Genomic DNA, 144,179 nt, shown 5'->3' on the forward strand with positions numbered 1-144,179 from the left:
CGTTTCTGGTTTGTGTTATTAGCTTATCCAGTTTAGGTTTCCGGTTTCTTGTTTTTCCACCAGTGCTGTTTTGTGCCCACCATTGTAAATAAATATTCACCTGCACCAGAGCTGCCGCCTTTTGGGTCCTTTTCTACAACTCCACACGGCTTGCCCCGCAAACCGTGACAGTGGTAGTAAAAACCTAAGCACTGAAAATCAACAGTGAAACTGTTCCTTATAGTATCACTAAAATCAAATAAAGTTAAACCTTTTGATATTAGCAGTGACATAAAGTGATTGTGTAACGTGAGGAGAGCTGCTAGAATTTCACTGAATTGTTAAACACCTAATTACAATCTGGTGACTCAAATTCTGTGTCCTAAACCCATTTATTGTGTCAGTGAACCAAAGTCTTACATTAGTTTAGTAGGAAAAACTAATGTTGTGTCATGAAAAGTTTTCCTTATTCCTCGTTGTCAGCATATTAGACATGTTACCCTCCGATCATGAGTTGGCTAAATAGCAACAAAAGCCGTTTGCCAGCTAAGTCTCCAAAAATCCCACTGATAAACCGCTTGATTATATTCTCACATCATGTGAGAGTTTATCTACTACGTGATGTTTGATCCGCTTAAAGAAAGTTTCACTAACAGCAGCTAACAGAGACTAACAGCAGCTAAGAGCGACAAAAACAGCAACGCTTATCAACAGAAAAGTTCAGCACATACTCAACAGCTCTCCTGACTGTGCTGTCTACCAACAGAAGACGTGGCTGCCAGCTGAGGTAGGCAGTGGACTGACAGTCTACACTCACAACAGACGAACGGCAGCCAGTGTTTCAAGGATTACGCACTTGATTTGGGATGGGTAAGAAACAGTCAGTACAGTTGACTGTAATCTGCCATCCAATGAGTGATACGATTTTACACACTTTACCTTTAAGCAAGCATTGCCTCATTTTCAGAATGTTTTAAAATTATAATCAAATATGAGTGCAGAACAAAAACTTTTAAGCAACTGTGACCATTACAGCCTGGCCTATTTAGAAATCAAATATTGAAAAAATCTGAATTTAATAAATGTTTACATTTTATTTAGAAGGCTTAAAAAAACCTTTATATCTCATGAACTGTTTTTTGTTGGCTTTTACTTATATAACATGCGTGTTTAATTTCTAGTTAATTATTTATACCTCTTTTGCTTGAGAAAATGAAAATAGAGTCTCATGAGACTTGCACCTACCACATAACAACTTACAACAATTTCTTTTTCAACCATCACGGATCTCCAAACTTTAGTGTTAGAGCTTCATTTGGCTCTTTTGACCAACTCTTTGCCCATTAAGACTTAATTTTTTTTTTTTTTTTTATCAATGCTTTAAGTAATTCCTGGATTTCTTCACTTATAAAAGTGAAATTTTTCGAAGTGCACTGCCTGTACCTCCAAGTCCTCACCTTGTCGATGTAAAAAGTCAGATGTTTACAGCTGGCCACTTCCTTGTGCCTCCATCAATGCTCCAGTTCCACAGCCCAAAAACAGGACACCTAAATGTGAAGTTGCTGAGGAAATGTAGAATTTAACTGTATGCAGGCAGATTTGTTTGCCTCAAACACTAATACCTCATTCGTGTGCTCGACCTGCAGCTGGTCCTTAGCCAAAATTACAGCAAATGCTTTTTTCTTCTACTATTTTTAAAGCTGTTAGATGTTACCTGGAAAATAGATTCATTTATGCAAACTGACCTGTTGACAGCAGATTCATTTGCAAAAAAAAAAGCTATTCAGTTTTGAAGTAGTCCTACACATGCGAATATTTTTTGGTAAATGTTGCCTTTTTAGTGTATATAAACTAATTTAAAAATTAAAGTATAATCATACAATATAATCTTACCAAAAACATGTATCACTGTAATAAAAATTGCATAATCATATACAGGACACTGCAGGGATTTGCTTGTTAAAAGATTCAATATAGGGTCAAGTATGTTTTGTTGCTTCCATAGTGATACGAAATGCCTTTTTGACAGTAAAGGCTGCTGGGAATGAGGTACATGGGACACACAACAATGTGAGCATGCCTCAGACGAGCTGGGTTACAAATGTTGCAGTAAATCACTTTGGCCATATACAGACGCCAGGCTGTGAAAAATAACTTCTATCAGTCACTGTTTTTAATTTTGTAGATTTACAAGTTGACTGTTTTCTTTTTGATGCAGTGTGTGTAATGAATTCCCAGCAGTGTTGTCACTTGTACCACTGAAAATGTTGTTTGGTTTTGATAAAGCTGGTTTGATGTGATTGTTTGATTTTGCCAGGAGCGACTGAGGGTGTGTGAATGCAGTTTGGAAAGTGGTTTATGGTTTTGAGAAATTAAAACAAAAAAGCAAAAATAAACCCAGATGAACCACAGAGAATTATCACCAGACTCTGCTGCCCGAGCTTTATAATCATCATAATTTCATATTGTCTTTCATTTGTTTTGGTTTTACTGTTTTGGTTCACGCGGCTCTCTCATCAGCCCCGTTTTCATTCAGTGCAAAGATGCTGATAAACTCATTTTACACTTTTTACCCAGTGCTAAATGTCAGACAGAATTAGTGGCTGGCTGGTGAGGAAAGATTTGTGTTTTTTTGAGGCTGGCGTGTCAGGTATTTCTGCCAGATTTGGTGGAGATTGAAGCCTGAAGTAGATTGAAAACTGAACTAGAGTTTGTCAGCTGTCCAGAAACACTTGAAACTCCAAATTATTGCTCATGTTGCTGTGTGTGATCAGTAAATGCTGCTGGCTAACATAGTTCCTGTTTATAACACCACGCTATGCACTTTCTGAGGGGTTCACAGCTTGTGCCAATGCAACAAGATGGCCAGAAATGTAACTGATGCTGAGTTCTATATAAAGTTGTTTATCAACAGTGAACAATCTCTCTGCTGCTGGGTAATGGACTGTGCAGATAGAGAAAGGCAGCAGATTAAAGAGAGATATCTCCAGCACTGTCATATTTTTGTTTTTGATCACTAGGACTTTAACCCTCCCTTCCTCTTATACATCACTCATGGGCTCTGAGTCACATATACACAGTCATTTTGGGAGCTGATCAGTAATTGTGCTGAACAGTTATGATGAAATACTCAGTTATTTTAACTATGAGAAATGGCTCCTCAGATGCAAATAATAAAAAGCACGTGCTGCCCTACATATGTGAATACTTTATATAAAGAAGCATCCTCACATCATGCAGCGTGTTCAACCTTGAGTAACCTTGTTATTATTCCAGGAAAAGTACATCTGGGATTATTTTTAAAGAGCTGCTTTTTTTTAATTGGTAAAATGATTGCTTGCTCTGCCCAACTTTCATTATAAAGGCAGGTAGAAATGGATAAAAGCAACGTCAGAGCTTCTCCATGTTATACTGGCATAACCTGGACAGTTTGTCGGGCGAGCTTGCCTGTTCACCTTCACTGTGTGGTGAAATCCACCCACAAGTTGGATAGAAAGTGGCTTCGAGCCCAGTCAGTGAAAGGCACAGTGCGTCAAGGGGCTTGCAAGCTGATCGATACCGAGCTAATTGGAAAATAGCGGCAGGAAATGTGATAATGTGGCTGTTCACTCTGCTCTTACTCTAACTGCACTCGTCATCCTCTCTCGCCATCTTTTCCCGCTCTCCAGGGTCAGGTCTGGGTTCTTCAATCTAGTGGGCTTCTAATAAGGCTGGAGCCACTGGTCGGCCGAACCGTGATGTCTGTGGATGTAGGAGGGCCGCCGCATGCTTACGAGTATTTTCACGTCCATGCACGAGATGAGAACGCAGCAAGAGAACTGAGTAAATTCATGCTCAATGTGTCAGCGCCTGCTGTTTAACGTATCACTGACTATATTTATTTTCTTTTAACTTAACTGGAACTGCCTTGTTTATTTTATAGTTAACTTTCTTTTTTCGATGTGAAGATAATGATAAAATGGTGCAATGATAAGCACAGTTTAATGCAAGCTGTCAAAAATGCATAAAAGTTTATTAGTCCCACTGATCTGCACAATCTGCATGTTTTTCTCCCTTACAACACAGATGAGTCCTCCTCTTCCTTTGCGTGTCACAGTTCTTTGCATTTTTTGGTTCCTGCTAGTCCGTCACTTTATTGTCTCCCCAAGAAAGGTTGTTGTGTGATTTTGTTTTTCCTACTTTCATTGTGCTTTATTAACTTCTGTTTTTTCTGCTTTTGGAGCCTTTTTCAATGATATTGTTTTCTTAAGTTTGACCTCTCCCGGCCACCGTACAATAACCACTGAGTTGAGAGCTCATCTTGTTTCAGAAACCATTACGTAGTTACAATACAAAAAACAGTCAGGTTTTACTTTAGACTGTTAAATGTAATTGTAATTTCATCATATACTCCTTGTTATATAATAAGAACTTTTGTTGTATTGATTTTTTTTGATTCCTGGTAGATCAACTGACAACAGTTGAACCCAGTACCAGCCCATATTACCATCTGCATCCAGTTAGGAAATCTCATACAGCCATACTGTTTAAGGAGTTTGCACCTGCAAGCTACCTTGCAACCCACCTCTACCCCGGGTCCTCCCGGTTGAGTCATTGTCTGACTCAATCGATGCCATATCTATTGCCACTGATGCCTGTGCTATTCAGTAGTGGGGGTCTTGCTGTGGCTCTTCCTGCTTCAGGCTTTCCAGGACATCCTAGACATGCTGCCAAATGAAGCCTATACGTAAGCTCAATAAAAAAGATCTGTAATCACTCATCCGCCTGCTTCCTGGGTGTTCAGGTGCTAGTCTGTTCTTCACATCACTTACATTTTCTGATGCTGTCAAACTCAGTCCTGACATAATTTCTCTTGTCTAGTCATTTTCTTGCCAGACTTCATTTGATCTTTCACACTTTCAATCGTGCAACCCTCATCCTCCCCATCTCCTCCTCACCCTGGTCACTCAGAGCCTCATCCAAGCCTCTGTCTTCATCTTCATTAACACTAGCATCGAGACTTCAGGGCGTCCTGTCCTAATCCTGTTGAAATTCTGTTCTGCTATGTTGGGTCATTGAAATCTAATCACCGAGCAGCTTGAAATGAATTTTGTATATCCATAAATCATGTGCAGTTTTTCCAAATGATCTCTCCCTATTGAAATATAAGGTGCAGCTCCAGATGGAAATAATAATCTTCTTTTGACTAAAGTGGTCCTGACTAAAACTAAACTTTGAACAGAAATTCCCAATCTGTAGTAAGTGCACCTAAGAACTTTTAGTGCACCTAAGAACTAAAGCTGAGTCAAAGATGTTCTGCCTATCGGTGCTGATATTGTAAGTGTTGAAGTGAGCAGGTGCATAAGAAAAAGGGGTTAAATCAAGTTGAAAATACGTAGGAGAGGAATGCGAGATGGAGGACTTAGAAAAGGATGAGGGTGACTGGAAGTATTGTGAAGGAAGGGGAAGAAAAGAAAGGGTCTCTTGTCCATTTCAGACTCAGGGGAACTGTGTATGTCACCAGAATGCGTTGTACTGCCAGACATGAGTGACAGTGATGGGCACGGTGGGCCTGGTATCCCGCGTCTACCACTCCTCCCAATTCCCCCAGCCAGGCCTTTCTATCCCCGTGACAAGATGAGGAGACGTCGTGTCAGCTCATGTGCGACAGTCTTACTCTCACTCATTCACTCACTCGTTCTTTGCCTCTTAAGCCAACCTTTTTGCTCAAGTTTTATGTATCTTTCTTCCCATTTTTACACCTTATTTCCCTCTCCTCTCTCTCTTTCCCCCCATCGCTCTTGTCTTTTTTCTTACTGATTTGCTCTTTGTCGCCTCTCCTCTGTTTCATCCCCCCCCCCCTTCCTGTCCTTCCTTTCATACGGTGCTCTTTCTTCAGTCCTTGGAATGGCAGCTCTGAAGTGGCTGGCACAAAAATAGAGCAGGTGGTCAACACCTGCCTGGTTTCCCAGATTATGGACCATCTCTTTGATAAGCCACCATTTGTCTGCATCAAAGACACCGTTTTAGGACATGCTTCAGAAAGGCAGAGGACACCCCGCAGAGTACTGCTGTCACCTTTCCTTTTCACTGTCTACACCTTGGATTTCAGCATTAACTCTGGGTCATGACAGCTCTAGAGGTTCTCAGGTGGCACCTTTTTGTTGAATCTATGTGTAAAGGTAAAATGAAGGGGTTTTAGGCTTGGTGGTGAGTAGGTTGGGTGATATGATGAATAATACCAACAACTGGTCACTTAATAAGATATTTACAACAAGGAAAACACAGATAAAGAAACTAAGTAACATTTTTTTCTTGTTCCTGGGTAATATTTGCCTATTCCTGACAGCCAAGTCTTCAAAGGTAGAGATAATTCATATTATTATTTTCAAACTTTGCTTTTGTGACTGTTAAGTTAATTTTTTCCGATAATCTTATTTCCAAACATTCATCTTAAGTGATATATTAATTGGAAAAAAAAAAACTGTCTCTACCTTTGTTATTAAAAAAATAAAGTTAGAAGCATTCTGTAACAAATTAATAGGCATTTTATTAGGGGAAATATCTATTTGATCCCTTTGATTTGGTGTTATGTGGAGTAGCTGTTGTCAGATGTTCTCTACAGTTGATCGCCAGGTTTTGACATATCTAAGAAGGGAATTTCAACCTGCCATTTTTGCAAGTCATCTCCAAATTAAAGGTTCCACGAATGTTACTTGGATACACAACATTTCAGCTATTTTTACTAGTTTTCTGTTGGATTAGGGCTAGCTCAATCCCTGATCTCAATGCGCTTTCTTTGAGCCCCTCCTTTGCACTTGGTCATTGTTTTCATTGCCAGGAGACTCGCCCACAGTACACTTTCAATGCTATGGTTGTATGAAGGAGGCTCTCATCCAAGATTTTTCTATCTGTATCTTTCCTCATTGCAGTCAAACCAGAAAAAAACATCCATCCATCTGGTGGTAAAGGGTGACATGTCGACTCTAAGTCTGGAACAATTGCTGCCCTAAGTGGAGGAGTTTAAGTATCTCAGGGTCTTGTTCACAAATAAGGGGAGAGTGGAGTGTGAGATTGACAAACAGATTGGGGTCGTGTCCGTAGTGATGTGGACGCTGTACTGGCCTGACCTGTTCTGGCAAAGAGAGAGCATAAAACCGCTGATTTATCTACATTCCTACCGTAACCTATGGATATGATCTCTGCGTAGTGACCGGAAGAATGAGGCAGAGGATACAAGCAAAGGAAATTTGTTTTCCTCCAAAGTGTGACTGGGCTCTACCTCAGAGATGAGTGAGTACCTTTGTTATTCGAGAGGGACTCAGAGTAGAGCTGTTGTTGGTCTGCACTGAAAACAGCCACTTGAGGTGGTTTAGGCATCTGACTAGGATACTTACCGGACGGCTCCTGGGCAGAGTGTTTTGGGCATGTTGTACTAGGAGGAGGCTCCAGGGCAGACCCAGGACTTGCTGGAGAGTATTAATTGATTTGGGAATGACTCAGTGTTCCCCCTGATGAGCTTAAAGAGGTGGCCGTGTGAGTCTGGCATCTCTGCTTAGACTCACACCCCTCTGACCCAAAAGACCCACCCAGCAAACATAATTCTTCCACCAGCATTCTTTCACACTCCACATACGAAGAGCGGCCTGAGTTCAGTTTCAGGTTCAGGTTCATGTAATCACATTAAATACTCTCATCCGAATCGTGCAGATGTTCTCTGCCAAACTTCAGAAAGGCCTGAACAAGGACCTTCCTGAAGCATTGCAAGCACTAGAAGATTTCAAACCTTTATGATGTAACATATAGCCCATGGCTTTCTTGGTGACTGTATTCCCGGCTGCTTTGAGGTCATTAGAAAGCTCCTCCCATTTATTTTATTATGTAGCTTTTACTCTCACTAATGTTGCACAAAACAACAAAAACTATTTTGCACGTCATCCCAGACTGAGTATGACTGGCAGTGATTTTTGTCTTTCTTCCAGTAATCACACCAACACTGATTATTTTCTCAACATTTTCTGACCAAGCTGCTTACTGATGTTCTCTTTCCAGTCATGTGCAGGGCAGCTTTCTTGTCCCTGATGTCCTGAGACAAATATTTGGTCTTTCAAATGGTGGTGAGGTTGGAGATACAGACAGCTTAGGTGATCAGGCATACCATTCGTTAAAGTGGTATGCCTTTCTGAAGCATGTCCTAAAAAGATGTCTTTGTGGTTGCTAGCTTTTTTACATGTTAATCTTTAAGTTGCTGCCAATTAAACTATTGTTGCATAGTATAACTGATGCAAATTCTTGCTGGTCTGTAGGGACTTAATTAGTTATTACACTCATTAAAAAGACTGTTATTTTGTGACTTTTACAGAATGCTTTTTAAGCTCAAATTGCCATTGAATGGGTTTTTGTCATTTTTGTGGTTCAACAGAGGAAGCTAATAATATTTCAGTGGGGGCGGTACCACCCTATGCCCTACCGTCAGGATAAGCCCCTCGTCTAGTCAATACATTGCTCACATTCTTTTGCAAAGGCTCGCCAAAGTATATCTTTAATCACCTGGAACAATTGTAAAAAAAAAAAAAAAAAAAAGATGTTAGATGCTTGTCTAAAACAAAGCTCTGTGTCGGTCATCTTTACTGTTGCAGTATTAGAAAGCGGGGCAAAAAGCGTGCTGCTGTAAGCCCTGTCTTCACAGCACATAAGCAGAGCAGCAGCAGCAGCTCTGATACTCTGCGTGTGTCCACAGAGAAGGATTTCAGACAGAGCTGCAGGTCATCCATGACTTGGAAGTACAAATAAATTGCTTTATGTGTTGACAGGCCATAATCCTTTTCCTGCCTAAAACACCTTGCCTACCTGGTCTTTCTTCAGGAGTCCGCTGCGTTTTGCTTACCTCGTAGATCATACCATGCATTGCAGTCAAACCAGTGGGGTGGGGGGATCTTTTGTGAAAGATCTGCTCTTGGTCCAAAACTGATGGAAATAGTTGAGCAAGTTTCAAAATCTGTTTTACACTTTGGCTTTCTATTTGGGGGATTTAAAGAATTGGGAACCAGCCTCTTTTACCAGGACAGTAATGGCAAGGAGAGGTTTTTTGGACCTATAGTTCAAGTCACAAGCACTTTGTTTTAAGTACAGACATTAAAGCAGGAGAAGATTGCAGAATAGTCTAGTGGCAGGGCATCAGAAAAATAACTGGGTGATTAATAAAATGAAGAAACTCATATAAACTCATATCCTGTGTCTAGTAGTGAAGAAGGGGCATTTGCGGTTAACAGATGGCTTATTTTTCTTTTTCTGTACAACACACCTTCTGCATCTGGGTATCAACGTTTGTTGACATGTTTAATTACCAAGAATACACACTTAAGAAAGTTCTTGACAGTTTTCCATCAGGGAGAACTGCATTGAGCTTCACGTTTCCCTTTTTTAATCACGGCGGAGCTCTTATCAAGTGGGCCGCGCTTTAAAGCAGTCTCTCCTTTTCTCCTTTAACTATCTTAGCTTCAGCAACACCATTTATTTTGCCGTGAAGACAAGCCAATCTTGTTTTGTGTGTGTGTTCTCTTCCTCAAAAGCTGCCTGGCTTACCTGTATCTCCAGCTTCATCTACCTCCTGATGAAACCCATACTGGCCCTTCTGCTGATAAGGTAAGCCAGGCAACGAGATATATCCATCATTCACCTACTTAACACGCGCACACACAGGTGCACACATGCTTACCTATGAGGGTGTGTGTGTGTGTGTGTGTGTGTGTGTGTGTGGGGGGGGTTATAACAAGATTAGGATTAGAAATGTGAGTGAAATCACACCCTCTGCTGCCACACAAGTAATCAAATGGCCTCAAACAAAAGAGCAGTTCATTTACTGCCACTTATTCTTGCTTGGTGGCTTCACAGAATAGCAGTCTCATTATTCTATTAACCACCCAACCTCCCCCCACCACACCCACACACATACACAAACACACACAGAAATGCACAAAAGCTCATAAATTGTGTTGTGGGACTGCTGCCAAAGCGGAGCCCGGGTTCAGCTTGGTAGTTAATCATCTCCTATAGCATGTAATTCGTGTAAACAATGTTTGTTTGTGCACCAAGAGAGCCCCCCCTCCCCCCTAGGCTCTAGTTAGCTATGATGTGGCGCTGTACCTGGGAATAGTACTTTGTGTGCAAAAGGGTCAAAGGTCACAAGGTGTTGGTAATTGAGTCCCTGTGCCAAACAGAAATGAGCATGGAAACTAACTCGCTGGCCTGGAAGCGGTTGCGATCACGGCGCTCCTTGGGGGTGAAGTGATGCCGAGAGTGAATGTTAACAGGAATTAGAAGGGGAGGGCTGAGTACTGTGTTGGCAAGTGTTTATGTAGTCTGTTGCTCATTTGTATGTGGGCAGCATTGGTCCGTCTCGGCTAACAAAATGTGTAAAGAAGCAGACCTTTTGACCGATGGGCTTCTTGTCAACACTGCCACGATAAACCTTCCGAGACCTCTGAATGATGCGTTTCCCTTCTGCGTCCCCTGCTTGGTTACCACGGTCACTGTGTACACAAGGTCATTCAGTTTGTGATCAATAGTTTGTATTGAGCCTACGCTCACCACAACAACCCCCCCTCCCGTTTCTGAAATGGCCGTTAAATCGATGGGAACAAATGAAATTAAGCTCCTGGGCGGCCCGGAGGAGCAAATGATCTTCCTGTGATTAATAACACACTGTAAACACATCTGTGCCGGGCATATTACATCAGAGAGTGTTTCGTTGCCTCGGCCCGTTTCCTCAGGGTAAGACTAAGAGAATAAAGCTGTGGTAATGGTGTTTACCTGGAGGAAGCACCGTTGAATAGAACACTGAAACAAGAACAAATGGTTTTTGTTTGTACAGATGTACCCATGCTACTTCTAGAAATTGTGATTCTGAAGTTTAGTTTAGAAGTACCAGAAATCCTGTGATATCACAAAAAGTTGGGGTGTTGGCTACTTTGTTTATTTATTTTTGTTTGTTAATGCTTTTAAAAATAACTTTTTGTCATCTTAATTAACTGAAGACATTAAGTGAAGACACCACAAGAGTACTTTGAGGTTTGTCCAGTTGCGTTTTAGCTTCATACAAGGTAGGATTAGAAAATGAAGTTACAAATAAAGTTTAAAAAAGAGTTGCCCTATGTACTGATCCTGATCTATGAAACAAGTATACCTACTCTAGTTTGATATAACAGATATAAAGGTACAATACAGTGTAAATTGAAGTACAGCAGGAAATATCCCAACCAACATACAATCTCTCGCACTTTAATGGCTCGCATTTCTCTTACACTGTACATTCTACAATTTTAGCAAAAACACTTCCTTAGAATCAATGATGAACTGATTAGATTTTGGTGGTGAAAGGTCACTACTGCCTGACATTTGTCTCATTCTTGAGAACAATATATAAGAGAAAAGCCTTTGAGGAACTTTCATACATCTAACTTAAATGTCAAGCATGGCTATGCTATATCACACCAACCACAATGGTACCGGAATAATTTTTTTTAATAATATTGATTTTATGTCGTTTCACAATACCGTGATATATAGTGATGCCATGCATTTATGTTCCCTAGAGTGCATAACAATGAAACAAGCCCAAATATGTCTGAGAGTGAGAGCAGTGTGTCGGGCCAGACCTCCAACAAAGCATTATACTGTGTAAAATGTGGAAGAACACTGTTCCTGCTGATGGCTCAGTCAAATAGAATAAAAGTCGGTTACCAGCATTCTTGTGACTAGGAAAAAATGGTGGTTGTCTGGAAGTTGCATTTAATTTTTTTGGTGAAGGACATGCCAAATGTGAAAATCAGTAAAAACTTTATATTACCCAGATTTGTTATGGCCTAGTATATTGTCTTCACAACAGTATGCTAGGTCTTAGAGGGACACGAGTACCTGTGCTGGCTAAGCATTTCGCCTTGACCTTCATTGTTAGCGCCAAAAGTCAAAGTTGACCTTGAAATTTTTTTTAAGAAACTTTATTGAATAATATATCATATGAAAAGGCATGGAGAGAGCTGTACAACACATGTTTCATTTTTTCAACATGGCAATCTACAACTTTACTATGACGCCAAAACATTTTATAAAATCACACACTGCACGAATACATCTTAAAATCTCAAGTTTTTACAGCTTATCCATGCCAGAGACAGCCGATTTTGCTCCAGTCAAATGGGTGTAGAAAATAGCATACACCAGTTTACCATGTAATGCTTCAAGTTCATAGGTCAAAAGTCAGACATCAGCATGTTGTAATAAAAACATCATAAAAAATTAAAGTTTTTAGTATAGCCCCTACCCTTAAGTACTCTTGTTGGTAATTTATTACAGTTCATCATCGCATTATGGCAAAAAATGTATGTAATTGAGAAGCTGACCCCGTTTAATCACAAACTGATAGCAGACTGACTCCATCCTGACGCACCAAAGTCGCTTTGAAGACAGCCAGTGACTTATGAGTTGTCACTGACTTTGAAGCAACCACTGCAACAAACCTGTTTCACCAGTTAATCCCCCCCCACCGAACTGGGCATCGCTGGAGCACTTGCAAGCTTCGCTCCATATGACAAGGGAGACCAAACAGTGGACAGACGGAAACAGACGGATTTACGCTACCAATTAAAAAGCTCAAAGCAAGATACAGCATCCCAGATAGAAAATATTTTAAGTTCAGTTTTATTATATAACAATATTGTGCAGACTCCTAAATGTTAAGTGACTTTAGTTCTTGTTATTGAAATGAACACTGTAAGTTTGGCTGAGCATCATCAATGACAGTAGCACACTGGAAAAGAATGATAGGAAATGCCCTTTATTGTGTTTGCAGCTTACAGGCAGCAGTATTTATTAGAGCAATCAGCTCCAATAAAAGGTTCTTTTATTACTGCATATTTTTAAGTCACTGTCTTGATTTACCCACTTCTTAATGTCAACGTGGACTGAACAATTAAAAAATTCAGGAACATTTCATACTTATGCTTAACAGGATAAAACTGATCATGTGTTTACATTCCATATCCAAGTCCGGATTGTCATGGATCTAAATTGCAATGAGCAAAGTAGCATTTACATCTAATATTTTAGATATAACTAAAATACTCATTGAATCTGTTTGAACGCAGCAAAAAACAAATTAAGGATTACCAGCCTTATCATTAGGCTAACTCTAGTGTACAACTCTGCTGCTACTGATAATACTTTCATCAGTCTCGCTTGTTATTCTTCACACAACTTCCCCAGGTCCAGCACTTGCTGTGTCCTCAGCAGTTGGCGTGCAATGATAATATATCTTTGATGCTGAGGCATATTTGTGCCAACCGTGAGAATTTCCTGCCAAGGCTGAATCAGGCAAAGTCTAGTCGAGCTTAATTTTTAGAGCTTTTTGGGAAATATGCCTGGTGTGAGATTTGTGGCTTTAAGTTTTCCATCATAAATCTTGCTTTTCTATGCTTTTTAAAAAAAAAAAAAAAATAGTGCTTACAAAACAAGAACTGGACAGAGTATTAGCTGTCCTGTCTTTGGAGAAGGACTTGAGGTATTCGAACATGAAGCCAACTCATGTTCCTACAGCGAAGATTTCAAAGATACTGGTTTCAAGAAATATGTGAGGCGCAAGCAAAGTTTGATGTGGAGGACAGCAGCAAACCTAATACAGCATGTGAATATCGACTGATGAATGCATACTTTTCTGTGACTTGTCATTACAGGATATAACATGAAGATCATTGCACTACCATCTTGAAACCCATGTGCTACAGGTGTTACAGTAGATTGCGGTGCTTATAGAAGACACATATACAGTAAGGCCATTTAGGGTACCCGCGTGGGAAAAACCCCCTGAAAATCCTCCTAAAAATGTGCAACAAATACTATACATAAAACATAAAAGTCAGTTTCTTTTCTATATGGTTAAATGGAGATGCCTTGTCTCTGATTCTGCCTTCAGTGAACCATAAAACTTCACTAATCAATCTGCTCGGCTCATCCACTGAATGTCCAGTTTTTAAATAGCACCATTATTATCTTCATTAAATCAGGAAGATGTTTTTCATGTATTTTCACAATCAAATCGATTCTGGCACCGGCTGCAGAGAGATAGAGTGAGAGAGAGAAAAGGCAGGTTCTCAGGGTTTGGTCATCCCATATGGACGCGGGGCCACAGCAGTGCATTGGCTGTACCCGCTACCCCATGTGTAGTTTGTTTTGCTTTTCTTTCAGACACACTGTTGAACCTCTCTCTTTCTGCAGCTTGCACAGATGGGGTGTGCTCTTTTATTCATAAGGGCTACACTAACTTTGATCTGGCTTTGCATTTGCAGCATGTGTCAGAACGAGGTGGCGGGAGGGGAAAAGAGCGGGGCGGCTGAAGAGCAGAGGTAGCTTGTCCTACTGGCCACACATCCTAACTGCTCCCTGTGCCTCTTTTCTATGCTCCTCAGTTCCTCTGGGCCAGTGTGCGTTCTATTATGCATGCGTGTCAAAACCAGTACATCTATGTGCTGGCAACAGATACAGAGTGGACACAACCCTCACCAAAGCAGTGTGTGTCTGTGTGTGTTTGAGGGGGTTGTTCATGAATGAAAAGCAAACACATAGGATTGATTGGGCTTACTTTAACAGTAGGGACAAAAGCCAACTTGAAGCAACAGGATTTTGAATTCCTAAATGTTCATAATTACCACACTAAACCTTGCCCCCCTTTGTTACAGTTGTTGTGGTCATTTGGCATTGTGGTGCGCCTTTCAAGCTGACAGTGGCAGTTACATCAAAGAAATCCATGGTGACTTTTTGTATTTCTTTCATTTAAGACAACAGGCAGAGCGGTGCTTCTCATTTCCAGTCAGCTTCCTTTGCTTTTACAGATTCAAATAACAGCCTTGAGAGAGAACTGTGAGCTTATTGACATCTACATTTTCAGCTTACTTCTATTTTACTTTTTCTTTCATGTCGTCATCTGATTCATGAAAGACGAGATATCTTAAAGTGATTTGATAACTACTCAAAGCATAGCCAGGGTTGCGCATTTCTGAAATATAAAATGGTAAATGGCCTGCATTTGTATAGTGCTTTTCTAGTCCATAGGACCCCAAAGCGCTTTACACTACATTCAGTCATTCACACACAGGCGATAGCAAGCTACATTGTAGCCACAGCTGCCCTGGGGCGCACTGACAGAGGCGAGGCTGCCGGACACAGGCGCCACCGGGCCCTCTGACCACCACCAGTAGGAAAACACGGGGTTAGTATCTTGCCCAAGAATATTTGGCATGCAGCCAGGATGCAGCCTGGGATCGAACCACCGACCTTCTGATTAGTGGCTGACCTGCTCTGCCACCTGAGCTACAGCCACATAACTGCTGCTTGGTGTCATATAGCTTTAAGTGCTGAAGGAAAACTGGAATAACACAGACTGTATGTCACAGGTGGACATCAGGGCTGGACTGGGACAAAAAATCAGCCTGGGCATTTTCACTAGAGACCAGCCCACCAGGTATTATAGGAAAAACCATAAAGCCTTTGAATGAAAACAAACGCTGTTGTCACAGTGATGTACAGTCTAATAAACTTGTATGTATCAGTCTAATAAACTTAAACCTACACCATCCTCCCTATTCTGGTATTCTAAACAGTACCCGAAAGTAGACTGCTTGGTCGAGTTAACCTCCTGAACTATCTACAACACATGGTGAAAACCTGAAATTAAGACAGAGGAGACTAGAGGTGAGACATGATCATTACTGATTACTGATGACAGATTTAGATATATTTTCATAAACCATTCATTTGCCACATCAATAAACAGCATGGCAGGGCAAAATATTTTTTCTAACATGGCAACCTTTAAAAAGTGAAAGGAGATAGAAAGACAGGTGAGAAAGAATAAAAATTGACTTTTTGATGGCATTTTACACACAGTACTGGTGCAGTATCTAGAAAATGTGGGAAAATACTGGCATCATATACAGTACATAGCTACTTCTGAAGAAATTATGATGGGGCCCTAAAAAAATTAGTATGTAATGGATTTCTATACATTTTACATCAGATGAAAACGTTTGTTGTAAGATTCAGATAATTATTTGTTAAAAGCGAGACATTTTAAATGAGAATAAGAAAGAAAAGTATTTCTTTGTGCCCCCCTTTCCCTGTTAATGCTCTACCTGGCCCCCTGGCAAAACTTTGCTAGACCCGCCCCTGCACAGTTACCAGCTGTCAGCTACCTAAAAAAGGATCCTGGGGTTATTTGTCTCTCAGAAACAGTTCATAACTTCCCTTCAACTCATTCATGTCACCTAAAAGGTAAACCTGTTTCTCCATCACCTGTTCAGCTCTGATGATTCAGTAAGGACATCTCCTGGTTTCATCTTCATGTTTCCCTCTCACCAGATAACCAAACCGATATCATGACCAGCAGCTTTACAGCTGTGGCTCCAGCAAACATCAGCTGATACTAGAAATTAATATTAAATACATTCGAACAACAGCTGATCAAGCTTAAATGTGCTGCTGTTGTTTAGCGCGACATCCGCTGGTTTCCTCTTTCTGGCGCAAAGTGGGCGATAAACAAACAAGAGAGAAAAACCGATCAGCTGATCATTGATCAGTTTCATGATTGAAGTAGAAACAGGAGAGGAGAGAATGAGAGAAGAAGAGGCAGCTGTGCAGCGTAAACACAGAATAACTCCAGCTTTGTGTCTTTTTCATTGTAGCTGAAGTCCGGGACAAACTGTGTTCCTTTTCAGCTCAATACGAAACGCGAAATATTTTCTCTGAACACGAGACGATTCCGTTTTTTACGGGACGGTTGGAAACTCTACTAACTAACCTTATAAATAAAATAAGATAAAACAAGTTCAACATCGATAACATCATAGCACCCGCCCAGCAGTATATAAACTCCGTCATGCTAGCTAGTACGCAGTACGAGTTATTGTAACTGACTGTAAAAAGTGAGCATAACGAAAATAAACTCCACCTAAACTTGGTTTATATCTGACCCAGATAGCCTGCAGGTCATAACTTCTTACCTGAAGTTCAGTTCACCGCCTCGGGTCTCTGCTCCTCCTGCCTTTCCATCATCCACCTGCCAGCGTGTTGCATCTGCTGGCCTCCACCACTTGCTAATGTTACTGAATCTGTGGAAGCTCCGCAATAGCCACCACCAAACAATTGAGTTATTTTTACACACCTCCCAGCATCTGGCCAATCCACCACCTTTCAGTGTTTATACCATTACGGAAAAAAAACGGAAAAAAAACCCCATCGGCCCATAAAAACGAAAAATCACCATCGGGCATGATGGCCAGTCCAGCTATGGTGGACATAATGTTGAGCTCTGGAAGGTGAGATGAATCTCTTTTAATGGCCAGCAGGTGGCATCACTTCTGGTTACAATGACACTTCTGATTAAAAAAAAAGAAACCAACTGCTCCATACTTCAGAAAACATTCTCAGAGTAATTTTATGATCCCAATTGCTAATTCACATCTACTTCAATAGAGCATGATGCTCATTAAGGTAAATGATTGTCCCTTTTCTAATAAAATAACTAATAAATCAAAGTATGCTTCAGGGTCTGGATACATTGTGATGGGCAAGTCCTTAGTTTTTCAGTCAGATTCACCCCTCATCTGGTTATGAAATAAAATGGCGATGGGCAACTAATGCCAAACTGGAGGCGTTAAAACAAATCAGTGCATGACATCACAGGATAGTGGATAGATAGTGGGTAGTGAACACAGGCTACATGGATTATCTCTGTTTCAGGACAGAGACAGTTATTCCTAATATTAGAATATCATTCTAAGATATTCTACATTTATGCTCTGTTGTTTGTACATTGAATCCATATGTATCCACGTTACTTGAGAAATGATGTGAATCTCATGTTTCAGCAAAATCCCAAAGTTGCTCTATTGGCTTGAGCTCTGGGGACTGTGGAAGCCATTTAAGTAGAGTGAACTCATGCCATGTCCGAAGAACCAGATTGAGATTATCTGACATTTGTGATATTGTGTGTTATCCTGCCTGAAGCAGCCATCAGAAGATGGGTACTCTGTGGTCATAAAGGGATGGACATACAATAACATGGTCAGCAACGATAACTAGGTAGTCTGTGGTGTATAAACAATACTCCAGATTCTGACCCTACGTTCTGAAGGATGATTCAGAAAGATTTATCTGAGCAGGCAATGTTTTTCAAATCTTTTGTTGTCCAATTCTAGTGCGGTTTTGTGAATTGTAGCCTCGGGGTCCTGTTCCTAGATCACAGAAATAGGACATGGTTTGGTCTTTTGCTGCTGTATCCAGTCTGCTTCAGCGTTCAATGTGTTGTGCATTGAAAAATGCTCTTCTGCATATGTTGGTTAAAACAACTGGTTATTTGAGTCATTGTTGCCTTTCTGTCATCTTAAAGCAGTCTGGCTATTCTCCTCTTAAATTTGGCATTAACGAGGCATTTTCACCCAGTGAACTGCTGCTCAAGGGCTAGTTTCTATTTTTTTTTTTTACCATTCTTTGTGAACTCTAGAGATGGCTATATGGGAAAATCCCAGTAGATCAGCAGATTCTGAAATACTCAGACCAACTCATCTGCAACCAATAAACATGCCATATTTAGAATCACTTAGGATCGCCTTCCTAATTCTAATTCCCAGTTTGAACCTACATGCTTAAGTGCATTAAGTTGTTGCCATGGGCGATGGGCTGATAGATATTTGTGTCAATAACCAATTAAATAAGTGTACCTAATGAAGCTGTCATTGAGTGTAATATAGCATACAGGACCAAAGCTAAGGTAATCAAATTCTAATGCAGTGGATTTTTCAATACTAAATATTTTTTTCTTATAACTTGTAGGCAGCTCACATTTGTGGCTTATGGTAAAGCAGAGAAACCATTTCTTGCTCCTTTGCTCACAAAGTTTTTGGTTTTTGGAAAGGTGAACACTGTCGTGGTCTTCTGTCATTTGACCCAGGGTTTAGAGTTTTCTTGTGTTTTTCTCATTTTGTATTATGATTTATGTTTAAGTCCACTTTGTTAGTCTTGAGTTTATTCTATAGTGCCAATATTGTTCTGTTTAGCTTTTGTTTATTAGATTCCCTCTCGTGTGTTTGCCCTCTGTGTCTCTTTCTGTGTGTCTGTGTGTCTGTGTTTGTATTTGTGAGTTTTGTGTCTTGCTTCCCTCTTCATGTTTCATTCTGTTCCCCCCTGCCTGTCATGTTTATCCATGTTTCCCCAGTCATGTCTCGGCGTGTCTGTCTGCATTTCTGTGTTCCGGTTACTTCCTGTTTTACTTTGGTGGTCTCCTGTCTGTGTGCACCAGGTTTTGTTTTCCTTCTCTTACTTTGAAGGTACCTCGTCTCATGTGTTATGTTTAGCTTTCCGTCCTCTATCTCGTTGAGTGTAATTTGCCCCAGCTGTGTTCCCCATGTGTTTCCTGTTCCCTCGTCAATCCCTGTGTATTTAAGCCCTTTGTTTTCTTCTGTCCAGTGCTGCGATCTCCCTCATACCTGGCTGTGTGTTCTGGTCCTAGTTTAGTTTCTGTATTGACTTGTGCCAGCAATAAAGCGGAGTTTTTTTGAGTTCACATGTTGCCTCTGAAAGTCTGCATTTGGTCCTATCTGCCTGCTCCACACACAGTTACATGACAAACACTCCAGATTCTTTGGGCGATGAGTGGTAGAACACCTTCGGATGCTATTTTTTGAGTTGACTGAAAGGAAAGGCATGACCTGAAAGAGAGGAACTCCACCACCAGTTCTGGCTTTCTCAGCAAAATCACCCAGCAACCCAGGTACACCATGCACCTGCATATGTTGGCAACAGTGTTAGCTGCTCTTGTTGTAGACGCCACATAGATTTAACGCAGAGGGCTAAATTAAGCTTTGTTCACTTTATTTTCAGTTCTATTTCAGGTGAATAGGCATGGCAGTGTTATGTGAATATGCCCTCAAAGTGTGAAAATTGGATTATGTGTTTAAAAGTACCAATTATTTCTGCAATTATTTACAATACCCTCTGTGTGTCTGCCTACCTGTGGTAGGGCCTTGAGAGAAAAATGGTTTTCTTCTCTGCTCTGAGCACAAGCCCATTTATTAAGGTGTGTTTATCATTCATTGTGACCCGGGTTAAGTGTCCTGAGAATTATATTTAAGGCTGTGGGTCCCAGTTGGCAATTAAGTACAATTCATTACAGCAGACACACAGCCCTACAGGGGAAAAGGTAAGAGCCGTGGCAAAACACTACGGCATGCACAGGAGAGAGAAATAGACGAGAAAGGAGGGGGGGCGTCAGGTTGATTTTGGTTTTTTTTTTAAAGCAAAGAAAAACAGGAGGGGCATGTGTCGGAGGGAGTGAATGTGAGAAAAAAGTGAAGATTGTTTGTGTGGAAGAGGTGTGTATCCTGGAGAGGGAACAGAATTAAAATAACCAAGAACAAGATTCTTGGCAGAAAGACTGGGATCGCCAGGAGAAGCAGAGTTGTATTTACCAGACAGCTTGACTGCACCCTCACCTGATGGTGTGGTCTGTGAGGGTTGGGGCTCCTCACAGAGAGAATTTCATGCCTTTCATTTGTTGCATTTTGATGTGGAGGGTGTAAGATGTTCTGGTATTTTCTTGCCCTGCAGAGTGGCTCCCCAGTGCTGGCACTCTTTTGAAGATAAGGCTCCCAGCTGTGAAGGGTGGACTCTTCAAAAAGTTTTTTTTTGTTTATATATCAAGTGCACCGAAAGCTCTTGAACTAACTCAATTACTCATTTATGCTGTCACTTATGGCAAAACAAATACAGAGGAAGTTGGCTCTAATCTGGGCGCTTGCATTGTTTGCCATTTGGTACTATAGATTCATTCATTCAACAGTTTTTGATTTTGGCCTTTATCTTCAAGGTAACCCTCTGATCTGCCCCTGTCATTGATTTATAACGCTGCTGTTAAAAATCTACAATTGCTTGACGTAAGCTCACAGAGGCAGATTTACTGAGCATTTAGAATATAATGTGACAGGCTTTCTGACTCTGGCACTGTGCACGTTATTTGTTATGGCTGCCTGGAAGCACACTTCCTGTCATTTAAGATGCGCTTTGCACATTTAGTAGATTATCCAGTGTGCCGTGCTGATTGCAGGAAGTGCACTGATAGTTATTGTGTTAGAAGTGATCAGTTCATTTGAATTGAGCCAACATTGTACAAACTCTGCATAGGTAACAAATATTTACATCCATATATACTCTTATTCATATAGTATACAGTACTGTGCAAAAGTCTTGAGCCACCCATGTTTCTTTATATTTGGTTAGATAGGAAACGGGTGCAAAGATTTATTGAAATGTACAATCATACATAAAACCACAGTATAAAAGGCAAAGACAGAGTTTGTACAGTCTTAACAAGCTTGAAAGCAAAGACCTGGGGTGACCAACTTTATTCTTTAATAAGCCGTGAACTCTTTTAGCCAACCTTTATTGTCATTTCTTTAAGTAGTCTTCAGGAATAGTCCTCCAGGCTTCTTGAAACACATTCAAAGGTCTTCTTTAAATATTGGCTGCCTTTTGTTCCACTTGCTCTCTGCTTGAATAATGTTGAAATTTGGGCTCCTGGGAGAACGATCCATGACTGAAAGTGTTCCATTGTGTGTGTTTTTTCTATTCAGGTATGCCTTTACTGTTTGGGATCATTGTCATGAAAAATGAAGATGCTGCCAATCAGACGCTTCACATGTCGTATTGCTTGGTGGGTAAAAATCTGAAGGTACTTTTCTGTGTTCATAATTCTATCAACTTTGACAAGATCTCCACTGCCACTGGCTGAAAGTCTCCACCCTATTTTACAGATGGCTGTAGATGTAGACACTCGCTGTTGCGCCTCTCTCTCTACCTCATCTGTACATATTGATTTCAACCAAATTTCAAATTTAGATTCATGAGACATGTTGCCACTCATTTTATGAGTGTGTTTTGCATTCAGGTGGCATCCCTCAGCCTTTTCTCTCAGTTTACCTTCTTTAAAATACGCTTCTTAACAGCCACTGAGACCATTTATGCTGCAGATCATGCCTTTTTTTTTTTTAAACTAATAGCACTTTGAGAATCTTGCTGGAGTAACAATATTAATGTATTTATGCAAACTGTGTCTTACTTGGATTAAACTGAAGAACAAAATGATATGCTTTTGCTAACTTGTGTGTTACATGTAGACACAATACTGATTTATCCCTGGAGTTAAGTGTCTTTTATATGCCTGCGTGATTCATAGGTCAGTGTTAAGAGACTTAACAAAGACTGGACTGCAACTGAGTGAACAAACAGCCAAGAAACACTTTGAAAGCCTAGACAACACATCAAGTCTGGCCTAGTTGGAAGCATAATATTAAGAAATAAGGGGTGGCTTAGAGTTTTGCACATGACTGTATATTTTTCACAAGCTGGTAATTACAGAGCCAAGTCTGAACATTTCCTGTTGGAATGTGCACTCACTGTTTTTCACCTGTTGAAATAACTTTGATTGACAGCTCAGCTCTGAAGTTTTCATAAGGGAGATCATTTTATGGTCGGGGAAAAAAGCTAATTTTATAAAATCAGTGAAAACATCTGATCAAAATGAAAAAAGTAATAAAGTCTGCAAAACAAGGTGTAGAAGTTATATACCAAATTCTTGCTTCTCATGACTTGTATGCAATGGCAGCTGAATTGGATAGTCACAGCTGCTGCTGCTGAAGGGGAGTTATTATGCTCTTTCCCAGCTCATTATTTTTATTCTTAGACTCTAGTCGTGTGGCTCTTTGCAGTTCAAAACAATCTTGTACAGAGCCTTTGTGCAACCCTTCAGTTCATCCATTATCTGAGACAAGCCACTTTAATGTCCTTCCCCCTCCTGTTAAGCCAACTTTCTTCTAACTGGCTGGTCCCAGTAAACAGAAGGTTTAAAAAGCAGGTGGGCGGGGCTAGCCATGTTTAATGTCAGCACTGACCACTGTCACAGTACACATATGACAGAAAAAAAAAAGCTCTTATGTACTATTCCCACATTCGCTTTTGGAATACACATAACATGAATGCCACCATGTGTTTGGGGTACTCTTCATTTTGCTCACAGTAAAATCAATATAATTGAGCTCCCTGTGGAATCTGAATTGCACTGTAACTCGAGGATTTCACTGCAGCATTTCTGCCCAAAAGTAAACAAAGCATTAAAATGAAGAACAATCTTAATTCAATATGAGCCTTGTTCATCTGTTTATTTCACAAACTTTTAGTCAATTATTTGAACGCTCCATTGATCTCACTGTAAACTGACTTCAGCGTGTTCATTCTTTGTCATAAAGAGAGGGTTGTTTTTTTTTTTTTCACTCACAACTGCTGTTCTTGTAAAACTTATTTACTGAGCTTCCCTCTTCAGATTTTTCAAAGGCTCTTTTGAGTAAATATGAAAGGGAAATGTTTCGATAGCTGCATGCATCACCGAGACAAACTCATATCTTACCATACAGTTCACAAATGCTCTGTTGTTTGCACTTTAAATACCAATTTTGCAGTCCTACCACCCCTTCAACCTCACCCTTTCTCCCTCCATTATTCTCTTCACCTTCCTTCAGGCCCTCTTTGCCATAATTATTCATTCATTCAGCTTTCTCATTGCATGTACGTTGGCTAAGAGGTGCAGTAATCTTTTTTTTTTTTTTTTTCCTAGGATTTTTCTGTAATCCAAAAGAGCACATACCAGGTCTGACTGTGGGTCTTTTCATATTGAGGCTAAAGAGGCTGTGCTTCTGGAGGCTTAGTAGTCTTATTGTGAATGGCTTTTTGCATTTGCTCATTTTCTGCTGTTGCCATAAATGCTGCACACATGCTTAACAAAAAGCTGACAGTGTTCAAACAGCATTCCTGTTTTTTATTTTATTTTATTTTGTTACAGGTTAATGGTGAAAAGAGGTTTTCGGCTTAAAGTGCGCTCCTGATATTACAGCGTAATAATTGATTTTTACTTTTGTTGTTTAGCTGGTAAGTATTCAGTTAATAAGATTAGGAACAACAGCGCTAACAGCTCTGTGAGCACTTAAAAACAGAGGCGCTCTGAGCTAAAGGCTAGGTACTGTATACTGTTTATCACATCCCGCGCTGTATTTTAGTGGGATTGCATGCCAGCATTGATAATTAGCATTAAACACAAAGTACAAGTGAGGACAAGCTCCCACCCCGCGTACAAGATCTATGTCAGTGATGCTGGAGATCTCCTGCCTTCCCGACTTTTATGCTTGCAGGTTGTTTATCTGCTGCTGCTCTGACTCTGGGGCAAACACTTTTTTCTGCCTCCTTCTGCTTCTCTCTGACACAGCTAGCCTCTCCAGCACAGCCCCATAAAGGCTGGCTCTTTCCCTTTTTGTCTCCTCTTTTAGAAACAGCTAGTTCAATGCCTCTTCTTGCTTTCCTTACCTCCCCTCTCTCGAGGTGGGTAAGGTGAGTAAGTAGAGAGTAAAATTGTTTTCACTATATAAAGAGAAAGAGAACAGAAAGCTGTATATTTAAAAAGTGTTTACAGGACTATATTTTTAATAGCAATATGATTTATTTTTTAAAAATAATTCCAACAAAGATTTTAAGGAATGAGCAATCTTATCCACGGAACTGGATGATTATTTAAATTTTAATTTCAATAGCACAGAAATGTTCCATTTTTTTTATAAACATAGTAATAATTTCAAAGTGCGTGTCTGTCAGTCACATACTGTAAAACAGACAGAAAATAAGTAGGCTATATATGTGTGTGTGTATGTATGTGTATATATATATATATATATATACACACTTTATTTTTTTTAAAAACTAATAACATTAGGTTTGTTAGTGCTATTATATAATGTATGTAATGCAATGCATATTGCATTATTTCACTTAAAACTGTGCAGGCCAAATGGATTTACATGTCATGAACTTATAATGAAAAACTGGAACCTCCTACAAGAAATGCAAGTAGATTTTGAACTGTAAAATATTTCATGGATTCAATTCAACTTTTGCTTGCTTTTGTTTCCTGAAGATCCTCATGGAAACGCACTGCTAAAAGAAAAAAGCTGCTGCATACCATAGTCAGTCTATTGCTGAGTGTCACTGATGGCATTAATGTTTGGGCAGAAACTGTCAAATCACTGTTGTACTCACTGTCTTCCCAGTCATGTACTTGCCTGCAAAAGGCTCACGTGGCAGAGAAAACTTGGATAACCTGTGTGGTTTTTCTGCCTTTTAAATAGAAACAGAGTAGTTAGTGCACCTTTAACAGTGTTTCCAGTTGTCAGATATGTCTTAAGTTTGTTGTTTACCTCTGTGCAAAGTGAGGATGGCTATTATTAGTCAGTGTTGTTGATTCTGCAGTTCTGTATTCACCTCTCCAGGCTCCGCTTGCTGCTCCCGCAGCTGCCACACATCACTTCAGGAATCTGATGAACTGTACCAACCTCAGATTAACCTCCAGCCCTGTCTTTCTTTTTCTGCAATCCCAGACCGTCACTGGAGGTGAGTCATTCACTCACACGGTTGGCACATGGGAACTAATGCGCACACACCACCTATGCCTACACAACCTCACACACACATGCACATGCGCACACACAAGGAAAGTGAAGTTCCTTCATTGACAGGGTTATAGAGAGGTTTTAAATCCACCTGCCCTCCACTGTCAGACAGGCCCTGCTAAGTCTGGAGTTTAATAGACTCAGGCAGACAGCTCTTGGAATGGAAGAGAATATCTTTTAAGATATTCAAGTGCAAGTTTTGGTAATTCTCTCAAATATAAATAGAATTTGAAGACTCTTATTGTGGAAGAAATTTAACAGTAAAGAAAACACCAGACAAATAAAAAAAAAAATACAAGTGTAGATTTGGGTAAAACAAAAGATCTTTTGAATAGGTGATGGCAGATGGTCAAAAAAGTCAGTTTGAGGACAGCAACTGACAGCGAGTGGCTGCAGACCTGGTTTCTGTCTTCAAAGCAATTATGTCAAAAACAAAGCATAATTGTGGCAACATCTCATGTGCAATGCCACTCCCATTCAAACCACTAACCATCCAGCTTTTGTTAATGCTAGGCTGGTTTACATTTCTTTGTCTGCTCAGGTTGCGTGTTTTTGGTGTTTTTAAGATTTATTTATTTATTTAATTTTTTTTCTAATGTCCAAATGTGTCCTGATGCATTTTATTATAAGTGTTTTCAAATTAAAACTGAACTGTAGGCTTTACACTGAATGCATTTGTTTAGCAATGCAAGACATTGTGTATATATTGCTGCACAAACGTGAATGACAATATTGTTGTTAAAGTTTTCAGTCCCATCATTTGTTTCTAATCACGATCTCCTGCGAGCGTGACGATGAGAAGTTTCCTTTCTCATGCAATCTTATAGCCTTAGTTTAAGATATCTGTAGCTTATGTGTCTCTTCAACTGTGTTGAAATATAAGAGGCATGGCTTCTACAGAGGCTCAAGCAGCTTTAGTGTTAAACTTTAAGCTTTTGAACAATAAGTTATCTTCAGATATCCCATTATAAAGACACATATCCATTTTTGAGATATAGAAAAATAGTGAAAGTTGTTTCATGCCAAGTCTGATGCAATTTGCTGAATGAGATTTGATTATCAACTCAAGACTTTTACTTGTCTTCTTAATCCCAAAATGTGCACTCTACTCTTTGCAGCTGGCAGATACTTACTTCAAACAGGCAATTGTGGGTAACACTGGAGGAGTCTGATACTGCTTGTGAACTGCAGGCATTACTATTACTTTTCTGGTGCATTTATAGTATCACAGCACCCAGCATTTAACCTTTTATGGGGCGATCGTGGCTCAAGAGTTGGGAGTTCGCCTTGTAATCGGAAGGTTGCCGGTTCGAGCCCCGGCTTGGACAGTCTCGGTCGTTGTGTCCTTGGGCAAGACACTTCACCCGTTGCCTACTGGTGGTGGTCAGAGGGCCCGGTGGCGCCAGTGTCCGGCAGCCTCGCCTCTGTCAGTGCGCCCCAGGGTGGCTGTGGCTACAATGTAGCTTGCCATCACCAGTGTGTGAATGTGTGTGTGAATGGGTGGATGACTGGATATGTAAAGCGCTTTGGGGTCCTTAGGGACTAGTAAAGCGCTATATAAATACAGGCCATTTACCATTTTATGAATGTAAAGAAATAGCATGGTACTTTTGAAAATCTGCTTTTCCATAAAATCATAAAATATTAAACATGAAGCTGCAGGTGGTATGTGGTTAGAATTGCTTGGATAGCTCTAGAGATGGGAAAAGCAGAAAATACCCTGGCTATACCCAGTGGTAAAAACAAAATCCACTTGTTAAACAGCACAAACGACCACATTATAGCTGGTTTGTTTGAGCCATACATAATCGAAATGTAACAACAGCAATTAGTCTTAAAGCTGGGTGTCCTATGCCAGGCACTGTAATGTCTTTGTGTTAACCTGGCTGCTGGCTGAAGCTTCAGATTTAACCTAGAAGCAGGAGAATTTACTCTTCTAAACAACAGCCAGTATTAAAACTTTAAACTCCAAAAATAAAAGCGACTAAAACTAAATTATCAATATTAAAAAGCCACATTTATGCTGAAACACTATTTACAAAAAAAAAAGCAATGCACCTCAATGCCCCTTTTCAAAAGTTTCATTAACTCCCTGTAAACGGTGTACCAAACACGATAGTGAAACTACATGATTGGTATTGCAGCTGACAGTGCCTCATATCATGTTAAGTCTTTGTGTTAAATCTAATGGAAAAACTATTGAGCCACAACCAAATGTTTATAGAACTTCGTGGCTTCTCACTGTAACTCTTTTAAACGTCACAAATGAACTGTAAGAAGGCAACTCTTTGATAGCTTTGCATGAAATATTCTCTTTATGCACTTTAGTTTTCAAAGTTCACCTTTGCTGTTTTTTATCTGAACCTTAAATCTGCTTCTTTGTAGCAGTTCAGCAGTTACAAGCCAACACCTCTGCTAAATGCATAATAGGACAGGACGTTTTGTTTGTTTTTTTTCGTGCAGGAAAAAAAGCCCTACTCTACGCCTTGAGATTGAGTAGATAACCTTCACTCAATGAAGGTGATTTGGAATTGTCTAAGCTTCAAAGGTGTGTGCTGAATATTTGGTTTCAAACATGTATCAGGTGTTTTTTGGGTCAAGAGGAAAGCATGTGACTTTATTTTGTCAATACTGGGGTTTTAGTTTCTGGAGAATTCCTGAAGTAGATGCTCAAAACCTTCCTCAAGGACACCTAGCATTTGCTAAATCTAACAGTCATGCATCTAGGCAAGACACAAAATGGGATTAGATCAACATCATAATTGTCCCCCACAATGAAATCAGGAGAGACGCTACGGATCGACCCTGGTCTTTTCACCCAAATGTCACCCACAATAACTTGGATGCCAGTGATTAGATTTTAATAAAATTTGTGTAGCTTAGAGGGGCTGATGGCTGTCATTGCTTTGTTGTGGCATTTTACAAATTACGCTGGCTAACAGGAGAGGAGCAGAACAAAAATGACATGATGTTCATCTCATACTCAGAATCTTCAGTGGCAGTGAATTACATTGTCTTTTACTGACAATTACATTACCATTACATCATTTCTTTATAACCATTACCTTTATAACCATTATAATAGTTTATATATCAAATAATATAGCCGATTATTAATAAGAAACAGACTGTATCTGCAATATGTTAAATATTAACAGTGTATGCAAACAATGCATACATTGTGCAAATACTCTCAAGGGCCACTTTATTAGGTATACTTGTTTAACTGCTATGTTCACTCAATGTGTTAAGGCCATGTTGAGATGTCAAGATCATGTGCTGAAGTTCCACAAACTGGTGATCTAGTATGATTCTCCCACACAGATATTTCTAGGGTTTACAGAGAATGATCAAAAATGAGGAAATATCAAGTGAGAATGCTACAAGCTCATGGGAAAACAACAATAACTGAAATAATCACTTTGTTATAACTGAGGTATGCAGAAGGGCTTCTCAGAATGCACAACATGTCAAACCTTGAAGCAGATGGGCTACAGCTGCAGAAGACCACACTGAGTACCACTCATGTCAGTTAAGAACTGGAAACTGAGGCTACAATTCACATGGCCTCAACAAAATTGGACAAGAGAAGGCAGGAAAACTGTAGCCTGGTCTGATGAGTCTCACTATCAACTTTCGCATGATAGTGTGAGAGAGATTTCATTGGCACACTTTAATCTCCTCAGTACAAAACAAGCACAAGTTAAACTCCACAGCCTACCTGAGTATTGCTGCTAACCATATCACTTCATGGCCACAGTGTACCCATCCAACGATGGCAGCTCAAATCATCCTTAACTGGCTTCTTCAACATGACAAAAAGTTTGCAGTACTCAAATGGCCTCAACAGACACCAGATCTCACTCCATTAGAGCATATCTGGGACAGCTGAAAAACTAACTATGAGATATTATCATGTTAATATGGATCACAATCTCTGAGAAATTCTGCCAATCTCCCATTCTGCCACATGAACTGAAATCTGCTTCATTGTCATGAAACCCTTTGAGATGTGTGACACGGTGTGTTGTCAAACTGGAAGTAGCCATCTGGAGATAACAATTTGTGAAACCCAAATGGTGCCAAGAAACCATTCCCAACACCTTCACACCATCACCACCACCACCGTCTGAGTTCCTGTAGTCTTTCTGACCTCTTATCAGCAAGGTGGCTTCTGACTGTGGTGCTTGAAAATTCCAGCAGTTTCAGAAATACTCACATAGGCCCATCTGGCACCAACACAATACACGTTCTGGTGCTTGACGTGAACGTTAACTCAACTGAACCCAAGTTCGGCTCCCCATTGAGCTCAAAGATTCTGCCAGCAGAACTGAAGCTCCTTCGGGATGTGGTTCTGAGCGAGAGATGACCAAGCTAATTGTTTTCAACTGGCCTTTTGAGCAGCGATGACCAGCTCACAGGAAGGGGTTGTGACCTCTCGCCGGTGTCCAGGCATGTGTTAAAAGCCTTCCCACAGTGCAACATGCCCTGGACTAATTTCACACCCTTTCTATTGTGAAGGAGCCCAGCTGTGCTTGTGTACATTTAAGTTTGGGATATTTCTGTGTGATTGAGTTTGTAGACGCTCACTCTTTTTTCTTTTTTTTCTCTCTCCCCGTATCTGTTTGCCTTTTTCCTTGCGTGGGGAGGCCACATGTCCCCATGTATTCCTTTTTGTATATGAATTTGTGTCTGGGTTTAGTTTTGTCATCCTCGCATGGTGGCCCACAATAAAAGCAGCTATGCCTTTCAGCATGATTTGTGTCGCACAGACGATTCATCTTAGTGAGGAGCGTTTTCCACATGCCTGCTTCTCTCTCCACACTCGGTGGGAGAACGTCTCACTAATCCAATTTAGAACTAGGAAAACAGATTTCTGTCATGCAGTGCCACTGAAGAAACACGGTCTTTCTATAGTGTGTCTTTTATAATCATAAAGTGGGCTTTGCAGCTCAGAGGGTAGTTTTGTATCATTAAGGGAATATATCCACATACATAAGCACAGTGTCTCAGTTACGCTGTTCAATGTTATCACTAGTCCAAAAAAAAGAGAATCTGATGGTGTCACATATCTCTGATACATAATCTATCATTTATCTCAAAGCGAAACAGGATGTTTTTGCTGCGGTTTGGTTCATTTACTGGCTTTTTTCATGTTTGAAGATACTTACACTATTTTTTGTTCCCAGTCATTTACTCCACATTCAGTAGTATGGGCCAGTCCAAAGGGCAGAGGATGGCTAACCCTGAAAAATGATTGGCTCCAGTGGTGCCCCATGACCAATAGCATTGGACAGTAATACTGTTAAGCTTACAATGTTCAACAACACTGAATGAGGGCATGGATTTGTTGCCTTCCAGCAGGAAAGCAACTTAGTATATTTACTAGAGCTGTGCAACATTAGAAATTTGGGTATAGATTCAACACGAAGTAAATACAGGGCCAGTATTGCTAATATTAATGCAGATATCAATATTTTAACTGGTAAAGGCAGTATATGTAGCAGAGGGCAGTGTGTTGTGATTTGTAGGAATCATCAATTTGCCAAATTTCGAATAACACGAAATCACTGAGCATTTCACTTTCCATAATAATTAGTTAATACATCAATTCACATCTGGAATGTAAATGTGCCTGCCTCTAAAGCACTGTGGAGCAAATTGTTTAAATCTGACCTACGGTTATAAAAATATGAGATAGTCTTCAATTTAATTTGTCACATATACAGTACAACGTGTAGTGAAATGCTTGTGTCTGAACTGCAGATGTAGCCACGCCATTCCAGGGCTTGGGTTTTAGCATGGGGTGTCTCCAGGTCCAGAGGTGTGTAGTCTTACCACTACACTATCCAGCTACACAAAAAGGTTTAGTCATTTTTTTTATATTTCATGTTATAAGTATATTTTAAAAATTATTTCTGTATAACATAATTTAATGAGCTACATACAGAACCAGTGTTAGTTAATAGTATCAATACTTTAATCAGTTTGCCCACCTCTAACATTTATCCAAGTACTTTACTGAAGTACAGACTAATATATCAAAAATAGGTATTTTAGATTTATAAATGCATATAAATATATATATTTATATGTATCTAAGTCGCTTTGTGTTAGATTACTTTCAGCTTATACTCTATTATATTATTATTTGAATGCAAATTTTGACATTTTGCTCTATATCATTTATTTTAAATTTTAGTTACTCATCGTTCTATTGGTAAATTGCAGTATTCTAGCTCAAGCTACCCCTAAATCATTAACATTAATATTATACTATGTCTGTGAAGGTTCTCAGTCATCCAGGTCATCGTAGTCAAAGGAGCTTGCAAAGAAATGCGTCTGGACTTCTTTAAGTTACTTGAAGACGTTTCACCTCTCATCCGAGAAGCTTCTTCAGTTCTAAGGTCAAATGGTGGGGAGTCCCAGATTTAAACCTAGTGGGAGTATCCCCCCACAGAGGGACAAAAGGACCCCCTGATGATCCTCTAATCGCCTGAGCCAAGGTGTGAAACTGGCTGTGGGTCCCAATCAGCCAGAGTTTTGGGTGCGCTCTTTGTGAAACCTGACTGATTGGGACCCACACCCAGTTTCACACCTTGGCTCAGGCGATTAGAGGATCATCAGGGGGTCCTTTTGTCCCTCTGTGGGGGGATACTCCCACTAGGTTTAAATCTGGGACTCCCCACCATTTGACCTTAGAACTGAAGAAGCTTCTCGGATGAGAGGTGAAACGTCTTCAAGTAACTTAAAGAAGTCCAGACGCTTTTCTTTGCAAGTGTGACCTCTGTGTAGTGTCTTCTCTGGTCTGCATTCACAACAAAAAGGCAATGGTTAGAATGCTCTCTTTTTAATGTCGTGGGCAATCAGCACAAAATCTCGCAGGAATCCTCCATTATTCTGAGGATTACATTTCCACTTGCAGTGTGATCGTATAGTGGTAAATTTATACAACCAAAATAGAAAAGCTTCAACACCATTAACATTGCATGTTAAATTTCCCAAATGAAAGGAATATAGAAATATATTTTAAAGCTGTACATGAAACAATGTAAATTCTCTAAACAGTGTGGCACAGTCACATACCTGCATTCACAACAAAAAGGCAATGGTTAGAATGCTCTCTTTTTAATGTCGTGGGCAATCAGCACAAAATCTAAACGGGAAAGCAACAACAGAGTTAGCTAACTATGCTCCCATTTTGTTTCCTCTCCTCCCAATAAAGAAATCTCACATAAACGTGCACTCAGTTCAACATAAAGACTGGAGAAATGACCCGCAACAAATGATGTATAAACAACAAAAATAATCGGGTCAGACTGTATTACTTTAACAGCCTGCGATATGATTTTTCCTCCCCACGACATTTGCGCATTCCTTACCTCGCAGGAATCCTCCATTATTCTGAGGATTACCCAGAATCCCTTGCCCTTTGTGAATATTGCAGGGTCACTTTTTCGACAGTAGGTGGCGCCAATGTCCCATTTAGCGGGATTTAACTTCAACTCTATTTAACTATGTTACACAAGCTCCTTTGAATATTACACTATATTATGCTATGCAGCAATGCCTGTTTGAAAATTGTGCCCAAATATTTTCTACTCCAATTTTCTGCACTCATTTTATTTCTGATGAAATATTGTGATTCCCTCTCTGTGCCACCTATTTAAAAAATCGTGGAAACACCACTGGTTGCCAGCAAAGCCGTGAATGCAGCACCAGTGTCCCAGAGGTGTGTTGTCCTTTGGATGCTCTTGTTGTATTTTTGCCTATGCTTTTCCCTGTCTGTGTACTCAAGTTACAATGAATAACAAATTAACAAATTGGTGACTTGCACCATGATGATCCGTGGGGTAATCCTCCACTGTGTTTTACTGCTGATTATCCAGGTATTCTGTCTCACACATGCAAACAAACCATTGTGTGTGGACTGGTAGGCCAGTGATGAGCTGGCAGATATCCACAGATGTAGATCCCAAATGCAGACAAAAAGCTGTTCCAGTTGGTTAATTTGTGTTTGCTGTCGATCAGGCTAGAAAACCAGCTCTTAAAATAATTCATATAAAGAGGTGATTCTTTTTAGAAAGATTTGGGAAGCCTGTGCCTGTAAAGTTTTATGGTAGTTCTTCAATTCCTCAGTTTGAGCCGTTAAAGATAACATGATGCATGAGGCTGTTGCTGCGTGAAACTGGTTGCAAAAAGGTTGCTGCATCACAAACCTGCTTGTGATCGCTTCGGTTGCTATCAGGTTGGCATGATCACCTGTAGTTTGCATGAAAGATCCAGATTTGTGTCTAAACACCATCAAACTAACCACCGAGAGGCAGTGACACTTGTAAAAAAAAGAAAAAAGTGAGATGCCAAATGGAAACAGAAAACGATCAACTTTGAAGTAAAAGTCGTGCTTTTTCTAGCATGTCTGTTTCAGTGGTGATGTACAGTTTTTACTTTAAAGTTGAACAATCTCTAGTTCAGATTTGTGTCATGCTTTTTGCAGTTTCGCTACTGCTTGGTGAGCAGTTTGCTAATGTTTGCAGACAAGTTGGCATCTTCCATGCAAACTATGGGAGACTGCTGCAACTTGCTAACGACCAAAGAGCTTTTTTTGTTTTTTGTTTTTTGCACCACCATATACCTCCTTTTGACCCATTGCATGTCCTGCAACAACCAACAGCCACTCACCAACAATACATAATTTTTACCTAACAACAACTGGATACTTCATACTGGTACTCGGGTTGTTGCACAATATTTATTGTATTATTTTATTACTTGTCATTCTATTTTTTAAACTATTTATTTATTACTTTTTAAAATTCTGTTTCTTTATTCTTTTTCTTTTCGCTCTGGGACCATGTGTATGTAACTTCATTCCACCTCATGTAAACATGTGATGTGAATGACAATAAATCCTTGAATCCTTATCAGGGGGCGACTGACTGGTCTTTAACTTCACAGTGACTTCCAGCAACAACTTCCCCAATAATAACCTGTGGGGAAAAACAAATATTCCCTAGTGGCCAGCGGTAGCCATGACTGGGGCCTAAGAAAGCTCCTTAGACCACATTAATTTTGATGATTTAAATAAACCTCTTTGGGTGAATTCTGCTTTTAAAGTTACCTTGGGAAGTTTTCAACCACTTGCGGTACTATGGAGCAAAGTTTTTGACATTCATTCCTTTTTTACTTTCAAACAAACATGATGAAGTGATTTGTCCAAAACAAATTAATTACAGCGGGCGGCTGAGATTACATATTCTTTTTAGAATTTCATGCACATGCTGAATAAATGGTTCAGATATTTACAAATCAATAAAAACATGCACGTGCGCGAGACATTAAGTGCTGCCGTGTACACAAAGTAATGGATGTGCATTCAGTTTGTCAAATTACACTCATTTTTCTTCTGCGTCAAGTTTGTATTATTTGACATTTAATAAAAGTGACTTGAAAAAGACCATGCCCTGTTATTCATGTATTGTTGTTTCTATTTGAATTTGGCTAAAGGATTGTGTAACCCAGACACTTTTGTCTGGGTTACAGTTTTGTAACATAATCACAGTCATTTAGAAGGAAGTAAATCTAAAATAGTAGAAGGTTGTCCTTGAGTCATTTTGTGAGATAACATGAATTTACACAATGATAAAATTCTCAGTGGTATAAGATAGCAGTGATAACATAATGGCATGATAGCTTTACTTTTATACCAGCATTGCTGATTTTGAAGTCCCATAGTCTTCCTTTAATAGTACATATCAGAAGAAACTGACTTGTGATTTCTGAGTCTGAGACACTTATCTGCTGATCATTTAAGCTCATTAGAAATAGTGCAATAGTGAAACATTTTAAAAAGCCAATCTTTATTCATTCAAATAGAGGTCACCCACATATTGTCTTTCTTTTGTAGATTATAAATTGCACCTTTCTTTCTCAGCCTCTTCTCCACCCGCCATCTCTCAGCGTTTGAGAAAGTCGACTGAATTTAAATGGGATAAATCATAAATCTGATTAGGTGAATATTCTCTGTGATCTGCAGGGCAATATGGAAGAAAGGTGATGAATTGAAAATGATGAGGAGACTTCTTTCATTTTCATTTTTTTTCCCCCCTCTGTCTGTCTTCCGATCCACCCCCCGTTAGGAGTTTAGTTGAATAATTTACTAGCAGGGCCATAATGTGAGGTACTTCATTAGATTGAAAAGCTCTCTGGTGTCAACTGAGACGTCTCCTAATTGAGAAGCCTTTGATGAATCTCGATCAGAACTATGACAATTTCAACAGTCTTGAGACATATTACAGTAACCTATAATTTAAAAAAAAAAGTTGCCACAGAGGTTTTAATATGTCTCTGCAAATGGTCATTAATTAACTATAGCTCAGAATGGACCGAAGCACACTTCCCCAGCCTAAATCAAAAACTTGATCTTAGCTTAAAAACCAAATAGCAGGCTGATGAGTAGGGATGGGTATCGAAAACCGGTTCTTGTTGAGAACCGGTTCCCACTGTTTCAATTCCTTGGAATTGTTTGCCATTTTTGCAAACGATTCCCTTATCGATTCCAGTCGCCCCGAATGACGTCATCACGTTGTGGAGCGTCATTTACCTTGCAGGAAACACGGCGCGTAAGCGGCTCAAACGCTCAAAAGTTTGGTTATACTTTACGAGAACGGATGACAACAGGGCAACTTGCAATACTTGCAAAGTAGATATTTAATTTAAGGGAGGAAACACTACGAATATGCAAAAGCATGTGCTCACAAAACACGCGATGACCTTAAATGAATGTCGTGTTTTTAATTCCGCTCCGGACTCGTGAATCTCAACCCAGCAGCAGTGGTAACGTTTGCACGTCCTCTCCCATTAATGCGGCAGGTAAATAATCAACTAACAGTGCATATTATGTTAGTGCGATCTGCCTTATTACAAAACCTGCCATTACTGTGCATTTAGGTGACCGTGATGAGAGAGACAGAGTCTGGCTCAGATGCTGGCAGTTCTCGCTGCAGTCTACCGGTAGCGTCTCCTTTCAGGCCAGGATAGACGAATGTCACCGAGCAGTGACTAAGTTTGTGGTCAAAGGCTTGCACCCATTTGCCACAGCAGATGCCCTCGATTTTCAGTAAGTGAATGTCCTTAATTGTAGGCAGGGACATTACTGGATATTCTTGTGTAATTGCTACAGAATAATTTATGTTATACTTTTTTATTGCTACAGAAGAATATTTATTTTATTATTTTACATTTACAATTTTTTTTCCTGGGGCCCCTTTGACACCCCATTGAAGAGCCGTAGGCTGTGGATCTCTTAAGATCTCACTGTTGGGTTTGTAAGGCCATGTTACTCCTAAATTTCTATCTTGTTCAAAGAGAAGATATAAAACAAAGTTCTAAGCTAATCGACCTTAGTGTTCTCCTTTTTTAAAGAGAATCGATAAGAGAATCGATAAAGAATCGAATCGTTAAACAGAATCGAAAATGGAATCGGAATCGTGAAAATCTTATCAATACCCATCCCTACTGATGAGTGGTGCTTCTCTTTGAGGACTTGGAATTTAACATCTTTTTCTTTTTGTGGCTGTTTTTTTTTTTTTTTTTAAGTTTGTTTATCAAATGGAGATTCTTAAAATTAAAAGGAAAAAAGTGTGCATTTTTTGTGCTCAGCTAACACTGAAACATTAATGTACTGATAAAAGTAATAGACAACATGTCTTTGTGTCATTTCAATTTCTCTTACATAGCATCAAATTAGGGCTGTGCGATATGACCAAAATCTCATATCCCGATATAAGAATTCTATCGTCCGATAACGATATAAATCACAAAAATGTAACTTTCTTTTTTTTTTTTTTTTTCTTTTTTTTTTTGCCTGTCCCGTTTGGCTCTTTTGCCATCAGAATTGTTGTCTAAAGGCAAAGAAAGATGCCCAACGGATTTACTTTACCAAACTGACCATCCCAGCCTTGCCGTAATGGTCCATTTGATTCACCTTTTATTGTTTATTTTATTTTCACTTACTGAATACGGGACAGACTTGACTGGGGGAAAGAAGGGGAGAAAAAAAGAGGGAAAGAGAAACAGCTGAGAAGAGGGACGGGGGAGAAGGGCAAAAGACAAAAACAAACAGAACGGGCAGAGAAAAAAAATGCATATATCAATCACCTGGATCACCTGCTGAGAAAGAAAAAAGAAAGCAAGCAGAAGAGAACAAGAGTAATAGAATAAACAACATCACAATGATATATGGGAATATGACAGTAAATACTAAATATTAAACATTATTGTGCAGCACATAAGATCAACAGAACACAGTGTGCTTTGAGGTAGGAGCCAAAAAGGGTGTAGTTTGTGGGTGTGATCACCCGTGTGTACACCTGTGAGCATGGACGCGCTTGTTTTTTGTTTTTTTAAAAGGTTCCTTCATGTAATAATCTGCTAGAGGGTGTGGGGGGGGCCACAGCCCCGTCCTCCAGGGCGTGAAGCAGGTGTGGAGGAGATCAAAACTCCAGACATCCAGAGGCCCCCAGAACACAAGAGACCAAGGAAGACCAACAGAGGGGCAGCTGCGCCACTGTCCCAGAAAGAGCAGAGGAGAGTCCCAGATGAGGGCTCACTCAGCAGCCGCGGAGCAGAAGCCAGGGGGAGTTGCAGTGACGCGCCCGTGAGCTCCGCCGGCAGCCAGCCGTGCCTGAGTGACCGAGCCCCAGGCCGAGAGGCCGGGGGCACCCCACCTCCGAAGTGGCCCGAGCGAGCCCCAGGCTCCAGGCCCCGATAAGCGGCCGCCAAGGAGTGAGCCGGTGTGTACCTGGACGCCCATCCCCGGACACAAAGAACCACCAACGCACCGATGTCTGAGGGAGTCCGCCACTGGCAGGGGAAGTGGTGGTAGGGGGAGATAGGCCTCCAAACCTTGGAGGGCCTGAGATGTCCCCAGAGAGATGGCGCCTGACACCCAACCTGACATATAGACACAGACATACAGGCACACACAGATACAAACATCCATTCCCACCCTCATGCTCTCATATGCACTTACTCCACACTCAACCAACGTGGAGACAGACATAAAGAGACGTCGTACACACGATCACACTCCCCAAGCGTACTCTACAAACCGGGTCTAGGTGCCCCCGCCCCTGGAGGGGGGAACTGCACCCAGACCCAGGTGGTGTTTCCCTTTTCCCTGCGGTGGGGGGAGGCAGACCGCCCCGACTCCGCAGCAGCAGGAAGGCTCCACACTCCAGACCGCAGTCGGACGGCCAACTCCTCCTCCTAGTCCTAGCCCCCCTGCTCCAGCAGGTCGCAGAGAACGGGGGTGAGAGAAGACTCCGAACCTCCCTCCACCCGTTCATTGTAATGTTGATGCATGTGTGTTCTAAGGTGCATTTAAAACCCAGGAGTGCTTGGAGCTACCTGCCAGAGAGCAGCAGGTAAGCGCATGGTCCCTCCTGCTAACCCTCAATGTCTACGTGTATTTAAAATTGAGAGGTGGGCAACGATGCCAGGGGTGGGGTGTACACCCTGATGGTACTTTGGACTCCGTGTATCGTGCCCACACCCAAGATCCTATATGTATGTGTAATGAGAGTGTGAGTAATGTGAATGTCTAAGTTGTGGGATAAAATTGAGGCAGAGGCAGCCAGAAGGGGACGGGGGGGGGGGTAGCCTCCTCTGCACCCTGGTGACATACCCCTACTCCAAGGCCCTGCATGTGTGGGTGGTTGTGGTGGAGCGGGAAGAGGGAGGCAGCTGGAGATGGGGAGGGAAGGAAGGGAGGGGCAAGTGACCCCTCCCTGGGGCCAGCTCCCCCGCTGACCCCAGTAGGCACCCCCATACTCCGCGACCCGCCAGGGAAAGGGGGCCCAGGCCCATCCAGACCGGGCCCAGTGCAGCAGCGCCGCCCGGCCCCACAGAGCCCGGGACAGTCCACCCAACCCCACCACAGAGAAAACTGCACCCACCCCACCATCCACTCATCTTCCAGACTACATAAGACAATAAACACCCAGGCTGAGATCTTCCTCCACCTCTCCTGTATCTCCCCCTCCTGCAGAGGCAGCTCCTGAGGAGAGGAAAGCTCCTGCAAGATGTGACAATCTCCCCCACCAGTTGAAGAGCCCCCAGGTGGCTCGACGCACCGGCGGCACCCTGCTCCAGGGCTGGGCCCCCATGCACCCACCCGCCCACAACCCCGGCAACACACCAACCAGGACCCAAGCCCCCGAGGCCCGGTCCGGGTCCCAGCCCAGAGACGGAGCGCCCCCAGAACCTCACGCCCATCCCGGACCCACCCAGGGGCAGCCAGGCTACCAGGTCAGTAACCCACGTCCGTCAGCACAGACCCTCCCCTAGCCCCGCTGCACGCAGCCGCGAGGAAACAGTCACCGGAGAGCCAACAGAGCCCCTAACCGGACATGACCGCTACCCCGGGTTGAGCCCCCCAAGGAAGATGCCTCCGGGGAACCCCCCGACGCCCTAAGCCTGTCCCTACCCCCACACCAATCACAACAGTGAAGGCGGGACCAAACTAACATTTTCTGTAAATTATGTGAATCTCGGGCAGCTCGACTTGTGGGAAGTGTTTCCAGCTGCGCGTCATGTAGCTGGAGTCGAGTGTTTTAACCGATGCATGAAACGATACATTTTTAGACATAAGTTGTAACGGCCGCCGTTTTCTTTGTGAGTATTTATTACACGGCGTGCTGCCGGGAAAAGCCTGTTCTGACGTTTGAGTCTAAGGTTTATTTTTTAGCACCTGGCGGCTCTTTTTTACTTCTCATCCGTAAATAATCTGCTCTTTCACGTGATTCAGTTTATTTTGAAAAGTCTCAACAGGATCTTGAGCTTTATTGTGAAAGGTTTACGTGGTACATAAACAAGCGGACACGTGATGGTGTTACCATCATTGTTGCTAACGACAACGAAAAACAGACGCGTGTTTGTCCGTAGTGTGGTTATATTAAATATAAGAGAAAGAGAGAACTTTAAGAAATTAATATAGCCACTACAGTGACCATCAAAACCATGAAAAAATATGGCCGCAAACAGTTTATTTTGCGACACCACGAAACAAACGATAGAGGAAAATGAAACATAGATGTTTTTATATCGTCATGCGATATATATCGTTATATTGAACAGCCATACATCAAATCACAACAAAAATGACCTCAAGGCAAAAACTAAATACACACAAGTCCACCCTAACTGCTTCCACATGAATAAGATGGTAAGTAGCAGCCAGGTGCTGCTAATTAAGTGCACATAATTTAGTGATCAACAGCATGTCTGAGCACCTCTATAAAAGCAGAGGCTTTGGCAGTTGGTCTGGAAGATTCAGGTGTATGTTAAGATAATGCTACAGTCAGAAAGGTCGGATTGTGCAATTCTAAGAGAAACTGTAAAAAACCTAAGAGCTACGCCTGAGACTCTACAGACCTCAGTTAGCATGTTAAATGTTAAAGTTCATCGCAGTGCAATTCCAAAAAGACTGAACAAGTATGGCTTGTTCAAAGGAGTTACCAGGAGAAAGCCTCTTCTAAAAAGAACATGACAGCATGGCTTAGGTTTGCAATGTCGCATCTCAACAAACACCAAGGCTTCTTAACAATGAACCTGTTTTACTAATATGCGCTCGGAAATGTTTTCCTCCTGAACAAAAAATGAGTTTGCCCACAAAATCATGTCAGATTTACAATTTTGTTCTTATTGGCGAGCATATGTTAGTCAATCTGACTCAGTGTAAATCAAGGGGTTTGTGTCTGCTGTCTGCAAACTACATACTATCTGCATATAGAAATACCATTTTTTTTTCTTTATAAGGAAATACTTTTGCCTGGAGTTGAAGTGCAGAGACTGTGACAACGTCGTAAGAGAGAAGCCTGTAATGTAAGCCTGTAAGGCAAAAAAGCAGAGTCCAAATGGAGATTAAGAGTCTCTGAGGTCCAAGGAGGAAGCCAGAACATGGTGACAATTGGGGCTAAAATAACAGGGATGCTGAATATTTTGAAATGTAAATCAAAGTTGATATGAAGAAAGACTTGAAAGAAAAATAAAATCAGATTGGCCAGCTGGCCAACTCAGTGAAGAGTCCTGGTGGTTCCAAACTTTTTCCATTTACTGATGAGACTACTGTGCTAATTGGGACCTTCCACGGATCTCTGCCTTGATACACTCTTGTCTCAGAGGTCTACAATTCCTTGGATTTAGAGCCTTTGTTTGTGCTCTGACATGCACTATGGGATCTTTTATAGACGGGTTTGTGCCTTTCCAAATCATGTCTAACCAACTTCACCACAGGTGGGGTCCAATCAAGTTGTAAAACATCTCTCAGATGTTTGGTGGAAACAGGATGTACCCGAGTCATGAAAAAGGCTGCGAATATTTACTTACATTTTATGTTGTTTTTCATTTTTAATAATATTGCAATAAGTTTAAGCAAACGTTTTTCACTTTGTCATTATGGGGTAGTGTGTGTCGAATTTTCAGGTGAAAATGAACCTTTATTATATACTTTCATATTAGAATAAGGCTGTAACATGGTTTATAAGAGATCTCTTCCTGTAAAAGGGTTTTCCCCTCCCCACTGAAGCCAAGTACATATCCATATTGTAAAGTCTTTTATCTCACAATATACACACTATTGTAAATACTCTGAACTGCACCGTGTCCTGAAGTATTAGCGCCATCAAAAGCTTATCTCCACGATCTGAGAAATGGTGTTGGACCATCTTAAACATTAATTCACATTTTCTTAGAGATTTTCTATAAATGTTGTTTTCAAACTGACAAGTTAGACGCTTTGGGGAAATAAACAACACATCAAAAACAGACACAACACCGTCTCATGTTGATAAACTAAAGAGTCCTAGATATGTCTGACATGTCTGGCAGCACCTGTGGCCCAATAGGACCATTACCTTTTCTTTCCTTTCTCCCCAATAATAAAGAATACATCGCAGGTGAACTTCCCAATGCAGTTTTATTTTCATAAAACTGCATTGGGTAGTAATCCTTTTCACATTAGGATGAAGATGCATTTCATTACAGGTTCTAAGGTCAGGAAGCAGCATCGACTTCTCAGCCAGAGGACTTCACATTATTCAGTCCAAGATCATTAGCTGCAAACATTATCAGCTCAAAGTTTTAGAGCTTTATCAGAGTTTGAGGTTAATGAAAAGGAATTACATGAAGTTATTACATAAAATAGGTTCTTTGCCTGCTCTGCAGTTCAAGATATTCTAGAAAACACCTTTTAGGATTGCGAAGAAACACGAAAAGGTTAGACAAAGTGATAAATGAGCATGTTCCTGTATAAAATAAAGACTATTGTTTTCTGGTCAGGTACATTTGTTCTTACAAACTATATATAGCCTCTGAAAATAAGGGACATGGATAGAAATGGCTGCAATTAATAAAAGGTTTATGTGAAAACTTTAAAAAAACAAAAAAAACAACCCTTTAATACGAGCTGAAAGTCGGCATATACTTTCTCATTTAAAATATAAATGGTGTACAGAGGAAAAAACCATATATACATACATATGTGTACATATACCTATGTACCCCCTCAGACTGTATAAGTAATGATAAGAGGGAGGGTGAGGATTAGTGCGTCTCAGAGCCATGATCCAGGATGAAACAAGGAGCATCCACAAATACATTAGGAAGATGGTCCCCTGAGATGAACTGCTGCAATAGTGCCTCAGGCAGCAGAAGACAGACTGTGATGAGGAAGAGGAAGGGGAAAAAAAGTTGTGGAAGACCATGCCCCTACATGGAATGTATGACCAACAGATACAAGAAGTAGATGTCATCAAGAAATCTGACCACTGGCTAAAGAAGACCTGCCTGAGGGACAGCACAGAGGCGCAAGAACAGGCCCTAAGCATCAGATTCACAGAGGCAGCAAAAAATACCCAAGTTGCGGTAAAAATGCTCCGGAGAAAATTCAGCAAATTGTAACAGGATGTAAAATGCAAGCTGGGACAGTATTCACTGAAAGCCATAGCCAAGGTATGGATTAAAACTCCCCAAGTCCTCATGTGAGACACCTCCATAAGGGGTTGGCAAAAGTACAGCTAGGCTCCTGTGGGACTTTAAGTTCCAGACAGATAAGCAGCTGCTGGCCAACCAACCATTCATGGTGGTGGTTGACAAGGAGCAGAAGGCAGCAGTTATGATAGGTGTGACAATCCCAGCTGACAGTCACATCAGAAAGAAGGAGTATGAGAAAACTGAAGTACCAGGGGCTGAGGGAACAACTGGAGCAGATGAGGAAAGTGAAGTCCAAAGTGGTCCCAGGAGGGATCAGGTAAGATACTGTGCAGAGCCTGTAAAACTCCCAGGCCCCCAGCTGAGGATCTAAGGTTGAGGAGAAAAAATACACCTACCCCATTTTCCCCTCTTCATAAATACATGAATTAGATGTCAGTCTTCTATATCACTCTTGCATTTGTACGTTCTTGAACCCTGAATTTATTGATTGAGAATTTAAAAAACAACAACAAATGGAAACACATTTTTTGTTTGTTATTTAAACTTTGTGACCTTCTTAGCCAGGCACATTAGATGTAGCTCAGACTCGGAGCGCATACAGAGAGAGGGCTGTTTTATCATGCTGGAGACACTGGCAAAGGAAAAGCCATTGATCTGTGAAACCACAATGTGAAACTTCTGCTCTGCCTTTTGAGCAGTTGACTGCAAGTCTGAAAGGAAATTGAAACTTTTTCATCCTAAAGGTTTGAATAACTTATACACGTATAACTTGCACTTTCTTTCTATATGCTCTGCTATGAACAAAAAGGACTGGGCAAACCCTCCTGTTTGCATGCACCCAGTGTGGTTTTTTGATTTTTTTTCACCCTGTCAGCCTTGTGCCAGCACGTGGAGCTTGATGAAATGTAAAAAAGGCCCATAGTGTTAGTTCTCAGTCCCTATTAATCTGTGTTTCTAAAATAACCATGGTTTTCACCGGCTTTTCCACTCTCTCCGGGCCTGTTTCTGATTTTTGTGGGAATGACCTGGAGAATATTTGGCTTGGGGATAGCTTCTGTATTTACTACTCATGTTTTCTGACCAGCCTGTAGCTTTCAAAGTACACTTAAAAGCCACAGTTGCAAATGTATTTCTACAAATATAAAGGAAAGTTAGAGTTATGTGAGGGAAAGGTTTGTTCTATCTAGCCGTCAAATGAGGAAAGGCTGGGAGGGAAAGAGACTGAAAGCAGTAGCAACAGGGCCTAACAAAAATGAGTGAGCGTCTTTTCAGTTGTTATCAATTGCATTGCCGGTAGGTCACCTTCTGCACTTACCAGCAAGCCCAAAAGACCATTATCATTCATTGTACTTAGTGATACAACAGCATTAATCCAGATTATGTAGGAGATTGCTGGTGGCCATGTGAAAAATCTCCAGTGGCAAATGTCCTAAGTTAGCAAACAGAGCTTTCCAAGTATTTTATGATGTGAAAGCATGACCAAGAGCTTTTGGTGCATAATCTTAACAATGTAGCATGTGAAAACGAGAGTAAACAGTGAGTAAAAGCAGTAGAGACTAAAGTCCAGAAGATGGGTTTCAAACTCATGTGTCACAGTTGAAAATAGGATGGCCTGTGTCTCTGCAAGCCATCCAATCTCCTAATGCGGACTTTTGTGGCTGTTCTAAACTCTGTAATCTTGTGTTCAGCAGGGCAGAACGACCACGGCTAAATGAGGTGATCACTGCCTACTGCAGTGTTTCTGAAAATGTGGGATGCTGAACAACTGAAGGTGGGGTGTGGATATCAAGGTGACAAAATATAAAGTGAAACTACTATACTGATGTTCATTTACACACAATTCATCCTGGATTTTTCTGACTGATTAAAATAAATTTAAACATTGTCTAAGGAAGTGCAAGCTGTTTTTGACTTCTGAAGTGAATCATGTCACAAAAAGGTTTGAGAACCACTGAGATATTGGTATGTAGTGGAAATGCCACTTAACACCCTTTCAGTGGGCTGGTAACATAAGAGCACAGTTTAAGTTCCCTGCAACGACAAGAGATCTGTTTGTTGTAGCTGTCCGTTGTCACCTTTGAGCAGTCTCAAGAATTTATAACATGGACTTCCCTTGTTCCCATTGGTGCTGTTGTTGTCCTTTAGTTTAGTCCCAGCAGTGGAGGAGACAGAAGTAATCAAACACAGAGACTTTGTATAGAGTTGAAAGAGACTGGTAAAAACAAAGCTGTCCACTGTATGCATTGTCTGTGCCCTTTTCTTGAACTGCTTCCTCTTTGTTGTGAACTCTAATCTCGATGCTCTATCCCTGTTCTTGACAAACTTTAAGCCAATCTGCATTCAATGCATGCATAGTGTCACTATCTCTGGCCATGACTGTTGAGCTTTGGCAAACCATGACTCTGGCTGCAGTCCACAGAGATATTAGGAGAAAAAGCAACATTGCCATCAAATTTTGCTGCCATGAAAAAGCACTAAAAATGCAATGCTTCTCATGGTGATCTTCCTGCTGTGTGCCAAGTGGGACTTAAACTTATTGTACAACACTGAATACAGAGCTGTCCCACTACAGGACACAACTGAGTGGAGTCTTAGCAGTGAGGATGCTTTTTGCTCACCTCACAGTTTGGACCAAAAAAGGGATAAATTAAAACAGTAATATGTTCTTATTTCTTGGTATTTTGATAGGAAAATGGGAAGTACATGTAGTGATTTATTAACTCTGCCACGGAAGTTGTTTTTAGAGTCTAGACTCTGGAGTCTAGAGTGAGTCATGTTGACAGTTCATTAAACTTTGGTTTACATCCATAAAGGTCTTAAAGGTCAACTTAATGATTTATTGGTTGAAAAAGCCTAAAAAAGATTCTAATTTATTGTCAACTTATAGAAAGTACCATAAGAATTTGAAATATCATGTCACAGTTGATCTCTGATCTCACCTTCAATATCAACAGATTCAGCTGAAAGGCCAAGGTGACAATAATTATGTTCTTGTTAGTATGCTATTCCTTCTAGTATTGACAACATATGGGCATGCGGGGAATAATATTTAGGAATTCTAAATAGCACAGTATTTTATTATGACATTGTTATTGACATTGTATTACAATGTTGATTAAGTATACTTAATCCCGATTAAGTATCATTTTTAACCAAAATAAACTTGTTATCAAAAACTTTTTTCACTTCATATTTATCTCTAAATGTTCAAATGAGTTTACTAAACAAATCTTTGTAGTCGAATTTGTGTTAAGTATATTACAAGTGGTTTCAACAGGGCGAACAACAAAAGCCTACAATTTGCACCCATATTTACTGCATCACAAAGTCAAAATCAATAGTTCTCAATCAGCAGCTTTTGTATGACAATCTTTATTCTTTATTCGATCTTTGCTCTTCAACACAGCCTGAACTCTCATAGTCAATGCCACAATTAGTCTTCAGGAATAGTTCTTCTGGCTTTGTGAAGGACAAGCAAAGCTCTTCTTTGGATACTGGCTGCCTTTTGTTCTGGTTTCTGTTAAGATGATCCCATCCTTTTTCAATAATGTTGATGTCTGGGCTCTGGGGAGGCCAGTCCATAACTTATAGAGTCCGTGTGTGTGTGTTTTAAATGCAGGTATGTTTTTTTTGCATTGGTAGTATAATTTTCTGCATTCATAATTCCATCAATTTTGTGACGACCCCCAATACCAGAGGTTGAAAGGCAGACACAAACCATGACAGCCTCCACCGTGTATTACAGATAGCTCTGGAAACCCACTGTTGTACCTTCTGCCTGACCTCACCCATTTATATTGACATTAAGATTCCTCAGCCTTTTCTCCCCGTTTCCCTTTCTTAAGAATAGCTTCTTGCTAGCAACGCTACCACTGAGGCCATTTCTGGTGCAGCTTCAAAAACACAAGATGGAATAAAGGGCAGCAGGTTTTGTGTCAGGGTATGCTGGCTTACTTCTTATAGGACATGGCTTTCAGCTGCTATAGACATTTTCAGACCTGTTACTTATTCTTTAGCCTTCCACTTGCCCAGTTTTCTCAATTTCTTTTAAGGACACACTCTGCCAGGATGTTCAAAATTTGTTTTTGTTTTTTGTTTTTTTCGCCTGTCCCGTTTGGTTCTTTTGCCATCAGAATTATTGTCTAAAGGCAAAGAAAGATACCCAACGGATTTACTTTACCAAATGGACCATCCCAGCCTTGCCGTGTTGGTCTATTTGATTCACCTTTGCTTTTATTGTTTATTTTATTTTATTTTCACTTGCTAAACACGGGACAGACATGACTGGGGGAAAGAAAAGGGAGAAAGAAAGAGGGAAAGAAAAACAGCGGGGAAGAGGAACGGTGATAAAGGGCAAAAAGAAAACAACAAAAAAAACAAACAGACAAAAAATACATATATCAATCACCTGTTGAGAAAGAAAAAAGAGAAAACAAGCAAAAAAAAGAGAGCAATATAATAAACAACATCATCGCGATGATCTATGTGAATATAATAGTAAATACTAAATATCGAATATTATTGTGCAGCACGTAAGATCAACAGCGCACAGTGTGCTTTGAGGTAGGAGCCAAAAAGGGTGTCGTTTGTGTGTGTGAGCACCCGTGTGTACACCTGTGAGCATAAGCGCGCTTGTATTTAAGTTCAAAGTTTTTCACTAATAGTGATGAGAAAGTTTGGATCCTTGGAACCAAAAGGGGGGTTTCTTTAGGGGGAGTACCTGGGTTGTGTGGTGGTGGTGGGTGAACACAGTTGGTGGAAGTTGCCCTGCATAGATTGAATAGTACCAGCAGCCAGCAAATTGCGGTGTAAAAACATTGACCCTTTCCCATCCATTTCTCCCATATGTTATCCATAATGTCTACAAGCTAGCAGCACACATTCCCCAATCCAAACCCCTCCAGCAGACACACGCAGCCTCCGAATCTGTGACAGATATAGTATCATGTAGACTGTTACATCTGAGCTGCAAACACCTCCATTTTTCCATCGCTTGCTCTGGTATCCCTCCATCACAAGCTGAGCGAGCCATCAGAATGCTATCACACCTCAGGCAATCAGAGATACAGTCATATGTCACAAATCGGTGTCAGCTCTTATTATAGTGGGGAGGGGGCTGAAGGCAAGTGAAAACTCACTTATCAGAAAGGACATAGCTGTGACCCCCCACCCCGACCCCCATCCATTTCTCCATTTGCCCGACCCATACTGGATATCACCTTTTTCCTTCACAGGCCAGCAATATTTGACCAATAATACAAATGTAATACCTCTCCCCTCTGCTGTCCGCCACAATCTCAGCTGATTTAATGGACCTGTAAGCTGCCAGTATAGTTTATTCAAAGCTTTTTAAAGGATGCGAAGTGAACCTGCAGGTGTGGGAAGGACATGCAGGGCTTCATCGCCTCTTTCATACAGTAACATTGACTATTATCAAATTATTTGTTGGCAATTGCTGTGATTTATTGCTTGGTGTTAGTTTTGGTCCAGTTTAGCAAAGGAGGTATGGGAAAAGTTTTCATAACTCTTATCACATTTTTGTATTTATTGCGTTTACTGTCGCCTTGGGGTGTTTTCTGTTCAGAGTGTTTCTAAAACAAAATTTTTTAGGGTCACGTTTACACAAGTCGTTGTAAAATTGAAACTAATATAGAGTTTGGTAACAGGAGGTTGTTTGTTTTCACTGAACGTATCAAATGCAGAAATACCATAATGATATTTACAATACTGATCTGTGTTTTAACAATGAAGTATCAGCCTAATTTGAAAACAGTTTGGACACTGTGTAGTTGGGGCATTTGATTCCCAACAGAACATTTAAAAACTCAAAGCAAAAGAGGCAACAAAAGACTGGAAAAGTAACAAATTACAAAGAAACAGCTGAAGGAACATCTAATTAGGTTCACTGGCAACAGGTCAGCAGCACAACTGAGTATAAAAAGAGCTTCTTAGAGAGGCAGTTTCTCAGAAATAAAGATGCACAGAGGTCAGTGATATAAAAAAACAAAACTCCATTTAGTGTATAATTTGTGGAACAATTCCAGAATTATGTTAGTCAGTGTAATATTGTGAAGACTTTGAATTTCTCATTGTCTCCAGTACATAACACCTTCAAAAGAGTCAAAAGATTACAGTAATCAGGGCTGAATGTGAACACAGTTTGCTGTGCCATTTAAAACTGCAGGTTAAGAAGAAGCCATATGTGAACATGATGCTGCCTTCCCTGGGCAAAAGCTCATTTAAAATGAACCGAGGCAAAATGGTTCATTTTAAATCAAAATGTGAAATTCTTTATGGAAAACATGCATGTTGCATCCTCTGGACTAAACAGCAGAGGGGCCATGCAGCTTAATTGCAAATCATTGCATTTTACTGTTATTCACATTTCATCACAACTTTTTTTTTCTAAAAGGGCACTTTGTGCTTTATCTTTTTTATTAATTAATGTTTTCTAAACTAATGAAATGAATTGACAGATTCACTCAAGTGGCAAAATCACTGAACTCACTACAAAACTCAAATGACCTGACATTACTGGAGAGAGTGGGATCTATATCTAGTGCTTGTGCTAGAGATGCATTTTATTTAAAAAGTATTTAAAAAATATTTAAAAGTACACACTTGCTTAAAGAAAAAATAAATTAAAGAACTTTCATAATGCATCTTAGATGGTTTATGATCCGTTGACTTTGCTGATCCACACTGTAGCCTTGTAGCCTGAGGTTATGGTAATGTTTGATGATAAACATATTGCACTGCATTTGAAGCTCTCACAAGAGATTCTGCCTAGAGCTATCCATATTTAAATACTGACTTTATGTAGCATTATGCACCATGGGCATTTTTCATTGCAGAAACAATTACATTAAAGTTCTTATATCCAGATATCCACTGAAGTACTGAGGAAGTCTCTCGGATGAGAGGTGAAATGTCTTCACAAACTTAAATAAGTGAAGTTGCCTTTGTTTTTCATGGTCTTAAGACTATTCCTTAAAATCCCACAACCTGTGTGTAAGCTTTGTTGCTGACCATGGACACCTCTTTATTATCACAGTGCACCCATTGACTTCCTGCAGGGTAACGCATCATGTCACAAAGCTCAGATCATCTCAAACTGGATTCTTGAACGTGACAAGGAGTTCACAGTCACCAGATTTGAATCCAGTAGAGCTCCTTTGAGATGGAGTAGAGTAGATCTTCTTGTTTTGGTTAAAACTTCTCTGAAAATAACATCTGTATGTAATTTAACAACACTTACTAACATTTTGGAGGTATAGAAGACACTTATGGACACAGAGAGACAGTGGTAAACACATTAATCCAGTCAAATTTGCCCCTTGTTTTCCTTAAATGTTAAAAATGTTCAAACTATCAGTGTTACAAAACATATTTTGTAATGAAGAAAAAAAAGAGGAAGAACCTTCTTATATGCAGCTGTTTAGAGCACAGCATTATTACGTACACCGGTCAGCAGCACACCACAAAATTGCATTTCCTGACAATGATCAAACTTATTTTCATCCTTTAGTTTTCTTGTTTTGAATCTATGATTCAATTCATAGATTAGTGAAAGTCTACAATGAATGTGTTTAAAACATTTAAGCACAAATGATCTTTTATACTGATTTCCAAATCCATATTTTTATTCTTGGACCACCAGTATCGTAGCATGATTCCTGTTTCAGAATAACACTGTTTTTCCTTACAGCACGACTAGGTGCAACTCCTCAAGTCCAGCTGAAAGAAGCTGGTTTATTTTCTTTAGGACCATCCTCTCTTTGATCCAACTTCTTTTTCCTGATTGGTTTATTTGTTCCTGAAGTTTTGAAGAGCAGCTGGGTGGAAGCTGCAGTGTTTAGAGCCAGAACTGTGAGCCAGAGAGGACCACAAGGATATCCACTCTCTTTCTTTTATCTTTTTTTTTGTACTCAGTCATAAAATGCATGACACATTGGTGACCTGTGGTAGCTGGGATAGGCTCCAATCTGTCACAGGGCTCATACACTTTAAAGTACACTTTATGTTATGACAGACAACCATTCTCACTCACATTCAAACCTATGGGCAATTTAGATTCACCAATTAACCTAACCCTACTAATTGCATGTCTTTGGATTATGGGAAAACTTAAACTTTACTGTACCTAACTGTAACAGTTACATTGTTCCCTTTTAAGATTCTATTAACACAAAATGTTGTGTTACCTTGCAGTGCATTCTTAACCAATTAGCTCGCTTCAAACATCAATCACTCTGCTGTAGACCAGCACCTCCCATGTTCAGTGAGGTACTGTAAGAGTCACATATCTGACATACAGTCTGATTGCTTTGTGACCAGATTGTGACAACCATGGCCAAATATGGAATTGTAACATAGTATACATAAACATGGGGCTAAAGTATACTTTCAAAATACTGCTGGAGTATTGATGCGTTTGTGTGTCTGCATGTTGCAGGAGAGTCAGCTGACTTGGAGCTACTGTAGAGGGAGAGTTTCTCTCATCACTCCACACTCTCACAAAGGATAGTGTAGTGAGAGAAAATCAAAAACTGGCACAGCAATTACAGAATAAATAATGTGTCTTTACTATTTAATGTGACATTAACCTATATCAGTACAAACAGTAATGCCTCATCCCATATCTCATTTCTTGGAAACAACAGAGTGTCCAGTTTTACTAGTGTGAGTTCAAGTGAGAGTTTGAATATTGAAACACCCTCGAGGACCCTGGGAGTGCCCAAAAGTCAAAAAGGTATAAACTCATAAAATGTATCCACACAAAAGTTGGCCACAATTTTAGGACCATCCATTTTCTTCATGAAATAGTCCAGGGTGAACCAAGATGAAAGCAATATTCTTGTATTAAGGTAGACATATCATAGGGAAGAGGACTTAGATTTTCTCATAACTCAGAAGTACTCAGCAAATGTGGCTGAAACACCAAAGTCTAGAATAGAGGTCACTTTAGTCTCTTATAAAGTCAGAAATAAAGATCAAATTATTGCCAAAAAAGGAATTAAATGCATTTGTCTTTGCTTTTACAGAACAGCATCCGCTATTGGCGTGTAGTTGTAAACAGATGATCACAGAGCTTCTCCATGTTTACAGAGGAGTATGACCCAACTTAAAAAAAGAAATAAACTATGTATGGTTTTGTACATTTCAATTCTATTGCATTTATGGCATGGCTAAAGTAAAGCATCTATTACAATTTTACCCCTTTGCTGTACACACATGGCTCAGGAATGGACTTTTTTTTCACATCTAGCTCAGTATGATGAGTGCGAATTTTCAAAGGAAAAGGTCGAAAAGCCAAGAAACCTGAGGTCTATACATGTGATCTATACTCATTCAGGTTTATACTTTTATGCCACTGGCATGTAGAACCCTAACTATTGTAGATATGTAGAACTATGCTAACTATTGCTTTTCCAGCTTTTTTGTTTTTGCTGGTGTTTTCTTAAATTACAATTGACCTTTCAGGGCCGCCGTAGCTAACACTTTGCCTATGCCTATTTGCACTGATGCCATACACGTAGTTGGCAAATCACTTTTATTGTGAAACAGTCCCAGGAAATGCAATGTGCAGCATTTGCCACTGCAGTTAGTGCTAGTTTATCAAAACAATAAAAAGAAAACCAACAACATTTGCATTATTTAGTGGATTAATTTATGACTAATGAAAGAAGGAGAAGCAGACACTGAGAAGTTTCTGATGGAAGAGCTGCTTCACACCAAGGGAATTCTTTGTGTGGTAAACTCCACAATCTGCATATAACATGGCATGCTCGACTAACCAAAGAGAATTTGACTGGCTGTGCTGTAAACACGGTCCGGTGGCTCATCTGTTGTGGAAACAAAGGTAATGTCTGTATCCGCAGGCGCTTATTTTTAGGAGTGAAATCTTAACATTTCTCCTCAAAGACTTTGGCTTTGACTGCATTTTTTCAAGTTTTGAATGTGTGAGAAAAATACACCCAAGCAGGACAGAAGAGCAGCAGAGCCGCGGAGGTATTAAGGCTCTATCATCTAAATATTATTCCATGGGGAGTCTTTTATGGATGCTTTAAATTGGGTGATTTTATGACTGCAGCAGTCCATGTAATATAATCACATTAAACCTCCTAACAGAACCTCCTAAATTTCCCTTATGCTCACCTGATTACCACAGATCTGAAGTGGGAATGAAACTGTGATGACCAAACTAACTGTAATTAAAAGAACTCGATGCAGACTACCCCACGTCCTACTAAACAACGGTTATCTAGTGACCCCTCTTTTGTCACCGCAGCCTTTTGTGATGCTGCCTGTCCTCTAGCAACATGTACACTGTAGCTTTATATCCTGCCAGCCTATCTGGCTGCCTGAGGGCACTTAAGGTGTCTACTACTAATTCCACCTGAGCCCTTAATTACCTCATTAATTTAGACTGACAGGGTAGGTTAAAACCCCTCTGTGATCCCCAGGCTCTATACATGGACATTAGCCACTGAATGGGAGGCCATAACCTCAGTCTCCCTCCTTCAGACCCCTAAGTATTTAACAAGGTTTATATCTAATCCACAATTTTATCTTTATGGATCTTGAATCGGTTTCTGTCGAACGAGTTGAAAAGCAGCATAATTATTGATTGGCTTACAGTTAAACCAACATCATCTGGGCTACAGTGAAAGTCTTGTCTGAAAAATGGGTTTAGGGACATTAGGCATGAAGTGGCAGCTAAGCTAGGATAGCCTTTCTCTCCCTTATGAAACCATCAGTTGAGGATTTCTACTGTGGCTTTAGCTAAGCCACCTCCTATCCGGATCCTTTTTATAAAGACGGTCATCGAAGGACAGAGAGCGAGAGACGTACAATGGCTTGAAGCCTCCTGGAGATCATATCTAGACAGAAGAGTAATAAGGAGAGGGCTAAGAGGAGGGTTATTGGTCTGGCTGGATGACACCCAGGAGGAAGAAGGGCCATCACACATGTCCAGCCTTGACTGCTTGGTATTAAAGGGAGGAGGGGGGAGATGGACAGACAAAGATAGAGAGCAGACACTGAGGAGGTGATAGTGAAGAAATGGCAGAGAGGAAGATTGATGGTTGACTTGCCTCAGCAAAGTGATTTTTTTTTTTTTACCCCCACACGGACAGCATGCAGGAACCTCCATCCCTCAACAGATGGTGATGGAGGAGAAGATGAGGACAAAATAAAGATGGAATAAGAAATGGTGAAATGATTTGAGATAATGGTGATTGTGGGAGGGGAAGGAAATTGTTGAACAGACGAGGGGAAAAGAGATTTTTATTAATGAGAACTAAAAGTTAGAAAAATATTGGTTTGAATTTGGAGGCCCAAGTTTGGGTGTGTTTATAGAAGAGCGGAGGGTGGGCTTTGTTTCATGTGGATAATGGGTCATCAAACAAATTATAAATGGCATAATTCCAAATATAATCATGTGGAGTTAAGCAATTAGCTAATAGATATATGTTTTATTTTGTAATACTGGTGTCTAAGTATAAATCAATTAAATGCACTCAAGCTTCAAGAACCAAACAATTAATCTGACAGTTTTATTGGTACCATTATAGTTAGTGAGGGTTTTAACAAAGGTTGGGCAATGGACGCTGTGATCTACTCTATTCTGCAGTCACTTTAAATATAAGTGTAGCTGATCTTTACAGAACTGCTGCTGTTTTTAACACATTTTGACTCAATTGTCAGCAAACATGAAAACGAGAACAACTAGATTGCATTAAATCTCAATTTTTGTGAGGACAGTGTGCAAGGGCATTTGTATTAACACACAAATCACATGTTGGTGTGTTTGTATTGAAGATATGTAACATTGGAAAGTAACTGACAATAATTAAAAGGTGTCATAGACACATACATTGATCAATAACACTCACCTACACATACACGCTCACACACTGGCTCGTATCACGCAGCATCACTGGATCCCGTCCAGCTTGGGTGGCTAAATCGGAATGTGATGGACATTGGTGTGCATCGGTACGGACGCGATTTTGCCAAATTGCCACAGCACACTTGTCAAGCTTTGGTGGTAAAGGCATTACAAACATGCTGCTTGAAATGAATTGCATCTTAATTATTTCGTTTCAAATCTAATGACACGCCGTGCAGAGCCAAAACTATGAAAAGTGTGTCACTGTCAGAATATTTCCAGGCCTAAGTATAAAATATCTCCCATTAATTTAACATGATCATTGCACACAACACTGAACTGAACATGTCACACCAGCTTATATTGCATATTGCGTAAAAATATGGAGACATGAATTTGGTTTATAATGCCAAGCCCAGGAATGGATTGAAACGATGAAAATTAATAATTAGATTAACCCATGTATGTTTTTTTTTATGTATTTAGCTTTTTCTTAAACCTTTAACTTACTGATGGGGGCAGGGGAGGATGGACACATGGTGCCAGTCCCAATTATCACATAAGTAATACATTTTTAAATATCACAACTCTCATCTGTACCATACAAAGATTATTTATGACCGGAACTCATAAATACCGAGTTTTCAATATATAGCCTAAAATATTTGTTGGTCTTCAAGCAAAACCTCACTAATATTAACATTAATCTTGGCATGTAGTGTAATATTGAGATGTTCTAAGCATGTGCTGGCAACTCATAGAACAGTAATCTTGTGGAAAGGACCTTCAGAGTTCATGATTATTACCATCTTGTCCTATTGTTTGATATTAGAGAGAAGAGCTCTTCTATACAAGCCATACTTGTTTTGTGAGTAAAAAAGCCAAAACGCTGGATGATACTGAGCAACACAACTGATGATGTGTCCTGAATATCTGCTGGTGACTCACAGAACAGTGGGATGGAGACCATGGCATCACCAAAATGACTGCAACCGTCTGCAATCATCATGGGATCTTGTTGCCTTTCAAATAATAATAATAATAATAATAATAATAATAATAATAATAATGGATACTTTATTGATCCCCATGGGGAAATTACTTGTTTTTCTCTGCATTTGACCCATTCACTCAGTGAAGCAGTGGGCAGCCCACTAAGCAGGCGCCCGGGGTTGCCTCAAAGACGAGTCAGTCAGTCAGCAGCCACTCACAGTCTGTTGCCATCTTCAAAAGCGACTTTGGTGCATCAAGACACCAATTAAATGGCAGTAAAATAGAGTCAGTCTGTTATCAGTTGCAAGTGTATGGAGTCATGTTGGCATTTACGTGCAATTTGTTTGTGATGGCCGTTAACTGAAAACTGCCAATCGATGATGCCATGTTATGTGCACACAAATTTGCATTAAGCAGAAATTCACTTTAAGTACTTACATTCACGGATTATTGACTAGCAATTTCTCCAGAAATAGCGACATAGATGCAATTTAACTAAAAAATGACAAAGGGCTCAGCAACCTTGCTTTTATATAGTAGCAGAAGCAGAATACAACCAGCTAGCAAGTCCCCTACTGCAAAGAGATACATCGCAGACAAATTGCAGTCATCAGCACAGACTGACTCCTATTGATTGCAACATATTGGCAATCTGTCTGCTTTTATAAATTAGACGGCAATTATTTGCAAACCTTTGTCAATTTAGCAGAGTGATTGCAGTTAGACAGTAATTGCAACCTCAGGTAAACTTGTGCAATTGCCTTGTGATGTGAGGTGGTCACCCAGAGTTTTTAGGGTGTTGCATCCCCAACCTTTAGACAACTAGCTGGCCGCTGCAACTACTTGCAATTAGCCTCTGACAGCAAAAAAATAAATAAATGAAAAATAAAAAACTAAAGCAGTTATTAGGTAATCGCCCATCCAAGTTGCAAGGAAGTTGCTGTCCTACCCTAGTGTTACTAAGCTATTAAGAAAATACATAAAAAAAAAAAAACCCTCACACAATCACTTTCACTGAAAATGAGAATAAGCAAAACACTGTGTTTTTACCGGTGTTTTTGACTTTTGACCATATTTGGATCTTCCTCTTTTCTTCTGTCATTTTAAGTGTTAGTGGTGGAGTAGTGGGCAGACGTTTCATGCTTTGTGGTGTTTGCACAAGTATGATCAGCATGGTGGTGAGAGCAGGAGACTCATGCTTATTAAGGGCTCTAGCAACTCAACCCTGCTTGTCATTACCATATCATCTTTATTCAAGGTGATTGTTCATAGTGTCCAAGCTTCTGAGAAACAGATCATCAATCCGCCACCAACCCAGTCCTAGTCAATAATAGTTGTTATATGGGTTTATTAGAATGCCAATGATCACTGCTCAAGTAGACGAGAAGTTGGGGGAAAAAAAGTTTAAGGGGACAAAACTTCATCAAAGCAAACCAGTGTTGTGGCGGGTCCAGGCCCGTGACCGATACAGACAATTTTACAGATAGCAACAGAGCAAAGTTGAGAAGTGCACTGACTCCACATTAGTGTCTGAGTTTAAGACACAGGTGGGTTTTTAACCTGTCGTTTTTCTAATTCGAAACGCGACAGGGAGTCCCAAGTCGTTTTCTCAGGCAAACAGCCTTATTACATTCACAGTGATCATTTTCTGTCCATCGGGCAGAGGTAATTAGGTTCCCTACTCACACTGTCTCGTTCAGTGTCGATGATATCTCATCAAAGAGACTGCACTATATAGACAGTAAAATGAGGGATTATTATAGAAAATATAGCCTGTGGGTGTTCCTGCCAATGACAGCCACCAGCCATGCATTCATGTGTGTTCATGAATGTGTCCTCGGAGACGCACTGAATTGCACTTGGAAACAGATATACAGAAAAATGACATTATTACTTCACGTTCAAACCATATACAATTTAACTCTCTTGTGATGTAGATCAAATTCAAGGATTTGGCGAAATAACTTGTTTCTAAAAGGAAGGTTAGGAGGTCACACAATAAAATGTGTTTTGTCTTCAGAGCATCTTAAAAAGACAAAATTGCACTTGTGAGTGCAGAAATCGTGGGGTACAAAAACAGTGTGAGGCACTGTACTTGCATATGATATAGACGAGCCCTGTTGTTTAGGTCGCGCTTGCGTTGTTGTGATTGTCCTTACAGTGTGTCCTCTGATGTCAGTCAATAGTTTGGTACCTGCGGATGTGACTCCTCTCCTCTAACACACGACGAGGGACCTGCCGTGTACTCTGTAGGACCGACTCCATTCCCTTCTTCGCTCGCCTCCCTCTCTGCACCCTTTTCTTGTCCGGGGTTTATCCGCATATGACACCTGCCAGGGCGGCACCGTAATAGGAATCTGGCATTTCATTCTCACCTGCAGATGCGACCTCTTCTCCTTTCTCACCTTCATACTTTAACCTTGAGTGTTTACACTCATTTGGGACCTCTGAGTACCTGCAGTGTACCCCTGAAAACACAATTCAAATGTCAAAGTGAGCCATGAAACTAGGCGAGAGCGAGAGAGACCACCTAGCAGAGGCTCATTTTTTTATTGGTTTACTGTGAGATACTGACAACAAGCTTAAAAGCACTTTTTGTCATCCTGACTTGCCCGCGTTCCAGAAATGTCCGGGATCGGGCCACAGGGCATAGGTGATTCTGTTGTAACTGACATTTTCTGCAGTAGCCTTCTTCTTCTTCTCGTTCCTCCTCTTCTTTTTTTTTTTCAGGCTCAGTGAACTGAGAGAAAATGACATTTAATTACAGGAGAGCAGTCACGCAGTTCAGCTAATTACGATCCCGGGAGTTCAGTCATCATATCTAATTAACTTTCACTTTCATGAAAGCTTAATGCAGCACCATAGCTAGGCGCCACATGTGCCACACTTCAGGAGTATTGACAACTCTTTGGAAATTAATTTTAAAGAATTTTCTTCTCCTCATTTTCCCATTTTTTTTAAATACAAGAAAACAGTGGAGGCATTTTTAAAAAGTAGTTTGCTTGCTTGTTTTACCTCTGAAGTCATAGAAGAAATTCAAAATTGACCTAACCTTGCATTATGCTTAAATAGAAATGAATATAATCAATCACTTGGATGGTGGTGGCAATTCATACTGATATTGATTGTTAAATGCACTCTGCATAGTCTGATTCACATTCATTATGACACTCTCAGAGGACAATCAATTCATTATTATGCTTGCCCTTGACCATGTTGTTCATGTGCTTACTGGGGCATAATCCTCAAAGTGCATGTTTGAATTTTCTGTATTGTCATTTTTCTCTAAGATCAACTTGGAGACTTACTTCTTGTTGGCTTCGTGCAGCTCTTTGTTACTAGCTTTACACCATAGTGAAGCATATTTTTTTCCCAGTCATGTTAAAAAGAAACTTTTTGGGCAGCCCTGTGAAGAAAACTAACTGCACTTTTACCGTTTCCAAAGGAGTTAAGATGGTAGGTAAAAAATGATTATTTTTTAATCAAAAAACATCCAAAGCTACATCTCAGAGTGTACTGTTTCAGCTAGTGTTTTAAACATTTACCTCCAGGTTAGGAAAGCAAGAGAGAAACAAAAATCATAGCTCTAGCTCTTGCTCTAACTGACTTTCGGAATATCGTTTCCTCTGAGACACTCAAGGAAAAAAAAAGTTTGGACATCAAAGTTGGGATGAAAAAGACAAACAGACTCTGAGAAAAAGAAGAAAACAGGTGAAGGATGAGGAGCAGCTGAACTATCAGCCTGAGATGAGAAACTCAGTATAATAAAAAAAAAAAAATCCAGATTCTCCAGCATCTGTGGGATGAGATTACACCATAAGTAATGACCGCCAGACCCGATAGAAATCACATTTAATGAAAGATAAGGAATACTGGCATATATTTAAAATAAAAGGTTGAAGCCTACACCTTTACAATTAGTATTTTTTTTTTCTTTACATGCATTTTATTTGAACATTTTTGTTCATTTAATTGTAATTCTGAAGATGCTGGACAGAGAAATTATTGACCAAATTATTAATAAATTATAAAGGTGTAGGCTTCAACCTTTTATTTTAAACATATGCCAGTTTATGTATTTACAGTATACATGTTACATACAATGTGTTATGCTGGACTAATTTTGATGACAAAAAATAAATAAATAATTACAATTTTAAAAGAAATTAAAATAAACTCCTTTAAATTGCTATTTAGATAAATTTGTTTTCTTCATATAAGCTCCAAGTTTGGAAAACTCTGCCTGACCACCTGGTTTGTTTCAAGTCCTTACACTGAACAATAGCGCTGTGAGCCAAAGGTGTTGGATGCGGCATGAACTAAAATACCTGCTGACAAGATGACTCCCATTTTCCAGAAGCCAGGCAGAAGAGAAATATTCCAACGTGATTGTGAACCAAAGCATACTGTCAAAATTACACAAGAGCTACTAAAGAAAAAAAAAGGGGGGGGGGACTTGACCTGGATATGGACAACAAGCCTGGTGTGACTCGTGTCAGGGAGGATTTAGTCTGTCATCAAACATATTAGGTGGAAAGAGGAAAGATTAAAACAAAAGACTCTCAATAATGAATTGTGTACTGGCTTTTGCTACATGGAGTCGCTCTTGTATTTTCAAATTACTTAAACTATAAGTTTTTTATTTTATATACATACTAATACCCTACTGTCCAACTTAGATATAATGCAATTATTGGAAGCTGGTACTGTTGAATGACATTGAAGTGATATTGCACAAGGGTACACTCGCTTATGTTGTCTACTGTATGTATTGGTACATTGCCACACAGTTTAATGCAATGTGACATCTACCTGAATATCCCCTTTTGTATCCATTTGTTTTTGCCCGAGTCGAAAGTGTACGCGTCCTCCGCTTTATATGCTGATGCTGTTGATGGAATGTGTGTCTCTCTCTGAGACCCGAGATCGCACTAGAGCAGAAACGAGAGTGCTAATTGGTGGCTTGAAATCCCCTCAGTGTAGCCTGAGCTCTCTAAAGGTCATCTCCACTCTTAAAATGGAGTGCTCACTTGTTTTTTTATTAACCGGCCTGACAGACTTGGCCCAGAAAATCAAATAAAAAAACTGTACAAAGGTATTGTTGCCTGTGGCGGTATTTAAGTCACAAAGGTTAGCTTTTAGTTACTGTCCTTTTCTCTCGCTGCTTTAATAACAGTCAACAGTGCCTGTTTGTTTCCCTAAGTGGATAAAAATAACTCTTTTAAGAAAAGGAATATGTCAGCAGCATTTTAGGAAATAAACTTACTCTTATTTTAAAAAAGCAATAAAAAATTATAGAAAACATCATTAATGAATGATAAATTGATAATTAATTCAAAAACTGCAGAACAATTAGATGATCATGTTTCCTTCTCATTTGTAAGGCGATAATATATCACTTTTCATTAGTTTGTGAAGTAAAAATATGAATTATGCATTGTATTATGTAAAGTATCAGCTAATGCACAGTGATAGCTATGCATTACATAGTGGAACAATGTTTTATACTGTCATTGTTGATGATATCAGGCAATATATTGTAATGTCAGATATTAGTATCGGTCGGACGGAAGTGAGGTAAGTGACGGAAGTGATGTTGTAGGTGACGTCAGACGCCGGAGATTTTGGCGGAGAAAAAGCAAATGGTAGCATAGAGTTTAACAAAGGTTTTCCAAGCTTCAGTATTACCAAATATACTAATCAATTGTCATATAACTAACAACATCTGTTTTATCATCTCTAACACCCTGGAGGACAACGGGGAGAGTTTAGACGCTCTCCAAGATTACATCGACCGCTGTTTTCAAGATTTAGTAATGCATAAGGCCCAGAGTGCATCTTCCCCGGCCAAAATCGAGACGCCGTCATCGAAGAGAAGTCGCCAGGCAGACTCCCCCGGTACAACATCGCCTGCCGGCAAAGACATCGCAGAAATCCTGGAGTCAATCGACAAGCGATTGTCCAGTTTCGATGCGAGGCTGTCCCTGGTGGAGATTTTACACCGGGAATTTAAATCTCTGAGAGAATCCCTGGAATTCAGCCAGCGGCAGGTGGAAACGCTTGCCGCTGAAAATGCCACGCTACGGGAGTCGGTTAAATCTCTCACCGATAACGTGACCCAGCTAAACATTGAAAATAAAAAAATAAAAGAGTCCGTTATCGATCTACAAGCCCGTAGCATGAGAGATAATCTTGTGTTTTCTGGTATTCCAGAAACTGCCGGAGAGGACGCAGAGGCAACGGTGAAAAGCTTCATCAAAATCCACCTGAAGCTGCCGGAGGACACCGTAAAGAACATCGACTTCGATAGAGTACATCGCTTGGGGGGCGCGCGGTCGCGGACCGGGAGACCACGGCCTATTGTGGCCAAATTCAGACAATTCAAACAGAAGGAACAGGTGAAGAGTCGCGGCAGAGAGCTGAAAGGAACGGACTTCAGCGTGAACGACCAGTTCCCCAAAGAGATCCTGGAACGACGCAAGGTCCTGTTCCCAGTTCGACGTAGCTTTATCCAGAAAGGCTCCCGTGCTGTCATCGCTGTGGACCGGCTCTACGTGGACGGACAGCTGTACCGCGACCCCGGCACCACACCGTGGTTATACTGACTGCACTCCAGATAAGAACCCGCTACACTCTTTTCTTATTCATTCACACTTTCTCCTTTAAAATGTGTTTAACCTAGTAATATCAGTAGGATGTCATAGCAGATATAACACCGTCACCCTCCGTCATTGCTTTAATTGGAATGTTTCCGTTTCGTTTCTTTTTTGTTGTTGTTGCTCACAGTTCAGGTGGTTTCTTTCTTTCTCTTGTCTTTCACTGCTGTGGTCACCTACTCCCCCACTCACCTACAAACAACACCCTCTATTTCTCCATATTTTCACAACACGATCACGCAAACACATCAGCTCAACGGCAGCACATTCACAACAGCCTAACAGCACGCACAGACTTGCAGGACACATAAGCAAGCCACGCTTGTTCATATTAGTGAATATTCACACACATAGTCAGACTTATGGAGTCTCTCACCACACTTCTTTTTCTCTTTCTATTTACAAACAAGGGATGTTTCCATATTCTCTCCACCTGTCTAAACGAAACACCCAGCATACATCATTAAACATACACGCACAATTAAGGGCATGCTGAGGTTTGTCACATGGAATGTAAATGGAGCTGGCACCAGAGGAAAGAGGTTAAAAATATTTAACCAGCTTAAAAAACTACAGGCAGATGTTGTTTTATTACAAGAAACTCACAAACCTGTCACAGGTTTAAATGAACTTAAAACACCTGAGTTTCCTAACGTGTTTGCAGCCGGTTATAATTCTAGACAACGGGGAGTAGCAATTTTAATACATAAAAATGTTAATTTTACAGTACTCGATACAGTTATAGATCCAGAGGGTAGATTTCTAATTATTAAACTATCAATATTGAACAAAAAACTATGTATTGTTAGTATATATGGTCCAAATGTTGATGAACCCTCATTCTTCCACGGTTTTTTTAGTGCACTCTCTGAACACCTTGATTGCACACTCATTCTTGGCGGTGACCTCAACCTTGGACTAAATGAAGAAATGGATAGGCTCAACACAACAGGAACTCAGCGTAATTGGCAGTCCACAAATATAATCAAACAGTATATGAACGACTTTGGTCTTTGCGATGCATGGCGCTCTCTTCACCCCACCAGTAAGGAATATACTTTTTTCTCGCATGTTCATCACTCTTACTCTCGTCTGGATTATTTTTTGGTCAGCAGCTCACTGCTGTGTGACATTTCAGACACTGAGATTCATCCTATAGCTGTCAGCGATCATGCTCCTGTATCTTTAACACTAATGCACAAGAATAATACTACGCCAAGTAAAAACTGGAGATTTAATATATCACTACTTAAAGATGAAGACTTTATTAAATACTTTAAAAAGGAATGGACTTCATATTTAGACTTTAATGACACTCCCGGAATATCTGCTTCTGTTCTATGGGAAGCAGGGAAAGCTGTGATGAGAGGTAAAATAATTTCTTTCTCATCACACAAAAAGAAAGAAGAAAACAAAAATATTCAGGAATTAGAAAAAAACATCAAATCACTAGAAGAAGCCTACACGTCCCACCAAGATCAGGAAACATTGAACAAAATATGCAAAACAAAACTAGAATTAAATGAAACTATTAATAAAAAAACACAATTCCTTATACAAAGACTTCGCTTGCAGAATTTTGAACACAGTAACAAATCAGGTCGATTTCTAGCTAACCAGCTAAAAATAAATAAAGAAAAAACAACTATATGTGCTGCTAAAGATTTATCGGGGAACACAATATATGATCCTGGAAGAATAAACAACATTTTTAGGGATTTCTATGAAACTTTATACTCACCACAAATAAACCCATCTAAAAATGAAATTGATCTGTTTCTTGACAACGTAACTCTTCCAAAATTACTAGACAGTCAAGCAATGGAATTGGATTCGCCACTGACGCCAAGTGAACTCCAGGAAGCCCTGATAAGTATGCCCAATAATAAGGCTCCAGGTCCAGACGGCTTCCCTGCAGAATTCTACAAAGAATTCTGGACAATTTTGGCACCAGTATTCCACAGCATGTTGCAGGAAATCGAGGAAAAGGGCAGACTACCACCAAATATGAATTCTGCCAACATTAGTCTCCTGCTAAAACCAGGCAAAGACCCTTTATTTCCCTCAAGCTATCGTCCAATTTCTCTCTTAAATGTAGACCTTAAAATAATCTGCAAAGCTCTCTCAAAGAGATTAGAGAAAATGACCCCCCTCTTAATTCATCCTGACCAAACTGGTTTCATAAAAGGTCGGCACTCCTCAACAAACACTCGTAGATTACTTAATTTAATAGACTACTCATACGATAAAAACATCGAAACCATAATATTATCTCTAGATGCAGAAAAAGCATTTGACAGAGTTAATTGGAAATTTTTATTCGCAACTTTACACAAATTTGGTTTTGGAAACTCTTTCATAAACTGGATAAGAATATTATACAATTCCCCAACGGCTCGTATCAGAACAAATGACCAGACATCCTCCAGCTTCTGTCTCCTGAGGGGCACCAGACAGGGATGCCCACTCTCCCCCTCACTTTTTGCAATTTTTATCGAACCTCTAGCAGCAGCATTTAGACAGGCTACAACAATTAAGGGCATAAAATGTAAGAACATAGAACATAAAATCAGTCTCTATGCGGATGATGTGTTGCTTTTTCTGCAAAACACACAAACCAACCTCTCTGAGGTAATTACTTTAATAAACTGGTTTTCAAGAGTTTCAGATTATTCAATTAACTGGCCAAAATCTACAGTTCTCCCCATTAACTGCTCCTTCCATAATTCTTCCTCTGCCCCACTGCAATCCGGAAATATTAAATATTTAGGTATTAATATCTCTCCTAAGCTTTCAGACTTAACTAAACTAAACCACATCCCACTTCTAAAGAAAGTAGAAGGCGATCTGACTAGATGGAAATCTTTACCCATATCACTCATGGGAAGGGTCGCCACTATAAAAATGATGATCTTGCCAAAAATAAATTACTTATTTTTGATGATCCCTAACAAACCATCACAAGATTGGTTCAGATCTCTGGATTCATATATTTCCAAATTCCTTTGGAAAGATAAACCCCCGCGTATTAGCTTAAAAACGCTACAAAGAACCAAGGATAGAGGAGGATTAGATCTGCCTAATTTTCACCAATACTTCTTAGCCAACAGGCTTCAGTTCATCTCAGAATGGTTAAAACATACCTTCTTAGTTGAGCCCTGGCTAGATGTTGAACAGGCACTATGCAAGGATCTAGAGATTTCAGACCTACCATTTATTAGCTCAAACATCAAAAGACATGAATGCTTTAAAAGTATCAACATCAGCTTTTCTCTAACAGCATGGTGGGAGTTTCTAAAAATAACGGAGTCTTCATTAATCCCATGCAAACGTACACCTATCTGGAATAACCCTGACATATTACAAAACAATAATATGATTAATTTCCCAGAATGGAGTTGTAAAGGAATTAAATACTTAGAACATATATTAGAGGGAACAGAATTTATTCCATTTGACAGACTAGTTGAACAATATGGGATCAACAAGACAAGGTTTTTAGAATATCAACAAATTAAATCCATAGTAAAAAAGAAATTTAACCTCAGTCAAGTTGAATTACAAACACCACTAAGTGCGGCACATTTTCTTACTCTTAAATCCCCCAAATTATTATCTAAAATATACAGAACACTTTCTAAATTAGATGAATCAATATCCCTTCCTACTGCAAAGTGGGAAGCAGATTTATCAGTCAACCTAGACCAAAACTTCTGGTCTCAGATTTGCTTAAAAACTTTTAAATTAATTAAAAATCCCAGTCTGCAATTAATACAATACAAAATACTTCATAGAGTGCACTTTACAGGTCATCGGATGTTCAAGATGGGCTTTACATCTTCCAACAACTGCTCACACTGTCAAGGCAATACACCAGACAATTACATCCACGCTCTTTGGTTCTGTCCACCAGTGCAAAAGTTTTGGCGCGAGATATGTGAAGACTTATCAAAATGTCTGAAATGTAACATTCCAACCTCCCCCTTAGTGTGTTTGTTGGGCAGCTTAGATAATGTCACTTCAGAAAAGAATATAGCCCATATGATCTTCACTGCCCTATGCATAGCCAAGAAAACAGTCCTCATGAACTGGAAAAATAAAAATAATCTTAATTCTAACCAATATAGAAATTATCTATTAGATTACATTAGTCTTGACACAGCCTCTGCCACCACATTAGATCAATTGCTCTGGGCCCCTTTTATCAGCTCCATCACCTAGTGGGGGTGGGGGGTCATAGTTTGGTCCCGCCTTCACTGTTGTGATTGGTGAGGGGGTAGGGACAGGCTTAGGGCGTCGGGGGGTTCCCCGGAGGCATCTTCCTTGGGGGGCTCAACCCGGGGTAGCGGTCACATCCGGTTGAGGGCTCTGTTGGCTCTCAGGTGACTGTTTCCTCGCGGCTGCGTGCAGCGGGGCTAGGGGAGGGTCTGTGCTGACGGACGCGGGTTACTGACCTGGCAACCTGGCTGCCCCTGGGTGGGTCCGGGATGGGCGTGAGGTTCTGGGGGCGCTCCGTCTCTGGGCTGGGGCCCGGGCCGGGCCTCGGGGGCTCGGGTCCTGGTTGGTGTGTTGCCGGGGTTGTGGGCGGGTGGGTGCATGGGGGCCCGGCCCTGGAGCAGGGTGCCGCCAGTGCATCGAGCCGCCTGGGGGACTCTTCAACTGGTGGGGGGGATGGTCACATCTTGCAGGAGCTTTCTTCTCTCAGGAACTCTCTGCAGGAGGGGGAGATACAGGAGAGGTGGAGGAAGATCTCAGCCTGGGCGTTTACCGTCTTATGTAGTCTGGAAGATGTGTGGTTGGTGGGGTGGGTGCAGTTTTCTCTGTGGTGGGGTTGGGTGGACTGTCCAGGGCTCTGTGGAGCCGGGGGGCGCTACTGCACTGGGCCCCGGTCTGATGGGCCTGGGCCCCCCTTCCCTGGCGGGTCGCGGAGGGTGGGAGTGCCTACTGGGGTCAGCGGGGGAGCTGGCCCCAGGGAGGGGTTACCTGCCCCTCCCTTCCTTCCCTCCCCATCTCCAGCTGCCTCCCTCTTCCCGCTCCTCCACAACCACCCACACATGCAGGGCCTTGGAGTGGGGGTATGTCACCAGGGTGCAGAGGAGGCTACCCCCCCCCCCCTGTCCCCTTCTGGCTGCCTCTGCCTCAATTTTATCCCACAACTTAGACATTCACATTATTCACACTCTCATTACACATACATATAGGATCTTGGGGGTGGGCACAATCACGGAGTCCAAATCACCATCAGGGTGTACACCTCACCCCTGACGTCGTTGCCCACCTCTCAATTTTAAATACACTTAGTCATTGAGGGTTAGCAGGAGGGACTATGCGCTTACCTGCTGCTCCTTGGCAGGTAGCTCCATGCCCTCCTGGGTTTTAATTGCACCTTAGAACACATATGCATCAACACTACAATGAGCGGGTGGAGGGAGGTTTGGAGTCTTCTCCCACCCCCATTCTCTGCGGCCTGCTGGAGCGGGAGGGCTAGTAGGAGGAGTTGGCCGTCCGACTGCGGTCTGGGGTGTGGGGCCTCCCTGCTGCTGCGGAGTCGGGGTGGTCTGCCTCTCCCCACCGCAGGGAAAAGGGTAACACCACCTGGGTCTGGGTGCAATTCCCCCCTCCAGGGGCAAGGGTACCTAGACCCGGTTTGTAGAGTACGCTTGGGGAGTGTGATTGTGTGTACAGCGTCTCTTTATGTCTGTCTCCACGTTGGTTGAGTGTGGAGTGAGTGCATATGAGAGCATGAGGGTGGGAATGGATGTTTGTGTCTGTGTGTGCCTGTATGTCTGTGTCTATATGTCAGGTTGGGTATCAGACGCCACCTCTCTGGGGACACCTCAGGCCCTCCAAGGTTTGGAGGCCTATCTCCACCCACCACCACTTCCCCTGCCGGTGGCGGACTCCCTCAGGTGTCGGTGTGTTGGTGGTTCTTTGTGTCTGGGGGTGGGCGTCCGGGTACACACCGGCTCACTCCTTGGCGGCTGCTTGTCGGGGCCTGGGGCCTGGGGCTCGCTCGGGCCCCTTTGGAGGTGGGGTGCCCCCGGCCTCTCGGCCTAGGGCTCGGTCACTCAGGCGCAGCTGGGGGCCGGCGGAGCTCACGGGCGCGTCACTGCAACTCCCCCTGACTTCTGCTCCGCGGCTGCTGGGCGAGCCCTCATCTGGGACTCTCCTCAGCTCTTACTGGGACAGTGGCGCGGCTGCCCCTCTGTTGGTCTTCCATGGTCTCTTGTGTTCTGGGGGCCTCTGGATGTCTGGAGTTTTGATCTCCTCCATACCCGCTTCACACCCTGGAGGACGGGGCTGTGGCCCCCCCACACTCCCTAGCAGATCATTACATGGAGAAACCTTTGGAATGCAAGCATGCTGATCCACACAGGTATGCACACATGGGTATTCACAGACGCGGACTAAAGCTTTCTTGGCTGCTGCCTCAAAGCACACTGTGCGCTGTCTATCTTGCGTGCTGCACAATATCGTTTATTACTTAGTAAATACTGATATCTATGACTAGCTAGTTTATTGTGATGGTATGGTGCTTTGTTTTCTCTATTATTATGTTGCTCTTTGTTGTTTGCTGTCTCCTCTGTTTGTTTTTGTTTGTTTGTTTTTTTTCTCCATACAGGTGACCCAGGAGTTTTTTTTTTTTTTTTTTTGTCTCTCTTCCCCCCCTTCTCACCGTCTCTTCTCCCCTTTGGTTTTCTTTCTTTCTCTCCCCCTCTCTCTCTCATTCATTCCCCCTGTCCTATTTATTAAAAAAAAAAAAAAAAAAAAAAAAAAAAAAAAATGACAAAGGATGAACTGAAGCTCTGCCATCACGTAATGTCGCATACTGCTGTTTCTGATGTCATTTAGGAAAGGAAAAAAAAAAAAAAAAAAAAAGTATCGGTCTTAATGCATTCTGTACTGTACAGGAGACATGGCACGAGATTGATTGACAATGGTGTACAGCCAATCAGGATGCAGAACACAATGCGCTGTTTAAAAAAAAACAAAAAACAAAGCATGCAAAATTGCACCAAAAAAATCTGCGAAGCAGCTGGGCCGCAAAAGGTGAACCGTGTTATAGCGAGGGACCACTGTATATTTATGAAATGTTTTTACAGCATGTTTTTACACAAACAAATTTCATGGCTGTAGAAATTTGTCTGGTTGTATAGAAATCTATAGGAAAATGACCGCCAGCTTCCCTTGACCTAAGTAAACAGTAAGTTTAGAAATGACAACAAAGCTGGACAGTCTTACAGTTGTTCTTAAAATCGCTATCTTATCAGTTTTCCTCACTTACTCATTCATTATGTCCAGTCATAATAAGAAGAGTGGCTACAGCTATCTTTTATAAACAGTCTATGGTTCTAAGGATTGAATTTTACTTGTATATGTATAATTTTCACCAAGCAGAAGAGAAAAAGTATGTTAATTGCTAACGTTTAGCGGTCCTAGCAAGCTCATGTTTTCCACATCAGAAGTGCTAGTCAGTATAGCATTATCCTCAATTCCAGTCATTTTGGTAACCTAACCTCACAGTCTCCTGCATATAGCTTCACGTGTATCAGGTTCGAACACACACCCACTACCTAAGAGCTACAGTATAATAATGATGATGACACAACATGCCAGGCACATAGTGATTTAGCATTACACTTACTTGTGGCCCTTTAATTTAAGTCCCCCTCCCACCCACCCCATACACACACATTGTGGAGATGTGAAAAATGTTAGTGGCCTGCCATAATGCTGCAAACATCAGCGAACCCCACAAGGAGGATTAATGCCTCGTCTGGCTTTTATTATGCTGTCCTGCCGTCCTTCGCGTGCTGCCCATTCATCCTTGTAAGGTGTCCATATCTGCTCACAGTCAGGGCACGGATACATGCGGTCATGTGTGCGCGTTTGCTGGAGTGTGTCGCTGTGTGCGTTTGCCTGTGCTGTGTATGCATAAAAAAAAGTGCTCGACTGATGCGTGTGTCTGATCTCAAAAGCTTATCCCAGAGGGGGTTAAATCACTTGTCCAGTCACGGGCTTCCCAGGGCCGTGTCTAGCTTGTCTTATCAATCTATCGACGTGGCACCTACGCTGCCAGTTGCGCTAGGAGGCCGATGCTGTGGACGGCCGTGGCCCCACCACGGAGGAATACTAATGGGGATGCAGATAGCTTTTGGTTTGGCCACCTCAGCAGACATTGATCCCCCTGCAGACTTCTATGGTGGTGACAGATGGACTGTCACCTCTGAATGAGAGAAGACTGGGACACCTCCTCTCACATCTCCCCCAGTGGGATTCAGTCAGTGCCTCTGTTCTGTTCGGCTTTGTGCGCGTTGCTTCGTTTGTCCTTTCTTACTGCTTTTATGTCCTCACCTTATTTCATCTCTTCTTTTCTCATTTCTACAGGCGTAACAACCAAAAGGTTGCAGGTTAAAGCTCTACAGCTGCCAGCTGTCATTAAAAAAACCTAAATCCTCCAAGCTTATTCCAGATTCCTATAAAGATCACATTTTCAAAAGTAATTTCCAGGGAACATTTTCAGATAAAGATAACTCGTCTGGTTCTCCTCATTTAGTTAAAGAAGTAAAGGAGGCCAGCTTCATTTGTACTGTTGACACACTAAGTCCTCCCTCTGTCACCTGAGAAACAAAGAGAGTGACAAAGAGGTTCAGAGTGTGAGGTAGTTCATGATGAAGGCATTTATAATGCAGTTTTCAGTGTGACTGAATGCAACCCAGTTTCACAGCAAAGAGAAAAATATTTTGGGTTCTCCTTATTTTCATGCTTATTTTCTCCATCACACGAATGTCTAGTTCCTTTCTACTTGTGTATTTTCGACAAAGACAGAAAGTTTTGCCCCATGGCTCCGGCATACGAGTGAAAATACAACAGCAAGCTCTTTGTGACTAGAAAAGTTGGTAGTTGCCCGTTGACCGTGTTGAATTTTTTCCAATTCCAAGCAGTTGGTCAGCCAGAGTTTGAGTGTGCAACACCCCCAATCACTTTTGATCGCAGGGCAAGTGCACAGGTTGCCTCCCAAGGTAACTTGTACTGACTGCAGGCACTCTCAGACTGGCAAAGATTTGCAAATAAATGCTGTCTAATGTGTAAACGCAGACAGATTGCCAACATGTTAATTAGTCTGCACTCATCTGTGACTCCACTTTCCTTGCTGCCAGCACATTTTATTTTTTTTATATTATAAAAGCAAGGTTACAGAGCGCCTATGTTGCAGTTTAAATTGGTGTTCTGCAGCAAACACATCACTATGTATGTCTGCTTCAGATCTGAGGTTCAGTTAAATTAATTTCTGTTTAATGTGACTTTCTGTGTATGTAGACTGCAACAAATTTGTCAGTTTTGCTGATTTATCTCAGTTGATCGCCATATTATCACCTGTAGTCTCTGACCACTGTTTTGCTTAGCTTGACAGTAGCATTAAGCGGTGGCATTAGTGAAATGCTGGAATTTCATCTAGTAGATTGAGGTTTATCTCCCATGTGATACCACAGTGCAGTTTGATTGCATATTGTGAAGTATGGTGGCATTATTGAAAGGATCTTCAAAAGCCCACAGCTTTTATCTCGCACAGGATTAATATTTGAAGGTGGTCTTTTTATTACTTTTACCTGTAAGTTTGATTTTCACTGTTTACTTTCATTTTCAGGACATTTTTAGACTTATTTAAAATCCAAGTTTCTTGGCTGACTTGTCTTTTTGGATGGCAGTCCGTAAAAATGCATGGTGCAGGTACAAAACATACTTCATATTTTAACATAATAGCTGACTATCATAAAAAAAAACCTGACAGAGTAATTGAAATTTTGAGCATGGAATAAATTGTTTTGGAGGTTAGGGGTTTACATGGTCCATGGACCTTTCTCACTTTATGGTCCACAGTATACAGCTATAACTGGTGTAGTCGTAGAAATTATTGGCCTCACAAATAGGAAAGTAAATAAGTAATAAAAATTGTTTAGGTCTTATTTGAACTTTTAAGGTTGGGGAAACATACAAGGTCTCAACACAAAGTCTTATTATATTGGTAAATAATTAAACAGATGAATAAATAGATTCACTTGAAAATCCTGTGACTGTGTAGAGCATCATTTGTCTCCAGCTATGACTTTACTGCACACTGTTATATGTAGTGGAAACCATAAAGCCCGGCTCAGTAATAAAAATAAAAAGGATCTTAAGCATTTTTCAATCACCTGTTGAACACTTTTGGCTCTAACCCTAGCAACTCTCTTCGTCTCTCACTGCCAAATCCCACTTATCAGCCAGTGCCGCCTGAGCTGTATTGAGAGGAGCTATGCAAATGACTGGGAGGGAAAGGGCAGATCTAATCTTAAGGTTTATTCTAATTAAAAGTGATTTACTTTCCCCACCGTTCCCTAAGAGGGAAGCTTAATGTCCTGTTCTCAAAAGAGATGGCACCCTCTAACTCAATTATGTAGAAAAAGATGCACTTTGGAGAAGTTTTACTGTGGATAGGAATGCTTCACATGCAACCTTTTGGATTTTTACCTGGGAAGGAGAGAGAAAGGTCAAGGTTAAGGACAACCCAGTCTGTTCCACCTGGTGTTTGTACAAGATCCTTCATAACATTCTGAAAGTTGAACTTAAAGAGTTCCTGCTCACGGGAAAATATAACATCAGACTTTAGTTTAAATTGCCACATTAAGTCTTTCTAAATCATTGCAATCCCCCAAGTTTTCATCCAATTTTCAGTAATATTTCTATTTTTTCTAAAAGAGATTTGGCGGCAGAAAAGTTGTCTCACTCAACTTTTTTTATTTTCATAATAAGAAGTAAAAGTTTAAAACTTGCAAGGTATTTATGCTCGCAAAGTACTGTGGCAGTTGGAAAACAAAGTCTTGCAACTGCCACCATAATAGGGATAAGAAGAAGAGGATGGATGGATGGATTGATTTGTTCCATGGTCATTACATTTGGCTTAGATTTTTATTTTTAATTAAAACAGCATGGTTTAGGATAGGAGCCAAGTGAGTTTAACTGTCTTAAATATTTAGATTACATTAACAGATCTAATCTAAATGCAGTATTAAAACAGTAAATAATGAAATGCATTACATTTTAAGTATTAAGACAGATTTCCTTTGGTGTTATTTGTCTGTACATGGTGCTGTTTTTGTGGATGTTGACTTTGTGAACTACTGGTAACATATTCTTATAGAGTTTCTTAATCCCCACAAACTGTGGAATCTGTAGCATTTTTGATAGATTTAGCTAAACAAATGGGAAAAAAAATTATGTGTTTAATGACAGCCAAAATTCCAGAAGAAACTGTTGGTCCAACCCTCGAGTTAGATGCCTTTTTTATGCTTGAGTGATTCATACGTCAGTGTTAGGTGGCAAAGGAAACAAAAAAAAGCAGTCAATATCCAAAGAAAAACTTTGAAAGACCTTCAGAAAAGCCTGGGAAACTATTCCTCAAGATCACTTTAAATTGCAAAATATAAAGAAATGAAACTCAAGACATTTGCATAGTCATGTATACTTCAGTACCACACTGCTTATATAATTCTTAGATTTTATTGTCTTGAAGAAACCATCCAAATAATTATGTAGTCTAACACCTCAGTGTTCCTCCATCAAACACCTCCACTGCAGCTGTCCATCTTCTACCAAGCAAGAACACAGAGATGATTTTTTCAGTTCTGTTTTTGTATTAAATAAATCCACAAGCCACAACAGAAATGATCTTTCTTACAGTCTGAAGAGAAGCTAATCCAGGTCAAGAGCTCCTGTTAGACAGAAAAATAATCCAGCAATGCCTGAAACCAAATGTTCAGTTTTATATCTTTCCAAGTCAAATACCAAAAATGTCTCCAAATCAACTTCTGAAATGTCAAACTGCACTGAATTAAGTCAAACCAACAGGAACCAAAAATGCATGAACACACTATTGATCTATGTTTGAGCGTGTGTGTCTGTGGCACATGTTGTGATAGCTTACGTTACACTCAGCAGCAAGTAAACAATCATGTCAGTCATGGTCATGAGATGGTAAAATGACATCACATCATGTCGGATGAGTGAGCACGCTCAGTGTAATGGCAATCAAAACTGGCATATACTTGGAATTTGAGTGATGGGGGATTGTTATTGTCAACTGCCGCGGTTAATAAATACCTGATATTTTGATGGTAATAAATATACATGGTGTACAAACTAAATGTTCTAAAGTGCAATTATATTACTATTTTTAAGTTCCTGCAGTCATACTGGTCCTGATAATTGGTTCCACATCAGGTTAGTCATTTCTTTTTGACACTTCTTGATTGCTGAGACTTCTGAGGGCAAATTTCAAAAGTCAAAAACCTTTGAATGAAGTTCTTTGAGATTGTGCTTCTTGTGAATGTGGCATCACTGCAGCCAGGATCCAATCTGTGAAAAACACATGGGGGGTGTTTTATTTCATCCCTGCACTAGAGTGGCCCTCTATACTACGGTATTATTAATCTTGTCAATGTAAACTTTATAGAATAATTATGAACTTCAACAAGTACAGAACTTATGCAACAGTGCAAAATGTTGTCAAAAAAACAAACAGTCTCTACACATCGCGCTTAGAAAATCTGCTGCCCGTCACCCCCTTTGACCCACATCTGTAAAGCTCCAGAGAGTGAGTCCGGGAGCAACAGCAGACTTTCAGAGTTTAAGAGTTAATAAAAATATGAAAATGACTCTGCTCTGTCACGTGCTCTACAGCACATTGGACCACAGGTTCTAACTTATGAATGATGCAGTGAATGATGGTCAGATTAGGACTGATCTGTTCATCCAGGACTCTGGCTGCTCCTCTCTATCAGCCCATCACAGCAGCTGCACCATTACTTCCAAAGCCAACAAACCATGTGTGTAATTTCTTCAGAGACCCCTTCGTAACCGCAGGATGTGGCAGACAGCTGCCCCAGTGCATAGCTGCAATTTAATAAGTTAAAAGAAGAGCCAGCGTAACTCACCTTTGTATGGAACTATTATGCCAGTGAACAGGCAAATGGTTGACAAACAACAGGAATAGTTAAATAGTGATTGCACTCTCCAAATCTAGGTTATTTATTTAATACCACTAAATCTCCATTTGCACTATTTGCCTATTTGCACTACTATGCCTCCTTACTTGAATATTGTATATTGTATATTGCATAGCTTTTTTTTTTTTTTTTTTTTTTTGTTATACATAAAATTGTATTGTATTTATTTAAATTTTTACTTTTTAATTATTTTATTTGCATTTTTTAATCACTAGGGTTTGAGAGTAACGCAATTTCTATTCTCTGTATGTCCTGTACATGTGGCAGAATTGACAAATAAAGTTGACTTGACTTGACTTGACTAATCGTTTAGTAGGTCTTACACTGAAACAGAGTGCATTTTGGCTTAATGAAGAGTTAGATTAGAACGAGCCTGGGTCATTTCCATATGCAGTGGCATCTCTGCTGTCATGAAAACAAGTGCCGAAAGTGAAAGTTCTAATTTGAGTTTTGTTTATGCTCTAGACTGTTTCAAAATGTAGTGCTAAAAGGCAGAAGGGGGTGGGGACAAAAATACTTGAGCAAAGGCAGGGATAGAAATATATATAAATATACAACATGTCTGCTGATTAACACATCTATGTAGAGTTATAGAAACTATACTTTATTTACACATTTAAATGTCATTCTAGTGTCATTTTCCCTCATTGCATTAAAATGTATTAAACCACAATTTAACAGCATTATCTGTTACATAAAGACTACATATATGTGTGAAATTAGTTTTAAAATCAGAGCCGTTTTGAATTTTCTTTTTTTGTAGAAAAAATGTCTTTTTTAAAATTTCAGGTTTATTCTTTGTTACAGGATTTTCATTTTACTTTACACGAGAGGTTAATTTAGATTCATATTTCATGTATTTAAAAATGACCTGAAAATATGATAATTAACAGAAATAAAAAATGTAAAATTACAGATTTCTATTTTCACCTGGTAATGCCAATCCTGACTGCTGCATACATATTTTGCTAGCCCAGTTTGTCAGTTAAACAGCCCTTGAAGATCAAACCAAACCAAACATACAAAGAGCAAGTTATGCATACAGTTATAGAGCTGTTGTTAATGGTAAAATAAACTGAAATGACCCGATATTATTATTATTACACAAAGAGTGGTGACTTTTCAGGTTGAAAAAAGAATTTTGTGCAATAATATCCCCTGGCTTCCTTGGAATAAACTATCAAAACACTCAGCTCAAGGCTTCACAACCAGTTGGTGATGTCTCACTACATCTTTTATATACTGTATATTCTTAGGGTTATAAAAGACAAGGCAAACTCATTGCTTCGTTCTTTGTTCCCAAATTAGGTAAATATTAGATTTTGTTTCCCATGATGTTACAAATTCTTCATGCCTAGAGCACTTTTTATGTGGCAAGCATTACTGATACCATTAAATTCTGATCTTCAAAATGGAGCTTGCTTTAAAACGGAGCCAAAATTTGCTCACAATACAAAGTTTTCAGAATAGTTCTTAAAACACAAATTGCTCTGTAGCAGTCAGAGAAATCCAGGCTCTGGGTATTATTCATCACATCAGCAAAACTCAAGCTGATAACGAGCTGTTGTGATTAAAGATTTTGGGACGGTAGCCGATATTTTGCCAACACATCATTTTCAGCTTCCCTTCTCCTGATGTGATTTTGAAGAAATGGCTTCACACATGGTTTTATACTAATTTATAACTAATTTGACTTTTGACATCTTCTTTTATCTTTTCCAAAAAATGTCATAAACACACGACAATACAAGACAGAGAAATAATTACAAAATTCTTAAAGACACTTTAAATGTTATCTTGCATGTGGTTCTTGATTATATTTCCATCATTGTGAAGGCTTATAGACAGAGTGAAATGTGCATTTCCTGTTAAGGTTCCTCATTGACATAGGCACCATTTACTGCTGTCAGGCTCCCCCCCCCCCCCCCCCCCCCCCCACGCACCTCACCACCACCACTACTTAGTGAATAAAGGTCAGGCAATCAGGCATCTGGAAGGACAGCTAATTTGTCATCCCTTGACAAACGTGTCAGCGTCCGATCTTGTCCGCAGGGCTTGATACTGCAACAAGCCGTAAAGGTTAAGAGATTCAAAGAACACTCCCCCCCCTTCCCTTCCCTGCTCGCCCTGTCTCCATCTCAACAAGCAACATGCGACAGAGCAGAAAATTCAATTTTGGATTTGATACTGTGAGGGTTATGTGGTTTCATGGCTGTAACTCTTCAGAGTCTTTAGGCATGTCGTCTGCCTTACTCTGTTAAACTCTGGAGAAGCCCTGTAAATCGAGACGTTCTCTTCTACATCCTCTTTGGTTGTGCAGTATCTCACTAAACTGACCTAAACTGCCTTTTCCCCCCTAAACAATCAAATAACAGATGTTTGTGATCAGTTGGAAGTAAGAAGCATCTCACTTTTAGTTAGAGTTGAATGTGATTTATGCAGACAGTAAATGTGAAAAATGTCCCCCATCAGGCTAGCTGTTGTTGGAGGTTTATCTTTAAATCAACATTTATTTATTACATTTTTAATTTAAAAATTACATCAGAGTTTTTATTTGGGTTCAAATGCAATGCAGAGGTAGTCGCAATCTGTCCATCTAAGCACGGGCCTTTGTGATTATAGAGGCATTACAAGTCGTTTCTGTCATCCCTGAATGCATCCTAATAGCCTGTTTAGTGAGGACATCTACTGCTGCAGGTGTGTGTCCCCTTTGGATTTCCAGGAGTGTAAGTGACAGAGGGTAGGAGAGAGTGAGTGAGACATGAATGAGTGACTTTGATCAGGTGGGTTCACCAGACTGTGTGTGTGTGTAATGTTCAGTGTAGGATAATGGAGAGCCAGGCAGACAGCAGCATGCCAGATGCACCTAATGTACATCACTGCCAAGGCTAGTTTTAGACCTAACTGCCCATTAAGTAGTGTATCAAACTTTTTGGGGGCCTTTGCTTGCACTGCTGTAGCTACTCTTTTCAGATTCTTACAAGACCTTTCACTTCTGTTTGATGACAGAAGAAGTAAAAGGCTTGCTAGGCTAGACTATGAAATTATATCATCTTTAAGACTGAGGTTTTGCAGACATGTGACCACTATCTATGTGACATTAACTTGCTCGCCATTTTGGACATGTGACAATCAGGGTAACAATGTAAGCTCAAATGCACAATGCCCCAGTTATGCATGATTAAAAGATGGGTCCGTGACCATCTGGCAACCTCTGGTCATGAGGGAAAAATGAGTATTGCCTGACTGGTTGTGAGTGGCTGATGGCAGTCACAGGTAAAATGATTGCTTCCAACTTTGTTACAAGCAATCAAGTTGCAACCAATTTCATGCAGCCAGAGCCAGAAACCTCCAGGAACTATTGCAAACCATTTGAGGAGCATACATTTCCCATTTAGCTTGTTTAGCAGGGTGCATCCAATGGGAATACATACAAACTTGCTAATAAGCAGGAAATGGCAGATTAATAAAATATTATAACTTCCCTCACCAAAACTGAAGGACAAACCTTTAGAGCGAGCTGACCTCACAGCAAACCACATCATTTATCAGCTCATTTCATTACAAAATCTCCAAAAAGCACTAACACCAGGCCTAGCAGTCAGATACTGGCTACAGCTGCCTGTTTTGGTAAACCTGACAATCACAGCAACCTTAATGAAATCCAAATGGATTTAAAAAAATATGAAAATTCAGTCACCGTAGCAACTTACAATAGTCACGAAGAAGGAAAATATCTATAGAGACCAAGCTGTTCTTGTATGCGGTTGTGAACATGCTTTCTAACGCTTTTATTTTGGGGGATTTTAACAGGTGAATCTATGGGGATAGCCTCGAAGGACCTCTCCAAAAACTGCACTTGCACACTGGTTTCATTTTATAGGAAGTCATCAAACTGAAATGAAGCTGATGGTGCTTTTTAATGCTCACTTTATACTATGGTTTGAAGTTGGGAGTTACTTTGAGGGGAATCATCTGGTACACTGGAGATCTTAGGGTTCCTCCACCTGTGACTTCCCACTTGTTATATGCAAATGACATCTTAACGCATTAGCCTCTCACACCCTCTCAAGCATCTTAAAAGCATAGTGTAATTAAAAACTACCATTCTTACTCATTGTAATTTGTTCCCTGCTATCAGTAGATGGAGGTTTATTGGATTCAACCATATTACAACGCCAGACTGGTATAATATGTAGTGCCATTCATCAGTGTTGACTGGAAACATTTACACCTTGCTTTCATCAGTGTGTGCATCTTCATTTCGCCACTAAATGCTTTTTTTTTTCAGTTTCTCTTTAACTGCTCAAGTATAACTTGTCCCATAACCGCCTCATACTCTGCTTCTGCTTTATCGCTTTCTTGCACTTCTCTCTCAGTCTTTCCCAATTTGTAGCCCGTTAACTATAAAAACTTGCATCAAGGCATCCAAAAAAAGTCACGCTATGATTTGCCCAACTGTTGTTATGCACACATGTCAAATGTTTATTTAGCAAGGGGATGTGCAAAAAATACACCCATGCCTCCGTCTAAGAAGCTGAGACAAACAGATGGAGCTTGTGTATCTGCTAAAATCTATACATGGCTGATGTACCACAGGGGTATCTCTGTTGCAAGTCATTGCTATGCGCTAATGTGACGCCCGGCTTTCCTGTGCACCAAAGGAGGCAGGGAGAGGCGAGTCGGATGGAGTGCGAAAAGATGGAAAAAGAGAGTGGGAGAGTTGAGAAAGCAAGTGAAGGTGCTGAGAAAGCATCACACTCATGTGTGAAGCCTAATCAGGCACAATCTGCTTCACTATGACGCAATGTACCGACTGACTGTGTATTTTCTATTTATCTAAAATTAAAGCTGTTGCATGCTCATTGCTGCATTCCATTAAGCAGCGCATTGAAGGCATCCAGTGGAGTTGATGAAAAGCTCATACAAGTGGCTCCTGGAAAGTTATGAGTCACGTGTGCTTCAAATGTGCACACAAGCACAAACTTCAGCACAAACTGCTGCAAAGGAATGACTGCAATGCTCATATATATGCCTGCTTTTATTTTATGTTGACCGGGATTTAAAGTTAAATATACAGAACATATTGTCAGAATGATGCAACTGAGTAATCTACGGACACAGAAAAGGAATATTGCGAACATTTTGCCTGGCATAAAAATTCCCTTTAGTGGACATGCACAACCTTTTTTGTCTTTGAGAATATGGATATAATACAAGTTATGTGCCCACATAACAAAAGATTGAATGTTTGGCTAACACTAACCTGCAACTAAAGCCTTGTCCATATAATTGTCCAAGGATTTGTTTGTGTAGGTAATCTTTTAATAAATTAACACAGGCTGTATGAAACATGGACACAGCTACATAGCTAGCCTATGAAGTCCTGATTTGAAGACTTGAAATGAGTCTTTTTACCATTGCCCTCTTGGTCTTTTGAAAGCAGATGTGACAAGAGAGGGGGACTAAAACCACATGCTTATTGGCTAATGACTTGCCAATCATTATTCCTAAGCCAGTAAACAGACCCTGGATGATTCTACCTTCATATTGTCCTCATAATTTACAAAACAGACTTTTGTATTAACCCCTGGTGGCTACTATATATAGAATCCAGGTTTGATGGACTTCATTTTCCCATCCTTTATTATCTACAACAGGTAATAGCTTTAGTCACTTACATAAAGGTTTAGGTTTAGGAATAACTCATGGCTTCCTGGGCTTCTACTGTTACAATTTTGCTTGTTTTAAGTGTTCAGCCTGCATATAAGTTATGTTTCTCTACAATGTGTTTTTAAAAAAAAAAAAAGGAAATCCAAAAATAAATGCTGAAAAGGTTGCCAACATTGTTCTATAAAACACAGAATCTCTGTGTGTTTGTTTATTTGTCCGCAAACACTTCATAGACCATCAGTAGCTAAACAACCAAACTTAGCACACAGTATATCATGGGCCCCTGTAGGTTCTCATATATAAAAGACTGTCTAGCAGCCACCTAGCAATGCGCTAAAGTGACCAATTTTTAGCATTTTTCTAGGTTTTGTGTTCGAAACATCTAATTTATACCTGGCAACTGGCAAAAACGGCCCATTTTGGCATGAAAACATCATCTTGTGTTTTTTTTTATTGGTCTCAATGTGATTAAGTATATCAGCACGAACAGGCCAAACAATACCACAGGATGTGCATTTACTAGCAGGTAAAAACAACACTCATAAATGATAAAAGCAACTTGTTGGAATGTAAAAGTTTAAAGTAAAAGCCAACCAGTGAGTTATACCTGAAAGCTTTCAATCTTTAGCAACACAGGCAACACAATTACTGTGCGTTACGTGGGCTATTAGCAGGTCCCTGACCACAAGCGGAGGTATATTTGTATGTGGGTCTCTCTACTAAAAGCAGTTTCAACTTTTGGTTTGCAAAAAAACACAAAGAGGCTTTCATGAAAATTACTTCACTAACAGTCATTGCAGTTTTTGTAATCTCATCCCAACTGTCTTTGCTTGCCTACTGATATCTAACTCCAGCACAATGATATAATCAACAGCATGTATTTTAATTCCAGTGCCAATAACGGACAAAATGTTCAGCAATCATTTTCTCCAAGTCAGAAAAACAAGTAACTTTCAATCAGCTTCTCTGTTTCTTGGCAGTTTGGACTTAATTAGTTTTAGGCTGTCGTCCCAAAACAGGGATCTCCCCTCTGCGTGACCAACCTTTCAGAAAACAGCCTTGTTTAGGAGCTGAGCAAGTCAGTAGAGTTGTTGGAAGGGAGCTTTAGTGACTGTGAAATGGTGACTAATTTGGGGTAAAGAAGCATGGCCTTTGATCTTTGCTTTGAATAAAGCTGACTGTGCCTGCCTCAGCGCCCCTTAGGCCTCATTGTCATCCTGCCAGAACGTCATCTTTCTCCCATCACTGAATATAAAGCTGTGGAATACATCATGCAAATAATCAGGCTGGAAACAAACACAAGCAGTGCTTTCCCCCAAAGGAAGAGGCAGCCGTCTCTAATGAGCAGGGTAAAATCGGAATATTCATACCTCTTTCTCTCCGCAGAAACGACTGAGTGATTCCCTCCTCTCCCTGTCGCTGTACCCGACTTCTTTCTACTTCTTTGAGGCTTCTCCCTCTCTCCTCTCATTCACCGTTCTGTCTGTCCTTCCCTCTCACCTCCATCTGTGTTCCCACTACTTCTTCTTCTCCTTTGCTCTCTGTCTTCCTGGAACATAGCGATAAACAGTAACATGAATAGGCAGCCAGTGATGTTGACAAAGCCGTTCACAGATTACGCCCCTGGATCACAGACACAAATCTGCCAGAGAGGAGACATTTGTTTGTGGGAGAATCAGTAATGAATGCAAAGGGGAAAAAGATTATTAGGAAGGAGTAAGAAATACACCCCCCCCCCCCCCCCCACCAAATTACTTAGAAAAACAAGCTTGAAATATCTCCAAATTTAGACTAAAGATGTACAGGCCTTCCCCCACATATTGGATTTAGTTGTCAGAAGTGTTGACGGAGGCTTGTCACATGGCTCTGGGTCTCATCCCACTCAGACAATAGGAGGTCTAGCGACTGATATTCCAAAAGGGCCCACTCACAAGTAGTTCTAGTTTATTTAGCATTAGCATCACAAAAGAGACGAGCTAGAAAATGAGGAAGAAAACAAAGCAAACAGCAGAACGTATTTCTCATTTACTGCCAAAACTTATCAAAGAGGTAATGAAAACATTTCTGGGTCTGTTACTGCCCACAGATTGAACGTTTGCACTGCAGACAGGTGAACGCCTGTAGATGAAATGAAGAAAAATGTGAGGTAGTGGAGGAAGATGAACAGCACACTGTACCTAAGGCCAGGGATGGATGATGTAGGAGGAGAGGGATTTTATTTCTCTCCTGACTACCTTTGGAGAATGACCTAGAATAAGAGAAAAATTATATCCCATAGTAAGAATGTTCTACTTCTCCATGCTAAAACAGCTTTTTCCTCGCATTACAAAAATATATCTGAATGTCTGGAGCTAAAATAGTTGTTTGATTGGCAGAAAGGAAAGGGAAAAGAAAGTATTTGAATGCTTTGTGGTTTCCTCCTCCTTGTCTCCTACACACATATATACACATCTGTACACATCTGTATCATATATATATTCTCATGCATATGGGTATGGGTTGGCTAAAAATTGCAAAAAGGTTTTTCAGTATTTACTTCAATTTTAAAGAAAATAGTGAGCGCATATATCAATAATAAAAGTAGTCATTAGTTACTGTCCTGGAGCAGAAAAAAGAGAAAACTGAAGTGAAAATTACAAGATGTGGTAGTAACAGAAATCAACCTCAATTGGAATATCGTTCTTCCCTTAATCTTCCCCGATGACTCAAGTAACAAAACAAAACATCAAACAGCGCTATTTTTTTAGCCTATTTTATGTTATTCAATAATTATAATAATACCTGGAAACTACTATGAAATTAAAGTATCAGCTAAAACTGCAGGTGGAGCTTTGATGAGTCCATCTACAAGAATATCAGAGCAAATACAGGTGCTCATCATGCCAGAATTATCTGCCTATGCTGCAAACAGTGAGTGCTTTTAAGTAAATGAACCTTGTCTTGTGAAAGCAATCACTTAGACTTACAGATAGTTATGATCAATTTTTGCCTACTTACACCAGAAGGAACCCTAAAAAATACACACTGAAACACAGTAACCTTATTAGGGGTTGTATTGTAATTTGATACAAACTATATACATTTTAACTAAGCCCTCATATGTGCTACAATGAAGGAAGAACTCCCGTAAGCTGGAAAAAACCCCCAAAAAACTTTTCTATGTGAATATAGCAGGTAACGCTAGAATTTTTTGGTAAATAAAACTTGTGTTTACATTCTTTCTTAACACTTAACTCTGTCTCTCACTCTCTCTAACACACACACACACACACACACACACACACACACACACACACACACACACACACACACACACACACACAAACTGTAAATTAATATAGCAATGATCTATAATATCAACAGCATTATTCCAGCTTTTGATCAGCATCATAGACAGCAACTGCAGTCAGGGGAATGGACACATTAATCTAAGCCTGCACTACACATTCTTCAAATAGGCTACCACCAACCCAAAGCAGATTTAGCCTTGCTACAGTAACATAAAGACAATTTATAATATCTGTAATCATGGAGCAAATGAGAGAAGCTTATTAAACACAGGTCCTCACAGACTGACTGGACAAGCATGCTCATTACCAGAATTTCTCACTCAACAATCATTTGTAATGGACCAGCTTCTAGATGTCACATATGCGCATATTGCAGTATGAGTGCATATTTTCAACATATGAGTGGTAACAATGAACAGTGAACCAAAGGAGCTTCTGGATGAGAGGTGAAATGTCTTCACGAAACCTAAAGTCCAGGTCTAGCATTGTGTCACAGTGTCTTAGTAAGGTTCAAGTGAAATGACTAACATGACTGAGAAGGGATGTGTGTTAACATGTGAAATACTGCATTCTTCTCAGAATCTGAAATAAAAGGTTTTTGAACACAAAGGTGGGCTAAAAGTGTTACTTGGTACAAAGTTGTGTTTGTGTGAAGCACTTTTCTATGATGGTTTAGAAAGGGATTCTTAATATAAGAAGGTTATTTTCTCTATTAAAATCATCAAAGTGAAGTAAAGGGTGTAGCGTAATTCAGTTAGCATTAGTTATGTCCTCATTTTGACCGCTGCTGCACTGCTAGCCAATATTATGCTCATTAATTAGTTTGACTTTTATCACACCTGTTGTAAGTGTTCCATTAATAAAGGCAAGGGGTAAACCAAACCGATTCCTCAACAGGATAAGAAGACGTATGTGTGAATAATAAGCTGCATTCATTTTTTCAATTCCAGCCTTGGTGATGTTGTCATATTTGCTGGGTGTAAGGAGGCATGGTTAGAACTGTATCAGCAGTCAAACTATTATAAAGCCTAGTGAAAGTGCAATTTTCGGAACTCTCCAGGTGTTTTTCTCCAAAGTCCGTTTCTTTTCCTCAGAGTTTTTTTTTAAACTCATGTTTTCCATCAATCCATCCATAACTCTAACCCAAACCTAACTGTCATAGGGCTATTGTCAGGGTATTCTAGCAGAAAACCACACCAAATGCCATTGCTGTCAGCTAAGAAATGGAAACTGAAACTACAATTCACACAGGCTCACCAAAATTGGACAGCAGAAGATTGCAAAACATGCTGCCTGGTCTGGTTTCTGCCCCAGCAGTTGGATTGCAGCGCCAAAATTGGTGGAAACAACGTGAAAGCATGGATCAGTGCCACAGACTGGTGGTGGTAGAATAATGGTGTGGGGGATAACTTCTTGCCATACTGTGGACTCTTTAGTACCAAACGAGCATAATTTCAATACCACAGCCTACCTGAGTACTGTCGATGAATATAACTGATAGGTTTGTAGCTTGAACCCATCCGCTGGAATGTTGAAGACAATATAATTACACTGCAAAGCAAGACACAAGTAGGCAAGCTTCTTCATGTTCCTCGTGCACGGGAGAGAACCGGACAGACGCCGTTCCTTCGCTTGACCCCAGTTGCTCTCGTCCGTTCTCCCGTACCACTGTTCTTTTATTGAGGTTACATGAATATGCATAAGTTCATTAACATATGACGTCTACATACACACAAAGAGTACCTTGCCTGTGTGTGTGTGTGTGTGTGTGTGTGTGTGTGTGTGTGTGTGTGTGTGTGTGTGTGTGTGTGTGTGTGTGTGTGGACTGCTGATCAAAGGGTCAAACATCCTTGGTCAGGAAGAGGGTAGCCTCCCCCTCACCCTAGATGGTTCATCCTAGATAACACGGTGAGGAAGTCCTGCAGTTCATCTAAACAAAGAGCACTTAGACCAGAACAGACGCAACTACGTTAATCCTACCATAAAACAATAAGACACGGTATGACCTCTCATGCTCCCAAAGTGCTGTCTAATACACACAAAGTTTGCAGACTATCAAGTATCAAAACCTCTACCAATCTACAACTAATTACAAAACTCTAAGCATATATAAATAAATATTTCTAAGCATAAATGACAATCAACAATACAAATCTAACAATAACCATTCCTTTGTGATCACAGTGTACCCATCTTCTTATGGCTGCTTCTAGCAGAGCAGTGCATGCAAACTCTACACATATATGTCACAGAAGGTCAGCAGGTTCAAAATCAGGAACCTGTGCTAACCACCAGACCATCAGTTCACCCTCTATCAAGACGCATTCACTTTTAACTTGTTTAAAATTAATCATAAAATCAAATTACAGTACAAAATATTCTAAAAAATGTTCTTTTTTAAAAATGTAACTTCCAGATTGATCAATATCCCTTCTACTTCATTTACTCCAATAGTGTCCTTCTTCATTCACACCCTTTGGACATCTGCTTATATTACCTAAAAGACCCTTTAGAACGACCAATTTGTGGTCACATGAATTTTGTAGGTCCCAACCCACACACGCGTCACAACTGATCGGTTGCTATTTCAGCGATTTAAACGTCCTATTTTATATATTACTGTCCATAAATCAGTCTGGGCAAAAGAATAAGTTAAGTTACTTATGAGAATGAACCTGTAGAGTTGAAGTGCTGTTGCAATGTTATGCAAGGTGGATATTTGAAGACAGGTACTGATAGAGTAAAAAAGAAGAGGAAATGAAATGAAATGGAGAGAAGCCATTTGGAAAAGGCAAGCTGGCTGTGATAATAAGGGAACAGCAAGAAACAAGACTGGTGTTTGATGCAGGTCAAGTACTCTGCAGGCTGGGGATTAAGGAACTTGTAATCCTCAGCCTTTTAATCAACATATGTGCAAAGTAAATGACATCCAAGGTTTTATTTTTTAAGATATCATTATTTTGTATCTTTTGAGGGGCATTTCCATATATCAGGTGCAGGTTCGAGTATCTGAAGCTATCGGTTGACTCATTGATTATCTTCTATAAAATTTGTCTTTGACCAAAACAATTAAAAACTAGAAACTATTAAACACATTTACTATAAATAAATTCATATTCATATATATATATATATATATATATATATATATGGTTTGTGTTTTTTTTATGCACCTTACAGCTCCATATTGACCACTGCCATATTTTTGAGCTATGGTTTCGGAGGAGTATTCATCTCAGTAATAGCTAGCTTAACAGTGGCCACAGTAATTAGCAGCAAACAGCTAACCTTAACTTTGCCTAGGTGTACCTACTAGCTTGTTAATTCAGTCGTCATTTCTGGGTTCGAACACTTCTTCACTTCCCAAAATCAAACAATCTCCAAGCATTACTGATAGCAAAAAATGATCCAATTTTTTTCAGCACCACATTTAACATCCAGACATCCACAAAAAAAATAAAATAAATAAATAAATCTATAAGTGAATAGTTTGCAGAAAGTTAGAAAGCTAGGTTCCATCTAATCATGATATATCATGCTCTGACTAAAGTATTTTTCAAAAACAAAAACCAACAAATTGCTATAATTTTGGACTTACACAAAAAATAAAAACAAAGTAGCAATGATGTTTTGAAGGTTTATGAATCTGGCCTAGCTGATGTATATGTGGTACCTGGTGGCTAGCTACAGAGCTATGGTTGGCCTAATATAAACACATTAGGACAAGGAAGGTGTAGAATGAGAGTTGTTCTCAATAACAGTTCATAATATTATAGGAAGAAGATGCAGAAAATGGGCTAATCATTAATATCATTGTTTATGGTTGGAATTACGCGCAATATAAAAGAAGATACAAAGCATTGCAGCTCGTTAATTACAGCAAAAGATACTTGGACCTGAAAACAGAGTGGATGCATCGTCACTTAACAAGTAGGTTACACTGCAAGTCCAGTCCTAAAAGTGAAAGCTACAGATTTTAGATAACTTCTAAATTTAAAAACCTCTGTGCAGTTTCTGAATGTAGTCTTACAGTTACCGTGTATTTCTCATCTTTTGGTGGAAGCAAACCACACGTTGACATTAACAGTCTCCAAGGCAAGCAAACATTCAGAGAACAGTTAAATGTCAACTGATAGCAAACAGCAAACCGAATCAACCTCTTTAAACCATCACTGGTAATGAATCAAATATAATAACATCGCCACAAATGCTCCCACTACTGTCACTGTCTAACATGTTATATTACTATGATACTAATATAACACATACTTGATGCTAATAATACCTAGCAATTAAATGCATTTTTTAATTCCACCTATCCAGCCATTTTCTTCCATGTTAAATTCCCCTTAGCCTTTTTACAGGATACCCTTTCCTGTTGATTGAAATATGATTCCAGCTTTTTAAAAATCTCTTATCTTGACTGAATTATTAAAATGAAATCATCCATCCATTCGCTTCCGCTTATCCTTTTTCAGGGTCGCGGGGGGCGCTGGAGCCTATCCCAGCTGTCATAGGGCGAGAGGCGGGGTACACCCTGGACAGGTCGCCAGTCTGTCGCAGGGCCAACATACAGGGACAGACAACCATTCGCACTCACTTTCATTCGCACATTCACACCTAGTGACAATTTGGGTTATCCAATTAACCTATCCCCACTAAGTGCATGTCTTTGGACGGTGGGAGGAAGCCGGAGTACCCGGAGGGAACCCACGCAAACACGGGGAGAACATGCAAACTCCACACAGAAAGACCCCGGCCTGATGTTGGAATTGAACTCAGGACCTTCTTGCTGTGCGGCAACAGTGCTAACCACCGTGCCACCGTGCTGCCATAAAATGAAATCATTTGAAACATATTTTAATTAGATATTTACTGAGAGAATCTGACCAAACTGGATTGTTAGAAAATGTTAGAAAAGCAGGGTCACCCTGACCCATCTTGACTCGAAACACACGACAGGAAATAAGCATAATCTTTTCAAGTGATATAATAGGAAGGGAAATGTGACAGCAGCCGCTCATTATAACCTTAAAGTCTTTGAGTTGTAGGGGCTGTGCCTCAGGACTCATCTTTGGATTGGCAAGTAATATATTTAATAACATCCATGGGGGATGTTATTATCTCTCTGGGGTTCTAGATTGTAGATTTGAATTGCAAAAGATAATTTAAATAACAATTCCACTGTAAAACGTAATGAGGCATGTTAAGTTGTGTGATTTAGCCAGATCTAGGGTAAATGACACACCTTGGTGGTTTAAAAAAACATGATAGAAGACTGCCATTCAACTTAAAGATGATGGATTCTTCAGATTTTTTTACTCTTCATTGGTTCCCCATTTTCCAACTAAGATAACTTTTGAAGGCTACCTTCTGTTTAATGTGTTTTCACCATGAATGCTGAACAATATAATGATGCTTTATCAGTCCAACTGTAATGACGGTTAAATCATTTTTCTTGCCTTCCGTTCTGCAATGAGCATGACATCTGCAATCTTTTTCAGTTAGAACGATAGATTTTAAGGATGGACATTGTTAGCACACTGCAAAGTTGGGTGTGGATGAAAAGAATGACACACAGACAGTCTTCTTAAGTGTGATCAAATATTTGCTTGCTTCCTCTTGCAACACAGTTTCTTTTGTATCATTGCCCGGAGGTTACTTGTGATCAGATTTGTTTTGCATAAATGTGTAACAACAACGTTGCATCCTTGATTTCTCAGTATGAATGCTGCCTCCGTCTCTACTAATAGCGGCGTGCCTCTTATAAACACTGACTAATATTTTAAATATGTAAAACAGTTCCTGTCTTATTTATTGGCTGTCTCTGTAAAGCATGTTTTCATCTCATATCACGGGTGATATTAATGTGCAAAATAGCATCGATTCACATTGATTTTGATTAAAGTCAGTTGGCACACATGCACACACACACACACACACACACACACACACACACACACACACACACACACACACACACATTCAAGTATGATTAGGACCTGATTACAAATAAGAAAAAATCCCAACTTATAAAGCCATGCACGTCATAAAGTTAGAAGTGGATGCAAATGTTAATACCCTTAGATTGAAGAGGGCGAATTTAAGGCTCCATAAACCTGTATGGTCCTTTTGTGGCTGCTGTGGTTTATTGGATAATACTACATGTCAAAGCAACACCTCTGTGATGGGCTCTAGAAAAAAATTGCATTTAATATGTAGCATTTAGCTACAGTACTAAGACTCAGTAAGACATGTCTGGGCCTTTGTTAATAATTTACATATGAAATCTAACATCCACTGTTAGTCTTTGGTCCGAATTATTTATTTATTTTTTACCATCACCCCCCTTTTTTTATACTTATTTAGGTGTGAAAGAGCTGATAAAAAAATAGAGCTGATAAACTACTCCAAGTCTTTTTAGCCACACTGGGTTGCGAGCTGGATGTATTTTTCCCTCTGTTATCAGTTAGGATGTTAATTTTGGCTAATGCATAACAGACCCAAACAAAAAATATTTATACCTGGATACTAAGGAAGCAGGGGTACATCCAATGTTCGGTGTAACATGTGACAAAGTAACGCATTACTGTAATCACATTGTATTATTCAGTAACACAGTACTGTAAAATGTAATTGTACTAAAATTACTAATTACATTAAAGTTACAACTCACATTCATTGAACACCAGGGCTTTGAATATGATACTCAAATATATTATTGTTTATTAAACAAATAAAACAACATTTTTTTTTCATTGGTGATCATTATTTCTGAATGGTCCGATTGATCATGAGACATCTAATGCAAAAATTTGACCTAAAAGAATTTTATTTAATGATGATTTGGCATTTTGGGAACGCACTTGCTTTTTTTTTTATAACATTATTAGATTTTTATGTTAATTTTTTTTTTTACCTTCATTGATGCAGATCTATTCTCCTCTGATTATTAACCACAATATGGAAGCTGTAAAAAATAAAAAACAAATAAACACAGGTAAAGACTTTTTTTCTCCAACCTTAGACATGTTTTTGTCATAATATGAAGCTATTAGGAAATTATAAAGGGATTCATTTTATCTTTAGACAGCTAAATCAACAGGTTCACCGCCGGCTTGAATCAAGGAGAAGTTATTAATCATTTTACAAGTTTTATAATAATAACCATGGTTATTATTATAAAACTCATTAGTGTAAGGCAAAGATCAAAACCTCTTATGGTGTAAACAGCAATAACAGAAAAGTGGTTTAAAACAAAAAAACCTAAACTTACCAACTGGAGAAACAAACCTGAACCTATTTATGAATCTTTCCTGGTGGGTCATTCACATGATCAAAAAAAAAGTTTGTGCATATTTATTTTTATATTAAATATTTATGGCTTTTACATATTCAAACTAACTATGGTGCTTTAAATGCATCGCAGTAAATCACGGTAACTGTACCCCTATCAAGGAAATATGTTTTCATAGAAGAGGCAGATGTTATCATGTTTCTGTGTTTTCAAAAAGCAGTAGGCTTCAGTAGGTGTGCGATATAAAAAGCTTATGCCAGCTCTCTCAAAGTCGGACTTGGTCTCGGTGTTGAAAGTCAGAAATCCCACCCACAATGTATGTTGCTGCATGCATGCAGGCAGGCACTTTAGCAGCAGACTGACTCCAAGGGCAGGACAAGATGGAAAACATTTCTCAGATTATTAAAGCGATGCTGTTTCATATTTTCCTTAAACACTGTTGGCTTCTGTAAAGCCAACATATATTTAAACAGCTATGTTGAAATATAAATAAAAACCAAATTAATAGCTGAGTTGTGTGGGAAAAATATATATTCTGTTATTGGAAAGTCTTTTATTTTCAGGCCTCTATTTTACGGAATGTTGGCTCAAAGTACCAAAGCTTCCTTTTCTTATAGACAGGTCAGACTTTATCAAAGATAGGAAAACATTTTTCTTTACTCAAAGTATTTTATTCAAGGCTCATACGGCCTTATTTAGTTGTATTTTTTCTGGCATGCTCGAAATAAATTGTGCAGTAAAGGTTGTAAATTGTTGCCAGGCATAACGTGGAGATAATATATCAGCTACTAATTTCAATTCTTGTAATTTATTAATGATCGTTGATAACTTTTTAAAAATAATTTCTATTATCGTTGTTTATTCCCCTGTACTCTAAATTTTTAATATTCATATTTTTTATTTTATTTTTGGCTTTCTGACTCTATTGCATAAATAGTTTTCTGCCATCCCATGCAATTGGATCAAAGAGCAATGAAGTAACAAAAGCAAAAACAACGTGGAATGAAAAGCAACCAACAAACAAAACCTTCTCCATTATAAAAAAAAATGTTACGTTTAGTTTCACAAAAATGACGAAAAATGTGCAAAGAGATTAAAATTGTACAATGTTAAGAAGTTATTATTTTCTACCACACCTAAATTTCAGATTGCATTAAAAGAAATGGTGTGAAATACCACATTAGAAGACATTTTTGAGTGTAAGTGCATAAAGAAATTTCATGTACGGAAACTCAAAATATAAGGTGTGACTCCTTTTTCTATGTAAGGTGTATGTTGGAGAAAAAAAAAGGCTAAAGTGGGCGCAGTAACTCTCTTGTATGCATGTGGGTGTACAAGCCATATCATTGCAGTAAGTGTCTTATTAAACACCTTTAAGCTTCTCCAAAATAAGTCTGTGCAGGAAAGTAAATTACTGTTACTAATTACTTTTTACGGTAACTTTCCCCAGCGGTGGTAAGCATGCAGTTCCAGCAGTAATTATTTCATCTGCATATGTCAGGGTTCAGCTGATGTACCGTACCTGGTAAGGATTCCATGGTGGTTATTATTGCCGGATTAATTTCGTGTCCTTTGGTGTAAAGCAGATCCATTAACACTGATTTAGAAAAGGGCTATCACGCATGTACTCACCAGTGCTCTTGGCAACTATAAGACAGTCACTACTAACTTAAAGGCACATGTAAGAGGGGCGGTGAGTGCAAGGCTGTATGTGTGGAAGGTGAAAAAGGTCAAGACACTGCGATGCTGTAACTCTTATAAGATGTGGGGGTCAGCGGCAAAGATCAGCTGGGTCAAACGTGTAATGGGAGACATTTTTCATAAGTCGCATTTCTCATCCTGATCTCAGAGAAAACAGGGAGAGTGTGAATTGCGGAAAATGACATTTCCATGTGTGTAACCTCTTGCCTTGCCACGTCCCCTCTTGGCAGGGAATGGCAGACCCTTCTCATCTCTCTTAGGCTGTCTCGTATATCACTCACAGCTCACCGTCCCAAGAGGTGGAAGAAAGAGTGAGAGGAAGTGTGCAGGTGATGCTGGTGGACTGCTCTTCAATCTAGAAGCTACTCAACAATCAAAAACACATCTATCACGAGCCTTAAAAGTCATTTTGAGCCACCTGACACACATACACTTGTATCCCTGGTTTGTAATGTGGATGTACTGTAGATGTCTGCCACTGAGCTGTCTTGAACATTTTGTTTTAGAAAAAAATGATATTTTTACCCTTTATGGTGAATCAGTCCAGGACATAGACCAAGCAGACCGAGGAGAAAAGGACAGAGAGGAGACTGCAGAATTGTTATCGTCCTGAAGCCCTGACAATCGGACCACTTGGTGGCACTAGCAGCCAAAATCACAGAGAAAAACAGGAGGCAGTGTGTCTGGGTATAACAGATAGACTTGTATAAATGTTCTTTTTCCATAACATAGCTTCAGCCGTGAATATGAATATTCTTAACAGCAGGCCTAAGACTATCAAAATAAATCAGCTGCTGTAAACATCTCATTAAAGATGAATATTTCAGTTTTTGGAGCTGCTGTGAGAGCAGTAAAGTCTGCCAGAAACACTGTGGGCAGCTTCATGTGAGGTGGGTAGTGTGGATGGGGAGCATGTGCACAACAGCATGCGCATAAACATGCAGCAAACACACTCTTGGCATCTGATAAAGTGCCCTCGGTGCACCAGTGCTCCTTTCGCTCTCAGGCTCCTGTTCATGCTTAGGTGGCAATTACAAGTAAAAACACTTCTGAGGGCAGAGGGGGAGGCTAGTTTCGATTCAGGTCGCGCGTGAGCCTAAATGTCATTGGCCGGAGAGCAGCAGGTTAATTGAAGCCATTTTGTCATTATGACCTGCTTAACTGAGTCCTGAAATCTGATTCGACTGACCAGTGCACACCGACTCACCCACCCACCCACAACTTCTGTATCCGTTTTCACCTTCCCGTTGTGCTGTTTAGTAATGATAAAAGCGTGTGCATTCACTCTTATCAAGCATTATATAGGCGTTGTTGTTTATGATGCAATGTTTTTACTTTACATGCAGATTAGTAGCTGAATGAATAAAGCAAGCGGCCTAAAATTAATGAGTTAATCATTCAAAGCCCCCACACACTTAACATGTCTCTTTATCTTTTGTTCTTTTACTTCACTTGACCTTCACTGTGCAGAATGATGCATGTAAACTAACCGCACTGCACTTATAAAATGACTCCATTTGTATAGTGTGGTTCTAGAAACAGAAAAAAACTTATGCTAAATATTTATAAGTGTTGTATGTCTTATACCACCTATAGTCCTCCGACCATGATTAACTTATGAAAGTGGTTGCAATTTTTCTCATAAAACATGTATGTCATAAAATATGTAGAGTTTGTATCTGTTTAATTTTATACCGTATGAAAAAGATATGGTACCTATGGCACAGGGGCGCCAGGGGTTGGAAAGACTATGCTATTTTCACAAAAACTCTGATAAACGTGAGCACAAAAGAGAGAAAGAGAGACCCTACAATGAGTTGAAATATTAAGTTGTTATTTCTTCGTCCTTAAAACAGACTATTATGTATTTCAAAATCTTATTTGTTTTCCATATGTACATATTTTCAGTGATATCAACTTTAATAGCAGGAAATTAACTTGGCACATAATTCTTTTCCTTCTCTCTTTTTATCATGTTTTTCAAGTAACCCAGATTTGACAACAACAACCTGGTGTGCCATCCCAATATTTTTAGTGGCCTCCATATGGCCACCCCATGAAAAAATTCTGGAGGCGCCCCTGCTATGGTATAAGACAGCGGTCCCCAACCCTCGGGCCACCGACCAGTACCGGTCCGTGAGTTGTTTGGTACCGGGCCACAAAACTTGAGGCTCGGATGTGAAATTTATAGTTTTCAGGATTTTTATTGTTTTTAGCGTTAACTCATTTTCCCTGGGTCTTTTCCTGTGTATCATGGATAATTTATTTATTTATTTATTTTTAACCGGTACTGGTTTTATTTTGTTGTGTTTATCCGCGACACCTTAAAGGCTGAAAACATTGTCGGACATAAACCAGTCCGAGGCGCAAAAAAGGTTGGGGACCACTGGTATAAGACACATGTAAGGCTTATAAAAATTCCAAATACCTATTCTGAGTTTATTTTTTAAATTATTCTATTCCTCTTCTATATGAGTATTGATCCTTAAAAGCACTTCCCACTTCAGGCGACACTGTCTAATTCATACAGTGCTTTTATTACATGCACACAGCGCTCTCACTATTTGAGTATCACACTTGAGGACACTTTTGATGTTCAGTCAGTTTTGCCCAAGGACATTTTGATGCTTGGAAGGGAAGAACTGGGAACCAACCACCTTCTGATTAGCAGAGGTGTGGACTCGAGTCACATGACTTGGACTCGAGTCAGACTCGAGTCATTAATTTTATGACTTTAGACTTGACTTGAAAAAATGTTCTAAGACTTGTGACTTGACTTGGACTTTTACACCAATGACTTGGGACTTGAATTGGACTTGAACCGGTTTACTTGAAAAGACTTGATATTTTACCCCAAATATAAAATTTAACATGCATATTATATAGAGATTGAAAATGTGACGTCATTCACGGGTAGAACCGCAAAGGATTCTGGGAACTCGTGGCAAGCGGTACTAGCGCACGCAGGCTTTCAATTAAAATCAGTCACACAGCGATAAAAAGAAACACAAAAATGTCAAGAAGCTGTTGTATTATTAACTGCAATAGCCGGTCGCATGACAGCCACGGGAAGCCGACGGGTAAAGAGATCGGTTGTTATCGGATTACGTCGTGGAAGAGAAATTGTTCGAGCCATGTTTCCGAAGTAACAAAGAGGCGACTGGATTGCAGCCATTCAAAGACCAAATATAACGTCCCAGAACACTCCAGCTCACAGGTTAGTCTGCTCCAAGCATTTACACAAAGGTCAGTCTGCTGTTGTAGTTAATGCGTCATTTTTCTTAACATAATTGGTGATATAGGTTACAAGCAAGTCTGGTGCTGAACAGAAATTGTCGCGCTATGCTCCTTTATTTATTGTGCATAAATAGTAAATTATCCTGACACAATATTGCGTTTCGCTTCTGTTATTATGGTAAACTGACAAAAACATATACTTTTATTCACAGGATAAAACAGGTTTTTTGTATCACTAATTGCCCAGTACGATTACAGCATACAATATTATTGTCACTGCTACATTTCTGTGATGCTACCAGAAATTATTTCCACTACTAATTAATTACCGTTGAGCTCAAAGGTTATATTAATAAACGGTTAACGAATGTGTATTTATGAAGACGATTTGTGAGACTGGTAAACTTATGATACGTACGATGGTCTTTCGTTCTACACGGTGCATTTCAAGGTCCTGTACCCATCCGTCGGTAAACTGTACCTGGGCTTGTTGCAGTGACCGGAAGTTACTAAACTTCATGAGTGTATGCACTCACTCCAAGAACCGTATAATTATAAATATGCATATAAATATGCTAAGATGAGATAGCTGACTTCATCTAACTAGCAAATGTTGTCCAGGCTACGTTGGTGATACAGTTTTTTTTAATGTGTATGATATTTTTGTCATGCGATTTTAAAGCTGGTCCTACAACCGCATCCAAGAATAACATGCAGCTTATCTCAGAACTGTCGGTGAAAATTATTCTTGGAGCTAGGTTTAATTGAGCTGCATTTTAAAGAGGTGCAATTTCACAATTTGTGTATATTTTCTAAGTTCACTATTTTGTATGTGTTGAGAAAAACACAGATTTTAAAATTACATGGTCTAATATTTACATTTAGCATATAACTGCAACATTATTTTTTCGTTTGTTTTTTTTAAAGACTCGAAAGGACTTGAAATTCAAAGTTTCAGACTTGTGACTTGACTCGGACTTATACACCAGTGACTTGAGACTCGACTCTGACTTGCCTGACATTACTTGAGACTTGACTTGAGACTTGAGGATAAAGACTTGAGACTTACTTGAGACTTGCAAAACAATGACTTGGTCCCACCTCTGCTGATTAGTCTACAGTATAACCTGCTCTATGTAAATCACAGCTGCTTCAATCTGAAGACGTTTATCTGTCATCAGAAATGGCTCAGTAGCAGCTGTAGACATGATGTGGAAACATGATGGACTTCAGAAGTAAAAGGGTCCATAGACTGAACATAAAGGATGGATGTAGGTACTGGGACATCAGACTCCACATCATGAATTAGCAGTAATGAGCTATTGTTAAGGATGTCATATGCCTTTTTTTATGGAGACAAGGTATTTGCAGAAATGATTGAAACTTAAGTTAAAAGCTAAAGCTAGCTTTTAATTTTTTGGCACGCTGCATTGATAAACTGTATCTCATAGACAAACAGGTACATCCTAATTATGGTAAATGGCCTGTATTTGTATAGCGCTTTCCAGTCATCCACCCATTCACACACACATTCACACACTGGTGATGGCAAGCTACATTGTAGCCACAGCCACCCTGGGGCGCACTGACAGAGGCGAGGCAGCCGGACACTGGCGCCACCGGGCCCTCTAATTAGTGCCAAGAAAAAAGAAATCACAAAATACTAGACTTTCCCACCTTGTATAGTTCCATTAAAAATGCATCAAAAGGTACCAACACCACAAACACATTCAGGACACACTGTTTAGTGACTACAATTAGTGAGGTCCAGCAGATTTTATACCCAAAGTTGGGCTTCTTAACACAGGCTTTGCATTTGGAAGCATGCACCAGTGGCCCCTTGAAGAAATGCAGATTGCTTTGCACATAGCTTCTTTTTTCAGTTAACAAAGTTGGCAGGTAATTATTATTGTTATTGTTATTATTATTATTATATTTTTGACATGAGGAGCAGGTTTGCAACTGTCTGCAATCAATTGCAACTTTGGTGCGTCAAGATGGTGATAAAATGGCAATGAGACAGAGTCAGCCTGCTATCAGTTTGTGACTGATTGTGAAGTTGGCAATTACATGGAAAGTGTTTGTGACAATACAACAATTTGGTGTGATAAATCAGTAAAAACTGCATATCTGCTGCTTTCTGTTCCAAAATCTGTTGCAGTCTACTCTGAATACTTTAGAAATTCATAATAGGCAGAAAGTCCCATTAACTACTTTGACGTGTTGGCAAACTGTCTGCCTTCCTCAATTTGTCTAATTTATAGGAAGGCAATCACTTTCTCAAAGTACCTGAAGTCAATCTGAGCCTGCGTAGCTGAGGGTGTTGCATCCTCAAATTCTGGGCAGTTTCAGCAAATAGGTTATCAGCAGCAACAAAACCCGAATGCAATCACCAGGAAACCACTGGTTGTTAGTCACAGGAAGGTTGTTGTATTTTACTCTATTGTGGCTATGCCATTAGTTAATCACTATTTGCATTTGCTGAAGCTGTTTGTGTTTTACTCCAGCTGCAAAACCTGACAACATTGTGACCATGCCTGCTTTGAGAAATTAAACATCATTTGATGATGTAGATGGGCTCTTTTCTTTTTTATATTAGCTTTGTAAAATACTTTTTATGCCCTCCAAGTTATTATAAGATGTAGCTCACTTTGTTCTGGTGATTAGTCTAAAGCTGTTCTTCTTTATAAATATTAATTTTTTCATCTTTCTTTGCCAAAGCCTGAGGCACCAAGCACAGGTGTTTTGTGAATAACACGGAGGACAAGCAGCTAACTGCAGCTGAAACAGGAAGTTACGGTAATAACTGCTGTCCCTAGTGCACCCTGGGTAATAATCAGCCCTCGTTTGTCATAATAGCAGGTAAATACTCAAGCACAGTCGCAGTAGTCCTCTCAGTAGGACGCTGGCAGCAGCGGTGGTCCACAACAATATTTCACTTATTTTTATTAAGTGAACAGGCATTCGGGTCGTTCTCTGAGGCCTGTTAGTGTTTACAGACACAACAGCAGAAATGAAAAGGGCAAGTCGTGGCAGCATAGCAAAACCCAGATTCAAACTCAGGTCGAAGTATGTAGTCAAGCAGCAGGGGTCTGCATTAATTATTCAAAGGAATTTTACAGTACTGTTTACGACCTTCCTTTTGCCGATTGCATGTTGATGAAAATAAAAATCAATGTGGACATATTTAGTGCATCATAATTTAATAACAGAGGAAGATATTACTATAAAGAGAATTTTTTCCGCCTGTTCTCTTGTTGGCTGGTTATGAAATGTACAAAGCCAAAGCCTGAGGCAAAGTTTCTCTGTTGTGCTTTCCATCTCAGTGAAGAAACTCTGAGATAAGACAAATGGTTCAAATGACCTTTGAAAAGATCACCATCTCTCGGTTCGCCTGAAAGAGAAGGGAAAGCAAAAGGGAGAGAGGTAAGCAAGGGGGCCTATTTCCACACGGCCAGAAATAAAAGTGGATTCCCAAACCGTGTGAGTGTGTGCCCTATTCGTCTACCCGTCTCAATGCTTTCTGCTCCATTTATAGAAGTAAGTTTATTTGTCTCGGCCGAGGGCTTAACTGAAGCAGCAAAAGCAGGAGGGAAGGTGGGCTAAAGCTCACGTTTGTTACTCATTAACTAACAACTATCATGATTTATTTTTTCCCCTTTCACCATTTTAATGAAATGCTCATAAATTGCCATGTGTTGCAGAGGGTCTCTACCCTGCACAGCTAGCTGCTAGCTCTGCTGTCCACAATGGCCTTTCATGGTGCTCATTACGATCCTGTCCTGGGAGACTGTGCATAGCTAGCTAGCTCCCACTTGTACGCCTACTCCCAGCAGTCTTTCATCTGTGTTTGACATTTCTGCATCTCAGCAGAGTTATTTTCTTACAAAAGTATCATGATGCCCTGATGTATGTTGAAAGTCTTGAAAGGATAAAATATCAAATAAAAACAAACGTAAAGTTGAAGTATCTTTTTGATTATATGACTCATTTATATTTGAGCAATTTTGGCTTGTTCCTTTATTTAGTTCGTGTCATCATTATTTCAATTGCATCTTTACAAAACAGCCTTCTTTAGGGTAATGCCAAAGCATTTCAGTTGGGTTGAGGTCATGTCATGTCATGAATTTTGCTCTGTTTTAGTAATTCTGTTGTTGATTTACGTGTAAACTTTGGGTCATTGTCTCCCCTGAGCTTAGGCAATGAGTTGCTGCCCTAAATGTCATCTATAAGAGTTCTCTGTACAATTTTGAATTTATTATTCCTCCAGTTAACAGCCTGAAACCATGATGCTCCCTCCACCATGCTTCACGGGAGCTTCAAGTCTTTTCCCCCCCACCAAAGCACTGTGCACTTTTCGACTTGGTTTTATTTGTAAAAAGAACAGTGTGTTGTCAAATACACAAGTGGTCTTTTGTAACAATTAAATAGAGATTTCTACAAGTGTTTTGTTATCTTGGTGGGATCTTTGCAAGGAGCACAGCAGTAAAAGTTTCCTCAGTTTCAATTTCAGCAGTTTGCTTTATTATGAATTGCTGATGCGTATGTCTCCGGAAATGCTTGGAAATGCCCTTTTCCAGAATTTACCCATGTTCATAATGTTTCTGCTAAGGTTCTAGTAGTGGTGAAGGTAGTCATGGTTGGGAAGAATAGACATTGCTGTAAAGGTTTTGTTACTTTGTACCTCCAAGGTTATTATAGCCAACTGAAGCTTAACTAAAAACTGAAACTAGATAGGGAAAAAACCATTTGAGTTAAAATAAAACTATTAATGAGACTTTATAAAAAGGTAAAAAATTAACTACAAAAGTATAGAAGAGAATAGAATAGCCCTTTATTGTCATTGTACATGTACAACGGAATTGTGGAATTGCTTATGAAGCCTGATTGGTAGATAAGCTCAAATGTATTGTAATGTTTTTTTTTTTAATTTACCACTTAAAATGGACCACATTGTAATAATAATTCATTCGGCTAATGTTGAAATTAACATCAAAATTAAAACCAAACATTTTCAAATACTAAAAACTAACTAATTAGCCTACATTAATTTGTTTCTCAAAACAACATAGTAAAAAAATTGCTTGACATTTTTGGTAACAACAGTTATTCACTTAGATTAGAAGATCAATAACAATCTAGAAAATATGAAGCTACAGCCAGCGTTTATCTGAGCGTAGCATCGGAGCAGGGTGAGACCTGATAATCACAGCGACTGTCAAACTGACAGAAGGTAACAAAATCTACCAGCACCTTTAAAGCGTACTAATTAATATGTAGTATCTTGTTTGCAGGGGGCATGGTTTAGGGTCCAAGAATATTTCCAGCAGTTGCTTGGCAACACAACTCGAGGAAGTTTTGGCTGCTGGTTTCTCCAAATGTCAAAACTGTCCCATAATGAGTGGCAGTAAGTGCTTCAATAACGGCTTGCCGATCATTTTACGCCCTGGGTTGTGCCTTCTAGGCTAAACACAGTCAGTCCTTCATTATTATGGTCCAACATGATCTAACATAACAAATCAGAGTTTAAGTATTATTAATGCACAGATTAGCCACACATTTTTGTCACTGTTAATTAAATATATATTTGAAACTTGAAAAGAAGAAGAAATAGTTGCTTAAAATAGTGATTAACTGTAAAAATGATTCTACTGATGCTCACACTGCTGGGCAACTGCATTAGCTAAATGCTTATTTCCACTAAATGTGGTGCCACAACAGGGTGTTTCTTGGCTCACAAAATTAAGATGTAAAATGGCTTGTGCCTTCACATGATGTAACCTATTAAATTAGTTGCCGTGCTTGTGTGTGTGAATGTGTGTGCAGGGAATACAAGGAGGAGACGTAGCCTGGACAGCAGCATCACTTGTGTCCCAATTAGCAATGCAGGGCTTTGAATGGGTCTTTAACCTTAGCAGAGCTTAATCATGTAATTAACGAGAACGGTGAAACCGACTGCCTAATGCTACCCTCCTGCTCGAAATTTTCTCTGCAAAACATCGTCTAGACTCCGTGTTTTCAGAGACAAAGACATCATTTGTGACCTTTAAGACAAGGAGAGGGTTCGCTTCCTTGGGCATTTGTCTTTTATTTACTTGGGCGCTGTTCTAAAATAACATCTGATTGTCATTCAGTGCATGTGAGCGTACGTGTGCATGCATACGCGGCCGTGTGTGTATTTGTGCATCCGTTAACTTCCACGATGTGTGTCAGGGTGTGTATTTGCATATCATCCGCTGTCACAATTGCCCATCTAGGGTCTGTCCTAATGGCTGATTACCTACTGCTGGCATTTAAGCAGTGGCTGGAGGTGCATCTTCCCTCCTGCTTGGACACGCAGCACATCAAACTGGATGAGTAGTTGTTTACAACAGCCTCGCTTTAATTGCTCATCATATTATTGACTTAACGATAAGACATGGGAGATTGAAAGGGACATATGGATTCGGACAGTGGCCATCAAATGCTGCTCACCACGTTGTGATTTTGTATCCACGGTGACTATTAGCCAAACAAGCTGAGGCCTATTTAGCGGTAATCAGCAGAAGCACTGAGGAAGATAAAAATCAACCATGGGCATTATTTTCACTCCAGCCTTCAAGAGTGACAGGTCTATTATACAGTGCATGGAATTTATGAGATGATCATCTTTGATGGCCTGGATGTCCGCCGTTCGCTGTAATGTTTTCTATGGTAATGATGCTTCCCCTCTGCCTTGGACCACAAAACCGCCATCCGCCTTGTGACTCCATCTCTCTGCTGAAAGTGATTGTTGACGGCTCCATTAAGAGGGGGAAAAATATTTTCTTCTCCCTCCACTCCACCTCCCACCCACTCAGAAGCTTTATATTCGCTCGTCAGGCGAGCTTATTTATGTCGTCTTCTTCAGCGTGGGGATGCATCAGGTTTGAACTTGTCGCTTTGATGGGGATGGGGGTGATTTGAAACGACCTTGATACAACTTCTGCACACGGGGAATGTAATGCCGATGTGGGATCGTACAGGGAATCAAAAGCTGTGGCCTGGAACAGCGCACATTGAGTGTTGGTCATTACAGCCGCCTGATTCCAAAGCCACAAATCTCACATCCGTCAGGGCTCTAAAGCTGTCTCGTCTGTCTTACATAAAACTGTCATGTTGTGCATTCAATGTGTAGTCTTGCAGCAGCTGTATATAATGCATATTCAAATGGATTTGTTTAAAGTTGTATACAAACGGCAATCATCAATTACAACACTGAAAGTGATGGAAAATCCTGCATGATTGAAGCTCAATATTAGCAGCAAGAAGATTTCCTGAACTTATGATGGAATTAATCTCCTCGCCACATTACAGCTGATTTGATATTACATGTAGCCCTGACACCAACTAGTGCTCCATGTAACTGAGGTATATGATCATTTTTGTCTGAAGAAGAAACTGCAAAGCTGATTTGCGGGTTACTTTGGGGAGAGGCATGGCAAATGAAACCATTAGACTCTGCCGTGGATCTGGATCACTTACCTAAAAGTGGAGTTGGCTTTGGTTGAAATGGCTTTTCTGAAGTGCTTCTATATTAATAACTCTAATAAGCATGAAAAACAAACGTACAGATGTTTACAAGTTTATGTCAAATTAATAAAGAGTTCAGAATGATCATATTTATCCAGTGGTAATGGTGTGGTCTATTCCAGGCCATCTGTATGGCACAGAGGGTCTCTGAATTGTTTGATGAGTATAAGAACGATGTGACTCATATTTCATGGCCTTCACAGTCACCAGATACCGAGTCATAACTCTGTGAGATTTTGGACCAGCAGCACTCTCTCCCGCCATCATCAAAGTAAATGAGGTAATTGTCAGAACCAATAAAGGGAACTTTTTCAAATGACTCTGAAGCAGGAGCCAGACCGCAGTGCTCAGTTTTTAAAAAGGTTTATTTTGCAGGCGTTCAGAGAGAGTCAGGAGCTGGGAGAATCTCAGGTGAGTGTCAATTCATTGAACAGGAACGGTCTTTTGAGTCTTTTTCCTGAACAGGCGGAGGAGTGAGCTACAGCCAACTCCGAGAATTACTGAGGGGTAAAGAGCAAAATGACGTTAGCAACAAGGCTTCACTAGGATTTGAAACTAGCATCAGAGAGCATGTTTACCAGAACCAGTGCAAGGAAAATCTGGTGAGGAGTGTAGGCTTGAGCTCATCTTTAAAAGTACAGGAAGGAAATGAGCTGGTGGCAAACAGGTGTGTTGCCAGAAGATTGGGAAAACCAGCAGGTGGAGTCTAAACTAAACTCCACATGAAAGCTGACGAAAGGAAAGAGGCAAGACAGAGAGAGAAAGAGTAGAAAAACCCTGAGCAGCCCTGGACCGTGTCAGTAATAGTTTCTGCCCTATGAGTTTCAGACACTTGACTCTAGTTAGCCAGTGCCAAAGCACACCAGAGCTGTTCTAGAAGGGCACGCGAGCCCTTAAAAGTACACTTCATGCTGTTTTTAGCTCATCCAGTCCAAGGAAGTGTCTGTCCATCCATCCATCTATCCCAATTTACAAAATCGGTCAGAATTTAATCAAACTTTAACACAATCACCACCAAATAGGTCTTCAACCAAATTATCCTCAAGGTTGAAGTAATTTTTTTGGTCATTTTAATGAGCTGGAAGCCATGAAATGCGATAGACTGCGAGCCAGATGAACTAGTGCGTCAAAGACATTTTGGTTTCAACGATGAAACGCAATATACGATGAATAAAAGACACATGTATGTTATCTATTCATGGTACGTTTTTAGGTCAACTGAAGCATTACGTGATGATTTAAGGGTTTACATTAAAGGAGCATGTATTTGTTTCTTTTTAAAAGCACAAATTTTGTTGTGGGAAATCCATATTTTCGATGAGGAGGTGAACTGGCTAAACCAAACCCGAAAACCATCTTCCTCATCAAGAACATATACTTATTTAAAACCTGCTTCATTTCGAAATCAAGCAACAGAATAGTAAATCTGACCTCTGAAGCTTGGATCTTTTGACACCTGTTTTTCATTGTGGGAATCAGAGCAGTAATTGCTTTTGAGGGGTCCCTGATCCATTTACACTGCACTCTGCTTTCCAAAGCCGGGAACATGATTTGTATTTGACACATGTCCTCGTTTCATCTCCTTTCATGTCTGCACAGTCTTTGTGATGCTGTTTATTTGGGGTAGATGTTGCTTTTCAGTTTGGATCCTAAGGGAGGGGCGGTGGGTGTTAGTGGGTGGGGGTGATTTAAAAGACGGCATTATTTTTCATTTGATGCTTTCATCCGTGATCTACACTCTTAAACAAATACATTTTTTAAAAGTTTGTCTTCTAATAATTTCAAAAATGTATGAAACAAAAATTAAGTCAGTAAAGTAAACTTTCAAAGACACTCCACCTTAAGAGAATAATAACAGTACAAATCAATTCTGTTTCTTCCTTTGGAGGTATGGCACCCTGTTGTTTTCCAGGGTACACAAACCCTTTGTAATCATACCAAACAGTGAACCATACAGACTCACAAGAACCAGACACTATAAACACTTGAATTGCAATCCAATATCCTCTCTGTTTTTCTCCCCTTTGGATCTTGAATATGGAGGTGTGCATTCCAATTATCCTCCGCTGAAACATGAATGCAAAAGACCGAAAACAACATTTAGGAAAAAAAAAAGAAAGAGAATTTGTCTTTAGCTGCAGGGCATTCATTTAAACTACATTTGAGGGAAGAATTGGATAGCAGAGGGAGGAAGGAGACTCATCAAACGTGCCTGCTGTCATGCGGTGAAGGCAGGAGGGTGGCTGTCTGTGTGGCACCAGGTCACTTGCATTCACACAAGAGCTGGGCCCTGAAATTTAGCAAACATCTTATTTTCTCATTTATTTGTATTTGAGGTTTTTAATAAAGCCAGGAATCAGCGCTATATCTACCCTCTTCCTTTCCCAGTTTTTCAGTACTTTTCCCTGCCTCACGCTCCAGCATGATGCTGAAAATGATGCCAAACCCATGATTGTGTCCTCGGGTAAAGTGCTTTTATTTCATTTCTGAAAAGAACAAACTCCAGAACATGAATACAGAGATCATGTGTTTACAGGTTGAAAAACATCTAACATGTGTTTCAGTCATTTTAAATCGTTATTCCATGCTCCTCGTGCATTCTGTTATTTTTCCATAAAGGACGCACAAACACACCACTATCACTCTCTTTAATACAGGTTGATTTATCCTTTCAGAGCACAAGGACGATAGCCTCCTCAGGCTGGGAATCATTTTTTCCAGCTGACGCTAATCACCAGCTAATTAATAGTTGATGTGCCAGCTTAAAAAAACACTGCTGCTATTAACCTGTACATGCTATTGATTTAGCCTTGCTTTAGGTGCTGTAGGTACTTCTGGGAAAGAGAACAGTAGACCAAGCAGATGTTCTGATACTCCGGGAGATCAAACGTATGAGCATTTGGTAACAGTGAGATGAAGATGAGCACACCAGCACCATGAAGCAAGTTCACCACATGATTATACTCAGTTTACCATCTGTAATCCTCCTAATGGCTCAGTCACACTACAATAAAAAAAAAAATAGGACAGCAACCTCCTTGCAACTAGGAACAATTGGGTGACCAATTGACCGTGGATGCTACCTGTCTCCAAACAGTTGTGGTATGACTCACACTAACTGCAATCACTCTCAGACAGGTTGGTGAAGCTCTGCAAATAATTTATGTGTAATTTATAAACACAGATTGCCAACATGCTGCAATCAATAATAGTAAGTCTGCACAACCTCTTATGTTTACAATCGTGGACTTGATTCAGCTGGTTGTTTTCTGGTTGTAATCTTATATAAAAGCAAGATAGCATAGTGCCCATATCATTTTTGTAGTTCAATCACCATTCTGCAGCAAATGAGTTGCTATTTGTGGAGTTTGAGTTTCTGAATTTCTGCTCCAGATCTATGAGTTTCTGGTTGTACTCTGAATGGAAGTAGTTAATGTGACTTCCTGTTTATGTAGATGGCAACAGAATTGCAGATTTTACCAGTTTACCGGGGATTTTAACAATGTATGGATAGCTGCCAAAGTGATCCCATTCAATCACAAACTGATGGCAGACTGATTCTGTGTAGTCATGGTTTTATCGCAGTCTTTGCAAGTTGATCCCTCAAGATTTTATTAATTTTCGCCAGGTCCAATCTCTTGACTGTGGCGATCACATGGAAAACAATGGAAACAATGTCATGTTGGCAGCATATAATGTGTTACATGGACAGGGTGGGATTATAGGAAGGAAAACATGTTTTAAAAAGGAAACGATAACTGTGGGATGGGCAGTATGCTGATGCGGGGGTTAGTACTGTTGCCTCACAGTAAGAAAACCCAAATCCAGGTTTGGATCGGTCTATGTGGAGTTGAATGTTTTCTGAGTACTACAGCTTCCTCCCACAGTTAAAAAACATGAATATGCAGTAGGAAAATTGATGATTCTAAGAAGTGGTTGTAGGTGTGAATGTGAGTCTTATTCTCTTGTAAGCCCTATAACAGAATGATGACCTGCCTGGGATGAACTCTGCTTCTGGCCCATGGATACCTCTACCCTCACCTTGAAGTTAAGCTGGAGAGATGAAGGAAAATGGATGGAAGAAAACTGTAATAGTAGAAAAACATAAAGAGGCCAACCATATAATAAAGGGTAAACTCAACACAGCTGCAGCCTACACAGGTGTGTGAGTTTGATAGAAAAATGCTGCACAATATGTAAGGTATATCATGACATTAAAAACCACTGTATGTGTCTATTTAAGGCCTGGAAAGAAAACTGACCAAAATACCAAGAGTGTAATTTAACAGACTTATCATTATTACTGCTCTGTTATTAAGACATGGGAAGATCTGGCTCTAATTAGTTTTGTATGCTATCAAATTATATTGTTGTATCGTGGTTTTCTTATGCTGTGCAAGACATGCGATCTGTTTTCCTTCAGCTTCAGTCTCCTAGCAAGTAAAGAACAGCAACAACAACAAAAAAGAATAATCATACAAGATAAACAAGTACAATACAGAAGTCTCAGGTGTCCTATTTTAATATTATATGGCTATATTAGGATTGTAACAATGAAACTGCTTCCAGATAGAAGTAAAAAGCACAAGAAATAAAGTTGCACCTTAAGTTCTATATATCTTTTTGATGCTCGAGGAGTCAAAGACTTTAGGCTTTGAATTAAAACCATCCTATTTGCATACTGAGAACGGTGACCCTAATTTTCAGAGAATTGATTGGTCAAAAGATTTATACTTGCTGAACAAAATGTGCTCCACAACAGCTTTTACAGCTGAACGCATCTTTAGAGGGCTATTACGAAGTGACATTCCTTGTCACGTCTCTTTTAAAAAGGCTAGGTAACTATGGTAACTTATGCCGAACAGAAAATTTATTCTGTTTTGTTCAGAGTTTAGGTTTGAAATTGGCAGCAAGTGGCACTTGCGCCAATTAAATTTACAGACAATATGGTTTAGGAGCAAAATATATTTTCGGCCAAGGAGATACATTTTATAATTCCAAACCTGCTAAACCAAATGTTAATGTGACTAAACGAAGCAGTGCAGTCAAGTTGCAGTAAATGTATGTGTCTGTTGCCAGAAGGATTCAGTGGGTGAATGTCCATAATTCTGTTTAAATTCTTGATCGTGAATTGCAGCCAAGTCCATTTTGTACTGCTAATAAACTACAGAAAAATGGTTACTCTACTGAAGACTAATGAGTGGAATTACAATTTTTTTTAAAGAAGGAGCTCTTGCTGGAAAACATTTGCACTTTAGGTGCTCTTTGTTAGGGGTACGTACAATCTAAAATATCAAAAAAGTTGAAGGTACTCTCTTTTCATATAAAAATGGTAAATGGCCTGTATTTATATAGCGCTTTACTAGTCCCTAAGGACCCCAAAGCGCTTTACATATCCAGTCATCCACCCATTCACACACACATTCACACACTGGTGATGGCAGCTACATTGTAGCCACAGCCACCCTGGGGCGCACTGACAGAGGCGAGGCTGCCGGACACTGGCGCCACCAGGCCCTCTGACCACCACCAGTAGGCAATGGGTGAAGTGTCTTGCCCAAGGACACAACGACCAAGACTGTCGAAGCCGGGGCTCGAACTGGCAACCTTCCGATTACAAGGCGAACTCCCAACTCTTGAGCCACGATCGCCCCATATAAAATTTAAATGCCTTTATTTTCATAACACAGTTATATTTAACATTTACAGGCCTTGGTTTTCTCCTTGATGAAGGCAGAAATATATTGGAATTATAGCTATAAAGAACAGAGAATAATTGTATATGAAAAGAGAGTGCCCGGAGGTTTTAACTAACGTTTGACCTCTTTGTGGGACAGTGCTGTCCGCTGTTTCTGACTCTGGTGTTTCTCAAACCAGCCAATGCTACAGTCACACTAAGACAAACAGCAACTTTAGAGCAAAACTATGGTGACTATTTTTAATAAGCTACTGAGTTCGTTTCCTTTAAGACGGTTGCTTTGAAGACAGGGACCAGGTCTGCAATGACTCACAGTCAGTTGCTGCCTTCAAAGCAACTTTGGTGTGTAAAGATGGTGAGCGAACAGCAATAACAGTTGATCAGTTTCCCACTGAAAGAGGTCAAATTTGTTATCTACATACGCAGACACTCATATCTGAAAAGATCTTCATATTATATACATACACTCAGAGTGTGGCCAAAACCTCTCTACAAATAATTTCTCTACAAATAGTAACGTAGTTTAATTAAAAAAGGACACTGGTGTTCAGCAAATCTCTTGTTTGTAGAGATATGACTGGAATGCAGCTAGGAGGCCAGTTGAGTCAAGCACCCTATTGCAAAGAGACACGTCACTGATGAATTGAGCTGACATGGGCAGACTGAATCCGACTAATTGCAATCTATTTGGAGACAGTTGCCTCCCATTAGGTGACCTGTGTCTTACGATCAAAAGTGGTCACTCAGATGTTGAGGGTGTTGCACACGCAACTACTGTACTCGCACACTGTGTCTGAGGAGGATGTTCGGAGGTGCTTCAGGAAGGTGAACGCACGCAAAGCTACTGGTCCGGACGGGATTCCCGGCCGCGTCCTCAAGTCATGCGCGGCTCAGCTGGCTGGAGTGTTCACACACATCTTCAACCTTTCCCTCTCTCTGTCTGTAGTCCCAGCCTGCTTCAAAATGGCCACCATCGTCCCTGTACCCAAATCCTCCACCATCTCCTCATTGAACGACTGGCGACCTGTAGCCCTGACCCCCATCGTAAGCAAATGCTTCGAGAAGCTGGTCAGGGACTTCATCTGCTCTGCACTACCCGACTCACTGGACCCTCTACAGTTTGCATACCGCCACAACAGGTCCACTGATGATGCCATAGCCCTGACACTACACACTGCCCTGTCACACCTGGAGAAGAGAGACACGTATGTGAGAATGCTGTTTGTAGATTACAGCTCAGCATTCAATACCATCGTTCCCTCGAAGCTGGACAGGAAACTGCAGGATCTAGGACTGAGCAGCTCCCTCTGCAGCTGGATCCTTAGCTTCCTGTCTGACAGACGCCAGGTGGTCAGACTGGGCAGCATCACCTCATCCCCCATCACACTGAACACTGGTGCTCCACAGGGGTGTGTACTGAGCCCTCTCCTGTACTCACTCTACACCTACGACTGCACAGCCACTAACAGCTCCAACATCATTGTGAAGTTTGCGGACGACACTACAGTGGTGGGTCTTATCACCAACGGTGATGAGACGGCTTACAGGGAGGAGGTCAGCGCCCTGACCCACTGGTGTCAAGACAACCATCTCACCCTCAACGTCGCAAAGACAAAGGAGTTGATAGTGGACTTCCGGAGGTGCAGAGAAGTACACACCCCCATCACCATCAACGGCGCTGCTGTGGAGAGAGTGAGCAGCTTCCGGTTCCTTGGCGTACACCTGGCTGAGGATCTTACGTGGTCAGTACACACAAACAAAACAGTGAAGAAGGCGCAGCAGCGCCTCTTCTTTCTCAGGAGACTGAAAAGATTCGGCATGAGCCCCCGCATCCTCAGGACCTTCTATCACTGTGCCATTGAGAGCATCCTCACTGGATGCATCACCACCTGGTATGGCAACAGCACCGCCTACAACTGCAAAGCTCTCCAGCGAGTAGTGCGGTGCTCTGAACGGATAATTGGAGGTGAGCTTCCCTCCCTCCAAGACATCTACAGGAAGCGCTGCCTGAGGAAAGCGGGGAGGATCATCAAGGACTCCAGTCACCCCAGCCATAAACTGTTCAGACTGCTTCCATCAGGAAGGAGGTTCTGCAGCATCCGGTCCCGTACCAGCAGACTGAGAGACAGCTTTTTCCATCAGGCCATCAGACTGCTGAACACTTCATAGACACCTCAGCTTCACTACTGGAACTTTAACATTATGCACTCCACACTGTATATAAATGCCACTTGTTTTGCACATATTCAACTCTGTATATTTTATATATTTTATTATTATTATTATTTTTATTTTATTTTATTTTATTTTATTTATTTTTTTTTTACTATTTAATTTGTAAAAATGTGTATACACACACACACACACACACACGTAGGAAAATATTTAGTATACACATCCAGAAATGCATACACTATTATATATTGTACATATATTTATTAGTTTCAGGTTGGCCATTCTTGTATTTTGCTCGTTTGTGTTGTTGTGTTTGCACATCTCTGTTGCTTGTGGGGCTCGCACACAAGAATTTCACTCGCATGTGCTGTGCCAGTGTGCCTGCACATGTGATGTGACAATAAAAAGTGATTCTGTGCAACAACTGATTTTTCACAGTTGCAAGGCATTTTCTGTTCTATTTTTACTTTAGTCTGACAACCATAATACAAATAAAGCCCGGCCAAGCCAAACTAGTTTCGACACCCCTCAGATGAATGTTTCATATACAGATTCCCTTCATTCTGTATTGACCAATGAATGCACTGTTGAGCACTTCCTGTACCACCATGCATCACACAGTTAAGTATTAAAGTAAGATGAATTTATTTTCTGGTGTGGAGTAAGTTTGGATGAATTTTTATACCAAGGCCAACTTTGGTTAATGTGGATAAGAATGTGCTCTGTTGTCATGAATTGTTGAACTTTTAGCTCTGTCACGAGACAGGAAATGATTGGTAATTGTCACATAGCAACCAAAAAGAAAAACAAAAAAACCCACTAGTCATCTTAAAGTTAGACCAGTATAAAGTTGGGGTTCAATTTGAAAATGTACTGAAATCATTAATTTTCTGATGCACACTCATAGAATTGAGTTTAAATGATAAAATAATATGCTGTGTACAAAACTAAGATTACTATAAATACTTGTTTTCAAATGTCTTTGTACTGTTCTCTCTATGTGTTAAACTCCCTGAGTGTGAACATAGATAAACAGCCAGCCAAACTCCTTTTCAAGAGCCAGGAAGGTGAGCGTACTTGCTCCTTTAATGACTCCAAACATAGCAATCATCTTGCACTGACATCATTGAACTGGAGTGAAACTAGAAAAACACATAATACAAAACTCTTAATCGATTGACATATAATCAGCAGGTAAATATATTCAGGCACTTACACAGGAGACCATGAAATAAGTATACTGTAGATATCCAAACTGATATTACTACAAAGAAAACAAGCAGGTAGTAGGTGAGCGTACACTTGTATCATTAGCTCAGAAGCTACACCCTATAACTGCACTTCAAAGAAGGTACAAAATAATGTCTCAAAACACCCTATTATTAATTGCTTAATATACAAAGAACTGACAGAACTTACGACTATTGCTTTCTGAAGGACTCCTTTGAAGGATTGCTTTGGATTCCACATGAATGATTACAAAGTTGTAGCCATGCTTTTCCCACTGTTCTCTGCATTTCCTGCTTCCTGTCTATGCACATGTCAAAATAAAAGACTTCCTGTCTATCCAGATGTCAAAATAAAAGATTCACAATTTTCCGATGTATAACAATAGAAATACACTTTACACTTATTTGTGTCATTAGCATATGAACATATTGAAAACAGAACACTCCCCGTCTGGCATTCCCAAATATGCCACTTCATGCTTAACTGTCTGTGGTTGAGGTCTGACTCTCTATTGATAAGAGCAAAATAACATCACTTATAGGTCTTGAGAAAGTCTTTACTTTGCCTTGTGATACTGTTCTGACTTCCACTTTGCGCACCTTCCCATCACTACTTGGAAAGGTGGTAGTGACCAACCCCATCGGCCACTCGTTACGAGATGACTGCTTCTGTTTGAGCAACACTACATCACCCACTTGTAAGTTGCGACATGCTACTTGCCACTTGCGTCTTGGCTGCAGAGTGTGTAGATATTCATTTCTCCATCGGGTCCAGAATTCATCAGCAAGTACCTGTACTCGTCTCCACTGGCACTTCAAAAGTTCCTTTCCAACAAACTCGCCAGCTGGAGGTGGTACACCAGGTTTCTGCGTTACTATCATAGCGGGAGTCAGCAGCAGTGGTGAAGAAGGATCGGAGGAGACTGGGATCAATGGCCTTCCATTGATTATAGCAGACACCTCTGCCATCAATGTACAGAGCACTTCATGAGTCAGGGAACTGTGTTTACCGTGAGACAACATGGAGTCCAGTATCCTCCTGGTTACACCAATCATGCGCTCCCACACACCTCCCATATGCGAGGCATGTGGAGGGTTGAACTCCCATGTACAGCCGTGTCCGTAGAGGTAACTCAGGATCTTGTCTTGACTCTGATCATCTTGTCTTATTCCTAATTCAGAACATGCTCCAACAAAGTTTGTACCACAGTCTGACCTCAGCTGCTTCACAGGCCCTCTTAAGGCAAAAAGTCTGCGTAGTGCATTGATGCAGCTGCTTGAGTCCATGGACTCAATGACTTCTATATGCACAGCCCTGGTACTCATGCACGTGAAAAGGATCGCCCATCGCTTACTCTGAGCTGCTCCACCTCAAGTTCTTCGGGTGATTACCTCCCACGGACCAAAAACATCCAACCCTACATATGTAAAGGGAGGAGACATGCTCAGACGTTCTGGGGGAAGGTCGGCCATTTTCTGGACTTCCAGTTTTCCTCTCAGCTTTCGGCAGACAATACAGGAATGGATTACAGAGCTAATCAACCTTTTGCTGGCAACAATCCACAGGCCTTCCGCTCTGATTGCCCCTTCTGTAAACTGTCGTCCTTGATGTTTTATCTTTTCATGGTAATGGGTCACTACCAATTTGGTCACATGATTCTGTTTTGGGAGAATGATTGGATTTTTCATCCCAAGACTAACAGTGGAGTGTTTCAGACGTCCACCAACCCGTAAAAGACCGTTGCACATGAAAGGGTCTAGCTTGAGGATTGTGCTTGTCTTTGAAATTGCTCTATTCTCTTGCAGTGCAACATACTCTTCTGGATAAGCGTCCCTTTGGACCAACCTAAGTATGGTCAGCTTTGCTGCCTCCAGTTCTTCTGGAGTATGAAGTTTGTTGCACATATGCCATCCTCTACATGTATTTGGGGGGTTGGTACTAGGGCTGAACGATATATCGCATTTGCGATAATATCGCGACATGATCAAGTGCAATTTTCTAACCGCAAAGGCTGCGATTATACTGCGATTATATTATACAATTCATGGGCTGCATCCTCCTGAGGCCGCATTTGTAGACCGATTACGTCACAGCGACGCGCCGAAGGCTGTCCAAATTACTACCATATCCCAGAATTCATAGCGCGGCCCAGCCAAACTCCAGTTTCCAGCAATGGCGGCCGCTACTAAGTTTTAAAATTACTCATACTAATCTTTCTGGGTCACAAAATAAACTTTTAACATATTTTCAGGCGAGAAAGTAGTTGTGTAAACATCAAATATCTGCTCGGTTTATCAAGATATCCCATATTTGCAAAAGTGCTTCGACGTTTTCAGAGGCGTCTGCTACCCACCAGCTCGACAGCTAGCCGGGAGCTCGAGGGTTACTGATGCGGCCGAGAACGGCACAACTCCCGGCACATCATTTTCAGATCACCGCGGAGTTTCGCTGCTCGGGTTAAACGTAATATATAAGTCACTTAGACAACCTAAAAATTTTATTGTTGGGCTTTTTTCAGTGTTTTGTTTGTTCGTGAGTAAATCGGTTTGGCTGAGATTAAAGTTATTAGATTAGATAAAATAAAACTTTATTAATCCCCCGGGTGGGTTCCTCCTTGGTTTTCACACAGCTGACTAAACGTCAAACAGAAAACTTATTAAACAGAAGTATGAGACAGTCGAGAATTTACACCAGTGTCTGGTTATATTTTAGATAGCAAGAAGCAGACGGCCGAGTTTATTAAACTCCACCGAGACAGCGGTGACGCTAATCAGAACTAGCCTTCTGATTAGCTAATCAGAAGGCTAGACCGTCCAATTTCACGCCTTTAAACTTTAAAGGCGTGTTTGTGTGTGTGTTTATACAATTGCTATTATGTTTGCACTTTATGTGTAATGTTACTGACTGCAGAGATCAGTAAGATGTGTGTATTTTTTATTTATTAGTTTTATTTATTTAATATTATTTTTTAATTGAATGACTGTCTAGTAGTTCACAGATGTCGAAAAACTGAGTGTGGTAAAGCCACTGATTTTTTTTATGTATATTTCTGCAATCTGCACATTGTACTGACTTTCATTTTAATGTTTACACCAGGGTTCCTTGTCAGCACTTTATGCTCAGATGTTTGTAAGCTAAAAATAAACTATTGTGTATGTTCAAATATACTGTTGTGATTGAAGAAGTTAAATAAAAATGTCAGTCATCAATTCATGCATCACCTCATGTCATCATATCTGTCAGGAAAGAACAGTTTAAAATTAATGTAATATAGTATTGGCCATACTATATGATGTATTGCTTGTCTTTGTTTAATAATACAGAAGACAAATACCTTAAAAAATAATCGCATATCGCATCGCAATCGCAATATTGGGGCAAAAAATCGCAATTAGATTATTTTCCATAATCGTTCAGCCCTAGTTGGTACTGAATGATTGAGTCTGGTGGCTCAAGAAGGCAACTGCTCTCAGTAAAGACCTCCAGGTGGAGAAGCGTTGGAACCTATTTGAAGTCGACTTACCCTCGGTTATATGGGTAGCACAGGATGTCAGCTGTGGTCTTACCTCCACATCTGCATCTGGTTCCACCAGCTCAAAGGGCTCATGTGTTTCAGCCACAGGAGGCTTGTGAAGAAAATCTGGACCTGTAAACCACATAGTCTCTCCAAGCCGAGATGCTGGGACCGATCTGGTGGCTAGGTCAGCTGGATTCTGATCTGTTGGCACGTAGTGCCACTGCTGAGGAGAAGTTGTCTGTCGAATTCGGTGAACACGATTGTGCACATACACATAGAATCGTTTAGAATCATTGTGGATGTATCCGAGAACCACCTTGCTGTCACAGAAAAACTTCACAGTATCAGGTTTAAGATCGAGTTCCCTGAGGATTAGTTCTGCCACTTCGACGGCCAGCACTGCCCCACAGAGTTCCAGGCGAGGGATTGTGGGCTCTGGTTTAGGAGCTAGCTTGGCTTTCCCAAGTACAAAGCCGACTCGACACTGTCCATCTGTAGTGATGACTTTCAGGTAAGCTACTGCTCCTATGGCCCAGTTTGAGGCATCAGAAAATACACACAGCTCAGTAGACATGGCAGTGGAGAGCGACTGTTGTATGTAGGCACGAGGAAGCTGAAGATTACTTAAATCCTGTAGTGATCTTCTCCATGTTTCCCATTCATTTAACTTGTTTGTGGGAAGTTCTGTATCCCAGTCGCATATGTCAGCTGAAAGTTCCCTTAATAGTGCTCGTCCTCGGATGGTCACTGGAGCAGCCAAGCCCAGTGGGTCGAAGAGGCTGTTAACTGTCGATAGCACTCCTCGGCGAGTGAAGGGTTTGTCGTCAGCTGCAACCTTGAATGTGAAGGTGTCAGAATCTATCCTCCAGCACAGACCAAGGCTTCTTTGTGCTGGGAGAACTTCCTCATTTAGCGCCAAGTCTTTTAAACCTGTAGCCAGATCTTCAGGGGTGAAAGCCTGCATCACTTTGATACTGTTGGAGGCAATCTTATGCAGTTTAAGATTAGATTCTGCCAGTGATGCTTGAGTGCGCTTGAGAAGGTCAATAGCCTCTGCTTCTGTCGAGAGAGAGATCAGTCCGTCGTCCACATAAAAGTGTCTCTCCACAAACTGGCGTGTGTCAGGTCCGTATTTGTGCTCACCCTCTTGGGAAGCTCTTCGAAGTCCATATATAGCGACTGCAGGTGACGGGCTATTCCCAAACACATGCACGCGCATGCGGTATTCCCCTACTTCCTTTGTCAGGTCATGATCTTTGTGCCAAAGAAATCTTAGATAATTTCTGTGGTCCTCTCTCACCATGAAACCATAGAACATCTGTTGGATGTCGGCTGTCACAGCAACAATGTCCTTTCTGAACCTGAGCAGCACTCCTAACAGGGAGTTATTTAGGTCAGGGCCTGAGAGCAGGACGCCATTAAGAGAAATGCCACTTTCTTGTGCGCTTGAGTCAAATACCACACGTATTTGATCGGGTTTTTGGGGGTGGTAGACACCAAAAATGGGTAAATACCAACATTCTTCATGTTCTTGGAGAGAAGGTGCCTTCTCAGCGTGCCCATTTTCGAAGAGCTTCTTCATGAACGCAATGAACTGCTCTTTCATTTTAGGATTTTTGCCCAATGTGCGATCCAGAGAGTGGAGACGAGACAAGGCTTGAGCACGGTTGTTTGGTAGGCATGGTCTGGGCGACCTGAATGGTAGAGGAGCAACCCAGCTGTTTTGTTCATTCTGACAGAACTCCTTCTGCATGATGTTCAGAAAGCTCTCATCTTCAAACGACAAAGCCGGTTCGTTATCACATGTCTGTCTTGTGAATACGCTTACCCCAAGTTTTTCCTCAGCAGGCATGTTGGTGGAGCCATAACTGGACAGGCAGGGGTAAATATCGGGTTTTTGCTCCCCGCCATACGCCAACTTTTCTTTCACAGATATTTCATTCTGACATGGCACCATGAAAGATGGACGTCCATTCGGCAGGACACTAGTCTTATAGACAGCTACAGTAGGCTTGTGTGTCCTGTTGATGCAAACTTCCCCAACTATCACCCATCCCAAATCCAACTGCTGGGCAAAGGGAGCATTGTGGGGGCCGTTAATTTGTTGCCTTACTTTGTGCACACGTATGAGATCTCTTCCCAGTAACATCAAAATCTGTGCTTCGGGATCTATCTCAGGAATGTAAGGCGCTATGGGCATCAAGTGGGCATGGGAACGTGCTACCTCTGGTGAGGGGATTTCAGACCTGTTGGTCATGATGTCATTACATTCAATGAGTGGAGGTAAGTCTAAGCACACTTCACCGTCTAAAGCCTCAATCTGGAAACCGACTGCCTTTCTCCCTGTCATCTCAGTAGTACCAGCGCATGTCTTCAGCAAGTACGGGGAAAGGTTGCTACTGATCCCAAAGAGTTGGAAAAACTCAGATTTGGCCAGCGAGCGATTGCTCTGGTCATCCAGGATGACATACATCTTGACTGAGCGCTCTCGTTGTCCCTTTGGAAAAACTCGCACCAGGCAGATCTTAGCGCAAGATCGTTCAAGGAGACCATCTCCACAGACTTCAGTGCACTTTGAGGTTACCTCTGTTGTGGAGTTGTTTCGCTGGTCTACAGTGGGGCAAAAAAGTATTTAGTCAGCCACCGATTGTGCAAGTTCCCCCACCTAAAATGATGACAGAGGTCAGTAATTTGTACCAGAGGTACACTTCAACTGTGAGAGACAGAATGTGAAAAAAAAATCCATGAATTCACATGGTAGGATTTGTAAAGAATTTATTCGTAAATCAGGGTGGAAAATAAGTATTTGGTCACCTCAAACATGGAAAATCTCTGGCTCTCACAGACCTGTAACGTCTTCTGTAAGACGCTTTTCTGTCCCCCACTCGTTACCTGTATGAATGGCACCTGTTTGAACTCATCATCTGTATAAAAGACACCTGTCCACAGCCTCAAACAGTCAGACTCCAAACTCCGCCATGGCCAAGACCAAAGAGCTTTCGAAGGACACCAGGAAAAGTATTGTAGACCTGCACCAGACTGGGAAGAGTGAATCTACAATAGGCAAGCAGCTTGGTGTGAAAAAATCAACTGTGGGAGCAATCATCAGAAAATGGAAGACATACAAGACCACTGATAATCTCCCTCGATCTGGGGCTCCACGCAAGATCTCATCCCGTGGGGTCAAAATGATCATGAGAACGGTGAGCAAAGATCCCAGAACCACACGGGGGGACCTGGTGAATGACCTGCAGAGAGCTGGGACCAAAGTAACAAAGGTCACCATCAGTAACACACTACAACGGCAGGGAATCAAATCCCGCAGTGCCAGACGTGTTCCGCTGCTGAAGCCAGTGCATGTCCAGGCCCGTCTGAAGTTTGCCAGAGAGCACATGGATGATACAGCAGAGGATTGGGAGAATGTCATGTGGTCAGATGAAACCAAAGTAGAACGTTTTGGTATAAACTCAACTCGTCGTGTTTGGAGGACGAAGAATACTGAGTTGCATCCCAAGAACACCATACCTACTGTGAAGCATGGGGGTGGAAACATCATGCTATGGGGCTGTTTTTCTGCCAAGGGGACAGGACGACTGATCCGTGTTAAGGACAGAATGAATGGGGCCATGTATCGTGAGATTTTGAGCCAAAACCTCCTTCCATCAGTGAGAACTTTGAAGATGAAACGAGGCTGGGTCTTCCAACATGACAATGATCCAAAACACACCGCCCGGGCAACAAAGGAGTGGCTCCGTAAAAAACATTTGAAAGTCCTGGAGTGGCCTAGCCAGTCTCCAGACCTCAACCCCATAGAAAATCTGTGGCGGGAGTTGAAAGTCCGTGTTGCTCGGCGACAGCCCCAAAACATCACTGCTCTCGAGAAGATCTGCATGGAGGAATGGGCCAAAATACCAGCTACTGTGTGTGCAAACCTGGTAAAGACCTATAGTAAACGTTTGACCTCTGTTATTGCCAACAAAGGTTATGTTACAAAGTATTGAGTTGTATTTTTGTTATTGACCAAATACTTATTTTCCACCCTGATTTATGAATAAATTCTTTACAAATCCTACCATGTGGATTCATGGATTTTTTTTTCACATTCTGTCTCTCACAGTTGAAGTGTACCTCTGGTGCAAATTACTGACCTCTGTCATCATTTTAAGTGGGGGAACTTGCACAATCGGTGGCTGACTAAATACTTTTTTGCCCCACTGTATATCTGACACTGATGCAGGAGGCGACGCTTCTGGAAGAGTAGTCTCCGGATGAAGAGCAGTGCAGTGCTTATCACTCTGACATTCGTTGCACTGTAGGTTCATGTGACATTCCCTCGCAACATGAGTAACTGAGCAGCACCTAAAGCACCGTCTGTGGTCCTTTAATAACTTCTTCCGTTCCATGAGTGATTTCGCTTTAAAGACCCTACATTTTTCCAGAGGGTGGGGTTTGTTGTGAAGTGGACAGTACTTAGCAGGATCATTTGCGCCTCTCCCATCTGTTTCTTCTCTATGTCTGGAGCTTGGATTAGCTACTGTAGACACATTTGTCTTTCGAACGGCTATGGCAGTTCTCCCACCATCATGATTTGCCATGGGTTTTTCATTTCGATTATAATAACGGCTGCTGTTTGTCAAAACAAAACTGGGATCGTTTCTAGCCTTGGCTTCACTGTTGACAAAATCCACAAAAAAGGCAAATGGTGGAAAGCACACTCTATGCTGTTCTTTATACCTTGAACCACTGGAGAGCCATTTCTCTTGCAGGTTCACTGGCAGCTTTTCGACAATGGGGTTAATGCCTCTTGGAGTATCCAAGTAACTAAGACCTGGTAGATAACCATCTTCCTTGGCTGCCAAAAGCTCCATCAGTAGGTCACTCAATTCCCTTAGTTTTAAGTTTTCTCTCAACGTGAGGCGAGGGAAGCAGTCCAGTCGCTTAAAGAGAGCACACTCTATCACTTCTGGGGTTGCATAACATTCTTGAAGTCTCAACCATGACAAATTAAGCGCAGCTTCAGGGTTAGTGATATGAGCAGCACGGATCCTTTTTACATGTTCTGATGATTCCTTGCCGAGCCATTTTACTAGTAGATCTAACTCTTCACTGGGTGTCAGCTCCAAATCCTGAATGGTGCTGAGGAAGGATGACCGCCAAGCTCTGTAGCCTTCTGGCTGATCATCAAATTTAGTGAGACCTGTGGTTACTAATTCCCTGCGTGCCAGATACTTTGCAAAGTCTAACATGCCTGTAGATGGAGTCTGAGAGTTTTGCTGTATGCTGTTCCTTTGAGAAGTATCTGAATGCCTGATGTGTGGACTGCGTTCTAAAGATGCCTTACAAAAATAGCGAGGGCTCAATGGAGTGGGCTGAGGCGAGAATGGCTGCTGTCCTGTAGTTGGCTGATGCTCACTTAGCTGTGAGTAACCAGGGTTTGTAGATAAAGTGTTATATTCTACGTTGGATTCTGGGAGTTCTTGTTTTGTTGACAACGATGCTTTCTTAACATAGATGGGACTCAGTGTGGCTTGAGAATCTATGGCAGGTTTAAAACTGATTCGAGCTTGGTCTGCGAGGTATGCCTCGGTTTGCTGTTTTATGGACAAAGGTGAGATGCCACTCCTGTTGCCGTGTATATCATCACAGTCTATGGCTGCTGCTGCTTCTAAAACCTCAGCCTCAGCAACAGCAACGTCAGCTGCTTTTTCAAGTTCCAATGCTTCTAGATCTGCCTCAAGAGTAGCCTTTTCTAAATCCAACTTGGCCTTTTGTTTTTTTATTTCAAGCTCCCTCTGTGCAAATGTGGCCCTGGTGCGTGCAGCTTCAGCGATAGCTCTGGCAGCGGCGCTGGCTACTGAATGTTTTGAAGAAGAGGTGCGCTTGGAGCTGGAGACCGATGACACTTTGTCGTCCATTTTGGTATCCATAACTATGCTGGAGAATCCCTCTGACGAATATAGTCTTTCACTGTACTGTTCTCTCTATGTGTTAAACTCCCTGAGTGTGAACATAGATAAACAGCCAGCCAAACTCCTTTTCAAGAGCCAGGAAGGTGAGCGTACTTGCTCCTTTAATGACTCCAAACATAGCAATCATCTTGCACTGACATCATTGAACTGGAGTGAAACTAGAAAAACACATAATACAAAACTCTTAATCGATTGACATATAATCAGCAGGTAAATATATTCAGGCACTTACACAGGAGACCATGAAATAAGTATACTGTAGATATCCAAACTGATATTACTACAAAGAAAACAAGCAGGTAGTAGGTGAGCGTACACTTGTATCATTAGCTCAGAAGCTACACCCTATAACTGCACTTCAAAGAAGGTACAAAATAATGTCTCAAAACACCCTATTATTAATTGCTTAATATACAAAGAACTGACAGAACTTACGACTATTGCTTTCTGAAGGACTCCTTTGAAGGATTGCTTTGGATTCCACATGAATGATTACAAAGTTGTAGCCATGCTTTTCCCACTGTTCTCTGCATTTCCTGCTTCCTGTCTATGCACATGTCAAAATAAAAGCCTTCCTGTCTATCCAGATGTCAAAATAAAAGATTCACAATTTTCCGATGTATAACAATAGAAATACACTTTACACTTATTTGTGTCATTAGCATATGAACATATTGAAAACAGAACAGTCTTCATATGTAACGCAATAATGTAGAAACAAGGTTTTTAATTGGGAGGTTTTTCACACTGCATTCGGTCTGTAATTGGTAATCTGGCTGCTAATCTAGTTTTGTTTTAACACCTACGTAAATGTTTTTAAATGCCTCGTCCTTATCCAGTTTATTTAACAGCAATTCTAAAGACAGTTGTTAATTCTCTAAGGGATAAATACGGCGTTTAGCTTGAACAACCATAATATCACATAAATCAGCGTTGGAGGTTTTTGACAACCTAATCTACAGCTTTTTACCAAGAGGCCTGGGTTTTTTTGTTTTGTTTCTTGGTCGCTACTTTTTTATTCCGCCTTCATCTGCTCAGTTACATTAATAAATGAGATTTCAGAGACAGCACATCTGCGGTTAAAGTGCAAAAAAAAGAAAAAAAAGACAGGAAAAAACAAAAAAGTCGAAATAAAACCATCTCCCTGACGACCCATGTTTTACAGCTCATGGAGAGGCCGCTGAATTAAGCTTGATGCAAACACGGCAAATTGAATCAATTTGCCTCCTCTAAATAGATGTGATGCGTGAAGCCCGAGCGCTCAAATGAATAAGAACGATTTTCTGCGTTTAATGATGTTGTTTTTTTGTTTGTGCATTTCTTTTGCCTCTGCTTGATGAAGGTTCTAGATGATCGGGTGCATAAAGGAAGAAAGATATCAGATAACAAGGCAGTGTGGAGGCGCGGTGCATGGTGTCTCCTCGCTATGTGATGCAGCCACCGAGAACGAAATGACAGGCCGTGGTGGAGCACGGGGACAGACTCAAGGGGTGAGCGGAGCATATTAAACTGATAAGCGGCCATGCGGAAAATAGTGAGGGCTACAATGGGCACAAAAAACCAAAAGGAAACATGACAGGAGGTGGATGTGTCTACACACGTTAAAGTAGACACACGCACATGTGACCAGTAGTGGTGTGCAATACCTCAAGTTTTCATTTCGATCGGATCCCAAGTAAATACAGGGCCGGTATTGCCGATACTGATACATCAATAAAATAGACCTTTCAGCTTTTCAGGTATTTAAAAACTGGAATTTTTTGAGACCTGGATGTAAATGTGTCTGTCTCTAAAGCACTTTGGGTCAATTTCTTCTATTGTTTAACTTTTAATTTAAATTAAATTTAAATTGTCTATAAATAAAACTGATGGTCGACACAAAAAAGTTCAAAAGGTTTGCATGTATGAGGTTTTTTTTTCATTTCCCCCCAAAATATTTAACACAGTTAAGTAGGCTACATACTAGACTTAGAGGATAGAAACTATTGATCATATCATGCTATCAATCTGATACAAATGGTATTATGATACTATTGTTATTTGGATCAGTCGATCCACCTCTAGTGACCAGTGGTGGATTTAGAGCTTTTGAATGATGGGCCTACCTCTGCCTGTTGCTCAAAAATGGGCAAATACAGAAGTGAAAAGAATGCATAAAGTTGAATGTCTCACATGCGTAGATGGAGCTAAACATCGGGGACATTTTTCATTGACAAGCCTGTCATCGCCGTTGACATATTGATCAAGAGTAGCCTTGCTTTTGTGCACACAGTCTGCAACACTTAACGATCAACATGGAGCACAAAGCTTCCGGAGGTGCGGACACATTGACAGCTTCTGATTAAATCAGTAACAGTGGCAGCATTGTTGACGACAATGATGATAACACTGAGGGCACTTATCAACGGGAAGGGTTGTTGTAGCTTTAACACCGCCGCACACGATCTCCAGCAGACGTTCATAGATGCTGATGGAGGAAAATAATTTGAGCTTAAAAAAACAAAACAAAAAAAGAAACATTTCTCATCAAACTGAGTGGTCACCTAATACAGAGCACCATAGAACTCATGAATAATTGCTTCCAAGCGTTATGGTTTGCCTGTCAGTCAGAAGTCCGTTACGTTGGCTGTGATACATCTGAATTAGGTGCCTGGTGGCACTCTGTCACGTACGCCCCGTCGTAAGCCGTTAAATACATAAATCGGGTTTAAATGAACACACACACCACTTGTCTTGCCTGGTTTGCAGGGTAATTCATCTTCCAACTCAATGATTCTGTTATGCAGTCAAATTGACAAGTAATCCATTGCTGGTGTCCTTGTTGTCAACATTAAGGTCATTTCTGATTGTTGCATTGAATGAGCAGACTTGCAGTTTTGCAACACTTTGCTGAGGGTGAAATATGCCAGGTGAACGCATCAGTGTACAGTATGCAGTATGAGTGTTCTGGAGCTGTAACATGATGGTGCAAATACACACCTGGAAACACTGGCCTGCAAATACAGGCTGTCATGTGATCTGAAAAGTATGAGAAAGCGAGAAATTTAAGAGGTTTTAATCTAGAAATGAGAACCAAATGCATTACACATAATGGTGTAGTAGCAATCATCAAAATCTCTTTTCATTTAATTGTCCCAGGGTGAACTTCTAACTGTGTTAAAAGGGCAGTATGAGTGATTTGCATGTGTAAACACACACACACTTTGTATAGGACTAGCACAAAGAATAGTGAGATAATTTTGTTAATCTGCAATAAGCTTAGTTATTACAGATTTTGATAAGTTTGCAATGAAATGCATTGTGTTCATTTACATTCTGGAAAACAACAAACTAAAATAACAATTAAAAAATGCAGTCCTTTTTCGATCCTTGCATATTCAGTTTTTTTCATCTTTTTCCCCATGTCACATTCTAGTTTTTAGCATCTTAAATCACTTTTCTATAGTGATTGAAAGTCACAAGCCTGCGTAATACCTGTCGGGGGACTACGCGGGTAGCGTTGTACATATTTTCGAGCAAGTGTGCTCAGGCTTTAAATGGATTACAGCTCATTATCCCAAATTACTTTTCAGAATAAGCCAGGAAATAGAGAGAAAAGCCTCACATGGTGGTTTGTAAGACTTGCTTTCAGGAAATCTTCTTCAGAGGTGCTTGATAGAGTTATAAAAAGATTAATTCATTTATTTTGGGGTCTTAATTAATACACTTGAGAAGGCTTTTCTTTGAGGAAGCTGTTCATATTCCAAGGTCAGGCTAAATTATTGAGGTTACTTTGTAAATAAACACTAGAATAACATTAACAGAAATCAGCAACTAATAACAGTTCTTGCTGTTATTATAGTAGTTTAAGATATATAGCAGGACGTGTTTGTCTATTTTCTGTTTTTTTTTTTCAGTACCTTTATATGTTTCACATCAAATCTTAATATTTGTTAATAACTTGTACTGCAAATGAAGGGATTTTTATCTCAGTGACAGCAAAGAATTTGCATTCAGATCCAAACTGCAAACCTGCCACAGAGCACGGAGCCAAATCTGTTACGTTCTACACAAAAAGTCTGTGAGTATACAAGTTTGTATTCTCAAATGCACACCAGCAGTAACATCTTGTGTTAGGTATTGCTGGTGAACCTAAAAATATTGCTTCTGTTTTGCTTGGTTGTCAAAAAGATAAGATGCTATGACAGCTTAGCTGGTTTAGAAACCCAGCAGCAAATGTAATGTTTTGTCCACACTGCTGGAAAAAATCAGCGGCACCATCCCGAGAGCTGTGTTTTCAGGATGTATTTGAACTCACCAGCTGTTAAACAACAAAAGGCCATGAAACTCACAGCAACCCTACACTAACACAGGGCATGTACCAAGTAATCTATGTATTTAAATGTTCTTTTTCCATATTCTACAGATAAGATCAAGATGGCAAGTCAGTGCAAAAGAAAGACAAACAGAAGTTCAGCATCCTTAAATTATCTATAGATAGCAGAAAGGCAAGTGTCAGAGGGTAGGTCCATTCAGTGTGCTGCAAAGCACCACAGGATAGACAGAATGAGGCTGAAGAGGTTTATAAAACAGAAGCTGTAAAGGAGAAATCCAAAGAACAGGTTAAGCCAGACTTGTCCAAACAGCAAAAGCTCTCCAGGTTCTAGGTTCTAGGTTCTTTATTATTTTTCACATGCATAGTTATACAAGTATAACACACAGTGAAATGTAGCCTGACACGCTCCTCGACATGTGCAAAAATGGGGGGGGGGGGGGGGGGGGGGGGGTGTAGAGAAAGAACATTATATACATATATATATATATATATATATATATATATACACATATAGTATATACACTGGGTGAATGTGCAGTAGTAGCAGCAAGCAGGTGAATTCTGTACATTAATATGAATAGACATCTGACTATTTTACAGGATAGACAATATAAACATATTTAAAATTTAAGGAATTGAAATGTACATTGTGCCTTGGTTTAGTGTCTGGAAGAGTCCTGTCTCAGTCAATTATAGATGATGTGAGAGGGCGGGTGTGTGTGTTTAGGGCACGGATGGCTTGGGGATAGAAGCTCCTCTTGAGTCTCTCTGTCCTTGCCCGGAAGATGCGGAACCTTCTACCAGATTGCAGAAGTTGGAACAGTTTGTTGCCAGGATGGGACGGGTCCTTCAGTATCTGCGCTGCTCTAGTCCGGCATCTCCTGGTGTAGGTGTCCTGAAGCGGGGGGAGAGCAATCCTGCAGCAGCGTTCTGCTGTATGGATCACTCTCTGGAGAGCTTTTTGGTCCTTCACACAGCTGTTCCCGAACCACGATGTCATGTTCTGTGTGAGGATGCTCTCCACAGCGCCTGTATAGAAAATCCTGAGGATCTTTGGAGAGACCCTGAACTTCCTCAGTTGTCGTAGGTGATACAGGCGCTGCCTAGCCTTTTTGGTCTGGACCTGAATGTGGGCAGCCCATGTCAGGTCTGAGGAGATGTGGACACCAAGATACTTGAAGGACTGCACCCTCTCCACTGGAGCTCCATTGATGATAATGGGCTTGTAGTCTCTGTGCTGACCCCTTCTGAAGTCCACCACCAGCTCCTTGGTCTTGCTGACGTTCAGCTGGAGGTGGTTCTCCTGGCACCACGATGCCAGATTCTTCACTTCATCCATGTAGGCCGCCTCATCGTTGTTGGAGATGGCACCCAACACCACTGTGTCATCAGCAAACTTCACAATGGTGTTGGAGCCATGGGTGGCCACACAGTCTGAAGTGTAGAGGGAGTAGAGCAGTGGCGAGAGGACACATCCCTGAGGTGCTCCTGTGTTGATGGTGATGCTGTTGGAGAAGCACCTGCCCACCCTCACCACCTGAGTTCTGCCAGTGAGGAAGTCCAACACCCATGCACACAGACGGCTGTTAAGTCCCAGATCCCTCAGCTTTGTGAACAGTCTGCAGGGCACTATTGTGTTAAACGCTGAACTGTAATCAACAAACAACATTCACACATAGTTACCCTGTTTCTTGTCCACGTGGCTGAGAGTGGTGTGTAGGACGTGGGCGATGGCATCCTCTGTGGATCTGTTGGATCTGTAGGCGAACTGCAGCGGATCTGTGGTGTCTGGGATGGAGGAGGAGATGATGTTCTTCAGCAGCCTCTCAAACACCTTCATTACTACCGAGGTCAGTGCAACTGGCCGGTAATCGTTCAGGGATGAGGGTTTGCTGTTCTTGGGCACAGGGATGATGGTGGATCTTTTGAAGCATGTGGGGACCACAGACTTCGCCAGGGACTCGTTGAAGATGTAAGTGAACACACCTGCCAGCTGGTCAGCACAGCAGCGCAGCAGACGTCCGGTGATGCCGTCTGGCCCCGCCGCTTTCCTTGTGTTCACTCTCCTCAGTGCCGCTCGGACGTCATGCTCCGCGATGCTGGTCACCGGTCTCTCGCTGATGACGTCACTGTCCTCGGTAGTCAGGCGGTAGATAGCATTAGCCGCCTGGCTAACCTCGAAACGGGCGTAGAACCGATTCAGCTCGTTGGTGAATGCAGAGTCGGCGTTGATCGGCGCAGTGTCCCTGGCTTTGTAGTCCGTAATGGTGCGTAGTCCGTGCCACATACTCCGTGTGTCGCCCTGGTGGAAGCGGGACTCCACACGTTCCCGGTACCTGCGTTTGGCATCTCTCACCGCGCGCCGCACGCCGTATGAGGCCGCTTTGTAGGCGCTCATATCGCCAGTGGCGAGACCCGCGTTGTAGGAGGCAGTCCTGGCGTTTACTGCAGTGCGGATCGATCTGTCCATCCACGGTTTATGGTTTGGGAATGTGGTGACTCTCGCAGTGGGGATAATCTCCTCCGCTAGCATATTGACGAAGCATACTGCTACTTCCGTAAACTCGTTGATGTCGACTGCGCATGCTCTGAACATGTCCCAGTCTATGTCGTTGAGTGCGTCCTGTAGCGTAGCTTCTGATTGGGCAGTCCACCGTTTTACTTCCTTCGTCGTCACGTCTTCCCTCCGTATGCTTTGTTTATACTGGGGAATGAGGAAGATGGCATTGTGGTCAGACTTCCCAAAAGCCGGGTGTGAGACAGCTTTGTAGCCCTGCTTGTATGGCGTGTAGCAGTGATCCAAAATCCGATCCCCTCTCGTTGGACACGAGACATGCTGGTAAAAGTTTGGCATGACTTGTCTGAGGTTCGCTTTGTTAAAGTCTCCTGCTACAATGAGGGCTGCGCCCGGGTCCTTGTTTTGAAGCGAGCTCAGCACATCATGTAATTCGGACAAAGCCATACCTGTGTCCGCTTGGGGTGGGATGTAGACCGCCGTGGCGATGACCGAGGTGAACTCACGGGGCAGATAGAAAGGGCGGCACTTAATGCTCAGGAACTCCAGATGTGGCGAGCAGCCGCTGGAGAGAGTAGAAATGCTCCTGGCATCACACCACTTTCTGTTTACCATGAAACACACTCCTCCACCTTTGGTTTTGTTCGACTCTGCCGTTCTGTCCGCGCGGAGCACAAAGAATGAATCCGACGGAGTTACGGCCTGGTCCGGCACGGTGGGGGACAGCCATGTCTCCGTGAAGCACAGAATGTTGCAGTCCCTCATGTCACGTTGGAAGGTGACCCTTGCTCTTAGGTCATCGAGCTGTTGATCACCAGATAGTTGATGAAAACCTAGAGCCTAGTCTTAAGACCTTGAAAAAAGAGAAGGAAACTGGACTTCTTTAAGTTTGTGAAGATGTTTTATCTCTCGCAGAAGAGGCGTCTTCAGTTATATATGCAAGAGGGGAGAAGGCCCAGGTATTTAACCCCTGAGGGTTGTCCCCTTTGGAGATGATCATTGGCCCACTACTGATCATGAGCCAAGGTGTGAAAAAAGGTGTGGGTCATTACCGTGACCAGGGGTTAAAGGTGTAACCACTTTAAGATGTTGCCCCACACTATCATGTGACCAAATGAGGTCACTTGAGGGAATGTGTGAGTGGTTGAAGCGCTTGGAAAAGGATGTCGGGACTGCATTTTAGGTGCCAATAACCTCTTTTTAATGATGATCTTTCACCATGGACAGAATGTAAACATTAGCAACTTTAAATCTGAGCTGAGATGACAAATGATTTGAAAGTGGAATATGGGAGGTCGTGTATGTCCACAGAGAACTACTAGCAACCTCCTCCAAAAGGAACAAACCTCTATTAGGGGTTAAAAACTTTGCACACTCCACATTTTGTTTTTAGAGCTGAAGAAAGCTCATGGGTGAGAGGCGAAATGTTTTCAAAAGCTCAGAAAGTTCAGAAACTGCTTGTCTACTGGGATTTTCCTGCACAACCACATCTAGAGATACAAATATAATATCCAGTGAGCGGCAGTTCTCTGGACAAAAAAGCCTTGTTAAAGCAGACGTCAGAATAGCCTGACTGCTTTGAGCTAATAGGAAGGTAGCAGTAACTCAATAGTCACTTGTTACAATGAAGGTGTGCAGAAGAGCTGATAATACATCAAGTCTTGAAGCAGAAAGGCTATGGCAGCAGAAGAGCACACTGGGTGTTACTGCTGACAGATGACAACAGAAAAAGAGCTACGGTTTGCATAGGGTCAGCAGAATTGGACAATGGAAGATTGGAAAAACATAGCTTGGTCTGAAAAGTCTTGATTTCTGTTGTGATATTCAGATGGTAGGACAAACATAAGGTAATAGATGCATCCTATCATGTGTCAGTGATTCGGGCTGGTGGTGTTGTAATGGTATGAGGGATGTTTTCTAGACACACATTGAGTCTTTCGATACCAACGTTCACAGTGTTTGCCACAAATGCTACAGTCTACCTCAAATCATCCATGTCCCAGAGTAGTCCGTTTTTGACCACAAATTTCACTTTAAACTCTTCCTAATTGTCTTTCACATGTCCTAAGTATATTGTGAAACATTTAATTGAGGACAGAGTGGGGACACACCTGACAGCCCTCAGCTTGATTGCAGCACCACAGCTGCAGCCAATTGAGAGTTAATTATCAAATAAAAAGAATGCCAAGGTTGGTGCTACTTTCTTGCCAACTTGTCTCTAAGTGGAAAAAAAAGCCAAGTCTTCACATCTTTAAGCTGTTTGACAGTGCATGGCCAGCAAAGGATTATTCTGATAAAATCTCTTAGGGCTGCATATCAAACTCAAGCTATTAGACATATTGCACTTACAGATACACATGCTAGGCAACGCATTCTGACCGGCTGCGAAAAGAGGCCGGTTATGAGAAAAACCTAGACAGCCACAATACCCAACGGCAACCCCTTGAGACAGTCTCCATCTCCCTCTCAGCCTACAGGCTGGCTCTGCACTGTCGAAACCCCGTCTGACTATCCAGTGATTCACCCAAACATAGTTATTTTCACTGCCTTTGAATTTGCGTCTTCCCTGCTCTGCATTAGGTAAAAGCAAAACATCCATTTCAAGCAGAAATGCTCAAATGCATATTGTCACAGCAAATCACTGCACGGTTCGTTTTTATACACTGAAGTGTTTCCTCTTGGTTTTCTGTCGCCGTACCATCTTTACTGATTTGTATTACAAACAGATGAAAAGCAGCATGGGACGGACAGAAATGTTTTAATTCTCTTACTGAGAAGATAACAGAAATTGCACCTTTTTCTTTTTAATTAAAAAATCTGCTAAAAATTTGGAAAAGGTTTATTATTCATCCTTTAAAAAAAGAAAGAAAAAAACCCACATCTGCTCTACTGTTATCATCCATCTGCCTTTGCCACTTCTCCCTGCTTGCTTTTAAGGATTTCTCCTCTTAACCCGCTGCATGTAATAACTGTCATCTGCCACGCCAATGAGCCATGTAGTAAAAGTGCCGTTCTTTATATTTATCTAGGCTAATCTCAAGCCATCACGGCAGTCATTGCGAAGGGAGACGGTGCTTTATTTGCCGTGGAGGAGGGACGCGAGAACTAGTGGGAGGGCACTCATAAGGATGTCATTTGGAAAACCTCTCACCTTTGTGATATACAGTCATTGAATCGTGCATGGTGGCTGGTTGCTGGTGACACAGTGTAATAAATAAGGATAAGGCTCTAGATATTAGCGTTAAACCCCTGTTCTGCTCTAAAGATGGCAAGACTCTCGCTTACATGTCATGCTAAATTCCAGTTGAAAAGGCCTCGAGCTATTTTCATCATTCTGAGTTTACTGTAGCACTTTCCTGCTCTGCTTGTCTTGTTGCGGTCTGGCTGTCAGGCTGCCCGGCTGACAGCTGATGGCTATGGCACGAGCCGGGGAAACCCATGGGAGATGAGGAGATGTCCTATAAAATATGATGTGCTGCTTAGCCACGGAGTCACTCTCATATCCTGCTGTGCTGCTTCAGAGGCTTCACTGAGCTGTTTCCAGTGGATCCGGCATGTTCTACAACCTCCGTGTGAAATGTTCAGTGAGCTTGCATACATTTACACCGTTTCTTTGTTGTAATGCCATGGTGGGAATAATGAGCAATCGGCGTATGCATATGTCCACCACAGCCTCTGCACAGTAACAATATGCATTGGCTAACATTTTCACTGATTAATCTCAAGGGTTCTGAGTGAGTGTTTCTATAAAGACTTAAAACTTACAAAGTTTTTTTTTTTAAGTTGTAAAAGTCAGGAAGTATCTGTATTTGTTATCTCATTAAAACAAAGAGACAGTCCAATAGTACAAAGCTATTGATGAGAACAATTGATTACACTGCGAGAAGTGACTTAAGAGTGAAATTCAACATCCCTTAGATGATCTTAGTGCTGTCTACTCAGAGTTAACACCACACGCCTCATCCCTAGCTGTGAGTCCCCCTCTCCAAACACTAATATTTACCCCTCTAATAAAAATCATTGTTGTGCGGCTCGCACTAAATCAGAGGCCCGTTTCTGTCTGCAGTGACAGAGTAAAATATAAAGCATCTCTCACCGTGATGGAGAGCTCCTGAGGCTTTTATTACCTCGACGGAAAAGACAGCTCTCGTCAGGTTGGGGTGTGTGAATCCAACTATGCGTGAAGATATACAGCAATCTGTTTCTGCCACTCTTTACTGTTGAGCCAATTAACTTTAGCAAGCAATTATTAACACTGATTGCTATTTTAGATGAATGATGATTCCATTTGCTGTTTTGCAGGTTTTAAAAGTGGCAGTGGCTTTTAATGTTACGCTCCAGTCGAACAGAATATGTAGAAAATCTGTCACCTAAGACCTCAGTCACACTGGCCTACTGATACATGACAAATACCTGGAAACCATTGGTTTGAAAAATGCACATTTCCCAACCGGTTGACAAGTGGTTGCCAACCAGTTGACACTCGATGTCAACCGGTGTCAGCATGGAAGAGATGCAGACGTGTCTGTACACTCACCAAACCCTCACCAAATAGTCATTACAACTATGACACAAACAGTTTGTCTTCAAAGTAAAAACTGCATCTTTCTAAATATGTTAGTTTGTAGAAGTGTGAAAAACCTTTACTTTGAAGGCAAATGTCTTCTGTTTTGCATCACATTTATAAAATTTCACTGCCTCAGAGAGTAAATGGCAAGTTTTTACAGACAGGTTGGCATCTTCCATGCAAACTACAGGCAACCACTGCAATCAGCTAGTACTCAAAAGAGGCTTTGGGTGCGGCACCCTCTTTGAAACTAATTTCACCTGAAGACAGCCAGCAACCAGGAAAAAATGTGGGTTTCACACTGGAAGGTTGCTAGTTTGTAGCTGACTGGTCTCTAAGCCCGTGTGGTAGTTATCAAAGTAGAGGTCTTGTTCTATGTTCCTGGTGACCTTATGTCTCACTTGCTAGTTTGACATCTAACTAAACAGAACATGACATTAATTGTGTAGATTCTTTATGGCTGCTGCTCCAGTCAAAATGGGGTTTCTCAGGTAGGTTTGTGGGTTTCTTAGTCAGATCCACCGTCTGCTTGTCACATCCACCAGGATGGCAGGAGTCAAAAACGATCAACTCGAAGCTCGAAGATGGGACTTCGTGGTGACATCATAGTGGTCACAGTACTCTTATGTACAGTGTATGATTATAGTCTAAGGACAAAGTTCTGCTGGGAACACCTTCAATTTCAGTCATCTGTGAATAAACTTAATTCTTTGTTAAATCATGCTTTATTCTAAAAGACATTCCTGCCTCCACTTAACTACTAATCAGAATTGTTTGAGTAGGTTCTTCCATAAAAGGTTAACTGGAATTACAGATCCATAAAGTGTGAAATTTAGGTGTGCATATTTAGGCTTTTGCATGTGTGATATTTTACAGGAAGAGATTTCAGTTCACATATGCACATCTGTGTGTGTGTGTGAAATGAAATTTTCAACATGTATAAATGACGTAATGAAAGATGAACATTTAACCCAGCGAGAGAGGAACTGGTGGAAACAGGAATTCATATTTCATTTCTTACTCTTTAAAAATTAAAGGCTGCACGCAAGTAACAACACTTTCATGTTAAACCATCACCATTTTACAGTTTCTCGGCTTAAGCTTGCATAGCTTGACATGTTGTTGGTTGCAAATGCACGTGCATGTAAACTCTCAGGTTGATTTGCAAAGTGTCTGAAAAGACCCCGGATGCAGTGTGCCATACTGTACATCTGGATGCAAAAGAAGACTGAGATGGAGGTCAGGGGGTTAAACAGTGAAAATCGTGTGGAGTGCGAAAATGCGGAGTAATCTTTTACGCCCTGTGCTAATATGGTAGAGTGAGAGAGAAGACAGAGAGAGATGTACAGTAGCCAGCAGTGAAGAGTATCTGCTGCCAAATGCACCGAGGGCTAGATGAAGACGAGCTCCTGCCATCTGGGCAGCTTGAGGCAAGGTTGAAAACAACTCCCGCTCCATCACTGGCTCTCCGCCTCACATTGAAACATCATATATATATATATATATATATATATATATATATATATATATATATATATACATATATATCCTTCCGCTTAGCTGTACGCTAAGCGGAAGGAAGGGGGCCGGGGACTGGTGAGTGTCAGCACCACAGTCCAGGATGAGACAAGGAACATCCAAGAATACATTGGGAAGATGGCCCCAACTGACCGAGTGCTCAGTGAATACCTCAGGCAGCAGAAACCCAAGAAAGAGGAGGGAGACGAGGAACCATCATGGAAGGACAGGCCCCTGCATGGTATGTACCACCGGCAGATAGAGGAGGTGGCTGATATCCAGAAATCCTACCAGTGGCTGGACAAAGCTGGACTGAAAGACAGCACAGAGGCACTAATCATGGCAGCACAAGAACAAGCTCTGAGTACAAGATCCATAGAGGCTGGGGTCTATCACACCAGGCAAGACCCCAGGTGCAGGCTGTGTAAAGATGCCCCAGAGACAATCCAGCACATAACAGCAGGGTGCAAGATGCTAGCAGGCAAGGCATACATGGAACGCCATAACCAAGTGGCCGGCATAGTGTACAGGAACATCTGTGCCGAGTATAACCTGGAAGTCCCGAGGTCAAAATGGGAGATGCCCCCAAGGGTGGTGGAGAATGACCGAGCTAAGATCCTGTGGGACTTCCAGATACAGACGGACAAAATGGTGGTGGCTAACCAACCGGACATAGTGGTGGTAGACAAACAGAAGAAGACGGCCGTAGTGATCGATGTAGCGGTTCCGAATGACAGCAATATCAGGAAGAAGGAACACGAGAAGCTGGAGAAATACCAAGGGCTCAGAGAAGAGCTCGAGAGGATGTGGAGGGTGAAGGTAACGGTGGTCCCCGTGGTAATCGGAGCACTAGGTGCGGTGACTCCCAAGCTAGGCGAGTGGCTCCAGCAGATCCCGGGAATAACATCGGAGATCTCTGTCCAGAAGAGCGCAGTCCTGGGAACAGCTAAGATACTGCGCAGGACCCTCAAGCTCCCAGGCCTCTGGTAGAGGACCCGAGCTTGAAGGATAAACCGCCCGCAGGGGCGTGCTGGGTGTGTCATACATATATATATATATATATATATTTTTTTAACCCTGCACTTTTAGCCTCTCATCCCATTAAACCGTCCCATCTTCACCTCACCGTGTCGTTCTCAAGCTGTCTTTGCTTTTCTCACTCAGATTTCCTGTGTTTAGATTCTGCCCTCCCTTCTCTCTTTCTCCTCTCAAGGATTTATCAGTCTTAATTATCTTAACTATCCCGCTTCATACTCAGCTTGTATCTAGCATATTTAATCTAGGATTCAGCAGGGCTATTAGTTACACTCAACATGCAGGGGCTAATTGATTTAAGGAAGCAGGATTTGCTCGTTGGTGCCGACGGCTTTAACCGAAAGCTAATATAAGAGGCCGGAAAGAGACGCTCGCGTAACTGTTCATGCTGCAAAGGAGAGTTTCTTCCTTTCTTCCTTTGTAAACTTTAAATTTCTCTCACATCCCTTTGATGCCCAAATCAGTTTGTTTCGACTCCGAGCTCAGAGAGATGCAGCACGCGGCTTGGAAATAGGGATTCAGGACTTTTTTTTTAAATGACTTGCAGTCTTTTCTCGTAGTTCTCAAGTGGGAATTTGTTCCGTTCCCTGATTTACATGGGATAACTGGGGTAAGGATAAATATTTTTGGTTGGTGGGGAAGCAGAACAGCGAAACAGATGTCTGTTTAAATGTCATGTTTGTCACCGAGGCTGTGCTGACATTTTAGACCCAGACTTTCACCTCTCGGATTCGTTTGCTGCGAGTCGTTACCAGAATCAGGTTGAGTCAGAGCTGCTGTTGTGAATAAATATGATCTAACTGATAGCTGACCTCTCGCATTAACGAGCAAATGGGACTAAAACCACCGCACGCCAGTAAGACTTAACTATGTTTGTGCATCCGAGTTACTGCGTCCCGTCTTTTTTCGCTTCCTTTCTGCACAGGCCCGTGTGACTCCTACTACATATGCAGTTAGGGTGGCTGGTGGCCACGGATATTGATAATGGCACTGGGGACACTCAGCTTGTCTTATTAATCAAACTAGGCTGAGCGGTGACCTTTCTCGGAGCCTGGTGCTTTGGACTGAGCCAGATCCCCTGCCTCTGCTGCCCCCCCGGGAGCCGCAGCCTGACATCATTCACCCTGTGTCCGCTAATGTCAGCCCCAGGTCTGGCCACAGCCGCTCACCGGCCATGCCTGGCGCCCCGGACACAGCCTTGGATGACAGAGACATTGATCACTCAGGAAGCTAGGGTTTTTCTTGGGGGCGAGGGCAGGGGCTGGTGCTTGTGGTGTCGGCGGATTTGCGTGTATGTGTGTGTTTTGATACTGCACCAATTGAAACTGGTGAGCCTAATTAGACTTCACATCTGGGCCTAATGAGCAAATCAAGACCCATCATTGATCAAGCATCAACTGGCCTTGAGCTGTTCTCTGATTGGTTAAGAGTTGCACAAGAGCCGAAAATGGCTGGGTTAAGTATTTGCGACACAACTAATTGTTTTTGCAGAAGACCTGGCATCAATCTTTCCCTTATTATTATCTACAGCAGAGTAAAATCAATATGATTTTCCATCCAAAAAGAAAAAGACTATAGCAGACATGTAGACAAGTAGTGTAACATAAAAACACAGGGACATTATCAGCCTATCCCCGTCTTTACCCTTTCTTCCAGACATAGTGTGGGCTCAGTCACGTGTGTGATCAGACCAAAATAACCTGGTCTAAGTCACTGCTGTTACGGTCCACCATCAGCAGTGGCTGTCACACAAAAGCTCATAGCAGCAAATTAAGGTACTTCAAAGCCCTTAATGGCCAATTACTGCACTTTGTGTTAAATTCATGCTCTTCACAGACAGATCTGAACACATGGGAAATGATACACATCCTGTTTTTTAGAATGAAGTGTAACTATCTGAGCAAATCATCATCTCTGACTATTTTATTAAGGATATTTATAAATGTTCTTTAAAACAAATGCTTTTTGAAAGTCCTATCAGAGTTTTATAATGTTGTATACATTTGCAAGTTTACTCAGAGTTGTTGCAATCCAGCCATTGTTGGCCATGCATTAGTTTAAAACAGGAAAAAATAACTAATTCAGCAGACTTACTAATAGTTTGCCAAAATTGTGTTGGATCGGAATAAGGATAAGAACTTAAGAAGTGCTAATGGTTTTTTTTTCTTTGAGCCTTGTCATTTTAACTGTTGCTTAGTTTAGGAGTCAAAAATAATAAATGACAGCCAGCCTGGAAGGTTGTCATTTATTATTACCTCCGCCAAGGAGGTTCTATTTATAGTAGAGCTTGTATGCATGTCTGCATGTTCGTCATCCTGTCTGTAAACACGACAGCTTGAAAAGTTTTGAATGAATTCTGATAAAACTTTTTTTTTTACTTAAAAAAAAAAAATAGAAAAAAACTAATATATAGAAAATACAATGCTATTCCCTTAAAAGTAAATACTACCTAGAGGCAGAATACGGCACTTTTCATAATCATCAACAGAATTTCTGCTATCTTAAAATAATAATAATTAACAACTGTCTGTGTGTTGGCTGTCCAAGTTGAATTCATGTTGCATTAATTTCTAACAGATTTATTGATTTTACAAGATATTTACAGGGTCCCAAATCAACCTTAGCATAAATACAGACATCATCCTATCTGTTTACAGACTCCACCTAAATTCCTTGGCATTGTTGTCTTTTTTAATTTATTTTTATAGACAAACACAACAGAATCTTGTGTGTTGCTGTCTGGTCAATATATTCTTTGTAAGACTGCTTGTTGGCAGCTGTACCAGGCACCAGGAGAGCGATGCCTAAGGGATTCCCAGATCATCCAGGAACATCCTTTCTGGCTGATGCAGCACCTGTTGTCAAAATGGCAAAGGGATATGCGCAAGCACGAGCCACAGTGAATGGGGGCGGATGTTCACTGCAGGATCTACTATATGAATTGCGATGGGCTTCCATGAGACTCAGCACATTTCAAGTGATGTCTTGGCACCCTGTGTACCAGTGCACTCTGTTCCCACTGTCTGATTTGAAGAGCTCTTAGAAACTGTAAAAGCCATGTCATGTTCAGATACATTTAGCTTGTGAAATCACACTTAATTGTATGTGATGCTGAATTTGTGGCATACATATACAGACATTAAAAAAATAAATCCTGGGATTTCCACTCATTTTGCAGTGTGCCTGAAAAAATGCACATGAGGATAAATTCATAGATTTGTTTTTACTTTTATTTTACGCAAGCATATGCCAGAGTCAAGAGTGAAATGGGCAGAACAGAAACAAGTCAGAGAACCTCCACACAACATTAAAGGCGACATCAAAGTGTACGTAGATGAGGATGCTGTAGCGCAGGGGCACCGGCATTAGGCAAAATAAACTTCATTCAAATTATTCAAGGATAAAAAGGGTAAGAAGATTGCAAATCAGCACTTATATTTGTGGAGCTTGCTGTACTTTGGGGTTTCTTTGCACAACTTTCAATAAACATATTTCATAACAGCCACGGTTGGCACCTTATTCTGGTCTGTTAATGAGGACGATCTTTTATTGTTGATTCGGTCTCAGGAGAAGAAATGAATTCTACTTTGTAATACTGATTACCGAGGTTTCACCCTGATGACTTTGCCTTGTTTTGCTAATAAACTTTTCCACTGCAAATTTATGGCCAACGTCAGCAAACAGTAAGCCGCGGACAAAGCTTGTCATCGGAGAGTGGCTTGTAATCAGCTGATAAAGGATTCATTACTAAAACAAACGCTTCTTTAAAGCGATAATGGACGCGGCCCATCACGTATGTGCTAAGATCTAAAAATGGGTATTAAATGGTATTATTCAATTTTTTTGACCTTTTTACTGTTTCCTTCCAGCCACGAAATGTCTTTAAACCTTCATAATACATTTTTTATTTATTCTGCTTGTTTGATCGTGCGCTACTGAAAGCTCTTGTCCACACACACACAAAAAAGGACAAACACCCCAACTGGGGCATGTGCGCGTCCATGTCTGTGTTCATTATGTGGCCTGTTGTCTACTGGTGAATGTTTAGAGAACAGATTTCTTTGACGTTGACGGCACCAAAGCAATACAGATTTGGCAATTAACCTTGATGTCACTGTAATTACCAAGTCACTTTAGTAAAATGAATTAATTTCCCAAAAGGACTCAGAAACAAAATTACCTTCTCTCTTCCTGAAGAGAGCCAATATGGCGTCTGATAATTAGGGAAGAAAAAGTGAGCCGCTGCCATATTCCTGTCTCCCATTGTGTGTATTCTGTGTAATCTGCCACAGGGGGAAAGCTGCTGATCTGCCTGCCGCTCCCATAACTTCCTCTGGGTTCACGCTGTTGTGACTCTGGCTTGTTCATTTTTCAGCTCGCCACGTGTTCAACCATTCGCTTTTTCTCCCCCTCCGACCTCTTATATTTCTGTCCTCGTCGGCTGGTTTTACAGACGACAGCCATGTCGCCCTGTGTGTTCCAAGAGTTTTCTTTCATTTGTTGCTGATATGACAGTAGGTGGTAACCACTCTTGCTGTTCATGTTGAATGATGCTGTGCACACATGGGAGTGAAGAAGAGCACAATTTCCACAGCTCACTTGATGTGGTTCCTAACATCCAAGCCACCTATATTGGCTGAGGTGTCTGTCAATCCGTTTATGCTGCTTTAATTAATATGTAAATTTATTAATTGCGTGTTTTTAGCTTGGTGGGATCTCTCAGGTGGGGCCAAATAAGCAACGGTTGCCTTTGCCCGTCTCCACACATGCAGGCAGTGGATCGAGATATAAATAAAGTAATTGAAAACACTCGGCTTCGAGTCCCTCAAGTGAGTGTCGTCATGCCACATCTCTACAGACCATAATCATAATAGACCATAATCATGCCAATCATAATAGACAGTAATTATACGTATATCCTCATTAGGCTTTATAATTGTGTAATGTTTTAGATAATTAATGAATTATTACTTACTCATTATTAATTCTTTTTTTTAGCCCCATGATGCTGGCTGAGGAAGAGTTTGCTGAAGGTTGAATAGATAAAACTCAATCACTTGCCCTCATGAACTAGTAGAATAATATTATATTAAATAATATTAAAAGATATTTTGTATTTAAAAGTGTATCTAATAAACATAACAACCAATGTGCCTTATTTCAGATACACTGTTTCTACATTTACTTCTAGTTGCTGCATTATAACTTGTTTAGTGTTATTTTAAATCAAACACTGTGATTTGTGGAGGGTAAAAACTCGCTTTAACAGCAAGAAACTTCCAGCAAAACCAAGCACATGGAGGGGAAGCCATGTGTGGCCACCGGCTGGGGGTGAGGAAGAAAAAAGGAATCGTTACATCTTATTCCATATATCATTTTTTTAATGCTTATAATTTTTTTGCAGTTATTCATCATTTCTATTCCTGTTGTCCTGTTGTTGAGCTGTATTTCATGCTTACAAGAGATGCCATTATCCCCTTTATTCATGTATCATGTGACTGAATAGTCACAGCTGTTTGGCTACCAGCTTTCTTGAAATGTCCAGTCATATACACAGGTACAGTTCATTCCATGATTGGTTATACTAGGATACAGTTTTGTGGTTTTACTTCTGTACACATCCACAGTGGATTTTATATCAAACATTTCATATGTACGGTGGCCCTGAGAGGCCAAACAGACTGCAACTTAAGAAAACACAGCAATAATAAAAACACTGCAAAAGCACACAAAACAGAACAGAAAAAGGAAAAATGACAACGGAAATAGGAAAAAACACAAGGGAAGTGTTTCTGGGGAGACAAAGTCAAGTCAAAGTCAAAAAAACTTTATTTTTCCCCAAGATAGATGATACCTCGCCGACCATACATAAAATACACAAACATCACATTGGGGGAGACAGGTCAGGCTAGGTAGCACTGGCCGGGTGACCACACGAGCAGCAACCCGAACCAAAACCACAGAAAATGCACAACATGAGGAAAGACGAGGAGAAAAAAAGAACTTCCCCCAGACTGAGCTCCAACAGGAAGATCAATTTGAGAACAGAGAAAAAAACACCTCAGCACATAGCACATGAATCATCACATCTCACAACACAGAAGACATAAGCTTCGAAGGCGTTTCGAGGGGGTGGGGGGGTGAGTGTAGGTCAATAACCCGACGGACCAGTTGCAGGAACCCAAAACATGGTAGGTGTGTTTTATCATGATTCATATAATACTGATGACGGATTTTTAGGCTAATAGTTAGGCTAACACACTTACCTTATCTTTTCTTTCCTCACAAAACCGATAGATCCTCCACTTCTCCCAGCGCAATTCTTAGCATATTTTGGTTCCTGCAACTGGTCCGTCGGGTCATTATCTCCCCAGAAACACTTCCCTTGTGCTTTTGGAAATCAGTTTTTTCCTATTTCTGTTTTCCTACTTCTGTTGTCATTTTTCCTATTTTTGTTGTGTTTTGTGTGCTTTTGTAGCATTTTTCTTATTGCTGGTGCTGGTTGCAGTCCGTTTGGCCTCCCAGGGCCACCATACATACAGTGTTGCCAACTCCTCAGTAAGGAAAATCGCTATTGGTTGTCCTAAAAGTCACTAGAAGTCGCTAAATGACGTCATCGCCTAATTTGCATAATTGGTCATGCTAATCTAATTGTAACCTATGTTGTTGGAGAGAGAAATAACATCGTGGAAGAGACATAAAGTGAGTAAAAAAACGTCCTAAATGCATTAAGAGTTTATTTAGAACTACAAATTAAAT

At 40.8% G+C, this 144,179-nt stretch overlaps 2 long non-coding RNA genes across 4 annotated transcripts; one reads left to right on the forward strand and one right to left on the reverse strand.

Moving 5' to 3' along the window:
• The first annotated feature begins 19,488 nt into the window (after nucleotides 1–19,488).
• On the forward strand, nucleotides 19,489–95,602 carry LOC143413303 (uncharacterized). 2 transcript variants are annotated; one of them, XR_013093931.1, is made up of 4 exons: nucleotides 19,489–19,777; nucleotides 21,636–21,715; nucleotides 25,371–25,491; nucleotides 94,324–95,602. It is a non-coding gene; the product is annotated as an uncharacterized LOC143413303 (long non-coding RNA). The 2 variants fall into 2 exon arrangements; XR_013093932.1 differs by lacking the exon at nucleotides 94,324–95,602 and adding an exon at nucleotides 45,233–45,399.
• Nucleotides 59,037–89,184, reverse strand: LOC143413154 (uncharacterized). Of its 2 annotated transcripts, none has more exons than XR_013093746.1 (3): nucleotides 89,132–89,184; nucleotides 83,176–83,354; nucleotides 59,037–59,170 (listed from the first exon to the last, which is right to left on the reverse strand). It is a non-coding gene; the product is annotated as an uncharacterized LOC143413154 (long non-coding RNA). The 2 variants fall into 2 exon arrangements; XR_013093747.1 differs by lacking the exon at nucleotides 59,037–59,170 and adding an exon at nucleotides 82,812–83,062.
• Nucleotides 95,603–144,179: the final 48,577 nt, after the last annotated feature.

Source organism: Maylandia zebra, linkage group LG17, assembly GCF_041146795.1.
Source record: "Maylandia zebra isolate NMK-2024a linkage group LG17, Mzebra_GT3a, whole genome shotgun sequence".
Classification (NCBI taxonomy): domain Eukaryota; kingdom Metazoa; phylum Chordata; class Actinopteri; order Cichliformes; family Cichlidae; genus Maylandia; species Maylandia zebra.